The following is a 137,528-nucleotide window of genomic DNA, read 5'->3' as shown; positions in this document are numbered from 1 at the left end:
CTCAATTGTGTGTCTTAGTAAACTCCTAGTAAAACCAGGAATGGCTCAAACTACTAAGCAATGGGAGTCTTATTCTCATCCTTGGAAGTTTAGCATGACATGGTATTGGAATGGCATTGCTTCAATATTTTTTGAAACCCATTGTGTTGCCATTGCTAGTGTCCTTTAGGAAATGTACGTATGTATGCATGTATGCGCATGTATGCATGTATGCATGTATGTATGCATGCATGTATGTATGCCTGTACAGAAGTACACAACCATCCCTTGCTAAAAATGTAACTTTGAACAAACTAAATGGCAATCTCGTGGTTTCAATGTGCGTCGATCATGCATAATTCATGTAGTGTGATCAGGGTTTACAATTTAAATGCGTCTAATGTATAAAATCACTGTGCCGTCCTGCATGTATATGAATAAAATACTAAATATGGGCAGTGTTTTTGTACCATGGACCACAGAAAATCAACCTGAATTAAAAAGACGCATTGAAAACGACGTCCTATCGATAACACATCTCTATAGCAAACCGTCACTTTTACACCATTATAATATCTGCTACTTCAATGTGTTTCTGTTACTGAAGAATTGGCTTTAGGAGAGGAGAACGGTTCTGCTGATGCTGACTGATTGAAACCAGCAGCAGCTGGGGTGTAGACCTTATTAAAACACATAGATGCTGAGTGAGCGATACTTCAGTGCAGTAAACCAGTAAACACACCAAACCAAGGCCTGTCTGCATACTTTACTGGGTGGAAATCCTAATCTGCTAACAACAATGGTATGGTATGTAAAACTGAGTCCAGTTGCAAACCAGGCCACTTAGTTAGTTTGGCATAATTTAAATAATTAAACAAATGGATTCTGTCACTTTGGATGACACTTGATAGGGACGTTCCAAGTTCTTAATGACATCAGAAAGTGTATAATAGTGATGCTTGATTTTCTGATAGGCTAAAACATCTAACCACATTTAGAATTATTATATTCTTATTGGTAGGTAGTAAAAAGAATGAGAATAGTCATCTCACACACTCGCAAGATCCTTATCAAGTGCCACGGACAGGATGACAAATACGGCTGCTAAACAAAGTTTGCAAATATTTGGAGCGAGACAGAGCGCCCAGAAATGTTTTAATTCCACAGTGCAGGCGCCAAGCGAACACTCTGCAGATGGATTCAAACTATAGCAGGACAGAACGAAGTGTGTTTGAGATAGTCTTCTGCAAATCGTCTGCAATCGTGATACTCCAAAACCAAGGGAATACAGCAAGGCAAATCGCAGTCTGTGCGCACAGATCCCTAACACATGCTGTCCTGTGTTTAAATGTTTACAATCTCAGGTACACACAGAGCCATAACAATAGCATATGTCTGTCTAGCTTATACTGGCCATTCAGAATATAACCTTTTAAAGGCTGGGGTTCAGTTCAGTAGAAGATATGTTCTACTCTAACAATAGAAAAAGATTAAATATTTATAACCCGGGGGCATTTTAAAAATGAAGGGCTTTACCAAGTTCCATTTATATCCGCTGACATGTAAATATATACATGCATGTACATATATACAAACGTTGTTAAAACCTTTCTTTTTCTAGTCAAAACATGCAATTCAGCCTTCATCTGCCTGCTCAATGTAGTCATTACCGTATGGTATGTATACTTGAGATTAGTTTTGTTTATTTAAGTCGATGACAACTGATCCCCTCCAGGTACTGCTTTGGACAAAAGGGGTTCTGTAAATATCCTTTTTTTTTATTACTTTGCTATTCACTGAATTAATTTGCTACATCAATTTGAGAAGTTTTGACACCTAGCGTTTACTCCAGCCTTTAATTAACTCCTATTTTTTTAACAGAGAAAAAAATCACGTTAAGGTTACCTAATGAGAGGCAAACAACTTGAGGGTGTTTGGGAGACTGTATTATATTGCCTAGTTATTTGTTCCTCGCTTTATCATATTAACACGTGTTTTTCACCATCCAAAAAATAGGAACTAATTAAAGACTGCCGTAAACGCTTTCAAAATATAGCCTTCATTAATTTCTATGTGAAATCACATTTATAATGGCTAACAGTCAGAAATTGCATTAAAAGAAGCAATTAATATAAAAATAAACCTAGAATGGATTCTGCCCTATATGAAGTCCAATATATTATTATAATTATTGCAACTCTAGTTGACTTTCTTGTAATTTTAGCCAAGCTTGATATATTTACGATTGGATTATAAACTAAATTAAAAGCCTGGGACACGCTTGACCCAAAACTTACCTGGATTAGAAAAATGATGTTGTGAGCACAAAGTGTGTTTGGGGGTAAGATCTGACACCCCACGCCACCACAGTGTCCATTAGACTATTTAACTGGGTGAAGAGATTAAAGGAGTCACAATCTGGTCATGGCAGGTGACAGAATTGATTTACAGTCTTGCTGCTTCTGAATGCAGCTCCCAATATACAAACTGTTTCAACCACAGTATCTTGATCAGCTAAAGTATTGTTTTAATGAAGATGTGACCAATCGCAATCAAGAAGCCCCATTCACAGCAGTTCAAACACAAAAGGGGGCTTTTCAAACAGCAGCACAAAATAAAAGGAGGAGAGGCTGACAACATAATGCTCTAATGTTGTGTTTGATCTAGTTTTGCATGATGAGATAGATTGTATTGTGTATTACGGTTTTGTGAAAGAAAACTGGTTAGGGTAAACTTAATCAGAATATTATGTTTTAAAGAACCAGTATCCAACCTTTGTGCATTCTTTTTCAATTATAAATAATTTTTACCTTGCCTGACAACCTGGCTTTGGGAAAAAAAAGAAAAAAAAAACATTGGGCTGAGTGACAAAACTGAGTTCTACTGAAGATGTCTTTAATATTAATAAGAGTTTTTTTTTTCCTTTTTTTTTTTTTGGTCAGCTTGTCCAGTTCTAACAGGCACACCCGTTTTTATTTATGGAGGACAGAAGCTATGCCTTTGTCCCACCGTGCCACGATTAAAACCAGATCCTTTTAACTTTATTACATGCAAAAGAGATTAGTGCAATGCATTCCTCGGGGCACACGGACGTGCTGTTTTTAGGAGATCCTGTAATAACTTGCCTCATTGCAACACATTGTGACTAACGCTGGCAGATTTCGATTTTATGAGCGAGCAAGTGATACTGTAATTGAGGCCACAGATTGCTCTGGAGATGAAAATGTTTTTCACATTATCATAGATGAGTTACTAAGAAAAAAAAAAATCGGTAGCCTGACAAGAACTATACAATGCTGTCCATTCATTTTTGCTCAAGTAAGGTATGACTGTGCATATTTGCGCATGAAACAATTTATTTTGTGCTGCCTGTTGTGTGTAATGCATTGGTGCGCAAAGTGGGGGGGTGGGGGAGTCAGTAAGGGGTGGCACGACTGTGACTAAAGGGGTATTTTTATTTTTTTTAAAGGAGAGAACATTTTAAATAAACGTATAAACGCCAGCCAGGTTCTTGCCTTTCAAATGAGCCGTTAACGATCACTTCGAGGACTCGTAGAACCGATGAAATGATGTTTGGAGTGACGGGTGTGTCGGTGAAGCTGAAGCTTATGTATGGGGCAACACGTTTAAAAAAAAAAAAAACACTAATGTTTTAACAGGTGGGTTTTTTTTTCTGGTTTTAGTATAAATCGCGTATTTTTTCCTAGATTTAACCCCCCCAAAAATCCAAATTTTGCTAAATACATAAATGTTAAAACAAACACATTCTTAAAAGTCGATGTAAGCGCAGCGTTGGAGTATACAATGCCAAATCAAAAGTGACAATAGGCGTGGGCTTACCGACTATGTAATTAAAAAAAAAAAATTAAAACTATTAATTTAAACGGAGTAACGCACACAGCGAGCGGCGCGAATGATGCGAGCAAATATAGAAATACAATTGTATTTCTATTCGCGCTAGCCGCTGTTCGCAGATTTATTTTTATTTTGTAGACTTATTTGCAGAATGATCATGCTTTTCAGTAAGTTACATGTATTTCTTCACGGATTTATTTGTTAGAAACCCAGATTTAGCATGTCAGCTATGTTGTTTAAATGTTTGAATCTGTGATTACCTTGTGTTGAGCTAAACCTGCAACCATTGTGGTAAATCTAGGGGGAAAAAAACACCTTTACTTGAGTGAGTGAGTGGTCGCTGCAGTGAGCCTACAGTGGGAAATTGTGGATATCAGAAATCCTCAACATGACTGGCACAATTTGACCTATTCCACTGGGTTTGTTAAACTCGTCATGCTACAGTGACCCCTATTGGCCAGGTTAGGACGGAACCCTCATGCTGATTCGATCTTAACTCAGTGCTAAAAGGTTGGATCTATTTTTTCTGGACACAATAATCCAAATAATACCTAATAATTCTAATAAGAAAAAAAGGGAGCCCTTCCCCTAATTATTGATTGTTACTCCGAGCAGATCATAAACAACAGTTTTATTTTGACGCTATTTGTACACACCGTGATATCGGCACTGGGGAACATCAGAAAGATGAAACAAATGTGGCTGTAGCCTAGGAACCGGGATGTGTTGTGCCGTCATCTGTTCTGTTTTTCAACCCTCAATAAGTTTTGGGGCTCCTGCTTTGAGTGTCAGGGGGGGTCATAGTCATAAATTGTTAGCGGTCCAGTAAAAGCAATGTTTCCCCATTTACCAGCGTGCTAATGAGTACAATGCATGGTCCATGGACACAAACAGAGCATCAAGAGGATTAGCCAAACCCCAAACCCACTACATTTACGTGGAAAACAGCCCTTGGCCACTTAAGATTTGCCTGACATGATTTAGCTGTGAGGAATCTGTCAGACACACCACACAGCCTGCAATGTAGGCCTTCAATGGCCAAGCCAAAATCAAAGCCTGGTTTTAATTGGGATTCTCAGAGAGCATGGATTGTGAGATGGTTTCCAACCAGGCTCCCAGAGGACAGTAGTGTGAACATGGTTTGTGTAAAAACAAAACAATACTTTGCTGGATCCTTGTACATTTTAATAACGGTGCTTGAATTTCAGAGCTTGTCAGTTACAACGTACTACACGTTCATACGCAAGTTATAAAGTACAAGTCATTGAAAAAAAAATTGAAAATACCGGCCTATCCAGGAGTTTTTGTGGCCACCATCTTGAAATAAACTGCCATGCGCTCAAAGTACAATACAAAATGGTGGCCAAGAAAAATATTTAGAACATTCATGGTGAAGCTTCCTAACCTTTCCATACACCTTGATTCAAAGACCCATCAACCAAATAAACTCAACCAAGCTTCACTGAAAAGCTGTTACCAAGGCAACAGTCAGCTATATTGCTCGTTATTTACTTTCTCTTATCTTGTTCTGAGGGGTGATGGTCCGCGTTTACCCCCACCCACAATCACAGCAACTACGGTGACCGTCACATAGTACACAACAACAATAAAAGCTACAAAGAAACCTGTTTGAAATACAGACTTAAACCAGGGGATAAAGCCAGCTCACAAATCTGTTATGCTGTTCCATTGCTAATCATTTTACTCTCACAATCGATGCAATTAATCATTACTCATTCTCTAAGCATGGCGTATAAACATACATATATTTTTTTAATGTTACATGTGACAAAACGGGCATTTAAAAAAATAAAACACCACTAACAATAATAACTAGAACTGCCAGGCAGTTTTACGGCTTCCAAGCTCAGGACCAGTTGGGAATTTTGGCAAGCTGTAGCATTGCAGCGCAAGTGTGAGCAACAGATCAGTTTTAAGGAGCAGTTTCAATTCAGAATACTACATTAGTTCATTATCTCGTGATGCTTTATAACACCAGAGTAACCATGACCCTATCTACACACTGGAAGGAGCTATAGGTCAAAGGTGACGATCAAGGTGGAAAATGAAAACTAAGAAAATCCAACCAATATACAAATTCTAAAAGCACATTTAAAAAGTTGTATATAGTAAGTTGTAGCAAAATATCCCCCCTAAAAAGGTTAAATGACTAGTGGGGTTTCATTTTTATTTATTTATTTATTTTTAGTCCATGCAATCCAATTGTTACCTACACGCCAGATAATCATGAATCAGCATTTTATATGTGAAGTCTTCTAAATAAATGTACATTCTGCATGACAAAACGCACAATTTTAAATGAAGTTTACAAATTCTACACAACATATTCCCGTTATGTTTTATGTCCATTTGGCTGCTGCTCCAAGCATTAACGGATTGATTTAATTAACAAATTCTGGTTGAAAATCACTTGCTTCTAAAGCTCTTGTTACTATACCACGAGTTCGATACAACAACACTGGTGTTTGAAAATCCTGCCCTACATGTTCGTATTGGCTTGCATGCAGGGATTTCTTGGAGGGAAAAATGAGCGCTCTAAATCTGTACAGCATAAGAATCAAGTTTTAGAATGAAAATCTGTGGTTTGCTATATCATGTTTCTTTCAAAATTTCACATTTGAGACCAATATAGAGAATGGAAAGGCACAACTGGTAAGATTTATACAATTACTTTCTTAGCTTCAACCGCTAAGGACTCCAAATCAAAAACAAAAGAAATGTCAGTTGTCTGTCGCTTCAAAATACAAAACAGAAAAAAAAATCAGTTCAGAGAAAGGAAAACACGTCAGGCCTTTGTTGAGATGGAAAGTTTGGTCCTTTTTTTTCTTCTTCTGGCTGCAAACATATTGTTCTTTTATGCGTGGCTTTTTGCATACTCTGAAAACAGCATGTTGGGTCAGATACCAGTAATTATGTGGGTTTGGTGGATTTCCCAATGCCCAAAGGAAACAGCAAAGGTTTGACTTTTCGTATGGCAAGGAAAAAAGGCTGTAGACCACTTGCCACAAGTCTCTGTTCAGAAACTGCAAAGCTTTATCTATCAAGTCTGTGTGTGATATAAAGCATGGTTGCAACGTACACCCACCTTTCAGCTTGTGGTGTTTAATATAAATGCTACTTCTCTGCACCTTAAAATTACTTTTGATTTTAACCACATCAAAGGGATGTTAACAGCTTTACATGGAATCATGGTAGAATTCCAAAACCCAGAAAGTTGTCGGGAATTGCTGTTCAACTTTAAAAAAAAAAAACCCCAAAACATCTATCTTCATTTCAATCTTTAACTGCAAAATACCCAAGCTGCCTCAATTTATATCAAAATGAGATATCTCTTGTTTCTCACCAAATCATTTCTCTGCATGTTTTATTTTTTAAATTCGTATTATTTCTTCAGCCAGATTCCCTGATCCCAGTTATCACTAACCTTAAAGAGCAAATTGCTATCAGTGTGAAATATCAGAGTTAACTTGGCTAATGTATTCTTCTTCTTCATTTAGTTTCACTTAGTTTCAGCTCTCAGAATCATGTCTAACTCCCAAGTACAGCTACGGTCAAAGGTTTTACATCAAACCTGCTGAATAATGTTACGTTAACCTATTGAATTGCATACCACTTTGTAGTTTTCCAAAAACTAACACAAATTGAAAAAATGTGACATTTCAAAATCTAACATGAAATACTGTGCTACTATTATGGCTTCCAGTGGACTTTTGCGACATCATTTTGGAGTTTCTTTGATTACATGACGTGAAATGAAATATCCAAATCATGTTCATAAAGTTTTGTTTTTTTTTAAACGAATGGCTCAGTCCTAAAATTCTTTGTCCGTAGCTGTGTATCTGTTACACCACAGTGCAAGGGGGTGCTCAAAGTTGTGTGTTCCACTCCTGGTCTTTGTTCCAATCCTGCTCTAAATTCATGGTTAAACCTCCACCCAGACCCTGAAGAAGTTAATTATCTCATTAAACCTGGAGTGGAATGGCTCTCCAGGACCAGGATTGAACACCCCTGCCACAGTGCAAAACTCTGCCTGTAGAAAATGTAATAGATACCAGATATGTTGGATGTGCTTTTCTTACTGATGCATTTCTCATTAGCAGATGGGCTAGGTGGGCTGGTTACACTCTGGTGTGCCAGCTGTACAGACATAATTCAGAGAGCTCTTTGGGCCTCTGATGTGTTTTTGACAGGGTTGAAAAGTCCTCAAGTTGTGATGAGTGATCCTCCTGCCTAGCTGCTCTTTAAAGACCTGCTAAACAATACTTTACTGTCTTACCTCTCATGAGCTTTATTACAAGACAAAGATGAAATATAGTACAGCACAGTTCACTCCCAAAACATGTTTTTATCAGAGTTGAACACTGTATCAGCATATACCTACATATAAGTTACAATATATCTAATAGCCTTTCATAGTGGATCACCATCACAAAGCACTTTACAGAGGTAGGCTGTGAACTGTGCATTATATGCAGAGTCACTTACAATAGGTCATTGATTTAATATCTCATCTGCAGGACAGAGCACAAGTGACTTGCTCAGGGTCACACACAGTGTGTCAGGGGCAGAGGTGGGATTTGAGCCACAGATCTTCTGGTTACAAGCCCTGGACTTTAATCACTGGACCACACAGCCTCCTTACAAAACTCAGCTTAAACCCACAGCTGGTACATTTGGAGTAAATTAGTTTTGAGAATAAGTCCCACAACACCAGGTCTGTGACAGTGAGCGTCTGGTTTGTGTCTCCTTCTCTTGTCTATCATAACAGAGGTGCCCAGAAAACCGCACGTGGCCCCCTGTTCGTACATTTACAATGTCCGTGGCTCTCCCTCGAATGGCGGCTTCAAAATTTAGACGCTACGCTGCTTTAAACAGACTTCACAGGATCTCCGGAGCTCCATCCACAAAGCCCCGAGGGGCAGTAGTACAGTGTGCTCATTGTAGGCTGTTGGTGGTACTCTGGAGCACAGCCGATTCTCGATGAGTGAGTAATCTGCCTGCTCGCCGCTAACATACAGTCACTTCTCTCAAATGATTAGCTTGTTTATTTCTTTTTAAATAGCTGTTTAAAATAGCTCTATCATGCTGGTTTAACTCCAGCTCCATACTGAAGCAATCGTCTGATCGGGGCATCTATACATTTGACCTGTGCGGATGCACTGTAGTGCAATGGGATATTATTGAGCCAGAACAACTTGAAAAGGTGCTTAAGAAAAATCCAAATTATATTTGTATACTTGCGCACTCTTTAAAATCCTTCTTTAATAGTTCAAACACAATTTTATACCATTACCTGATGTTCCGACACAGTGAGATGTTTTGCAAGTTCTTTTTTTACAGTTACTCAAATACTGTGGGTTTTTGTTTATGTTTTTTCATCAGTTTGTGTGAAGGTGTTTTCACGAGATCAGGAGCTAGCTGCTCTTCAGTTCTAGTTGTCTACCATAGATAGATATAACCCAGGCTAGACCAACCAAAGTGTCTTTATAGAAATCAGATACAAGTTCACCCCATGCAGCCACCAAGATACATTTGAGCTGAAAACCTTTTTTTTTTTTTTAATTATTAGTATTCATTTATTTTTTAGCCTGTGGCTGCCATATCTTGCATGACATTTATAGCCATGCAATAAATGGTTTAACAAATGCCTTAATGAGCGAACAGCAAGGCACAACCCTGCAGCACAACAGGCTTTAGGCAAAACTCCAGGGCTGCGGCTTTGTGTATTACCAAACGTGGTTTCATCAGGAACATGTTGCAGTTAATGATTAAGGCATGTTGCTTTGAGTTTAACTATACCTTCCCCCATCCCTATAGAAAACAACTCCCTTATACTTAAGCTGTGGGGCAATACGTGGTATAGAGAAATGTGTGGGTATTCCCTGTGTGTGGTGTTTTATTTGGTTTATGTCTAGCAGTATAAGCAAAGTCCCTTTCTAACACATGAATGCTCATATTAATGTTGTTTGGATAACAAGGGGGCTGTCTATACTCTAGAATGGGTTTCCATTTCTTTGTATGCCTCTGTGTTGTGGTCTGACCAAATGATTCAGAAAGCAAGTTTATATTGCACTTTCGTTTGCATCTGAAGCCTCGTTGTGTTTATTCAAGTGCATGGATGCAGAAGGTAACTCAGAAAGCAGAATGCAAGGCAGATTGGAAGAAACCAACAGTAGTGTTGAACAAATCTTTGAAGAAAGTTTACTATGTTAAAGATTGTACATTCACATAGTCAAATTCTACCTCTGTGCTGTACGATACAGCTGAAATTATTTTTAAAAGGCACAAAGGCAACATTACACGAATTAAACTGTGTAAGCAGAACATATAACTGCGCCTTCCTGCAAAGCAAGTGTATTCTTTTTAGTTTAATTTCGATTTTTCATTCCTTTCCGAAAGTTCGCCTTTGTTCGAGTCCAAAATTAGAATCAGTCAACCAAGTCCGCTTCAACGCTGTCCAAATAAGAAAACTTTGTCACTGGGAGATCTAAAATAAGCCTCATCAAAAAATAAGTTATAAATAAGCCTCATCAAAAAATAAATTATGCAGCAATAAGAGACTCTTTCATCTAGCCTGTGCAAGCAAACATCCACAGGTAAACATCTACCTACTGTTCTTTAACACAAGTCTGGAAAGGTCAAAGTCTTTTCTGAAAGTGGGGGAAAGGTCACTGTAAAAAGATGTAAAGAGCGGGGGCAAAATAGGGGTTTTGAACGCAGCCCTGGGCTCCTGGAGTCGCACTCAGAGTTAAAGCCACCCCCTGCCCCACGGGGCTGCTCAGTCTCCCAACGTTTCTCAGAAAGGGGTCAGACGTGTCTTTTGACCTTCGACCCGTCGGTTCACATTTCCCCATAATTATCTAAAGCAGCTCCCTGAGCTGAACACAATCAAACAATTTGTCTTTTCAATTATCTGTCAGTCAGCGCCCGTATTCCTTCTTTTTTTTGAGGGGGGTGGGGGGTTGGGGGTGGCTTAGCTTGTCTGGCCACATTAGCCCTGGAAAAATGGCATCTTTGTTGGGTCCCCATTCATAGGAGAGTCCCTTGACTCTCTCCCCCTGTTCAGCATCATTCTCTTTTGTAGGCTCCGTTTGTGTCAGCCTCCTGAAAAGGACTAGCTCTGACAGGTCATTGTGAATCGAATCTCCAGGATAAAATACAAATTAATTCGTCTTTTCTATTTATTTCCTCCCACCCCCCTGTGGAGGCTCATTTGTAGGATGTAGGCTGGGGGGGAGGGGGGAGGAGCGTTGTTGGTTTTGCATCTCGTTAGCTGTCTAATTAGAACCCCCCTCCCCCTCATCTCTCCTTCTCTCCCCCTCTCAACACTGCCTCAATTTCAGCAGCATTTTAACCCTTTCAGTGCCACAGGAGATTTACCTAAAGGTTTTTTTTTTTTTGGGGGGAGGGGGGGGGTTATGACTTTTTTTTAATGAAGTTTTAGCCATCGATTTCATGCCCGTTCCTCATATTATAAGGAGCTAAGGGCCCTGTTTTCCACTGTACTGTAATTGGAAGGCAAGACTTACTTCATTTGGTAAGGTCAGAAACTGATGTTATAATCACATTTTCTCTACTTACACCTGCTTTATATTTTTAATCTTAAAATTTATTTCATGTTATATGTCCATAATACTGGGATATTTACTATTTCCACACTTAACAAGGGGAGGTGGGTTTATTCAATAGATCTCTACTGTGATGCATCTGAATACCGTCATCATTCAAGTCATTAAATTATCACCTTTCTTAAGTTGTGTTTACCGACATAAAGAGACTGTACATAAAATCTCAACTCTACAAACAAGACCGTCTTGTGCTGATAGCTGCGCAGACGGGAGAACTCTGGTCTTGTGCTGATAACTGTGCAGACGGGAGGACTCTAGTCTTGTGCTGCGCACTGAAGTCAGGAATCAGCCAAGATTGACTGTAAATCCAGTGACTGTCGTGGGTCTGTGGGTTTTAATGTCAATTTGCAGGTCTGACCTGTGCTATGCAGGTCACGTGGGTGGTCTGGACGAATGGGTGTCTGCATTTCATATCCTCAGGCATTTTAGTCATTAATTTAACATTGAGACCTTTTAGATGTGGTGTTAATAACACTAGACCCCATAATCTAGTCAACAACACGTTCATTTTGTATCAGTAATGATTTTCATTTTTTTTTAATTTAAAGACTAGTGTAATCCCTTTCAACATGTAAGCCCCATTTTTCCTTCAGTTTTGAGTTCAGTATTGTGCTTTTCTGAAAAATAAACAGGAAAATAATTGGCTAAGTAAATATGATATAGGCTGTAGGCCAGAGTTGCTTGATTAAGCCATGTTGTTTAGGTTGAGATAGTCTTACACAGAATACACAGAGTAAATGCACAAAAACACAGAACAGACCAAACAGAGCAGCTATTTCCATTTAAACATGTGCTATACACATAATCAGAATTACATTAAACAAATAATCTATAAAATTGTTGATTTTGTTTTTTGAATGGCGCCAGCACAACTTAACACTTTACTTTGCTGTTAACTTGCTGAGCGCATTGAATACAAAACCGGGACGATTGAACAATTTTACTGCTTCTGACCGGGACAAAGAAACGAATGCTGAAAACTGGGACAATCCAACTTTTTTGGGGGGAATCTGGTAACCCTAAACTTGCTGCTGCTGCAAAAAAGCACAGATTCAGTCAAGCAGCTAAAGTTAGCTCAGTATGAATCTGGTCCATTATGTGCAGGATTTAGTTCACTACAATGGATTTTTAGTTATAAAAGCATATAGCATAGGTGTGCTATGCCATTTAATCTCCCAGCACCTTCATTTGCCAATTTGTTAAAGGTTGGCATCCAAAATTGCAATTATTTCATTATTCAGAATCCAGGAGTGCACGTCACATGTTATCAAAACTAATAAACCTTTTCCATAACCTGAATTCACATGGAATCAGCACATATTTTAAATCATTACTGGTGCTGGCTGCACTATTAATCAACCAGCCTTTTCTTTTCTTTTCTTATGCTCTGCTGTTTCTTAGCAGTCTAGTTATAATATTAAGTGAACTAAAGGGCTGTACGGATAAAGCTTTTCTTAAACTTTAAGATAGATTATCCAAGTTATTAAAATTAGAAAAAAAACAAAAAAAAAACATAACAGCTAACGACTATTTGCAAGAGCATAAATGAAATGTCCAAGCACTTTTTTTCTGCCGTTTTCTTGCCTTTCTGGAAAAACAGTGCTGCTAATGCTCCCAAGATAAAAACTGGGCTTGCATTTCCCGTCCTGAGCTGTAACAGAGATTGAAGATGCAATTTATAGCCTTTGAGAATTATAAGCAGGTCTGCTGTTCTGTGCAGAGAAGAATTAATAATGGTAAACTCACGCTGATTAATTATATTTGAATGTATTGAACATAATAATGTAATACTATCTATCTATCTATCTATCTATCTATCTATCTATCTATCTATCTATATATATATATATCTTAATATATATCTATATATATATATATTATAATATATATAATATATAATATATATATATATTATCATACTATATATATATATTTATAAAACTATAAAAAGAAAGAAAGACACTTAAATCCGTGTGAAGATAACTACAGCTCTCAGGAATCTTTATGTGATTGTGGGTGTGGGTGTGGTAAAAAAAAAATCAATAAAATCCCTTCTTTATGATCCAGACCTCCCCTGTGGTTTGTGCTGATTTGATTCCAGTGTTTCACAGAACCCCTTCCACTGACTCTGCTGCACTCCAAAAGCTGATAATTGCTCTGACTTGTTTGCATTAAACACAATTGGTTTACACCAGACTGGCTTATAAAGCCTTGAGCAATTCTAATGTGCTTCTAATTACAATCAAATTAAATGGCAACAGAATAAAGTTATCCTGTAATTAAGAGTCATTTATTTTAAGATTAGGCAAATGTATCCTGAGCTGCTGCCATGCCAACCAGCATGCAGCTTTTCCTGGTGTGCCAGTCTGAGCTGGCATGGCTTTGTTCTGTTGCCCTAACCTCGACGCTGCTTCATTCTTGCACACTAGCAGAGTGACACACAACCACGCCTCTTGTGACTAAGTGGATAACCACGTCTGTGTCTGAAGGGGATTCTCGCTTGTTTGCTTTCATCGACCCGGACGCATCAGATTAGGATTTCATTACTTAACACATTCCAGAGGTCAGACCACTTTCCTCTGTAATCTGGACTAGGAACAGCAGTCCTGCAACCGTGTTTTACTGAAATCTCTTTGCAGTCTTTTCAGCAACTTTGTAAATGGTCTCATTACGGGGATACAAAGCAGCTTTGCTTATCAACTTTACATTAAGTGTCTTACTGTGTATTTACATCATAGTTACATGTGTGCTCACACATAATTAGAATGTTATTATGCATTGTTGCAATGTACATCGTTTTGCATGATATATGTAAGTACACAATTGTATTAGAAAAGGGTTAGGGTTTGGGTTAAGGATATAAAATCAAAAGGTACACATTAAGTACATTATAACTATGCATAATAACCTTGCAATTATGTGTAAGTATACATGCATTTACTAAGTAACGACTATGTAAATGTGCAATAATTAGAGACAATGTAAAGTGTATAAAGAGAGTATAACTTCAAATGTCATCTCATATATGGAAACTGGAATAGGTTTTTCTTTGTCGAGTTAAATCAGGACATTTTTCGACATTCCTTTAACACGTTGAATCAGAGAGAACACCTTGAACAAGACTACAATCTCACAATTCACTGCAGAGAGGACACATTTCTAAGGACACTAAGGGGTGAAAAAAAGAAAGTGAGGGACAAAGGCAGACATCATGAGAGCTTCTCCTTACAGCTTTGGAGGCAAACGCACCTCACCTCAATCCTGACCTCAGCACTCCCTGTCTGGCATTCAGTCCTGGGCCTGTTTGAAGCAGACACTCTCAATCTGTTGTGTCCGACTTGCGTCTGACAAGGACAATCTCGTAGTCTGAAGTTTGCTTTCTGATCATGACGAACATAAGAAAGTTTGGGAGCGAGAAAAGGCCATTCGGCCATCAAGGCTAGTCCCATGTTAGCATACTATTCTCCCCTACTGAGGAGCGGAAACTAATTTAAAAGCACAGAATCTAGTCAGTTGAAATGTTCCCAGTGTTTTAGATACTTCACCTGGTAGGCTATTCCATACAGTTATCATACAAGTCTCTTTGTAAAAAAAGAGCTACCTACTTTTGTTCTAAACATACTGTTACTCAGCTTATACTTGTGCCCTCTTGTTCCTCTCTCTGTGCTAAATTTGCAGTGTCTTGGGGTAACTTTATCTGTACCATTTATAATTTTAAAGTCCCCTTTTTCCCTTTTTTTTTCAAACATTATGGAAAAACGAATTCCTCTTTCATTAATAAAAGCCAGAATGTTGGGTCGGCAAGCAATTCGCTCTGCAAGATGTTTTGAATTAGGCCTGTTTAATTTGAGGTGGTTTGAGGAAATAAACAGAATAATTATTCCACCCAATTGGTTTCGTTCAAAACCATTTGTTTGAATTAGCGTTTATTCTGGGTTTTTTTTTTTTTTTTTTGAGGACCGGAAAGATTATTAGAATAAAAGAAAATGGCAAATAAACAAAGTTGGTTCTGATCATTGCGGCACAAAAGCTGATTAAAAGAGCCGCACAGAATTCAATGTGATTGCGATATCCTGGTATCCTCAATTTTTACGCAGTGGTCTGTCCAGTCTGGTAAACAATGCTCTGCATTCTGTTTCTAGCTCAGTGCCAAAAGGAATTTGATCTGAAGTTTATTACCATTTGTCTAAACTGACAGCTTGTTGAATTAAGAGTTTGACCCTGTAAGGTTGCAGGCAATAACCAGAGCCTTAAACGCATTTGTCCAGGTGGGGGAAGGGGATCAAACCACAAACTCTGGAAGCAAACACTGTACAGGTCAACTTCAGGCTAAGCCCATCATAACCTCATTAATGTTTAACAAACAATTTGGCAGTGTCTGATTATTGGGGCGCAAATGTCCCCCTGACTTTGATTTATTACTGTAAACCTTAGTTCAAATGAATTAAAAAAAAAAAAAAAAAAAAACTTTTACATGTAAAGAAATCTATTTAGGTTTATTTGAAATGTCACATCAGTGAAAATTTACCGGTATTGAAATATAGTTTCATGCTTGCTTGTTTGGTTTATAAAGGTGTAATTTTCCCCAAACGTTGCCCTCCAGCCAATGGACAATAACCCCATTTTGACCCCACCCACTGAATGACCTATGAACCCACATCTTCGTTCTCCCAAAAAATGCCGGCAACTTGGAGAAAAAGTGCATGCCTAGGGATAGATTGTGCTGCATTTACTGAAAAATTGTCAAGTTTTGCACAAATAAACGTATATCAGCAACAAATAAGCATACTTCATTACACACACACACACACACACACACATTATTGAGTGTTTTAGTAAATGTATTTTTTAATTGAAGGTTTATAGTAGACAATGGAGAACAGGAAACGCACTGTGTCAATGATAGTGACAATTCCCCTGGCATTTTCAAAACACGGTGAATGTGCTGCAGTTCAAATCTTTGAGTTACGTCTGGGAGGTCACTAGACATCCTCTGCTTTTAATCAGGACACCTGCTTTTTAGTCCTGTGCGAATCATGCTTAAGTGTACTCAATTTATAGTTTTCGTAACTGCTGAATAAGTCTGCCCTGTTTTTGGTTTTCAGATTTATGCATGGTTCTACTCAGTTAAAAATTGCAAACTGTGATTTGCATTTATTAGTTCCAGATCTTTATTAACAGAGTAAGTTATAAAGCTTTGGAAATACCCTCCTTACTGGGTGCAAGTCATGAAAAGTATTTGGACAGACTGAAGACTAGTCACACATCAGCAGTGTGCTGTGTAGTTTCGTGCTGATTAACCAAGTGGTTGGCTAATAGGATTAGGATCTCTTGACAAGAATGTTCCAGGGTCTGTGAATGTTCCAGGGTCTGGGAATGTGCCTGGGTCTGTGAATGTTCCAGGGTCTGTAAATGTTCTAGGGTCTGGGAATGTTCCAGGGTCTGTGAATGTTCCATGGTCAGGGAATGTGCCTGGGTCTGGGAATGTGCCTGGGTCTGTGAATGTTCCAGGGTCTGTGAATGTTCCAGGGTCTATGAATGTTCCAGGGTCTATGAATGTTCCAGGATCTGGAAATATGCCTGGGTCTGTGAATGTTCCATGGTCTGGGAATGTTTCATGGTCTATGAATGTTCCAGGGTCTGTGAATGTTCCACGGTCTGTGATTGTTCCATGGTCTGGGAATGTGCCTGGGTCTGGGAATGTTCCAGGGTCTGTGAATGTTCCAATGAATGTTCCATCTGGGGCCTGGGTCTGTGAATGTTCCAGGGTCAGGGAATGTTTCAGGGTCTGTGAATGTTCCAGGGTCTGTGAATGTTCCAGGGTCTGTGAATGTTCCAGGGTCTGTGAATGTGCCTGGGTCTGTGAATGTTCCAGGGTCTGGGAATGTTTCAGGGTCTATAAATGTTCCAGGGTCTAGCCAAGCCTTCCCTGGAAAGTTTGTAGCAACACCATAAACAACACAGTCAAGCCAACCGCTCTGAAGACTGTGTTCATTGTATTGTATTCCCTCTCATGATGGTACAGTGCGTTTCATATTGTATTGTATTCCCTCTCATGATGGTACAGTGCGTTTCATATTGTATTGTATTCCCTCTCATGATGGTACAGTGCGTTTCATATTGTATTGTATTCCCTCTCATGATGGTACAGTGCGTTTCATATTGTATTGTATTCCCTCTCATGATGGTACAGTGCGTTTCATATTGTATTGTATTCCCTCTCATGATGGTACAGTGCGTTTCATATTCAACAGAGCTTGTGCTGACTGAGTCACAAACAACAACCCAGGAAGCTGTTCCTGTAAAATGCAATGCACTGTGTATAGTGGGCATATGCATGTGTCTAAAAGATCTGAAATATCACAGTTCTCTTAATCTATTCTTCTTGTTTAGAACCACTTTGTATATCATTTTTGTTTGTATCAGTCATCACATCGTGGTGACTCAGAAGTTCCTTTTGCTTCAACAGAGCTCTCAAACATGTATAATTTCTACAGCTCTAGTGTAATTAACCTGCCCCCCTGCAACAGTCTGTCCCCAGTAAAAAATAAAAATTCCTAATTAGTTCTATGTGGGATTTCATGCTGTTGTAGTTCTTCCAACCACTAGGAGCAGAGTGCAGATTCCTTCTCCAAACTATAAAACACTGTCTGAGAAATACTAAAGCATGCTTTGAGAAATGTGTTTACTAGAATTCTTTAGCAATGTCTTCATTTGGCAAACATTTCTTTTGATTGATAAGGTCTTCTAGACGAAATATTTTCTAAAGAATTGTACTGATGTCTTTTTGAGAAGTTCCTGATAGCCTTATGGTGCAGCTATAATCTCATGTTTTACAAAATGCCGGAAGGCAAGCAATTCCCTCTCATCACAGAGATCAAAGCCTGCACAGATATAGAGCCAGAGGCTTGCACAATCCCAGCATGTTTGAAAGCAAGGAACCTCATCATTAACACATCCTATTCACTCACAGTCGTGTAAACAGGATGGATTCATTCACAGTTATGTGGGAGTTGTTGGGCTTAATCCCAAGGATGCAATTAATAAAGAACAATAGAAATTAAACTGCAATGGAAGTGTAAAACCGTGTAAGGAGGGGGCATATACCTATTGTTTATACCCGAGTCAGTTTGGACAAGAAGTTATAGACCTGTTGTATCAGGTGCACCACATCCTTATCACCACAAGGGACAGTCTCGTACCTGCTCACGGGATAATAATCCCATTTTAAAAATAAATATCTGTAATGCACATACAAAGAGCATTACAGTGATTGTAGCTAAATAAACTGTTCCAAACATTTTCTCTGCTTTGCTCAGACGTTCACTGTTTCTGAAATGGGCAGTTTTGTATTAAAAAGTACATGTTTGCTATAAATATATTCAAAACTGCATATTTGTGACCTATGTAGTGATAGAAAATGCACAACAGGTACATTTTTTAATTTTTTTAAATGATTTTGTTAGCTACTAAATATTCTTAATCCTTCATGAAACTGCCTCACCAACACACTTTCAGCAATTATGTAGGGCGCTGTTTCTGACGCGGCCTCGCTTAATAGATGACCAATTAAGTTACTAATGTTTTTTGTTACAATCTTTTTTTGTTGTTGTTGTTTTTGGTTAAAGAGAAGTAGTTTTTGAAAGTTCCTGCAAATCTGTTTCCTTATAAAACAGTGTGAGCTTGGAGTATATAATCTAAAAATTCAGAGACAGCTTGAAAAACTTGCTCCGCTGTAAAGGGGAGGCTGGGGGGGGGGGGACCCTACTGCTTTCATTTAGTTCTTTGCATGAAGAAGCGGACAGCTTTACTTGTCATCTTGCGAGAGAACAACATCAACATCAATCACATAGAAAAAAAAAAAAGATCTATAAATAATAATGGTTGGCGATTAATTATTTCCAGCCATCGTCAAGTTTTCTCCCACAGAAGGCCTTCAGATCTGGGTATAATCTGGTCATTGCACTCCAGATGTGTTAGACTGCAGCATTGCATTTTTTAGGTATTACTGTGTATACCATCATCGTGTGCTTTATGGTTAGGAAGCAAACCTCTGAACAGATTTATAAAATCTAATATACAGAATGTGGCTTGACATTACTTGTAGAGTGCAGTGTTGGAGGCTGGTCAATATAGTCACCAGATGATTGTGCAAAGCCCTCTTACTATATCTTACAATGGGTATCTGACAGGGCTGTACTTGAACCCGGTTTTGTGTTCGTATTTGAACGTACGTCTATAACAATAATAATAATAATAATAATAATAATAATAATAATAATAATATAATAATATTTTTATATAGCACCTTTCATAGTGGACCACGAATCACTTTACAGAGGTAGGCTGTGAGTTTCCAATATGACATTGATTTAACATCTCATCTGCAGGACAGAGCACAAGGAGGTTAAGTCAGTCAATGGCAGAGGTGGGATTTGAACTCAGGACCTTCTGGTTACAAGCCCTGGACTTTAAAATAAATAAATAAATAAATAAATAAATAAATTTAAAAATTTAAAAAGCTATATGAACATAATTCAGATCTATTTAACATCATGTAATCAAAGAAACTTCAAAACCATATCGCAAAAGTCTACCAGCAGCCATAATAGTAGTACAGTAGTATTTCATGTTAGATTTTCAAAATGTCACACTTTTGTCAGTTTTTCGATGCATATATGGAAAACTGCAAAGCGGTATATAATTCAATATGTTGACGTAACATGCAACAGGTTTCATTCAACATTCATGAAAAATGTTTGGCAACAGCTGGACTCATCAGTACCTTTGAACTCAAATGCTTTTTTTTATTTTTGGTAATCATCATTGTTTTACTTCCTGTGCTCCCATTCAGAGTGGAAGTGATCTTCAGCACAGGAAGTGAGAGCAGAAAGCAGTCATGTCAAAATATAATGTGTGGCGTTTACAATCTGTATAGGCCTCATTAAAGTAATGAAAGCTGGTCAAGGTGAGGGACAAAAGCACAGGCTAGTCAGGCATGGCACAATCAGACAGCATGAGAATTTACAGCTTGTATGCAAACGCACCTCAATCCTGGCCTCGTCTCCTCCCGTCTGTCATTCAGGTTCGGTTGTGGTTCGGTCACACAGATGGATAAGCTCTTTGTCTCTCAGTTCAATAACCCCTTGACCAGATAATCTAAAAACCTCATCTTTATTGCTTTTTAGGGATGAAGAGATCCCATGTAAATCAGCAACCCTGTGCTGCTCTCAGTTTTCCAAATAGACTCACGTCTTGCTAATTGAGCCCCCTGACCGGAGTTTTCTCTAAGGAGTACTTCCATACAGTGACCAAGAAAAACAGGAATGTCACACACGGGCACAGCAGCTATAACTTTTAGGAAACGCTTGGAAGAAACACAGGTTTCAGTTACTAAGAAAAACAAAACAGAACAAAAACGCAGAGACGGGTTCATAGGTCAAGTTGATGCTATTTTCTCGTGTTGTTTTTGGAAATCGGTTGACTAATGGAGACTGTCTGAAGGCCCTAGGTGTTTGTTTGTTCAACCCTAACCATTAGACCTTTATTATCTGCCATTATTGAGAGCCGAGGGGCTTAATCACTTCAGGCTGTTAAGGAGGGGAAAGTGGCTGAATAATTGTTTGATTCTCACATGAGACACCCCTACCCTGCTTCAAGTTTCAAATACAGATATACTTACGCAGGGCCACTGTAGGTGATAATTTTGTTCGCTATACAGAAGCATCTACTATCCTAGTCACTGAGGAGATATGCAGCTTTTATTATAAATATTAGCATATATAGCAGGTCAGTAACTGCTGCCTCATACGTCACAGTATTAATGCAAAATTATGCCACTGCCATACAGAAGCTATTGATATAGTTAAGACAAATTTAATTCAGGCCATAGTTGTAAGAAGGAGGGGGGGGGGTTGTGCAAAATTGAGGTATCATTGGTTTGAATACATAGAAAGTGATGTTAACCATACTAACTGCTTAGCCATCCTTCTGTCCTTGATTATCTGGAAGTTGTGCCCCAAGGGAGTCATAAATAAACTGGGTAAAGAAACCAAACAAACCAATAGAGTTCACATGGCAAGTTGGTGACTTGCTCTCACTAAATTATACTTCTTGCTTCTTTTCCCACTGAAGTGAAGAAGCAATTAAGAGTCGCAGCGTTCCGCTCGAGTGGCCTCCTGTGATTTCTCCCCAAGCCTCTGGAGGCTCCTGCAAAAGCCATTACACAGCTCCACTCGTTCCGATCTACTCAGAGACAAGGCAGGGCACGATCTGTCCCCTTTTCAAATACAAACGAACCCTTGCTTTTACTAACAACTAAATATAAGGTTTTTTAACCCAAAGGGCTCTGTTCCAAAAGCAGTGAATTAAGAATGTTTTGTGTTTGATATTCATAAAATGGTTCAGATTGTCACTGGTAGTGGTAGCAACTGCCTAGAATTCATGCATAAAATAATGTGTTTAATACATCAAAACAGACATGAAAAACATGCATTTATGTTTTAACTTTGTGAACCCGGTGTGCCATGTGCATCAGACAGTGCTTTCTGTTACACTGAAAAAGACACAATAAAAACAGAGCTGTAAACAGACACACATTTTTACTGAGGTGACTGCGACCTTAGCACTAGACTACCACATGTATACAAAGCAGTAGTAAAATGAAACTTAGCTAATTTTCATTCTAATTCTGCACTTTTTCCATGTATCATTCTTTTATATGCATACAGCTGGAGCACAATGTGATATTTCACCTGCACTCCTATCTAACCCTGATGTAACTCTCAACACTGTTATCTGCTCTTGAGCTGCCCCTTTATCAAATCGTACTGGGTTTTGTATTTGCTCTTATTAGGACTGAAGTCACTGTATTTTGTATCTTGCTCTTAATTGTACTGTAATTCTTGATATGGATTTTTTGTATGCAACGGTGAGTTGCCCTGGTTAAGGGCATCTGCTAAGAAATAAATAATAATAGCAATAGGATGGGGAGGTACTCATCTATAGGGTTAAATTAGCCAGCACTGGGGGATATTTGAACACGCTGAACTGTTTTATAGTCACACTTGCATTGAAAGCCTGAACCCCTAGCACAGATTGAGGCTTGCGTTCTGTTTAAAATACCCCTCAACATCATTAATAGCCCTACAAATAAAGTGTATCATAAGCATAGATTAGTTCTGTATTATTGCTGTTTGTTCACCTTCCTCTTTAATCATGGTTTTAAAAGCAACATAGATCATGTATGATGCCCAGTATAGCGTACATTTTAATGACAGTTCATTCACATTTCACAGCCCACATACTTTCTCTCCTGTAAGATATTTAAATGTATTTAGAACTTGTCTATAGCATTTATTAGCCCATCCCAAAATAGACTGCATTATTTTATTTTTTCAGAGCAAAATTATTATCATTGCCAATGACCATTAATGACCTTTTATATCTGTAGACGTCCAGCTTTTCCTAGCTCTGGAGATCTGACAAGATCCAAACCTTCCATGCTTCTGAAAGATGACCCACACGCCCATCTAAAACCATGCTGTGGCACTGGTCATAAACCTCATCGAGGGTCCGTTATCTGTACAACAGAATGCAAAACATTCGGATCTTTGGAAATCTCCCCAATAGTAAACAATAAATCAAACATTGACGGCCGCTATGATCCTACATCACAATGTGGGTCCTCTTTCTTTATGGGGCTCCTACTGTTAGCATTCCTTTCAATCTGTTGTGTCACGTCACTGCTGTATTCCTTTTGCTGTGCCCGCGATTCACAGCATTCAGTTAAGAGCTCTCCCAAAGGGTTTTTTGATGTGGTTCTTTTATGAAGAAAAAGTGCTGTCGAAAGTGAAATTTCTTTGCCTACTTAGGAAGACATTCTTTTGGCAGTTCTTCGCCAGCAGTACAGAAGGCAATTTATGTTAAAACTAAAGGAAGTGATCTATATTATTATCCGTACTGTACCATGTAATTGTTCCTGTGTCCTGGATCAATTAGTGTTTTCAGCAATTACTAGAAACGATTGAGATCACCTTACTGAGGATGGGACACTGTTTTTCAATGGTTTGTTTTGGCTGATAAAAAAAGATTTTGAACCCTGGTGGAATTTTGTAAGTTATAAGGCAGCTAGGCGGGCTAATTCACAAAATGTGTATGATTTTTAATATTGTGTTCATGTTTAAAATCTAGCCAGGTCCCAAGTGAATTCAAGGGCTGTTCATTTGTTTATTTCTAACTCCTTGGGGTCCTCGATAGGTGATATCTGTAGACGGCCGTCTGGTGTGCAGGGTGAGTCATGCAGTCAGGGGAGCGCAGGTTTGCATCCTGGCTGTGCAAAGTTGCCAGTCTTGGCTGGGTATTCTGGAGGGAGTGTTGCTTTGGCATTGGCGCTCCCACGGGTTATAGAGTAAAAATCGTCAGAGACTTTTTCTTCTTAGCACTCTACAGAGGAGCATACTTGCCAGGCGCTTGTTAAGCTCGAAGTGGACACCTGCCCTTGTCATCCAGCGACGGGTAGCCTGCGGACATGTGGCATGGAGCACCTGGCTGTAAAGAGGGCATTGGCTTGGTCGTGGGATCAGAGTGTGCCCTCTACATTTCGGATCTTCTGAGCTGCGATGGGGATTGCTGTGGTCAGAGAACATAATTGGACCTTTTAAACAAGGGAGAAAAATGTGGGTAAAACAATTGGGCATGCAACATTTTAATAAAAAGAAAAAGAAATCTGATCCTTATTGCTCCACTGGCTTGGTGTTATTAAGTTTAAGAGAAGCCGAGGTTACACAATAACTGCAGAGCTGCTAGCAATACCCAGTCAGGAGCTCGCCAGTGTAATGAGTCCTAGTGAGAGTCCTAGTGAGTTTAGTGCTTAAATGCATTCCAGCTACACAATAATGTTCTAAAGTGCCTGGAGGATGGAGAGGTGAATTCCGGCACTGTCTCTTTAAGAGCTTGTATTATACTGAACAGGAAACCCATAGTGTCTACAGCAGCATGAAGCAAAAACCTCAGTTTAGTGCCTTCATATGTTATCGAGAACAGCCTTAAACACGTTGCAGCTGAAACGGGTTAGGCCTTGTGCCTTGTGATGCTCCAGTAAATAAACAGACCAATCAGATTAAAGACGTTACAGACCTCATCGCAGGTGGTGTTTGTGTAGGGTAGTCTATTTTCAGTTAAATTTTTTTTTTTTTTTTTCACTGGGAATGTTTTTGAGGATATTTCATATTTAATGTCCATCTAAATTTTCTTGGCTTTGATTTTTTTTTTTTTTTTTTTTTTTTTAGTTTTGTGTGTGTAGCGCAAAATGTGGGTGAAAATCAGTTGTTACACAAAAATAAATAAACTGAATTATAAGTTTCGATAAAACGTCTTCCATTTTCACCAGTAATAAAGCGAGTTAAGAATGATGTGCAGAATATCAGGGGGTAGATTGGAACTGTGGAGAAGCCCTAAATTACACTTCCGATCCCCGTCCGCTTGGTTTTCAAAAGGGGCAAGCCAAGGTTAACAAACAGCTTTTAAAACTCATTAACACATGTTGTAATGTTCATGTCCGACACTGACCTGTGCTAGCTTCAGAGGTCTGAGATCTCTCTGAGCGTCTAATTAAAGGGCTTCGCTATCAAAATCGGAGTTTTTTTGTTTTTTTTTAATGGCTGCGTTAAAATAATTAAATTGCGGGGCAAACTCTGCAACTTGTAAATATGAAAGGCTTCCTGTCACCCTTAGGGAGTTTAGGGTAGCGATCACCGATTCATTTAAAGAGCAGTGTGGTGCTCATTTGAAGTGTATAATGAAGCAGTAGTAAAACACAACTTAGCTGTACAATTAAGCAAATTAATTTGTAATTTGATAATTACAACATTGCAGTTTTTTCCTGGATTTCTCATTCTTTCATATGCATGTGTCTGGTACAGGATGTGATAAAAACACAACGCATGGGGAGGTACTCATCTATAGGGTTAAATTAGACAGCACTGGGGGATATTTAAACACGCTGAACTGTTTTACTGTCACACTTGCATGGAAAGCCTGAACACCTAGCACAGATTCCCAAAGAGCTTCACAATTCAAAAGCAAATCACACTTAATCAAAAGTTTTTTTTTTTTTTCTGATACCCGTTCTGTCCAAAATTCTTGCGGTCTTGTGTGGCAAATGCAAAAATGCCAAGTGTTTAAACAGTTATGCAGCCATAAAACAGAAATGTGCTTTTATTTTTCAAAAATGCATTTTATAGAATATCTAAGCCAGCATTAAAACATTACAAAACCTTCACAAAACACCAGGACTTGAACATTTTTTGTGAACCAGCCATAAATCTGGAGCACAGAACACTATCTGTTTTCCAAATCCTTAGAATATGCTCACTGAATATTGCATTGGGCTTGTGATGAATCGAGGTATCAGCTGCTTTCTGCTGAACATCGCAGAGAAAAAAATCCAATCAAACAAGACAGCCTGTGCTGTCAAACTCATCTGGGATGCACGGCCTGGCCAAGACTGCTTGAACAGCCATCTGATATTCATAATTGCAATTTGCTGAACATGCAGAATGAAGACGGCGCCTGCTTTATAAGTATGATAGCCACTCTGACTTAAGATATGTTATACACTGACCAGCCTAAAAAAAATAACCTTCTACCCAAAATGCACGTGATTTGAGTGAAAACAGCTGAAGGTGAGATTTGGGTCACTGTAGCGCTTGTCTGTTGCCTTCCATGATAGGTTTGCTTGCTCCATCATGACCCGCTTGCAACCACGGTTTAGGTGGAGATTTTCAACAAACATCTTAATGGACATGTCGGTTAATGTAGCCCCAGCATTGAGGGGCAAGCCATTCTCATGGGCAACCCACTATCACTATGCTTTCTCAAGATTGTTGCTGAATAGTTGCACATAACTCGCACACTGCTTATATAGGTCTAGCGGATCACATTAAATGGCCAGATCCATTGTTGAGTGATCATGGAACTCAGTTGCCTAATGAAACTTATTGAAATTAATGTTACAGATGTTTATGGCATGCAATAAGCGCAGCCCTTGGATTGTCAAAGCACCTTAACATAGTACTTCATGCAGTTAAAACCACTCGGACAGCATAGCAAACACCCCAAATGTAAAGAGAGGATATGTGCAAATCTGCTTACTTTGCTACCTGTCTGGAAGCATACTTGGATACTGTAAATCAAGAAGACCAAACGTTTCAGCTAATATATTCATCAGTGTTACATGTGATCCTTTGTCTTTAACTAAAAACATCTGTAAAATTGACCAAACTGGAACCAAACAACTAAATGTTCGAATTCAAGGTCTCTTAAGTCCTCTCAGGTTGTTTGCACCCTTAACATGGAATTTTCTGCTTCAGAAAGAAGAAAACTGGAGCTCTGCAGACGCCTTAAAAGTTATGGTCCCTTAGTTGCTTATAGTCTTCCCTGAATGTGTTTGAAGTTATGGAAAGATAACAACTAATCATGTTTTGGAGTCATGTCTTCTAGAGGCTTTGATTAAATATGTTTCCAGATGACAGTTTAACGTGTGCCAGTGGATGTAGCAACATGTGTTAAAAATCACAGACCTTACCACATTAGTGTAACGTTGAGTTGTCTCACCCCGTTGCCTGGAACTAATCTATTTAACACCCCACCCATGGAAACCAAACACAACAAATCTTGCATGGCTGACACCTGTGTCAGGGAGCAGGGCTTTAAATCAAGTGAAATAAATACTAAAAGAGGAGAGATGCTCTCAAAGGGGGCCTTCAGCATCTCTCTGTCATTTTAACATCTGGTTACACAAAAAAGAGAAGCCCTTTTAAGATTGAAAAAAAATGATATCACTCATTGCCTTGGACCTTTCAAGAATTAGAAAACTCTTTAATGAATGACTTGAGATAATGACTTAATTGGGTGTCTTTTCTCTCAGGGGGTTGCCACTTTACAAATCACAGGCAGGTTGACCGCTAGACTGTTCACAGACAGTGCAGCACCCTGTACAATAAACAAACTGTGCATAACATAAACTGCACTCCGACTAATTGGATAATTGCAAAAATAAAGCTGCGTATGCACTGGATTATTGATGGTTTAGGTCTACAGTGAAATGAAAAAGTGAGGGAGGGTTTAACTGTTTATTTTTTATTACATTTTTTTGAGGTTTTATTTTTGAGGGCCCAATTATTTTACCCCTGATTTTCACCTCAATTTAGAATGGCCACTCACCCCCCCCCCCCCCCCCCCCCCACCCCCCACCGCAGAAATTCCGAACTCATCGCTCAGGAGAACTGAAGGTTCAGTGGTTGTCCTCTGATCCCACGACCGAGCCAGCTTCCTCTTCTACACCCAGGAATTCGAGAGCCGGTGTCCACTGGAGGACAAAGACCAGCCCTGCAGGTGTCCACCTGAGCTCATTGGGCACCTGGCCGGCATAGAGTCTGCTGTAGTGCGATGAGGAGAAACAGTCCCTTCCGGTTTTGCCTCCCTTGCCCGCGAGAACACCAGAGTCAATGTGACACTCCCTCTGGAATCTCCTGAGAAGAGCGGTGACCTCGCGCAGCCAGGGGCTCCCACAGACTTAACAGCCAGAGGTTTGGAAAAGAAGGTGAAAGTGCAGTAGATTGAATAACCTTCTGTAATGATTAGTCTAACCCTAATATCATTTGAGAACAATCAAGGTAAAAATGGTGACACAAGGAGTTCACAATCAACCTTCTGATTATTTCTATCAAGGTCCCATCACATAAATGTGTAGTTTATTCCAGTGAAGGTCCACTCTTGTAGGTGATTATGTTCTCATAGGTCAAATGAAGGTGGTTCAAATGTTATTGTGTTAGAGTCTGGCCAAGCCTAACAAACTATGATCGACCATTTTAAGACACATTATCAAATGTTCAACCGCTAAGAATGATTTGGCTTTAAAATCACATTTTCTCAACTCTCAACCTCTGCATTCTTTATACATTTTTCTTTTTTTTTTTTTTTTTTTTAGGATGTAGATTTATCAGTCTGGCGTTACTGATTGATTAGACCACAGGACACAGGAATTGATAAGGTAACTGGAAACAACAGAGCTATATCGTGTGTCGTGTAGTATTTGAAAATGATGCAGTCCATTTGGATTAAATGAATCAATTTTGCAATGCATTCAACTGATTTGGAGCTAGTTCTCAGGTCTATAAGCAGATATTTTACAGATCATGTGTAAAATTGGTAAATCTATAGATTATCCAGGAAATGTGTACATTTACCAGCTCAGTGGTCCATGTATAAAATAACTAAGGAGGTGGTAGTTAATGCTACAGCATTTGAGGTGAATTGGAAATAAAGTAATGCCAGCGACTTTAATGGCAAATTAACTTCACTTTTAAATTAACTTTTTTATTTTTTCTTAAACTCCAGCTTTAGGATTTTTTTTATTTGATTAATCTTTCTAAACTTCACTGCAACCCTCTTGCATTATTATTATTATTATTATTATTATTATTATTATTTATTATTATTATTATTAATAATAATTAATAATAATAATAATAATAATAATAATAATAATAATAATAATAATAATAATATTTAGCAGAGACCATGTATTAATGATTTATTTTATTTGTAACAATTTTATCCCCCTTGTCTTTCACTTTACATTAAAAAAAAATGCACTTTCCTGATTTTATTTTAAATCAAAATTGCCCATAGGGCAAACATTAGGTATGATAATAATGACATCTCTTCAGCCAAACTCATGCCTCTACTAAGTGTGATTTAGTATCATTCAGTTGAACTCATTTAGAAAAAAGCATAAATTAATTGCATGCAGGTTTTGTAATGTGAATTGTTGCCAGACAGTGATCATGTATGTTAGTAAAATAGATAGTTTACTACCATCCCCTTAGTTATTTTATACATTGACCACTGAGGTAGTAAATCTGCACATACATCAGTTAATCTATAGATTTACTGATTTTACACACGAACCGTAACACACACACACACACACACACACACACACACACACACACACACACACACACACACACACACACACATATAAGTCCTTAAAAACGTTCCTTAAAACAGTCTTTAAAGTTTAGTGAATGGGGCCCAATGTGTCTAGCACAAATAAGATGAAAGAAATTGATTTTAAAGCATTGTTTTCACTCCTTTATGAAATCCAGATTTTAAAATCCATTTTAAAAGTCTGTCGCAGACAATCAAAAAGTCTGATTGGTATTTGTACGTATCATTTTGCACGTTAAATCACCAACAGATGAAAAATCTATGACACACAGACATAAAATTGGTTTCCAGCTGCCCATAAGAGACCAATATCAAAAATGAATTGCATTTAAGTGCTTCTTGCTGTTCAAACAGAAGGCAAATAAAGTATTAAATCATTGGAAGAAAGCTAGTGGTTTCAGCCTGGTAGCAATTTGAAACACAAGTCAGAGAAGACAATAATCCTAGCCAGAAAAAAAAGAATGGATTATTATTTTCATGGGATATATGCAATATTCAATAACCTGTACAGTCCTTGGACTTTTCTATTGGAATACTGGAAGGAAAAATGGAAAGACAGCAATTCAGTTACTGTTTCTGGATGTATAATAATAATAATAATAATAATAATAATAATAATAATAATAATAATAATAATAATCTCATGTTGTGGCAGGGATACTGTTTTTCTTTTTGTTTGAAAAAGGTTTTTGTTGAATACGGCATGGCTGTGGGTAGAATCTCCTCCCTGCTAAAACGTGAATGGAATGTGGCCAGGTGCTAATTGATTGATTGATGATCAATTACAGCTGGATACCAGCTATAAAAGAGGATCTGGGGGACAAGCAGAAGGACTGGGGGCAGTAGATTGTGTTTCCTGTGATAGCCTTTTTTTTTGGATGCTGTTTTTGAATATTTTAACAACGCTTGTATGTGTAGCACCTTTCATCTTAAACGATTCCAGGGCAATTTTATAACAAAACAATACAAAATAGAATCAAATGATGTCACGATGGAACTCAAGAATTAAACCAAGTAAAAGAAAGAGAAAAAAACATCCCACTCAGTCATCAAGCTATCTCTAATATTTTTAGGTGGCAAATTTTAAAGTGTGTCGGTGCCACACAGCCAAATGAAGGCACGGAAAGGGGCTTGTTTAAATGGCCAGCGATAGGGCTCAGGGAGTAAGGTAAGAAGAGGACGAGCGAGGCAGGGCACGATAAGGAAGCACTGTACCGGTATGCTCGGGATCCCACACTAAATGATGAAATTACAGGAAGAGAACGAAGAAGGGTTTTGTTCAAGGGTTACAAAGCCTGTCTTGCTGTTCACCAAAGCTTGCTTATCCCAAAGCTGTTCAGCACTCAAACAAATAATTAGAAGTCAATGTGACAGGCCTGCCACAGGCTATACTATAAACATCGAATTCTGAAATGGTAACAAGTATATACAATGGCAGATTTCCAATGAATACAAAATAAAATAGACAGTCTTTCAATAACTTATAGGTATCTATTTATTTCAATGATCTATATATATATATATATATATATATATATATATATATATATATATATATATATATATATAATTTAAATATAGGATAACACAATGTAGCCTCTTTAGAAAGATACAGAGGCCAGTTTTCATGAATTTTGTATTTATACATTATAGCTCATTTTACCTATAAACCTATCTATTTTTCAGATTCTCCTTGCAACTCAGACTTTCCTCTCGTAGTCGAGAACAGCATTACACGTTTTGCAGAAGAGTTTTGTTTTTATCGTCTGTCTTCAAATACCTGTCCAGGAAAATCTTTTGCTGATATATTTGCAAAGTGAGACCTTTGTGGTGTGGTGGGTTTTTTGGGCAGATGTCTTTAATGCTGCCTCTGTCCTCAGTGCAATCCATCATTGTACTAGATCTCCTTGTGGTTGTCAGATATATTATGCAATATAACGTTCCCTATTTGCAGTAAAACATATTATGTGTGAAATTGTGCCAACCCTGAGATGGCACTGTTGAACTTACCAAATCAGACCCATTGTGAGTCAAAGCTGGTGAACAGTGTTCAAAACTTCAGAGCACAGAAACATATTTTACAATAGCAATCAACTATGAGAAAAAAAAGATCTTTGCAAAAACTATTTTAACAGAAAAAGATTCATTCATATAGAAAAGCATTTATATTAAGGGGGAGAAACAGGTGGAAGAGCAGAAGCCTCAATTCACTTGTTCTCATTTATCAGACGTTGCCTTGAGCATAATTCAAACAGGGCTTCAAACAAGTCCCGCATACAGTAGGACACTGGCGAATTATATTAGAGAGGAATTGCAGGTGTTTTAAACTTCCAAGAAAGGCTCCCCGCTACAGAGGTCAGATTAACAAGAGCCAGAAAGTCAGGCAGACAATACGTAAAAACGGCAAAGAGTTTCATTTTCCATCAGTCCGTAATTATTAGCTGGGCATGTAATAAAGGCTAAAGGTTTGTGATGAATGGGTTCCAGTGCGCTGAGCAAGTGACAAGTGAAATGCACCTGCTTCTTCCACAGGTTTCTTCTGTGAGCTCAGAACAGCAGCATCATTCATTTTGAAAGCACTCGCAAGCAGGCCAAATCATGCTGAAATGATTAACTGCTGCCACGTCATGCTCTTTAATGGGAACGCGTGTTTTCTGAAAAGGAGAACAATCCCTTTTAATAGTTTCATAAACAAATATAAATGGACCTGTCCAACGGGAGATCGATCAGGCAGCATGGGTACAATCGTTCCTGGTACAGTACTGTCTCAATGGCTGATCAGAGGCAGTGATTCAATTTGAGCTGAAAGCACTCGCCTTTTCCAAAATTTGTAAAGACAAACGTCCTTCTATCCCCAGATCCTGCGATTCTCAGACTGGGGTTAAAGAACGTCCTTACCAAGTTTTCTTCCCAATTGAATAAGTGGCTCTCTAGATCCACTTGCTACTGTATTAGGACCTGTGCTTTATATTGGATTGGGTCACCATTTGCCCTGATCACAGCCTTGACACAACATGACATCCGGAAGGGGTCACGAGGGATGTTAATCCATTCCGTGATTAACACATCACATAGCTGGTGCAGAGGTATGAGGAAAGCAGTGTTCAAGTTTATCTTAAACATGTTCAGTTAGATCCAAGGTGGCTATGGAAGATTCCTGAAGTCATGCTCTGCAAACCATTTGAGCACAGTTCTGGCATGGTGGATGGGAGCATTGAAAGTAACCTGCCTTGCTGGGGGAAACTTGATCAGCAACGATGCTTAGGTTAGGCAGCTTTTATAGGGCAGCAGGGATCACATGTCACATCACATGATCAACCTAATTTGCATATCTAATTGAGGATGATGCCAAATCCAATCAGGTAGACAGATCCTAATAAAATAGCCAGGCATAAGAAACGTCAGAAAGTCACGTCTTGTATCCTCGGATCCTGATGCTCTCAATGCTAAAAAATGTTATGCCCACCTTCCTTCCTAATTGGATATATGTAAAAGCCTAACGTGTGACTTACTGACTGGGGTCTCCACTATCTCCTAGCCACCAGGGATATGCATCCCCAATGACGGTAGCTAGTATTAGTCCAGAAGAAATCACAGGAGGAATCAAACTTAATGGACAATGCAATGAACAGTTGTGTAATACCCAAAAGTAGATTTTCAACAAGATCTTTTTACATCAGTCAAGTAATAATGAATTCTATGTGCTCATGTTCCTGAGAAATATTCACTGCACAGAGTTCGCATTTTCAAAAAATCAAAGCTACTGTTTCCAATTACAATGCTGATGCATTCTGATAATGGCCTGTGCGTGATGAATTAGAGCTAGGCATTAATACAATTAAACCTGGATTATGTCACAAACTGCAATTTGACAGAAAAGCTTATGCTGAGGTTGTAGGAGGGTTTTCAAGAACATATGTCTTGACTAATTGTCTTTTGACTAAGCCAAGAAGCTATAACTGATGGACATGAAGCCATTTCATCATTTCCTTATTTGAACTATTAATTATTGAGTCTTGAAAGAAGGACATAACAGTTGACAGATGTGCTGGAAGCACTCTAAAGACAACACTACACAGCGGTCGCTTCCAATGTCATTGGGTTCCCCTTGTCTTTGTGTGGGGTTTGCAGTCATTCGGCATGCTTCTGGGTTCTGTTTCTGCTATAATGAGTTCTCATTGTTCTCTATATCTGTCTTTACCTGGCTCTGAGCTTGGCTGGAGAATCCTAAATGCCGGGACTGGACAGCCTTCCTCATTAAAAACAATTTGACAATGCGACCTTTGAACTGCCCAACACGCTGACAACTGACAAGTTGTAAGGCAGTTTTGTCGCGTGATTTGAATGGCGTCTGATGGCAATTAGAATTGTGCAGATTTACAGAAAGACGATATTTATATTACAGCTATCCTGATGTATTCAGTTCAGCGTTTTCTAGCTGCTCTGCAACTGACACGGTGCTCCTAAGTTTTTTTTTTTTTTTTTTTTTATAGCCTAAAAAACGCAACTGTTTCGGAACAACCTTCTGACCTATGGGTACTAATTCACCGAGGCAAGCCTCTCAGTTTCACGCTGGGAGTTTGGATTCATTACTTCTGTCTTCCCCTGACTAAACGGTTACTAAATCACAGATACACACATGTTTGCCAGGGCAAGATGAGTCACAGAGGCGTTTCCTCAAGTTTTTTTTTTTTAAAGAGATTCTAATAAAATCTAAATGTTCCACAATTATACGGTGTCACCTTTTCTTAAAGGTTTAGTATCTGAAAAGGCTTTCAAAAAAAGTTATTGCATCTTTTTTTTAAAAAAAAGAATGTGGACATTTTAGTGGTGAATTTCTTTTATAGGGAGAGGGAGGGTGCAGCTTAGTTTAAATGCCTCAAGCAGAGACCACATCCTCATTTATGTTAATGATGTAGTTCAGTCAACATGCCTCAAGCCTGCCCTGGATAGGAGGGAAGCACCATTGTTTCTCTTTGGTATCTAATCATTGCCCTCTGTTGGAGACTGACAGGGGTTCTCATTAGTCTAAATATAATGGTGCCCATTTTTTGACGTGGCCACCTATCATGTAAGCACTACACAGAGACCAATGGAACTTGTACATGGTTAGCAGATTGTAACCATTTTCAATGTCTGTCAGCCCTGAATTAGGGGCCCCCCCAATTCCCAATGAAAAGGTATTAAGGGAACAAGGTAAATATTTAAAGAAATTCCTGTATTTTAAGTTATTACACCCCGACGGCCTTAATGTGTGCAGATAAATCATTCAATAACATTGGCATTTCCTGTCAGACTAGCCTTTCGCCCACTGCTTCCAGATTCTGCAGGATCCCTGGGGTCGGGAGGGTAATTGGTAAGTGCAGATAATGTGTTTATCGTCCAAATAAACAAGGCTTTACATGAAGGAAGGGCAGTCCATTCTCAGTAGCTTGGATTGCAAGACAAACAGGAGGAAATGGCTGATGGTTCCATTAATGAGGAACCACTTCTAATAGAACAGTGTCGTAAATTAGGCTGAACTAATGGACTGTAGCTTTGCCTTGCTTCAGATTCTTTCTTTTTCTTCTTCTTGTTTATTACTGCTACGCTTCCAAATAAAATTTAGAACCCAGTGGCTCTTAGTCCACTTCACATAATACATTGGCAGTCTTGAATTATGATTATGCCACATATCACCCATAACTTAAACACCCACATCACAACATATTAGAAAGGTGTTTTATTTCGTTTTACATAGATTTATCACAGCTATTGCGAAGATCTGCTAGCAAACGCAGTGAGTGAAATTGTAACTGTGTGTATTTACACAGCAGTTGAGCTATTGCGAGGGTGTCACAGTTAAAGCGTAACTGAATACGCATGCTTATTTTGTTACCCAATTGGATGCACGTACAACACTATAATATACAGTACTGTGCAAAAGTTTTAGGCAGGTTTGAAAAAATGCTGTAAAGTAAGAATGCTTTCAAAAATAGACATGTTAATAGTTTATATTTATCAATTAACAAAATGCAAAGTGAGTGAACAGAAGAAAAATCTACATCAAATCAATATTTGGCGTTACCACCCTTTGCCTTCAAAACAGCATCAATTCTTTGACATTTGCACTGACAAGCGGAACGTAACTTTCGGTAATTTTGACCATGCGTCCCCGTGCCGGACTCCTAATCCAAGACACCGTTCAAAGCGGAAGCAGACGGATTTTCAACATGGCGGAGGTAATGTTTTTTTTGATAAGCTATTGTGTTTTATTTGTTTATCAGCGTTAGATCAGAAGTAGGAATATGAGGAAGACTTTTTAAAATAGTCTATTCTGATAGCGATTGCCTTTCGGTGAAGTATACGTGTCTGTGCATCACATTTGCCCTTTAATACACTCAGAATTAATGTTGTATTCCTTGTGTATTTTCTGATTTGTGTTCGAACAAAAATGGAAAAAATTATCATAGGTGGGTTAACAGACCTCACCCAAAACGCAAGGTTTACCCAAAACACGTTAAATTAAAATGTTAAACTTTAGAGTTAAAACGGCCGTAGAGACTTGTCACACACACACACATATATATATATATATATTGAATGTTTGCTACAGTAATGCTGCTGATGTTAGGACTTGGACTGTATTAGTTTTTAGCGTTAAGTACATGGTAGTTGTAAACATTTCCTGCCTAAACAGTGATGTCAGCATAACAACAAAACCTCACGTAGAGAAGACGTTTAGGCAGAGTTTGTAGCCATGGTAATGGGGGGGGGGAACCTGGTACCTGGTACCAGAAAGACATTCATTCTCATCATATATAAGAAACTATTTCGAGCAGACAAATGCGTAAACCCTGTTTTTCCATTAAACGTCAGAGGCTCTGGGACTTTAATAACCTCAGCTCCCTTAAATAAATAAATAAATAAAGAAATGACAAATATTAAAAATAAAAAGCTGCTGTGCATCCCCCTGTCTCTAGGCAGTTGATTACATGCTGTTTCTCACAGCAGATGTAATTGCTTCTAATTGTTTTAATAACACATTTCAGCAAGGTGTTAATGTCAAACAGAAGGAGAAGGATGTGAGCCTGGCCCATCCTTGTAACAGACAAAGACTTTCAGCACATCCCATAGTACGCATGTCTCTGGGGTTAAGGACCATGCTAGTTTTGGTTTACAAGTTCAAATTTTGTTTCAACCATTTAAAAGATTTAGTTTTTTTCCCCCCCAAATTCACAAATGATAGTCATTTAAGTATTGTTAATTAGAAAGTCCCAAATGTCAAGTCAACATGAGGCACACTCATTTTTTTGTGCTTGCTTTCAATGCTCCAGGCAGTTTGGGTCTGGTTGGAATCTGCTAGTTACCCACTTTCTGCACCTGGCAGGAGTCCTGTGTTTGTTTAATGAGTAAAGTTGTCATGTGCAGGAAAGACCATTGATTATAGCTGAAGAGCATGAAAACCGATATTCCCTAAAGTGCGGCTGATTACAAAAACTGTTTACAAAACTTTGCTGGATCATTAATTATCTTAGGTACTACACTTTCTACCGTGAAATGTCTGGCTTCATTCCTATGTTTCTTGTGAGTCTTGAAAAGAAAAACTGTGACTGAGAACGCTGGTTAGATATAACCAGCATTCGTAGTGAAACATGATCCCTGGGTTGCTACACAGTGTCTTTTGAGCTGCTTCATCAAACGCCAGAACGTGCTGGCTGTCCAGTTTGTTTTCATTCCCTCAATGTGTCAAAATTATGAACCGATATTCGAAACACAAACCCATGTTTATCCCAGTGCTGCTCTACAGACTTTTACTGTCAAATGACCACTGAATTCACCATGACCCAGTGGATTACCCGTGAACACTGACAGCTTTGTTAAGGCACTGACGCTAGTGCTTCCTGATGCAAAAATTATTTTGGGGAGAACAGACCCTAAAAGGAGGATGCTTTGAAAAATACTTTGCGAAATAACTTAAGCACAGTTTGTTCATGCCTTTATGTATTTATACAATTGGGACAGAAACACATACAAGCAAGATCAGCTGTGTAAATATGTGATATCTACAAAAGGGGCCGAGTTAAGATCGTGGTGAGCTTGATAACTATGTCAAATGAAAATAACCAAGTTACTGTATTGCTGACAGGTTTCCAAAAAAGGGGCAAAGTCTTGTTTAACTTTGTCATTATCGCCTGGAATATAAACACTGCTTGTCCCATTTCCACTAAACTATTCATTGCCTTTTGTTATCCCATACTATTCTGAACATACTGTTGGTATTTCATGGTCATTAACATTATCATCATACTGATGGCTCTAATTCTGAGTTTACAGGCCTGCCAGGGGCTGGGGGGGGGAGGTGGGGGGTGTCAGTTACTGTCATGTTTTTTAGCTGATCACTGTTTTAACTTGGCCCTTGATGTTTTTTTTGGAAACGTTATAACACTGAAACTGTCATATTCCTCCTTTTAAAAGGGCATACTGACTACTCCTTCTTGTCGGTTTCAGACTCATAGTTTGCAAGACATGCGGCAGCAAGCGGCCATCGCTTCCAAAGTGTTTGTCCAGAGAGACTACTCCACAGGAACCACGTGCCAGTTCCAGATGAAATTTCTGCCAGAGCTGGAGAACAGGGTAAGAAAACAAACGATGAGGGGTAGGGGTTTGGAACAATAATCAATTGTCATGATGTTATCGATAATTCGTTTTTTGTCTTGATTATTTGTTGTACTGAAATGTTTGTTGCTAATTGCGTCATCCACAGTAATCGTGCTTCTGACATATTTTTGAGCAAGACTAGAACTGACTTTTCAGGGAATAAAAAGTAAAGTCCCAGATTTTTGACCATCTGCAAAAAAGACAACAAGTTCTAAAAATAAACTGCAGAGTGGTTTTGACTTGGGAAGCTGAATGTTTTTCCCGTGACTGACAGATCATTTCAGTTCACACCAGTTTAGCTGGCTTCACTGTCTTTTAACGGAAATGAAAGTTTGCTTTCTCCTCTTGTTATACATTCTTAACATACCGAATTGCAGAATATTACAGGGGGGGGAGCTTGAAATCAAAAGGGAGACGCATGTTGAGCACCTAGTCAAAACACTCCCCAAGGTTAATGTTCAGGTGTCGATTTCTTTTTCCAAGCTTTCAAGATCCCTACCTCCTTTTATTTATCTCAGGTTGGCATAACTTAAAGCAAAAGAAAATCGCTGGTTTTAATTTTCATGAGCTTCTTCAGTTCCCAGAGATTGCAGATTTTGTTTCTCTGTTGATTTTAAGGATTTGTTTTATGTATCTGGTGCATGCTTGGGCAATGTGAAAGCAGAGTCTTCCTTGTTAAAATATTTAAACAGCTTCGCCAAACATGAAAACATGCAGTCACTGAGGAAATACTCTGTTAAACCCAGCCGCCACACCCCCTTGACTGTCTCTACCACACATCAAAATGATCTGAATTCCTTCCTCTTTACTTAGACATTATATACTTGAAAAAAAATACCAGTGTCCATTTCTTTCACTGATCAGTAACATTCTGCACTATTAAAAAATACTTTTAATATAGATATGATACCAGTCGAAGAATCCTGGTATGAAATTTTAATCACCACCTTATTCATATGCTCTGGCTTGGTTCTGCTTATGTAGTCAATATCTAAGGAACCATTAGCCTGAATTACAAGTAACTGTGCATTTTGTACTTTTGTTGAAGGACTTTAAGTTATGTCTGTCTCCTCAGATATCATAGGTGCATTTTATTTAAGCTATATTGAGACTTAAGGACAGAGATCCCTAAATATTCACTATTCTGTATAACCATCAATGGCGAGGCTTGTCTCTGTGTGTGTGTGTGTGTGTGTGTGTGTGTGTGTGTGTAGGTTAATCAGATCAACCCCTTGGTTTCTTACCTGCAGATTTGTGATTGAGTGTTTCAAGTTGCGGATGAATTACTAGAAGATTGTCAGGTATGATACTGTCTTATCTCCTGCTGCACTTAACCTTGTCTTCTCATTCAGATCGACAAACAGCAGTTCGAGGAGACGGTGCGCACGCTGAATAATCTGTACGCTGAAGCGGAGAAGATAGGGGGCAGGTCCTACCTGGAAGGCTGCCTGGCCTGCCTGACTGCCTACACCATCTTCCTTTGCATGGAGACACACTACGAAAAGGTAAGATTGGGCTGCGGTTCTGCAGTTTCTTAGAGCTTACATTCACATCAGTTGGAGGAGGCAGTGCGGTCCAGTGGTTAAAGTCCAGGGTTTGTAACCAGAAGGTCACCGGTTCAAATCCCACCTCTGCCACTGACTGACTCACTGTGTGTGACCCTGAGCAAGTCACTTAACTTCCTTGTGCTCAGTCCTGCGGATGAGATGTTAAAACAGTGTTTTATTGTAAGTGACTCTGCTTATAATGCACAGTTCACAGCATTTTGAGACATGTCTCATAGTGTTTTCTGATGTACTTTCATGGTGATAGATATTTATTGGTGAACGTCTTCCTTTGTCGCTTTTAAGCCCTAAATACTGTTCTCGCAATAGATAAGTAAGGGTTAAATAATTTTTATTTTTTTTATAAAGAATATAACCCCACCTAAATTTACAATAAGCCTCTCTGTGTAGTTTTATTGAGAAACAAGAAACATCCAACAAACTGTCATTTAAATACCTTGTCCCCAAGGAAACATATGTAATGCATTTGCATTTCACATCTGTTTATCGATCATAATATTACTAAACTCTTGAAAGATACATGATTTAAGATACATAATTAAGAAGTTGACAAGCAACAAGTTTGATCATTTGAATAAAATAAGCTTTACCAGATAAAGTTTGGATAAATCCATCTCCTTGAGAAGACCCCTAACATGCAGAAACGGAATGCAGATCCTAAGAAACGTAATCGTAAATCCTCATCTCCTGATCTGACATGCATGAACGAAAACTTTTAGAAAGAGATGCTATTGAGTCTGTAATCAATTTAGATTGAAACAGTGCAGATGAGAGCAGTGGCCCCATTAAAAGATGCAGTTTCACGGATTATATTCAAGACAGAAAGCAGGGGGAATAGCTGAGCAATTGAAAGGGACTCTTTATTCTGGGACCGGTCACCCAATCTCGATGCAGAGAAAATCTGTCAGTGACTGGTGAATTAGTTGGTAGTGGAGATCTAGGTTCTCCCTTTCTCTCGTTGGCCCTGGAGGAGGTGTGGATATTTAAGCGCCAGTCTGATCCAAGACATCCCCCCTCGCCCTTGGCTGTTTCCCAGCCGTCTTCTTTGTTGAATATAATTGACAACATACCAGCGGAGAGAGATAGCCATGCTAATGCCCCCCTTGCTGGTAAATGGCAGATTTAATATTAAAACATGAACTCGTAACTTGAGACTCTCTGCTGCCTGAAGCCAGGACAGAGCAAAGCAACGATTCGTTCAGCTAATTTAGGAGTTTAAAGGGAATCACTTTTTTAAAATGTAGTCATTGTTTTACCTTATGAGAAAGTTAAGAGTGTTGAAAGGGAATTTCTTTTTTTTTTTTCTTCTGAAATGCAGATTAGATTCAAGTTGTTATTTGGTACCTGAGCATGCATGTGATGCTACCATGTGACATTCCTGTGCAATCTTTATATTTCAGACGAGGAGACCAAATACAGTCGCCAAATTGTTGTTCTGTTGCCTTTTAGTTTCTGGATGTGCCGTTAGATATTGGCTTTGCAACTGTATAATTCTCTTGGTCAAACTGGGTTACAGGTATCCTGCAGCGCAAAATAACTTTTTATGTCTGCGTCTGTACGAGTGATTGCAATCTTTGGAAAACTAGAAGAACAGAAACAAACTGCAAATTTGCTGTCAAAGTGATGTGTGTTTGGGGGTGGGGAGGAGGGGGGGTTGACGACTCCCTCTTAAAGAAAATAACCAGAAATGGATAGTCCGTTCTAAATGTAGCTTTTGGCTGATTCTCTGCTCAGTAAGCCCCCTGAAGGATACATTGATATAAATATAATGGTACATATTGTTTAAGAATATGCTTTGCAACATTAAACATTTGTGCTGGCAGATATGGCCGTCTATTCAATTGATCTAAACCATGCTTGAACTAAATACTGCAGTTGTTTGACTTCAGATCGTTAGACCGGGCCCCACATGGCATTTTCCCTATTTTTACAGACATAAGTAGTCTCAGAGTTACAGGCACTGGTACAGTACATGTTTGATTTCCATAACCTTGGTACAAAGTCCTATTTTAATTTTCTAGATATGCCTCTGCTTAGGTCAATTACATTGATCCCCTACCTTTTTTTATTATGCACATGGATTTGTATGGTTGGCAAGAATTTATTAGCACAAAAAAAAAAAAAAAAAAAAATATATATATATAATATATATATATATATATATATATATATATATATATATATATATATATATATATATATAAATCAAAACTAGTTTCTCTAATTTGTGCTTTCCGATGAGAAAGTTATGAGAGGAGATTCAAACCAGGTCTCTAATTTGAAAACCAGCTTGCAGTAGGGTGTCTCCATCAAAGTGATGTCCTTTTAAAGACCCAAACTCTGAGAGGTGTGGCGTCCTGTCGCGTATTTCACGACAGAGAGAGACCTTGTCAGTTCACATCTAATTCTTAGTCAAGAGAGTCTGCTAGTTTCAGTGAAGAAGATACCCTCCAGTCTTCAAATCTAACTGTATGGACCACTTGTGGCACAAAGTGGGAAGTGCTCTTACCTAATCAAACAGGAATAACACCCAAAACAAGTTAGAACAGCCAAGACTTTTATTTTTTGTAATTGCCAAGATGCACAATACTACCACAAAATTTTTTTTTTATAATTATTTTTACTGAATACTAGTTCAAAAGGTACTGCCAACATAGTGAAGGGCCACCATGATCGTTCTTCCATTTATTACCTTACCTGTTATTCCACCAGGGAGAACACCTGCATGGAAATATTCTTGGGTGCAGCCAAACGAGAACCTCTTTGCACAAAACTATGTGGTACATGTGTAGGCATTTTTAGTCTGTTGTCCATGTCGTCTGTAATTACACAATAAAACAATGCATACCCCCTTAAATAAAAAATAAAAAAAATGAATTAAGTAAAATATTTTACAATTTTGTTATTTTTATAAAGTGCAAAAGCAAAACCACAAAACACGGTGTGTTTAGGCTTTGACAGCAGCCTTAACCCTGCGTTTCCACTGCGTGATTACAGTTACTGTTTTCAAAGAAGAGTTCAGGAAAGTAGCAGACTGTTAAAGGTTTGGTCTCCTCTGCAGGTTTTGAAGAAGATTGCCAAGTACATCCAGGAGCAGAATGATAAGATCTACGCTCCCCGGGGCATGCTCATCACAGACCCCATTGAGCGAGGACTCCGTGTGGTATCCTTAACTGCTGCAAGAGAATAGAAAACTCCTGCTGCACATCTCTTTGAGGAAGTCCAAGGTGTACCAACTTGATTAGTCACATCTGAGTTTGTTACTTGTACATGGTGACTAACCCTAATCCTAACCTGTGCATTTCCATTGCTGATCTGCTATGTTGAATTAACATTGAAAAACAAAGAGTAGACTCTGAACTGCACAGTAAGTGGCTTGAGAGGTTGATTCGGTTAACCTGGATTGAACCACAGCTGGACTATTTTTGGAGCATTTTGCAGCACTGAGGAATTGTGTAACACCACCCAGTGGCGTAGCCAGGATTTTGTTTTGGGGTGGGTGGAGTTTTTTTGATGATGGTTAATAACACTGGCGTAGCAAGGATTTGGTCCTTGGATTTTGGTGGGGTGCTGATGATGGTGATGGATCAAGATTTTTGCACGTGGCTGATATATATATTTTTTTTGTTGTCCCATGTAGTTGGCCTGGGTTCACCTCTAAGAATAAGTGGTTGATCAAATCCTAGTGGTGCTGTAAAAAAGATAAAGTTGATCTTTAAGTAAGGTTATAGTAAAACTTGGATTGGCTTGGTGCAGATGAATGACAGGGTACCACCTGTACAAATGGGAGCTTTCTCAGTATGCATCTAATGCATTACCCCCCGCCCCCCTCCAGAATCCCTGAGCAGAGGCCACATTCACGTTGTACAGCTAAGAGAGTCTTGTGATGAAAAGCAGAAACAACTGGCATTCTGAAACCCCGCAGCTGGTATATGAACTTATCGCCTTCGACTTCCTTTGTGGTTGTGAGGGCATCTCGTAACAATAGAGTGAAAACAAGATTTTATGTGTTTCATGGATTAAAAAAAAAAGCACTTTTTTTTTTTTTTTTTTTTTTTTTAAATGCCCCAGCTTCCAACATGCAACAGCCAAATTAATTGCCCCCTGAATATTGCTAAAATTGTTTGCTGTTGCTGCCAAGAAATAATGTATACATACATTATCTGCCTGCAGATTCTGTTTAGTATCACAAGCCTATAGTGCTGTGCTATATCCAGCACATTTATACGGAGGCCAAGGGCTATATATGGAATTTGAAGCAGGTTTTTTTTTTTTTTCTTTTTTAGTCCAACTGCATGTAAATATTTAAAATTTAAGTCTAATGTAGCTTGCTCTTGAAAGACTTCAGATTCACTGACTGTCTTAAAGTAAAAAGCTGAAGAAGCGAAGGTCTATGTAAGGACATTCGGCTTTGCTAGAAACCAAGATACAAGGAAAAGAAGATGGGCAGAGTATATTGCACATCTCTATGTACAGCTAGGAGCAAAAGTTTAAAAATTAATAAAACTGTATGAACACAATGTAACCAAACAAACTACAAAATGATATTGCAGACATAATAGTAGAACAGTATTTCGTGTTAGATTTCATATGGTCAGTTTTTCGTGAAGTATGTGGAAAACTACTAAGCGGGATGTAATTCAATATGCCTGACTTAACATTATTCAGCAGGTTTCATTCGACTTTATGAAGCAACATTAGTTAATTCCTTCGGGTGATGCAAAAACTTTAGGCCATATCTGTGCATGTCTTCCACCTGCCCAAATATGTATTTCTGTATAGATAACGTCTAGCATCTTGGGAAACACTGCGTTTAGTTTTCTTCTCCCCTCGAGCACTGTCTTTGCCCTCACTCTTACTGTGCTGTAACCCTGAGCCGTTAATTTAATTGACTCCCATTTCTACACGGAGGCCAGATGGCACTGCCAAGCCCTGCTAGCAACAGAGTTTTCCCAACAGTCAAAAAGTTGTCCAGCTCTGGTACGTACGATTCTCTGCTCAATGTGCGTCTGTGAAACAGTGTTTATTTAATTGGTTACACTTTGGAAAGGCAGTTAAGTTGCGTTACAATGTATTTAAATGGGGGTGACCTCGATCCGGTTGGATTTTATCCAAGCTCGTTTGAATGAACATGTTTTACAAAGTGACTCGGACCAAATGTAGGCAAAGAGATATAGAGAAACATACTTGTGCCTTTTTTATTTTTTAAAGAATGTAAAATATGTATATTGCATATTGTTGCACTGCATTTACCAATTGCTATTTGAGTACATGAACCTAAATACGTGATTGTGGGGATGCAGCTCAGTGTACATATATAGTTATTTTCCCGGCCAGAACATTTTTTTCATTTTTTAATGGACCTGTATTTTAAAGTGGGTTCTTCCTCGTCAGTTCACTATACTTCTATCAGAACCCAGAAGTTGTTGGCTCTCCAGTTTGTTTACATTCCTTAAAGGTTTCGCCACCTCGCCTGAACTAATAATAAAATTGTTGATATGTTCCTTAACACGGCTGCCCCACAGATTGAAATGACCATTTATGAAGACAGGATTGGAGGAAACGGAAGATAAAAGCTGTCAAAGGTAAGCAGAGAAGTACAAGGCTAATAAAAAGGAATTAGAAATAATACGCGTAAGATTGAGGTGGGATGATTTAAGAATAGTCGCTTCTGGTTTTCCAATTTCAGTTTAAAAAAATAAATAATAAAATGCTTTACATTCTCTGTATCGCTGAAGGCGCTGTGAACGTGTATCATCGGCGATAATCTTTTAAACCCCACAATACTTTAGATGCTGAAATACGTCATAGTGGCACTGATTCCACAAGACTAGTCTCAGTGTTTGAATTATTACAAAGCACGTGTGAATTACTGTGCAGCAAATTCAAAGGCAAAGCTCAGTGAAGTTTATATATATATATATATATATATATCTGCCACTGTTTCCCCTTTGTAACCCTAACAGACCTTGATTACAAGCCATTGTCGTAGGCTTTGTTTTGTCAATCGCAGCTGCATCTACTTGGCCCAACACTTTGCCATGACTCATTGCACAGACATTATTGCTAAGTAGCATGTTTTCCCGATGGGCTGTGGTTTTGAGCAGCTACACCGGAGGCTAATCTATCAAACAGATCAAATGAAACTGTGAAGTTCCAAACTAGTTGTATTATGAGGGGAATGAACTCAGAAACGTTTTTCTGGATTATTTCATGAACTGCAAATATGTGTCTGAAAGTTGAGGGCTGACATCTCGCAGGTCTGATTTGGGCTAATTGTGATGTAAAATGAACATATTCCACTGTGACTGTGATGGTCAGTGGTTACCATGAATTCATCTGCATTGATTTAACATTATATAGAGATTTTTAAACGTTTAAAAAATGATTCTTGTAATTGACTTTTCAGTTTTGCATTGTAATTGATGGTGTGTTTATTAAGTCACCTCCCCTGGAAAGATCTTGTAAAATAGGTGATCCATCTTGATTAATTTTTTCCAATTAAAATGCCTCTCTCCCTCTCCTCCCTCTCTCTTCCGCCCGCCCTCCCCACGGTGCACATGAAAACCTAGCTTTAGTCCTCCCTCATTAACTGGGTCTCTGTAGTAGTACCAAAATAAACTTTGTATAAATTACATAATTAGACTGTGAAAAAACAGCTAGTAGAAACATTTGTCAAAGTTATTTGCAACATTTGTTAAAGTATTGAGACATATCCTACCGTTTTATAGCTGTGGGTGATATTTTGATATGTTGACCAGCGCATCAAAAATGATGAAATATTGAGAGCCTTAACACTATAAAGAATATCATTTACTGTCATACAGAAAGGTGGATAAACCAAAATCTGGAATGGTCAAATCATGAGCATGGCGAAGGCTGCATTGTTTTGAATATGTAATTAATTAGCAATGTCTTTTCTATGACATATAATTTTGGTCTTTTTTTCTTAGCAATCCACAGGTTTAAAAGCTGCAAGGGCTGCTTGTTCCTGATTCTTCACAGTGATTGCTCTCCTACCTCCTACCCGATTGGTTGACTTGTCCTCCTACCTGATTGGTTGACAGCTCACCTGGTGCCACCTAATAACAGAACACACTGCGTCTCAACAATCCCCCCCCCCCTTGTATTATATGTAGGTAGTTTCAGATATAGCGTGTTTTTTTTTCCTTTTCTACTTTTTTTTTTTGTTACAACTACAATTATTTATAAATAACATGCATGGTGAAAAAAATGTATCCGAACACAGTAACTTACATGTATTTCTTCTTTTTTGTTTTGTTTTCAATCAAGTGTTCAATTTGTACATTAATGTTTTCTACTTATTTTCTATTCTTTTCTATTCAGCTGTGCCATACAATTGTCAAACTAACCTCCACCTCCCCTTTTGTATCATTTTAGAACAGTGATATTGGTAGGACAACAGTGACAGTGAATTATGTGTTAAATGTGTGACTCTGATAGTGCAGAAGCGTAAGATTTCATTTCAGGTATAATAACTGTAATTATAGCCTTGTGTAGGTCAGTGAATTGTGTGGTGTTTTGCTATGCCTATCCGTGCAATTTGATTCCCACCGCATGCTTACAATATAGAGGCTGGAGAGCAGGTACTCTATTACAGTAAGTGGCTGATGTTTGGTATTGAAGTCTGGTACAAGAGCAGTAGCTTCTGCATTCTCGGTAGGACCAGCCTAATGAAGGACTGTTATAGGTGGAGCTCACAAGTATCCTTGTATAAGCTGAACTCATAAAAAAAAAAAAAAAAAATGTGCCCGTCTTTTAAAACGTTATTGGTAGATGAAATGGTAGCCGCATGAGTCCAGAGATGAGAGGCGATACCTTTTATTGGACTAACTAAACAATAATCAAGCCCAATAAAAGATATTACGTCTTCTTTGTCTAAAATAAGTACAAACAAAATGTTGTGATATCGAAATATATGAAATGACATGATCTGACAATATTGATCGTATTTCTGCTGATAACAAGTAACATTATGTTGCACCGTTCTGGTAAGATAATTGATTTGTATTGATCAGGTTATGGATGGTATGCACATATGCTAATATGCATAGAGAGATTTTATATGTACAGAGAGAGGAACCTAAAGCACAGTAGTGAAACTAGTTATATTCAGCCCTAGTTATGTCAGGCAGTGTCTTAACATATTTGTCATTCAAACCAATAGCTTTTAATATTTTGTTCTTTAAATGCGTATTAACTTATTCATTATGACCTGTAATAACGTGTATTATATAACAATAAATGGAAATACAGTAATGATTCTTGATAAAACAAGGAGCACAGTGCATTTGTTGAGTCGTGTTAACATTGTAGTGGAGAATTAATCATTACAAGTGCCGCACTGTGTGGATGTTTTGGAAGGGAAAAATCGCTTCAGTCGTTTTTCTACTGAAGAAAGCTTTAGCATTATTTGTCAGATGTACTGTACAGTGGGAGCGAGCAGAATCTGCACGGAAAGAGCTCTGGGTTTAGGAATGGCAAAGTGATTTGCATTTTTGAAAACGCTTTCAAAATCTAAAGTTGACAGTTTGCATTGTGAAAGTGAGTTGTGGAGTTTTTGGTTATGCCTGCTAGTATGAGGCCAGTGGCTAAAGCAGATGTTCCAGTGATTCCACTACTATTTGGGCATTCAGAGCAAAGCAGTTTGCACAAAGGAGATCCACCCAGCACCAACCCAGCACCTTTTGATGCCTTTAACCAAATAGATAAAGTGTGTGGCTACCCCCTCCATGGGGATCCTATAAAAAAAAATTATCGCTTTGCAAAACTCCAGAAGCCTTTCTGTGGTGGTGCTTGTTGCACGCACCCAGTTGCATGTCTAATGAAAACACTGGCGGTGATTTTCAAAGCTTTTTTAGTCCAAAGTGTAAAATGCCTGTTAGTTGCAAAACCAGAAATAAGGTATTGGTACAGTTAGATAGTAAGTGTTAAATCTAATAAACTACTGTTAATGCCTTACATTGTGGTCCCAGTAATACACAACAAAACATCGTTGTATAGTTGTTGCTGTCTTATGGTTTGTGTCGTCCTTAGAGTTCCCAAGATTCAACTTCAGTGGCCTTTTAAACATCATCAGTTCTTTCTGTGGGTAAAGAAATATACTGTTTAAAAAGCATGATTGGTGTTCAGAATGCCTTTATGCCGTCTTTCCAAGAACTGTATTTTGAATCAAAAGCAGTAAATGTTGAAAAATGCTAAATTGGTGTCAACACAATTATCTGGGCAAGGGAAAATGCCTCCAGTTTAACATGCTGATGCTAGCGGTCACTCCTGCTTTTCAGGGTGCAATGGTTAAGTCCCTTTTACTACACAAACAAATCACTTCAAAGACACTGTTAATGATGGTCTGTGGGGGAATGGTAATAGATTACACCTGAATTAAAGGAAAACTTTGTATTTCTCCCTATAGACCAAGTTTAAAAAAAAATGTGAACGAACAGGAGAGAGTTAAACAAAAATAAAACTTCAGCGGTCATTTTATATCAAAGGGATGCCATCCCATATTTCTCTAACACCGCGCTTGATCAAGAACATGCAGTTCCTTCTAAAAATATCACAAGCACTTTATAGTGGAAAAAACTGACCTCAGGGCTTGCATGTGTTGGTATCATAAAAACCAGCAGGTTTCAGAGAATGCAAGACAGAACAGATTGTTCGTTCAGCATGATCAGGATCCCCATTATATTACTGGGGATGAACATGGATTTCACTTGCATATGAATATTAATTAATTCTGATAAGTGTGATTGTTTAATCTTTCATATTCAATATGGAATATATATATACATATATCTATTATATATATATATATATATATATTAATATATATTATATCATATCGGGATATAAAAGACATCTTGGTTAGATTTAAAGATTGTTTCCCAGTGATAAATATATGCAATATAAAATTCTATGTAATGCTTAAGGATAATTAGCTAATACTTTACATGCTTACTAACAAGTAATTTTAAGTACTTTTTGCACATTTATCTGTTTGTTATTTAGCTCTTGAGCAACGCTACTTTTCCACGTGTTTTTAAGCACCTGGTAAAGAAGGTGCAGGTAGTTAAAAGATCTCTATGCAAGCATTTATTGCATATAACTATTAGTACAAACTCCCTCTATTTAAACAGATATCAGGGTTTTCAGGAAGGGTAATTCTTCCAATTAAAAATACCAAGATCCCAGCACCAAAAAAAAAAAAAAAAAAACCCTAAAATGACTTAAAAACCCCAAGATCAGTAGATACAGGGACAATAACAGTATCACAAACCTGCAGTTTATTTATTTATTTATTTATTTATTGTTATAATTCTGGCTTAATAGATCATATGCAATCTATGTATTATTATCGGCCACCATGAATAATAATAATATTTGTCACTGACTTTTTAAATGCTTTTTGGAGCAACACTAAATAAGATGTTCTGCCCTACTGTTGTATTAAGTATTTTATCCCAGTGTAAACCAAAAACTTTAGGCTAAACCTGAATGGACCTTTCTTCACACACAGCACAGCTATTACTGCTTTTGGTTACTCCCAATCTAATGTACAGTATATACCCTTTTAAAAAGATATATATATTTGACCTGTAACCCTTTGTATATTTATAGAACATGTTGGCTTTGCTATATGATTTGTAAGTGTTCCTAAGCAATTAAATTATACACAAGAAAGCAGTTTCCATGCAGTCTTTTCTTGCAGAAACAGAAATCACAGAGCTGTAAGGAAACTATCCTGCTGAGTGATGTCATTGCTTATGAGACCTGCCAGGGCAGATGAGTTATGGCGGTCATTACTGGCTTGTTTTTCAACATCCATTTTCTTGCTGTGCGCTGATCGATGCTCTGCACACACTCCATAAAACACAATAAGAGTTGTTTCAACCAAAATAACCCAAAAATAGTGTGAAAGATCAACTTTTAAGACACAATGCAGATGTGAAGGTAGATGCTGCACAGCCAGTTGGGAAAGCGTCATTTTGAGGAACAAGACATTTTCTTCTTGTTAAGTGAGACTTTTTTTTTAAAGTACTGTGCAATCAGGCTTTCATTAACAGAAACTGCTTGCAGTTATTTGACGCAAAGTGTTCTTCTATAACGAGCACCTTACCATAACCAAAACAAAATGTCTAATCACATGCAATACAGAATTCATTAAACACACACATGTTGGAGTAATCAATAACAGATTAAAGCACAATCTAATCTGTTTCAGATTTTTTCATACCAGAGTTTCAAGTCTGTTGATTGTTTCTATCTAAACGCCAGTTTTATAACTCTCCTCCTGCTTTGCATGGATATTTCGGGCAGAGAGTGATTTATATCCTTGGCATTAAAGCATGCCCATTTTTTATCATCATTTTTTTTTCTTTTTACAAAAACTTTGCCATGCAAGAGCCTCTGAGGAAACTAATAATAGCAAGGGTTCCACAATTCTAAAAAAAAAACTTTCAACGACGGAGAGAACTTCAAATCGGTTCGCAGGTGAAATTATTCCACCAGATCATGCTACACAATAGGTGGTCTCTGCTGGGAGAGAAAGAGACCCAGACTTGCAGGAGCGTGACAGCTGAATGAATGCACTGTAGAGAAGCACAGTGGTCCTATTGGTTTCGAGTGGAGCTGTAATAGTTCAACAGGCTATGGCAGCGCCTAATTGCTCTTTCCAGCCATGCCCAGTCATGTTCCTCCATTAGGTGGTCCGGTAGATGCACGATAGTTTCATTGTTTCATTTCAATGAGTTAGCCTTTTTTGGACAAAACAGTAGCACCTATGGCACCTCATCTGAAGCCATCCAAAATCGTGTAATGCGAATACTCTGTTTCATCACAATTCACCAGCTAGACACAGGCAGTCCCCATGTATCCGCAGAATCCAATGCTCTCAATAAAGCATGCTAAAACAACGTTAGTGCCAAGTTTCATCACAAGCGAATAATAGGTTTTCCAGATGGGGGGAAAAAAAGTGTGATTTTCGTAGGTATGTACGACCTTGGATATTTCCAGACAGCGCATAACATTGCAGCGGCTTCTAGGTACCAAGTATTTGAGCTGTTGGTCAGACTATGTGACATGAACAAAGGGACCAGGATGCAACAATTTGTCTATTGTGTATTTAAAACATCTATCTTAGCCCAATAAAAGCTAGACCAGTAATAATGTTAATAAAGTTAATAAGAGGTAAGAAAATTGATTTGAAAGCATTGGTTAGCACATTTGGAATATAGCTGGCGGCTGTCCAACGCAATACATCTCGTGTAAACTGCAAGGGGGGAACTATCACGGGCAGCTTTTACTTCAGCGACTTGTGTTTTAACACATTTTTATTACATCTTGCCCCCTAAACCTATTTATAATCCAGAAACGTGTCGGTTTAAGTGACCTGTCAGTGTTTTTGTATAAAAACGCGCAGAGTGTGTTCTCTGCATGTACGGTTTACTTTGCGCTGATGTGTTTAGACAGAGGAGAGCCAGCTGTGCTCAGTTGTAAAAACGCATCTCTGGGGGGGGGGGGGGGGGGGGGGGGGGACTGGTGACCAGCAAGAGCTGGAACATGTATTTTCTGGTTTAACGGTTGCTCTATAAATCAATGCACGCCCATACAGAGGGTCCTCACAATCGCACAGTACCGGAAAGGTTAAAACTATGTATAAAATCAATAATTAGAGCCGAATGCAATCTGAGACGTCTATGAGAGGCTAAGAGTGGATTATAAAAGTTTGGTGAAGACTGGTGCAAAATCAACACTGTTGTTGTGTTCCCCATTTGGAGTGCGACAGACAGACAGACAGGATCAGCACAAAACACCCCCCCCCCCCCCCCCCCCCCCCCCCCCATTTTTTTATTGAAGATCCTAAAAACAACAGGCTTAAATAACTAGATCTCATTGACCTAAATAAAATAACTGGGTAATTTTACTAGAAATGACTTTTCTTGAAGAGTAAGTAGCTTCAGATGTAATGTGTAATGCTGTGACAGGGCAGAAGCCCTGCACATGTAAATGGGGTATATCTGTTTAAATCTGGGTTTGTGCCCCCTAATTAAGATAAGTGTGGAGCGTGGCCAGGTGTTGATTGATTGAGTATCAATCAGCCCTGGTCACATGCCTTGCAAAAGGAGCTGGAAAGCCAGTCCTTTGTTCTTTTGTTCTTTCTTAATCTCAGCAAACAGAGATGAATGTGTGGAGAAGCTCACAGCTGCGTGCGTGAGCCAGGGGCCGCAATGGGTTATCACTGTGTGTACGCCAGGATAACCATCTGAAAAGATTAGGTTTGGTGGATTCTAATCCCACTCAGTTCATTTGGGTTCGAGAGGAGCGTATCCTGGAGCGGGACTCTCTTTTTAGCGAAGGTAGCGCTCAGCCGGCTGTTGAGTCAACATTTATTTCCTAGATCTCGTTTTACTAGTTGTGTTTGCTCAGTGTTTTATTTTGAATGTTTCGCTTCATTGCAAATGTTTGTAAGTAAAACCTGCCTGCCTGAGTGGCGTGTCGACCGCAGCCTCCAGTCTCTCTCCAATATTAGCAACATAAATTACAATTATTATTACTAGGTTATTTGGCAGACACTTTTATCCAAGGGAACTTACAGGTGTTACAGGGCAAAACAAGATAACAGCGCAAAAACGATATTTAAACACAGTATAGTTTAGAGTAAGTGCAAATACTACTAGAATGCAATACGAGATAAGAAGTAACAAGTTAGGATTATAACTAATTGTATCTACAGTGACATAATAGCAGCGCAAGGATAGTTTATATATTAGCATGGTTTGAAAGAAATGAGAAAAACAATGCTGGCGTAACAGCACACAGGACCACTCAGAATAAACAGTGACATGATCGCCAGGCAGTTACCTGTCAGCTTCGCTGGAGTTTCTGATGCCCCCTCAGTGAATGGGTGATTCCTCCAGTCCAAGCACCTCAACAAACCCACCTTCTCCTTTCTGATCTCAAACCACACACAGAAGTGAATTCCAGCTCAGCGTCTTGCAGGACTGTTCCAAAATATTTATTTTTCTCCTGAGGAAAAAGAAGAAGAAGAGGTTTCATTGAAAGCAGATGGATCTGTGGGCCTTGGAAATGTTTCAAATTCAAGTTTGATACACAGGACCTCAATTTGGCTATGCGAGCATGAACCCTTTCTGGGAAATATGCACAACATGGGCCAGAAATATCGATGCGTGTGGAATCTCTAATTCCCTTTATTTTCCAGCTCTGGTTATTTTAAGTTTCTGTTCATAAACTTCAGCATAACCCATTCCTAATGCATTGTGATGTGGAGACTCTTAGCTTTCTAATGACATCACAGTTTTGGGTGCAAGTCACATTATTTGTTTTGTTGATTTTAAAAAGTGCATGGTCTCATGGACTGTTACTATAAAGAACAGGTTAACTTGAAATATTATTTGAGTTTTTTGCTCACCATTCCCTGTTATTTGTATGTGGTCTGGGTTGGATCCAAAATTGAGTTATCATTTTCCCCTGTCTGTCATTACCTACCAGTGAGCTATTCTGGAAAATTCTAATTCAAATCATGTGACAAAATGGCCTTTGAACTTGGTTGTTCATACAGTCAGGAGAGTGCAGGTTGCGTCCTGGCTGTGCAAAGTTGTCGGTCTTCGCTGGGGGTGAGGCACACTGGCCTTGGCGCTCCTGGTTGGTTAGGGACTGTTTCTTCTCATCACGCTACAGCAGATCCTGCTGGCCAGGTGCCTGGTAAACCCAGGCAGACACCTGCAGGGCCGGCCTTTATCCTCCAGAGGCAGGCAGCTCACTGACATCTGCTCTCGAGTTCCTGGGTGTGGAAGAGGAAGCTGGCTCAGTCGTGGGATCGGAGGACTCCTGCTGAACCTTCAGTCCTCCTGAGCTGTGTTTGGAATAGCGGTGGTGACGGAACATAATTGGCCATTCTAAACAAGCTTCAAAGGCAGACAGACAGAGAATTTAGAGCATCAGAACAATTCAATGTTTCAACAAGGGAAAGGTGGAACCAATAAATATGACACTTATAGCAGCTACGTGCTCTTTAAGGAGTTTATAATGTGGTCATGGCAGGTAAAAGTCTGATCAACAACAAAAATCATAAGCGATTGAATGAAAGCTGGCATGTTATCTGAACTACAGACAAGCTGCTTAACAGGAAAATATCCTCCCCCCTGCATTAACCCCGATTGCACATTCTCACCTTCGTCTTCGAAATCTAAAGCAACACACAATAAAAAGACGTAGCTCCGCACAGATCGCTGTTATTAATCATCCTCCTCTTTTATTCGGCACAGAACAGCGCTCGAGGCCAGCCTGCGAATATTCCTAATTATTCATGTGTCATTTCTCCACATTCAATGCATTTTGTACGCTTTTGTTCAAAAGCCTCTCCTCAAAAGAAAGCATATGTCTGGAGGAAAGGACTGCCAAAGAAAATCTCCCGGCTGGCCGCAGCTCGCATTAAACACTAATCTGAATCATTATTCATAGCGTGTACAATGAGACTTAAGCCTGCTCGTTTAATCAACGGTCATGGGTCGTATCCACTAAGAATTTAGCAGAACACGCCCCCTCCCCCAATAAAAGACTTTCCTGTACTGTGATACATGCATTATACATTTATATCTCTAGCCGTCTTTCAGGAACCTACTTACAGAATGATAAATCTACCGATTTCATGTGTGCAGCAAGCACGGTATATACAGAATGCAGTCAGAACTCCCATCCCAAGGGTCAAGACTGCAGTGGAGTTCTGAAGAGTCTGCCAAGGTACTGCCATGCCTTGGAAGAGGAATAAAACCATTGTTACAGTATAAAGCTGGAAAACAACTTGGTTCAAAGAAGAAGCGGTTATTGTTCTTTGTAGAGTAAAACCTTTCTACTAAGGCTGGTCAAGGGACTAACAAGTGAGGTTTTGCTGTAGTTGTTAGTTTCCTATCCATTCCTCTTTGAAAACTGCCCGCTCCTTAGCACATATGGCAAACTGGTCTTCACACACCGTACTTACACACATGCATGCTCCTTTGATGTTGGTTTGTAGCAGAGTTCAAGCTCTAGTTCTGGTCTGGGATAGGGCTGTCCCAGTTGTCTAGGTTCCATTAGGTTTGTCACTAGACTCAAGGATCTTCGTGGATCCAGAGAACTGACCATCCTTTTTGATGATATTTTAGGGACACCTTATTTTCTGCCCTTTACCGTGATCAGAAAGTATTTGATCACAATGCAGTGACCACGCCAGTGGTGTGATGTTATAATGGAATTAAGGCACTGTGACTGTAGAGTTTTGAAAGCACAGGTAAGTTATAGTATTCTGTATTGCATGTACTTGTAATTCTGTAGCAGAGCTTGTGTTCATATAAGTAATTCATCTCTAACATAATCCAAAACACTCAATTCTGATGTAAGACTATTTTAAATGTCAAACACGCAAGATAAAGAATTCCTGGCCGTCTAGTTGACTTGACGTCTCATATTTTTACCTCTGCCTACCATGCAACTAAATCAATAAACTAAAACTAGCAAATCCTCCTAATGATTTGTTGAAACCGCTTTATTTCTGGGGTGGTCAAATTTCCTGGTCTTTGTTCCAACCCTGCCCGAAACCATTAACCCTCTATCCAGACCATAAGGCAATTCTAACTTTACCTGTTAAACCTGGAGTGGAATCACCTTTCGGGGCTGTGATTGGACATCCCTGCATTTGACTGAACACTGTAAGCCCTAATCACACACAGTTTCAAAAGGATGTTTTTCTAAGAACCGGGTTTTTTTTAAAGACTGTTTTGATGACTGTTTTTGAGGGGTTATTAGTGGTCGTTCAGTTTCCAAGCCTTATTTACCTAATGAGAACGTTTATAAACAGCCCTAAACCGTTTAAAAAGTCTACATACGGGCACTGTTGCATAACCACGTGTCCACCTCAAATAAAACCAGAGTGCTGGGTTTCAACTCAAGTGTTTATTTTTCATGGTTGAAATGAAATACCGACGTCTGCACAATGTGTTTCCCTCTGGTTTTTAAACGTTGCCGTCAGGTTTCAGTGTATTTTGGTGAGATCGATTTCGATGTTAATGCTTCCCATGGCAGGATGAAAGCATTCAATAGACTCTTTCTCTGGGAGCGAAGTTAACAGAAAAATCAAACACCCTATAAATCCTCGGCAAGGAAAGGGTATGTACATTGCGGCTTTCTCCTTTTGTTGACACGACTGCCGGCTTATACAATTTCACTCAGTCCCCGCGTCTCTAAGGAACGCACAGTGCTGGAGGATAGGCTGATTGCTGCATTGCCGGCTGGAGCAATTTCCTTTCCAAATGATATTCATTGTCAGTGGCTCTGTGCTACAGGGCAATGCAAACAGAAGAGCAGCTGCGTGGTTTGAGCTAACATTGGTGTGATCAGTGGAACAATTACACACTGCTGGTAACATTGCAACACCACGGCACTGTATTGGAGACAGCGCGCAATGGACAGCATCTTCTAAAACTGCTGTGGACCAATTAAAGGTCCTGCTGGTTCTTCGGTGTAAAGCACTGGTATTAATGGCATCTCAATGGTATTTTCAAACGATTCCCTTTTCTACACATAAAGAATAGAGGATTGTATCAAACGACCAACGACATTTTAAAGCAAACCTCTCTCACCAAAACTCTTTATACTGTAGACTAACTATAAATCTGCGTGTTCACTGCACGGTACGGTACCCGATTCTTATTTTTAAATGTTCAGACCTGTATCGAAACCTTTTGTATTACAGAATTATACCATGGCGTGTTGCTTACACTGCGAACTTAAGACAAAAAAAAAATCGATTTAGAAATGCTAAAATAAATGTTACAAACGTAACAATATTGTTTAGACTGGAAGCCTTTCTCTTGTCAATTGAAAGAGACTTCTAGTTGAACCGTTAGTCAGTTAATGCGCTTGTGCGCAGCTGTATAAAGATGGTATACCACTGCAAAGTGGGCCAAGAATTGATCACGATACACAGTTTCCAACAATAGAGGTGACTTGGCTGTTTGTACATGTTTGAAATGCTTTCGTCTGATTGCATTGTACCGCTCACGCAAACAAATCAGTGCTCCGAGTAAAATTCCGCAGATAGAAATCAATAAAGATGTAAACACCGTTGAGGTGCACCTACTGCATATCTGCAAACAAAATAGAAAAGAGATTTACAGCAAACGTCACAAAAATGTAAAGCTGCGTTCACTTCAGTGGTTGGATATGACGGCTGCCAAGCTATATTGCTGTTTCCAGAGGGAAGCGATTAAACTTTCCCTCAGGCATCTTTATATTTTCAAAGGCAACGCACTTTGTTTAAAGTGAACCAACAGCGCCACCTGGTGTCACGATTACGCCACTGGCGTGTTAACATGTTAGGTGTAGTTGAAGGTTTTAAAGTCCAGCTTCCAAGGGTTTGTTTATAATAATGCTACTATATTCCAGCATCATACTGCATAACGATTTATTTGTTAGATTTTGATTACTGAATGCACGGTATATTTCGGGTACGTGTTATTTTTTTGTGTAACTTTTGTGTGCAGTGCTGTGGCATATGTTTCTATAAATCGAATCTTTTTTAAATATAAACGAACCGAACCCAGCTGGTTAATAACAAGCAAGTTGATCCAATAATTGCCACGGCTGGCTGAAGTGTTTCCTCCAGCCTGTAGGTGGAGCCACTGCAGATCAAGACACTTTCCAGCGACAACTCTGGTCACTGTATCGACTTGGTGGTAGATTGGAAGCAGCTGCTTTGTGTTGGCATGACAGCCGGGAAGCGAAAAGAAAACCAACACACGCTTTAATCGTTTGCAAAACACACAGAGACGGGAGGTAATCCCGATCTACTGCATAGTACCACGATTACAGATTATTCTCGCACAGATGTGTCGTTATGATATACTTTGCTGGGTTTACAGACTGTATGGGAGGGACAGTGATTCGTTGTTGATATGTTAATTGCTTTATCAGCAACGGTCAAGAGAACTTTAAATCTAACTGTCGATATGAATTAAGATTAATCTATTTAAATACCTAAACATTTACTGTAACTTCGAGGGTTTTTTTTTTTTTTAGGAAGGTGATCTGAAGACTTTGTCATAGATATCTGTTTCAATAGATATGACATGGAGTTGTCTTTACTGTACCTCGAATTCACCCACACAAGGCCAGTGTGTTTTGATTACACCAAAACTGCAATATATATATATTATATATTATAATATATATATATCTATATATATATATATATATATATATTATATTATTGTTTGTTTAAAACGGCTTATTATACAGCGGCTAAATGACTAGGTTTGTTTGTGGTTTTCTTTCGGGTTTAACTTCATTTAGGCATCCTGGCGTTTGCGTGTTTAGACGGCACTTACCTTCCGAAGCAGGAAAATGAGTTCGTCCACAAAATCGTGGAGGACTTGGAAAACTTTCTACAGGAAAACGACGAGAAAAGGTCAATGAAGACTTCATTATTACGACTAATGATAAGTCGCCTCGCATGCACCCACACTACTTACTGCAATAACTATATTACAGTGTATTTACCTTTAAAACACTGACAGCTGCACAACTGCATTTGTGTGTTTTTTACACTGTAGGTCTAATCTGCATGTGAGTGACTTCATCGTGTAAGCTTTAGGAAGTGACCACGTCTAAAATACAGCCAGTACTGTGCCACGGACAGTTTTAGTGTTTTGGTGCTAATAATGATCTCTGCTTTTGTAAATTGTTTGCTGATGTAGGTTTATTGTCACAACCTATCCTACATTGTTTACACAGCATAGCTAGATTCTACTTTGATAAGAATTTTTGTCTATATGTAATTTGCCATTTTGCTTTCCAGTGTGTTGCTTTTCCCTCCGCTCCCCAGTCGTCTTCGTTACCTGATTCACAGAGCTGCAGAGAACTACGAGTCTTTAAGCACCTTTTCTGTCGGGGAGGGATGGAGTCGTCGGTCGGCGGTCTGCCACTCTGAACTGAGGTAGGCTATGCTGCCCTCAATACTCGTTCTTAGAAGTTGTAATCTACATAGTGCCACCTGCTAGAATCGCATACAATCCAGGGTTGCAATCAGTGATACCTCTTTTTTTTTTTTTTTTACTGTTTCCCCTGTATATACAAATAATATTTTAATTCATGAAGAATGTATGTTTGAAAATCTAGTCAAAGCTAACAAAAGTAAAGTTGTCTGCTGGCAGCCCATGCACCTTTTGGCTGGCTGCCCTCATGGCCTGTGGTCACACTAACAGGAATAACGTTAGTGTCGTTTTAAAAGCATCTTTTCAAAGGCTTTCCAACAAAACAATAATTAATTTGTCTATTATGTTCACTAGTATTCTAAATGATTAAAAATTCTGTTGCTCTGCTGAGATTATAATTTTGCTCAACATCAAGTCGATAGACTAGCGCACCAAGGACCATCAGTGGACCCCTTTGTTGTTTCATTCTGCTCATTGTTTCAAGGTATAAGATAGGACTCCTGTTGCATAGCAGCTGGAACCGTTCCAGGTTCCGTAGCGTTTAATTGGTCCCTGATCACATTTTGCGCTAGCAAGAAAACCTAGAAAGGCTAATACTGAAGTCTTAAATAAGTTGTTTATTGATTTTACAGGTTGCCCACCGAAGATGACACTGAAGAACAAACCAAATTAAACCACAAGCACAGGGAGGCCAGGGAGATGCAACGCTTCAGCAACAGCAAGCCTTCGGAGAAAAGAAACTCAAGGGGCCGGACCAACAAGCGGCCCGATAAAGCCATCTACGTTCCCAAGGCGCTGCAGCAGAAGATGGAGAAGGAAGGCGACAGAATCGCGGACGACAGAAACAAAATGGACAAGCCCCAGCTCGACACCTCCGAGAACAGCCCGAGCACCTCCGAGGATTCTTTCACGTCGGGACTGTCCACTGAAACGGACGGGGAGTCTTCGACGTGGAACAAGGACTCTCCGAACAGCAGCGACTTCAATCAAGACACGGTGTCGGACAGCACGGACGAGTCAGTCAGCGAGCAGGAGACCGCAGTGTCCGCACCCGCTGGCAGCAATAGCAGCTGGATGAAAAAGTACAGGCAGACGGCTAATTACTTCATTGACATGTCTTTAGATGATAAACAGGAAGACCATGACAGGAGCGCAGATACAGCCTTGAAGCATGCGGAGGACAGTGAGGAAGATTACGAAGGCTATTTTCTGAAAGAGGTTCTTTCATTTGATTTGATGTATTTTTTTTAATGTCATTATTACCCTAGACTTTCTCCTTCAGATCAATGCGTTTTAGTATTTTAGGTTTGTTTGCTGGCCTGCTGTTTTGAGTGTAGTTACCTTCCCTGTTCCACTATAACAGTCTGCAGGTTTGGGCGTCTTTGTTAGACCGGAGTACAGGGCTGTGGTATGTGGAAAGCATTAACGTACAGCGCTGCGCAAAATAAAATAAATAAAAAATATTATGGCTATTATAAATAGCATGACTTTGAGTTTCGGATGTTTCTTTAACACCAATTGCAATGCTTTTTACGTGAAAAGTTCACCTTTATAGGTGTTCATTTAAACATGTAAAGACCTGGTTGCAATGGACCGAAGGCCACACGAGTCTCCACTGTACTACACTGTTTGCCTTCAAATGACACCTGCAAGTTGTGAATTCATGTGGATCTGTGACTGCCCTGTTAACTGACCTCGCTCATTGTTCTCCTGTTTTAGATCACAGCTAATCTGAAAGAAGCAGACAAAGTCTCCATTGAGCATGCCCAGTGTGACTACTCTTGCTATGGAAACCCAAGGATTGAGCCAACTGAATTTGGCCACGTCATTGAAATATATGACTTTCCAGCGGTGTTGAAAACCGAAGATATCCTGGAGGCGTTTGCAGATTTCAGGTCCGAGTGAGCTAGTCACCCTGCAGCCACTGTCCGTGCGTGTCACTTGTAAAGTAACATTTATCGTGAATTGTTTGAAAATGCTGAAAGCTCTTTAGGTATTCCAGATCCTGTGTGTATTAATAGGATACACTGCAGGGCGGAAGCATCTAATATTAGTGTCCAAAACCTTTTGTTCCCCATTCTTTCCTTTCCAAGTATTTAGCTGCTTAATTTGATGCCGCTGAGGCTCAGTGATCTTAGTCCTTATACAATGATTCCGCCTAACAAAAACTGATGTCCTGGTTTGAGCCTTTCCAGTTAAACCAGCAGCCTTTCATTTCTTTCCGGTTGTGCTTTTCCTTGTCTTTGTCGTTGCATTGGAATCTGACACATTGTTTTTTACACAGTGAAGGAGGATTAAAAATTATGTGGGTGGACAACACTCATGCCATGGGAGTATTTTCAAGTGAATCAGCAGGTATTTTTTTTTAAGCTTTGATCTTTGCTTATATAAAATCTATCTAGGCAATGTGAAAATCCTAAACATCACACCGTAATGCTTGGTCACTGATTTTATAAAGGATTTCTGTTATTGCTTTACTGCACCAACAAGAGAGAAATATGTTGGGCTTATTGCCAGACACCTAGCTTTTTTTTTTAAATTTGTGAAGGATTGGTTTTCAATGTAATGGTGGCACCTGAGAGAGAACTTACATCAACTTTCTTGCAGTGGGCATAGATATTCTAACTTTTCATTTAATATTTCAGAGACAAAATCCAGGCTTTATTGATCATTGTCTGATGTACTGGCCATTAGTTTCTGACTGTCTTCTGAGTCCGAAGTGACCTGTTTGATGTAAAAAGCCCCACTCTTTCACATTATACCCAACACCCACAATGACACAGCTTTGACCTAGTTTTACGTTTGGGCTGAGTTCAAGTCACTGGGTTGGCCAGTTTCCAGGGTTAATGAATGGAAAATGGACAATAGCGTTTGTTATTTAGCATCTAAACCTTGATCAGTATGATGATAAAAATATAATACAAGTTCACAGCATTTGGTTAAAATGTTGCTGACCTTTCATTACTTGTGCTTTGTTGTGGTTGTTTAGCATTGCAGGCTCTCACCATACAACACCCCCTGCTGAAGACGCGCTGTTTATCCAAAGCAACCAAGCAATCCAAAGGCAAAGCATTAAGACGTGCAGGTTGGTGTCTGACTCTCATTCTGAGCGTGTAATTAAAAGGTGGGCTTCTATAGATTTGCATTGTTAGGCAGGGCTGTTCCTAAAAGGTGTTTGTTGTTGCAGAGTTCATGCAGCCAGTGAAGCTGAGGCCGTGCACGGATACAGTGGTGGCAAAAAGAATGGTAACCAGAGCGCTGGGCTTGCAGAAAAGAGGCAACCGAAGACAGATGCTCTGAGGCTTCAAGAGTAAGCAGAGAGCCCCCACGTGTGTGTGTGTGTGTGTGTGTGTGTATTTGTTACCAAACCATTGGATTTATCGACTAGGTTTTAATAAAAATTCCAGGGCTCTTTCTGCACCCTAGATTTTGACCGTTGCCACGTATACAGAGAAGAGAGTGTGAATTTCCCCAAACGCAATGCATTAGTCTCTTGCTAATCGGTTAGGCCCGGACCTTGTTGAGATTGGAATGGTACAGATTGTGAACAGTACTCCAAACTAATCGGATAGTCTTTTTGTGTTTTTAGTATAACTAGTATACGTCATGAAAAATCGTTTGTGTATTCCTTGAAATAAAGCATGGGTGTTGTATGCATAAGTATGATATTAAAGTTTTTATACTGCTGGTAGCGGCATGCATTTCAGCATTGTAGCATGGTTTGGATTATAGAGCAGTTGGGACTACCTGGGTCTACTGTAACGCCCCTTGTATCAAAGAAATTGAATTTGGTAGTGTCGACTTGAACCTATTTAATTTTTTTTTTAAATTAAGCCTTGTCTTCCGATTCCATGAGACTTATGTTACAGTGTAGTCAAGTGAAAAAACGAATTAAGGGCAATAAGCAAATACTGCTTCATAAGTCATACCTTTAATATTATAGGGGGGGAGCACAATATTGATTTCATTCAAGTATATGCATACATAACCATTTCTCTGGCAAGATCTGTGTCTCCTCATAAAACAGAGGATCACATTGAGCACCATTTAAACATTTACAAAATAAGCAAAACAGCTATAAATCCCTGACTTTTACAACAATAAGTTACTTATAAATGCTTGTTATAATAACAGATTAGATATTTAAATCAATACTAGGAAAAAAAATAAGAACAGATATACAAGAAAGATTTAAAAAAAAAAAAATACAAATTGAAAAAAATACAAATTGAAAAAAGGGAGAGGTCTGGGTAAGACTTAAGTGACGTTTGACCTTCAGTGTAATCTTGACGGCCAGAAGAGAGACACCAGGAGGAAAGGCACAGTAGAGAATGGTTTTGGGGACTGCTGTTTCAGCTGTATCGAGGCAGGGTTGTAGCCAGGTATCTGTGCTGCCATCTAGTGGCACAAGGTTGCTATTGCCCTCTGTTGATATAATCGATGGGACTTTTTATCTACTGTTGAAGGTTTCAGCGCTGACACTACAGGTTCTGTGAGGCACTATTGGTGATATTCAAATATAAATCAGTGGTTGACCTTTCAATGGGTAGTAAACTTGCCACTGCCAGTATATCACATACTGTACTACTTCCCTATGCATAGAGAGATACATGTGGCAGTCTGGCTGTGTTGGCACAGTGTATACAACACATACGTTGCACACTGTAGACCTGACTTGATATCACGGCTCAGAAATACAGATGAAAGAAGTAGGCAAGTGCTAATCACCCTAGTGTGAAACTTAAAAGAAGCCATTGCTTTTAAGCCCCAGTTACTTCAACTAGTTTAACTGTCAGTGCAAGAAAATTAGTTTTGTCGTGCAATACACAGCTTCTTATTGGAGTGCTACTTTACATTAGATAGGACCATTGAATAAAGTATAGCGCCACCTACCTGTTGGTTCTGCATGACATGACTTATCAAGGTGCTGGACATAACATTTTCCACTTTCCTAAATGACATTTGTAAGGAAAAACTGAGCGCAACTTGGGATATCAAGCAAGAACTGGCTTGGTGTCAAAGGTAAGATTAATGCTTTATTAATCGAAAGAAAAAACCCCAGTGGTTTTAAAAAAATAAATAAATAAAACATCATCCAGATTTCACAAACAAAACCAGGGCTTGCATTAAAAAAGTGACTGTCAATCCCCACAGCTTTCCATTAAATTCAGAAACAACCTGCTGGAAAGCTTTCAACTTCTATGTGAACAGGACTGAAAAACTGAATTATAATGTAAAGCATAATGTCCCACGTTATGTTTAATACTTTATGTGGGATCCCCTGTTGCCTGTTTTCTCGTTATTGTTTCACCCTATATTCGGGCAGTCTGCGGGACACTACCCTCAGGCAAATTCTCCTGTACTTCTAGGTCATTCCATTCATCCAGACACCTAACCTGGCAATGCAAGCCCTGCTAATGTAATACTGTATGGTAAAGAGTAGATGAAATGAGCACCTTGGACTAGCCAAAGAAACTGTCCAGCACTGATTTAAAAAAAAACTAATAATACATTAAAACATTTATTTTTTTTAAAAAAGGGATTTAAAAAATAAAAGGGCTTTGTTTTTCTTTAGTGGTTGGGTTGATTTGCTTGAGCCTCCTGTGTGCGTCGTGTTCAGGCAGCATCCTGGTCCCTCTTTATTTACCTGTGTGAAAGCTGGTTAGTTTCGAGTCCGGGAAACGTACTTTCTTGTTCAGCGCTAAAGGAGCCCCCTATAAAAGATATCAGAAAACATCTGTCAAACAGCTGGAAACGGGTTAATTGGGCAATCGTTGATCCAAAACAGATGGTTAGAACCACACTTTCATTTAACTTGGAAAGCAGCTTTGAGAAACATGCATATTAATATTATGTCATTTAAGGTAGTATTATACAATTAGGGTTGTATGTTTTAATTTCCTGTTGGGGTCTTGCTATTATTTAAGACGGCTGCTGAAATTCTGTTTAGTTTTCTAACAGCGAAAGTAACCTAAAACAACATTCTGGGACCTTTTAAGTCCTAATGTAAAATGTGAAAGTTGCTTGTACATTAAGCCTCTGATGCAATCCGGTACTGTTAACGTGCAGTTCCTCTGGTGGCAGCCTTGTTTTTAATACAGATCTTTCTTTTTCAGACATAGAAACCTGCAGTAAAGGACCAGGGAAGCAAATGCAAGAGGAAACACCACCGGCATGCGTGAAATAGACAATTTCAAGTTCATGTATTGTTTTTTGTTTTGGACATACCAACATCAGTTGTTTGGAGTGGGGTCAATAAATAAAGTTCCTTTAAAACTGCATGAAGAAATCTGTCGGGTGAAACAAAATGGAGCAAAAGGCTGCAGAATCCATGCCAAACGATTCAAGTTTTTAAAATGCAGCCATTGCTATTGTAACTAGTTTGTTTTTTATTCATACCCTTGTTTTATAGAGTTTTCTACCAACGTCAACAAAGGGATGATGCATCTAACACGTTTGCATCTCTGTTGAAAGTACGGATACCTGTGGTGAAGAATGTAGGGCCACATTTATTAGCCGTTTTGCAAAAGCACAAACCTGTGCACCATTTGTTTCTCAAAAGAAAAATAATAATTTAAAGAGAAATCTGGTCTGTACTGTCTTTATACCAGCATCTTTGAACAAATTAACAAAGACAGTAAACTCAAAACTTATAATACATTTACCAAAACGTCTTGCAAATGAAATCTGGAAATTGAAAAGGAAGTAGATCAGTTTTTGTGTATGTGTGTGGGTGCAGTGGACAGTGGACTTGGGACAAACTGTTAACCTAAGTACTGTGAATATAACCTGTAACAATGTACCACGAACTACTGTACCATCAAATGCACTGTGTAAATAGACAGTAACATGATTGGATTCAACACAAAGTTTCAATAGGTTATTGGGGAGGGTGTATTGATTACAACACATATTGCTAAACGATATCCTGTAAGTGAATAAATTAGTGGGTAAGAACAGCATGCAAGAATTCAGTTTGCAAAATAGTGCTGTCTACATGCATGCACCTAACATGCTAGTTCAAGCCTAACCTGTTTCTTACTGTGCTATTCTTACAGTACGTCACAGACTGTCTCAGTATTATTCTAGCCATCTAGGTAACAAATATAAATGTGTTTTTGCTACAAAGTAATGATTACAGTCATGCCATCAGTAGTCCTAGCTTTTAATGAATGGAGAAACGATTTCTGTATTGCCAACTAAATAAAATACATGGCTTAGGCTTTACTTTTATAAAGTGGATTTAAAAAAAAAAAAAACCACAATACTTGCATTGCAGATGTAATCATTTTAATTAGCGCAATTTACAAACTAGCTACAGACAGCTATTTAATTATTTTGGCTATTCTTTAACTGTGCTGGGCTGTTTCAAAATAGCACATAGTTTGTAGACGTCACTGCAAACCAGTATTTCTGATCCTGTTCGTACATCAAGAGCAGGCAGACTTTGATCAAATAAAGATTTGGGCTACATGCATTAAAAAAACATCTCCATGTGAAAAGTATTTGGCACATTTACCACTTTCTTGGCTCCACTGAAGATTACCAGGGATAAAACAGGATCCTCAATAAGAAATGGGACATGTTTTTAATACTTGTGTGTTTTAAATACGATGTGAAACCAGACGCTGTACGCTCATCGAACCCCTGATAATATCTAGATGGGTTGTATGCGCTATAATCTATATTGTTTTTATTGTCTCCATTTATATTATGGTCATTTTAAGTAGCAGTGTAGAACACTCTTAATAGATACTGAACTCAAAAGCGTTGTTGTTGTTTTTCTATTGGTTGTGTTTCATCTGTTTGGGTGTGATTTTTTTTTTTTTTTGCGTACAAATACATTCCGAATCCTACTCTTTCTGCTTACCTGTTTGTCTCATTCATTTTTAAAATGTTTTTCAAAGAAAGATTACCTGTATGACAGTTGTACATCCAGACTCTGTACCCGTCATACCGACAGCGGCATTTCATTACGTTGTTTGAGTAATCAGACTCTGCTACTTCATAGTTTGGGTTTATAACGGTCTGAAAAGTTGAAAATCAAAAAGAACAAAATTATTATCTGGATTAAAATAATAATAATAATAATAATATAATAATAATAATAATAATAATATGCAAATATCCCTTAAATGCACAGAACACTTTAAATATTTTATTAGGTTACTGACATTAGGGCAAAATTCTAAAAGAAAATAATTTAAACAGAACTACAGTGTGACTCTGAGACATCTTAAACAGTCATTGGTGTGCTTGTTACCCTTAAAAGCAGTTTTCCTAATCTACACCCATCTATGCATAGATAACAAGGACTGAAAAATACAATGACAGATTTGCTCAGCAGGTGGCGCAATTGACCAACACTTGAAACCAAAGTCTTACCATATTTTAGTCTTTGACAGTGAAAGATTGCATGCTGTGTCTTTTTTATTAAGTAACACAATAACTTTTTTTGGGGGTGTCCAATAGAGTGTGTGAAGACTTTAATCCATTCATAAACACACCATTCTTTGACTCAAAATAATCCCAACTTTTAACTACATGCCACAGGGGATTGGAAGATAATCTGGCAGATTTTGAAATATTTACAGAAATACTAAATGAACCTTAAAAAGTACCTTCATGGAACTGAGTTCTCCATTTATCAGTCATATATACACGTATTTACATTAGATCAATTAAACATTTTCTTTTGCTGCACAGGAGAAAATAATTGTTTCCCATTTCCCTAGTTTCACAGTAATTTATATATATATATATATATATATATATATATATATATATATATATATATATATATATATATATATATATATACACACACACACACACACACTATGTTTAAATACATAATAACTGCAGACAAAGTAATCTGATCCATGATCTCCCTCAACTATACAGGGTTTATTGTCTTGCTTGACATTCTCAGAAACTTAAAGGAACCTTTAACACTGATCACAGCTGATCACGCTGTTTGAAGAAAACTGTATGCTGACTAACTATAGAAAGTCGCCTCAAAAGTTCTAGTCAGTCTGACAGTCCACAGTGCAATTTACTGTTCAACAAACATACCTGTTTATGATCCAGCAGGAAAGGAGTAAATATCTGACCCAATTCCCTGGTTCCCTACAGTATCCAATCTAAAACTATAACAAGTGAAACATTTCTCAAGGTGACAGTAGTCTGCTTGGTTTCGTTTCTTGTTGCTATAATAGGTATGATTGAGTTTGTAATGGACTGTATGTTACAATCTATCAGGAACTAGCTGCTACCTTCGTACGGTAGAAGAGGATTATCTTAATCATTTAAACAGTGATGGATGTAAGTAGTGCTGTGTTAAAATGACATGATTTTTCACTATTTTTTTAATTGTATGTAGCAATGTTAAGTACATAAACCCCAGCTGAATTAATACAGCTATGGCCAAAACTTTTGCATCACCAAGAATTTTAGGATTGAGAAATAAAAAATAAAAACCTTTATGCACGTAATTTAGATATTTTATTTAACAATTTTAACAAACTATAAAATGTTATAATTTGCGTTCGTTTTTTGTTTATATGGAAAACTACAAAGTGGTGTGTAATTCAACATGTTAACGTAACATTATTCAACAAGTTTCATTCGACTTTATGAAGCAAGAAATTCATAGGGTGATGCAAAAGTTTTGGCCATAGCTGTAGTTAAAGAACGCCACCCCCCCCCCCCCCCCCCCCCCCCCCCAATCTTGCTTGTTGGATGAGCGTATTGCATACTTGGAAGATGTAATCTCCTGGTTTGAGATCCGTGATGTCAATCCACTGGCAGTCAATATCGTGACGGTACACATCCCAGCAGCCCACCGTGATTCCCTGTTCGCCAAAATTGGCGCATTCGTACCTTTTAGAGATACCTACAAAAAAAAAACACAGACGCCTCTTTGTTTAGCATGCAGATGGCATGACGTATATAAGAATAAATACCGCCTTCAGTTTCTTCGAAGAAAAATAATAAGTTAGCTTCGCAGGCATTAGACAAAAATGTCTGTCGAGCAATCGGTCAAAATGGTATTTTGGACACATTTTCTGGTCCCTTGGCTGGCCTTAATGGAGGTTTCTCTGTACATTACAGGCACTCTGCTGCAGACTGCGTCGAATGCACTCGCCTTCATCGCACTCCGTGTCCTCCAGACAGAAACTGGCTTTGTGTCCCTCGGCCACCTTGGATCCATTGAGGCTCAGGAGGTCGTAGTGTGTGAAAACTTCCATGCTGTGGTAGTGTCTGGAAATGAGACAAACGACTGTTAGACAGAGCGGCCACTTCACTGAGAGCCCAAGATCGGGAAGATCGGGGTTAGATGCAAACAATAATAATTAAAAGAAGCTTGATAGTTTCCAGTTGGAGCATCTGGAAATCAAAGAACACTGTGGCACAGGTGTTTAACAAAGGATAGCCAGCATTAATGGGAAGGATTCAAATTAAATTACACCATGATACACTAGTCACTCACACGCCAGACTTTCATAATCTTGAAGGTATTTTTCAAACCCGCAGATAATTCCTTTGTAACCAACTTAATCCACCTTAAAGTCATGATCAATTCCAAAATTGCTATTCAGCAGTGCCGTTAGGGTTGAAGCATCTCATTGGCTGCAAGCAATGCCAGTCATTAGACAGAGCAGCTGGTTGGTTACTGACAGGAAAGAAGTTGCTTAAAGGGGTGGGGACTCTCCAGATGAAATGGCCAAGAAAGTTCAAGGCTGAAAGCCCGGCTTGCAAAGGTAGAACCAGATCTCATGTTTTAAAATGTTTGCTAAAACAGATGTGGATGGTGGCTCACAGGTCGAGATCCTTTGAAACGTCGAGATCCTCAGATCATTTATCTTGCGATCTCAACAGAACACATTCCTGTTTCATTTCGCCCCCACTGTCTTTAATGAGACACATTTCAGATCTCTACAGTGAATGGATGTGGGCGGCGTGCAAAAATATATGGAATTATTTTAGTCGGCTACAATCCCTTAAGAAGGTTTAGTGGGATCTGAAACCGGAGCTTTCCTTTTGGGGTCTTCGGAGTCACGGCTCAGGGTCACTCAGCTACCAAACTGGAACTACTGAACAACTGCTCCAGCCGGCTGCTGACCTCTGACCTGGGGGGTGAATACCCTGGGGAGCAGGTGCATCTCCTTGCCAACGGGCCGTCTCGGGCACCAGCCAGCGCCATTTCATAACCTAGGAGTGGAATGTTTACGTCTCACATTGGATTGTTTAGCTCAAATGTGGCTTTCATTAAAAAAATTGTTTTCAAAATAAAGAAACTAATTTTAAAAAATCAATACTGGTTTGGCTGGTCTGGTCTTAAAGAGTTCCTCAGCAAACAAAGTCTCTCTCTCTCTCTCTCTCTCTCTCTCTCTCTCTCTCTCTCTCTCTCTCTCTCTCTCTCTCTCTCTCTCTCTCTCTCTCCTGAGTCATAATGGCACGATAAGAGAAGTATGCACAGCATTACGGTAGTCTGAAATATAACTATTATTAACTCTTCTTGCAATCACAGTTATTTTTTCTCAGTTTTAAAACACTGGGCTTTCACTGTTGGCTTTTAATAATATGGCAGTGTGTCCAATTATGTTTCCGCCCTAGCATTCCCTCACAACAGCTCAGGAGAAATAAAGGCCAGTGGGCGTCCTCTGATCCTCCCAAGCCGATCTCTTCTTTATATTTATGAGCTCCACAGCTGGAGCACGATGAGAAGAAAGACTCCCTGAGTGATTTTGCTGGAACGCCAAAGCCACTGTACTCTCCCTGTGGCATCCGCAGGGAAACAAAAACAGCGCATCCAAGTTTCAGATCTGCTCCTCCCTGACTCACCCTGTACACCATGCAGTCGTGCCTTTACCAGCCGACCCACTTGGGGACCACGACCCATTCTTAATTGCGATTTGAGTCAGCATTAGCAGAAGCAACACTCCAATCCTTTTCATGTACTGTGCGGAACAGACGGTGTCACAGGGAACTTGTTTCTGAACGTCATAAGCTTGGAAAAGCTTTCCAGCTCTGTAGATAAGAATGTATCACAAACACTCACTTCACACCAGCCCATTCCCCTCAAAACACATAAACACAATCATCAAAGGAGGACCGCACAAGAAATCTGGACTGCCTGCTTCACTACTGCATGGCCTATTGCACTGCAAACAAATCTCAAACAGATATTCCCAAAGCAGTTTGAAATCTTGTTCAATTTAGGAACGGTGGAGAGATAGATGGATGGCTGGCTGGCTGGCTGGCTGGTGGGCATGTGGAACATTCTGATTTTGCCTTTCCCTTTGACTGCAGTTACAACACATTAACTACAGTTCAGTGACTGTTCCAAACTTGTTTAGGTTAACTTCAGTCAGGATTCTGACTCTAACCATAACAACCCACCACAAAAACAAACACGTCGGCGCTCACCAACATCTACAAAATGAAATACAATTAACAACTCCAATCACAGGACGCACCCAGGATTACAAAATTAGGTTCAAACGACTGTGAAATCGTCTTGTTGCTCATTGCAATAGTTCAAGAGGTTGCTATAGTTAGAGCAGAGATTTCAAAAGCCAACTCCCCATCTGATAGTTATGAGCTGTAATTTAAAATCTAGGAGGATATGATCCATAAGCGTATACCGAAATTACTGACAGATGGTATATATTTAAAATTGTCCATATGATTAAAGGGATGCAAAGGGGAGCTCAGCTCTAGTTCTTGTCATTGTACCATCGCAAACTGATGCTCAATCTTTTTACTGTACTGCAGAGAAAACCGTACCATCAAAATATGCTTTAAGTTGACAATAGATTACGTATAGATTCAGTAAATGAAGTCAGAAACGTACAAGTGCTATGCTGCAGTAACTGCTGGATAGGAGATTTCATCTGTGGCATTAGACATTGTATCACAACTGACTGGACGGTACACTTGTCTATGATGTCTCATTTGCATACAAGCTTGCCCATTCCAAACACAGCTGAATCTTGCCGCTGTATAACTGCTTGCAGCTCTTGAAGCAACATGAAACAGGTGCTGAAGAATCTTTGCTGTACAGGCATGTTTCACTTCGTGTCTTCGTAACTTTAAAGGAGTTTAAACAGTTTGCTTTGCCTCCGCCTTGACCAGGTCTCAACAGGAGATGGTGGAGAACTGGTCTTGTGATTTGCATTGCACATTTCACACACTGTTGTAGAAACATTACTCTACATCAAAGGTGGCCAACCCAGGTCCTGGAGAGCCACAGTCCTGCAGGTTTTCTGGGTATCTTTAAATCACCAATATCTAAAGAACTGGGTAAAATGTTAGCTGTTGCAGGTAATATTGTGTAATTAACTACTTCAAGGTCTGGGTGGCGGTTTTGTTCCCCCTGCCTCAACGTAAAACTGCCGGTCTCACCTGTGGCAGTCATGCCAGATCCAGGAGTGGCGCCCAGCCTTGGGTCGGAAGTCGGACAGGCCGGTGTTGTGGATCTGGGAGGAGAAGCGCAGGAGGCGTCGGTAGGAGTTTGCGGGCGTGCTGGCGGCAGTGCTGGATAGACAGTTCTCCTCGTGGGCACACTGCAGCATGAACATGGGCCGGTCCTCTATGTAGGTGGTAGCCTCCACTACATGAGAGTTCAGCACCAAGTCTGGGGCGGCTGCAAACACAGGACCTCAACAATGAGACCAGGGCTTCCCAAACCCGGTGCCTTCTGGTTTTCATTCCAATTAACTAAACCCTTAGTTGAACCAATAATTTGCTTAATTAGACCTTTTAAATTGTTTTCGGCTCTTAAACCATTGGTGATGTCAAGTTAACTGTCACTTGAAATCGCAACTTTTTAGGAGCCGAGAACAATTAAAAAGGTCTAATTAAGCAAATTGATAGTTTGAGTAAGGGTTTAGTTAGGTCACTGAGAGGTCAGTTGGAATAAAAACCTACAGACCGGGTTTGGGAAGCCCAGAATAAGACCATAAGAATGGCTGCTTAGCAAGACAGCACACCATCTACTGCAGGGCTGTTCAATCAATCACGGGCCCGGAGGGCGACTCCACTCCAGGTTTAACAGGTAACATTATATAGACAGTTGCTCCAGGGTCTGGAGGGAGGTTTGATTGGTTTAGAACAGGGTTGGAACAAAGACCAGCAGTGGAAGAGCCAGCTTTGGCCAGCCCTGATCTACTGGTTGTTTCAATGAACTTGAACTGAGAAGTTGCTGGATATGCCACAGGAAAAAGAAAAAGAAATAAACTATGTGAATTTTGGCAGGTAGCTAAAGGAGGTGTGGTTGACACTGAGGATTTGGGGAAGGGGAGCTGTCACATCATGTCAAAGGTGGGTAAAATTGACAATTAAAAGGATATTTCATACCAATTACATGTTCCTAAAGTAACATTTCTTATCAGTTTATCTGTGCTCTTTATGGGTTTCTTAGTACAACGGCAATATGTTTCTCCACTTTAGAAAATCACTTTGAGGAGTCTTTTCAGAAGCCATTTTTGTTGGGATAGACAGCAGGCATGACAAAAATATGGGCAGAAACAACATTATAACAAAGTGTTGGGAAACTCCGTGTTTTGACCTCTCTAAAGGAGTTCAAGCAACAACAAAAATGATATCTATGCAGCTGGAACACATTTTTCTTTTGGCCGATGCTGCTAAATTGTGCCCAGCTTGTCAGACGGAAGCACCAAACAACTGGCCACCAGGCTCTGGTACTGTGATACATGTTTATAGAGATCAGGATGTTCAAAAGCCTGCTATTGTACAACAGCGATACAGCACTCAAGGAGTCACTGCACCCGGAATGATTTACAGCTAACGAGGAAACCACTGTTTGGAAAAAAAAAACACATCCAAAAAACTACACACCAGAGAAAACAACCCCAGCAAAAGAGCAGACGCAAGACGTGGGCATCCAAACTGTTTCCTGCTTTCAATACCATTATTTATTTTATTAGTATTGCACATGCTTCACTTACTCTGCTTTACGTGCAGGCGCGTCTCATTTTTTTGTCCAAGCCCTGGCATGGTGAAAAGTCTCTTTCGTTGTATAGTAACGTAGAATTGAAACATCTGATCTCCCACTTCTCTCCCACATCAGAGAGAGAAGTCTAGTTTAATTACACGGCACCTAACAAATTCTCCACTAAGGGGACTGTCACAAACATAATCAATTTTCAATTCGACTAAATAATCAAGACAAATCATCAAGAATATCATAATTGTTTAATTTATCCACCCTAACTCACAGCACGGTTACAGAGTCAAGAATCACAGAAGGAGACTTACTTTCAGAACAGGAGACCCCGGCAGCGAAGCGCGCCCCTCCTTTCGGACAGTTGAGGTTGGTGCCGTGGTGTTGGCAGTGAGACAGTGACATCTCCGTCCCTGAACACTTCACCCCGCTCATCACCACGTCGTCTGCCGTTACCTCCCCGGGCCAGTACCATGTCTCCTGGGAAACGCACAGAGAAAAGTCTCAGGGCAGGCTTATCATCTCTGTGGGTCCTAAGGCGAAGGTAAGGACTGGAAGGGAGATCCCCAACGAACACACTTCTTAAAACCTCAAAGTCTTGAGAAAACATTTCATTCCATTATAAAAATGACCACTAGGGGAATTTCTTCTCCTGAAACTCTTAGCTATGCAAGTTATAAGGTTCAACCCAGTCAATAAGGGTCTACCCAATCAGTAAGGGTCTAGTCAGCTGTAGTGCTGTGCTGCCTCTTTAAACCAGTCAGGGGTGTGCTGATTCTAATTGCCCTTAAGAAATGTGAGGTTGTTAGGCATTAATTAAATGGAATAAAATGTGTTAACTACTCAGCACAAAACAATGCGGTTCCCCTCGTTTGCACAATCAATAACAATCTCACAGTGTTTTTAATCTAGAACCCGTCGTGATCAAACCAACTGAAACTCATTTACATCTGGAAGCGATTACTTGTCGTTTATGCTTTTGATATGAAATAGTTTTTACTTCTCTTTCTTTAGAAATGCATCGTCTCTGCAGTGCATTGTGGGATTGTAGTCCTGGGCATTAAACTCCACAAAGAAATACGAATGCCAGTTTCCATAGCTCTTCAGTTAGCTTTACAAAATGAATCATTTGATTTTTTTTAGTTTGTGACACATTTTGATTGTCAGTTTACGGCAGTAAAAACATCAGCGCCCAGGATGAGAGGAAAATACTCTTCCAATGGGATTTAAAAACTCTGCGGTAGTTAATTGACATTGACTGGTACTCGATTGTAAAGGTAAGGGAAGGACAGGTTTTTCTTGCTTTGATGTCAACACATTAATAAATTAATTTATTTCATGCCCGCTAGGTAATCAGGAAATACAGGCATCGGCACATCTGCAATACCGGCACACGATTACACTCTAAGCTGGATTCTGTTTTTTTTTTTTCACATTTGTTCAAAGTTACCAAACCAACTTGTACCTTGTGGGAAAGATGTAATAGATTTTTCATGTTTTATGTAGCAGTGCCTTATTTTTTTTTTAATGGGGAAAACACTGTGGTCAGTTTTTCCAGGCAAGATTCTGGTCTGCCAAAAACACGATAAGTCTTCACCAGGCAAGATTCTCTTGCCAAAGCTATTAAAAGTGGGAGGGGGGGGCGGGGCCCGAGTTCCAGCAGGGTCCTGCGTTTGCAAACAACAGGGGGGGGGGGGGGGGGGGGGGGGGGGGGGGGATTCAAAATGTACAGACTGTTTGAAAGAAAGAGGAGACTATGGGGGGAGCTAGAACATGTTCAGCTATGTAGTGAAAAGGCTTTTATGTAAGCGTACTTACTTATATAAGAAAGGTTATATAAGCTTATTTACTGTCTTGGCCAGCAGCCCTCTTTCCAAGTCCATAAGATGTACAGTCTTGCATGTCACGACTGAAACCGACTCCCTATTACACATGCCAGGAATGCCATTCAAATCAGAGTTTGTGTGAAGCCCACTGACGCTGATCCGAGCCAATCGCCCTGTGTGGCTGCTACTGTGTTCATTAGCAGAGAGGCTGTATCGAGTCCTGCAGACTCACCTGGAAGGCATGGTTGGCGAATCCCAGGCCCAGCTGGCGACACACTACCATGGCCTCCACGGTGCCCCAGCCCTCGCTACACACCGTGCCCCACTTCAGAGTGCCGTTGCGCTCCGCCAGCACCTCCACGCGGCCCTCGAAGGGGGAGCGCCCGCCATTCAGACGCACCTGCGGGGAAAAACACAGCCATGAAGACCAGCCACGTGTGACACTGCACAGCTAACCAAACTGCAAACCCTACCGCTGTACTGGCTCCGCCCCGACCGAACCACAAAGGAGTGCAGCAATCACCACTAGAAAAAAGGGCTCCTATTGCACAGCACTTTCACCCATTCCAGGTTTTAACACCAGCTTGATTAGTCACAGTGTGTATAGGTAACAAGCTCAGGTGTGTCTATTAGACCCATAGTAAATGGATCAAACTGCTATGCAATCCCCTTCCTGCAGAATTGCAACATTGTACTTAAAAAGGTTTCTGCAATTCTTTTTTTTTTTTACTTTTTGTTAATCAGACATTACAGCCGAGGGAAATAGTGGGTTAGATGTTAGGAATCAGCCGTGGGTTTGAGATGTTCCCATTGCACATGCCAGGGAGATGAACTCACCTCAGTATTAGTGGGTCTGGACTGTATACAGTATACTGTTAACAGTAGTTGGGTTCAGGGACTCCATGTGGTCAAGCAAGAGACGTCTTTTATAACAAACTCTTAGTGAACACATGGCTACCTAAATTGATTAATAAATGAAGTGCATGGAATGATGAGTCAACTAAACTTTGTTATACAACATCTGCGAGATCTTGGGAAGAAGGCTGTGTCCTCAACATAACCCTACATTATTTAAACCTCTGGTTATAGATAACGGTAAAAAACAAAAGGCCAATCGGATTTGCTCAGTCGGTAAGAAGCACACATTCCATTAAGCTAGAATCACAAGCACCAGTGCTGCCTAATGAACAGTCTGGAAGCTTGCTACTCTGTTCTTAACCCCTTAAGGTCCACAAGGAATTGAGCGGTTCTTCAAACAGTTTCTTCTTAAAATACATTTGAGCGTGACTCCAACTGACAGTTTGAATGTCAGCAAATATTAAACTCTGTTTCGCGCAGCTCTTTGCAAAAATAATAAAGTTAGCATAATTTGTGGGATGTCCCTTGTACCTTAAAGGGTTAATTCAATCATTGCAGTTGGATGCACAGGGGAAAGGATCCCTGATTAATGCAATAAACTAGCATAGGAGTCTGATTATTCGCTGTGTTGTCTGTGCTGTACATGACTAAGCTAGTTAGTACTAAGAGCTGTATTGTATGCATTGCAGATGCTATTCAAAGCTTTGTGTTAATTAGGGGCACACAACACCACAGTGGAACGTGTACACATCAAGTGGCACCTCTACCTAGCAGGGGTTATTTGTGAAGTAACAGCAGTGCTATGCAGTGTGAGACTGACCCTCTCCTGGAAGCCCATGGCCGGCACATTGCACCTCACTCCAGCATCCTCCTCATGGCTGCACCCCAGAGAGTCCTTGTTGAAGAAACACTGCGTGATGGACTTCTCGAAGCCGGAGCACTCCACCTCATTCATGTGGACCGGGCCCATTCCTGACAAGCACAAAGCACAACACAATGGGTACGAGGGGGTCCAGATTCCTGAAGCTCAGAACACATGGATTCAAAATACTTTCCCATGATTTTGTTTTTTTTATTGATGAATGCTTCTCATTTGAATAGTGACTCTTGCTGTTTAAACATGAACTGCTACACAGCCACTGCTCCTTCTCGTTCCAATTCGTGGCCACCGTTTATTTTTCTAACCATATGTATTGCTATTTCTACCCTTAATTTCTAGCATTTTGCATGTTTTTAATTTAGTACATTAACCTACATGAAAAACATTTCTCTGTAGCCATTATTAAGATTGCTGATTGCTTATGTTGTTAATGCAAAGAGCGCTACCTGGCTCTGCTGCAAAGCGCGACATTTTTAAGGTTTGTGAAAACCTTAGGGGACACTGCTAAAACCCTAATGGGTCAACTAGCCATGGTGATGATGCTGAATCACTGGGATTCTTTGCTTTTGAGATCAACCAGCTGCGGGGAACCTTTACAGGTCGAATGGCCTCCTCTCGTTCATGAATTATTTAATGTTCTTCCATTCTTTACAAAATGCATCTTAGATTACAAGACTGGCCTTGGAGGAATCAAGCTGGGTCTACACTCAAGCAATCTGGCCAGAAGCTGCTGGTTGGAATACAACCATGGATAGAATCTTACTGGAGATGGTGACTTGACATTTTTCTCTACAACGAGCAACACGTTGTGCTTCCAAATGTGAACCTGGCTTTTGAGACTTGAGAGGAAAACAGTAAATCATTGCTTGCAGATGCATTAGGTCCATAAAATGGAATACATTTTCAAGCAGTTTTTTTTTTTGGCAACAAAAACGTTGATTGTGACTTTTAAATAAAAACCAATGGAGATAGTAGAACACCTCTGATTGGTTGGCACACTGGAGTTGTCTTGGAAACATCAGAACCAAAAGGAGTGAAACACTGCAGAACACAGATGGTTAACCCCATGGCAAGATCTTGTATGCAAGGTCCACTCCAGCCCAAGAATCAGGAAAAGACTGTTTATTAAGATTATCATGAATCTGTAGGAGGATTTCTTTATGTTAAAGGCCAATGCATTTAGAAAAAGCACTGCTCAGAACATTTAGTTACACAAAATTGCTTTAAATTAGCATTGCACATTGGAAATGCTGCATGAGTTTTTTCCATATCAAATTTCACCACGGTTTCTGTTCTAATAATTACATGCAATTCACTGCATTTCCCCCTCTGTAATTCATGACTGTGCTTCCATATTTCTTCTCTATACCAAAATATAGTCTTCGAGACAAACCAGATAAATGTTTACCATAAAGCACAGCAAGGTGTGAGTAAGCATAGTGAATGCATGGTAAAGAGTAGGCAAGCAGTGTGAAGGCAAGCCATGGTACAAGTATGGGAAAGCTGCAAAAATAACACGCACAGTTACTGTGGTAAACTTTTAAAGGGGCACCCTGAAATCATTTAAGTGGTACATGGTCCCCTTTCCATCACAGTGATCATCCCTTGACTTTTCTAATCCATTACCAACATGTACTGGGGGGGGGGGGCAAAGCTTCCTAAATAACAAGGATTCCAGTCCATGTTCAGTTCTTAAGCAGTTGTTAAGAAGGCTGCACAGTCTTTCAGCACAGCTAACCTGCCTTCTGTTCTACACATTTTCCACATACCACACATCAGTAGGCCTCCCTGCCTGACCTTGTAAGGCCAAACCGGGCAGTTATCATCTCATTGCTGTACTGAGCAGCTCTGAGCTGTGGAGCTCAATCAGCCTGCAGAGGGAACAATTAACCCCACCGCCACTGGGGGGGCTCACAGCACGCCCCAAGAGATTAGAGGCATTCTTAGACGGGTTGAATCAAAGAAAGCAGCTACAGCTCTGACCAAAAGGTTTGCATCACTTAGAATTTTAGGGCTGACAATTGATTGACACATCATTAAAAAAACCAAAAAACTATAAGAACATAATTCAAATCTTTTATTCCACATTATGTTATCAAAGAAGCTACAAAATGATATCACAAAACTATAACAGTAGTACAGTATTTCATGTTAGATTTCAAAATGTTGGATTGTTGTCCGTTTTCCGTTAAGTATATGGGAAAACTACCAAGCGGTGTGGAATTCAATATGTTAACGTCACATTATTCAGCAAAGCCAGTTAATTCTATAGGGTGATGCAAAACCTTTGGCCCTATTTCTATGTAGTGCAAGAGATTGTGCTCCTAGAAGAAACCCATTGCCTTTGAACTGGGTGACTGGAGATGGGGCCAAGGCTAAAGTAAGCAAGGACTTCTTTCTTGGGTTGCTGTGCAGGCATTTATTAGCCATTCTTCTGTATTCTTTATTCAACATTGTTTTGCTCAGTTTGTGTTGCTTTGACTGTGAGTTCAGGAGCTGCTCTTCAGTTCTAGCTGCACTGCCATAGTTATTTTATCATGAATCGGTACAGCCCTAGCTAGGACTACAGCTCCCAGCATGCCTCTGCACCCAAGGCAATGGTGAGGGATGCTGGGAGCTGTAGTTCTTTAACTGCAATGCACTGGGCTGGGCTGCATTACATTGTTTTTGCTCAGTCTGTGTTGCTTTGACAGTGGGTTGAGGAGCTGCTCTTCAGTTCTAGTGCCTGCCATAGACATGTGTAATGTAGGCTAAATCAAAGGGTTTGTCTATGAGTAAGCAGCTGCACCATCTAGCACCAGCAAAACTAAAAGGAAACTCTATAACTCTATACTAACACTGATCTAGCCAAGGTTACATAGATCTACGGCAGCCCAACTGAGGAGCTGCTTCAGAGCTCGGGTGAAAACGCATTAACACAAACTTGAGTGTGTGACAATTGCTCATGACTTAGGGTCACCTGGAAGTTTTATTTACTGAGAACACATGCCGGAAATGCCCTGCCAAAAAAACTGGCAAGTTCAAACGGACAGTCTGACTAAAACAGCTCCTAATTGATTCCTGCTGTGAGGGGGGGGTGAAAGCAATGCAAGGCCCGTGCCTCACACAGCCACAGAACGTGCAGTTCCATAAGCAGACCATACAGCTCACCTCTATTTTTTATGCGTTTCTGTTTTTGCTGAGCATCACTTTGCGAAGCAGACGCTAACATCTGGTTTTCTGAAACGATGGGAGGTGTGGCTCAAAAAAGCGTTGAGTTGTGTTGTTCCTTTTAACTGAGCCAAAAGCTTGACTTTTTTTTTTCTATTTGCTGCAAGATTGATTGCTTTAGGACATCTGCTAAATCTATGCAGCTATGTATGTTTTGCTTGTTTTGATTTTGCGGTTGTCAGGGCAAATGAAGAGGAGAAAGCCCCTTTAGGTTAAGGTTCGATGGCAGGGTCTCAGTTGTGTTTATCCTTTTATAAAATGTATTATTTCACTGAGCAGAAGGAGCTATAACAAACTCGCCACTCATTTTAACCCCGCAGGAGGTGCTTTTTTCATTTTTCTATTTATCTGGAAAAGTGCTTATCTGATTGTGTGAAAAGGAACATAAAGCCACAAATGGTAGACTTTTTAGAAATTGTTTAAGATGCCAAATTAAACTTCCTACAGTAGTGTGCAAATGTATTACTGGGCGGAAACTGCAATTCTCACACCCAGACGTATTCATGCAGGTAGGTTTGTAAAAGATATCAACGACCACAATTTCTGGTGAGACAGAAAGCCCTCCCCCAGCCCCTCCCACCTTGTCCGAGCACGCCTCCTGTCAGGTACTCTTTGGCGCTCCCAAAGCCCAGCTCTCGGCACACCACGCTGGCAGTGAGGAGATTCCAGTTGTCGTCACAGATGGTGCCCCACTCTCCTTTCTTCAGCACCTCCACCCGCCCTTCTCCGATGTTGGCTCCTCCCTTCAGCCTCACCAGGGGTTGCTGTGCAGAATAAAGACACACAGTTAACAGGTTGCGGAGAAATCGCATGAACCAGGCATAAGGTTACCCCATTTCCCCTGTGAAAAAAGGGCACCTATTTTTTTTCCTTCTATTCACTTCTGTAGCAACTCTGAAGCCATTTAAACAACAGTATATAATCACACAATCATAATATCTGTAAAATTTGCATGACGTCAAAAGTTTTTCAGATACATTGGTTCACGCTCAGATAATTCATAGGTTTACAGTTAGACCATGTTGGAACAGTACAGTAACAGGTCAAACTTAGAAGATGCTTAGTCAAGCAGACAAACAAGACCATCGCAAATCTGACCTTTACAGTTTATGACTGAGTGTTTCTGAATTAATTATCGAAATAAGTAGGGTCAATGACAAAAAGTCTGGAAAAGATGCATGATTAGTCCAGACAGGCATTGTGTTCACTGTGTAGAGTGTGACAGACAGACACTCTAGTGGCTGTAATAATTCCCATTCTATATTATATCTCTTACTCCTGTATTTCTTACATTTACCTGATGCTGAGTGCTGCAGAGGCGTTCATGGTATCATTTAGCAATGATATTGCTAAAGCGGAGCTTCCCAGAGAATAACAATAAAGAAAAGAATGCAGCCAGCAAGTGAATTCCACGGTCACGGAACACGGAGCCAACAGAATGGAATCTGACAGCCGTCTTGCAGAGAAGGACTTGCAGTTTTGCCAAATCACCTCGGACGATAGCACAAGGGCATGTACAATGCGCTAGAAACAATGTGTTTCATGTTTTGACTTGCCAATCTTATCTCATTGATATGAACTATTAATACACAGCGGGGTTCCTTAGTAAATGGATAACGCTGCTGGCAGTGCCCTTGGTTCTGCTAGGCTAAACTTACAATGTTTCTTTCTGTAAGGGTGTTAAGATACAACCTCTGACCAATGCTACACAAGAGGAATGAACTTGGAACGAATCAAGCATATATATGCAATGATTATGTGGATAATTAAAGGAAGACACTGTATATTTCACTGTGAGTTAGAGGTATCATTGAGTATGTTCAGTTGAGAAAAGTTATCAGTAACCAATAATGGGTGAGATTATGTTTCATTGGCTAAAAATGGCTGGCCAGTATTTCAATGGCTATTCTGAGCCAGTCTGCTTTCCTCCAAAGACAATAAAGCCATGGCAGGGAAACATGCCGAGCATGTGCAGGCCTGACTCAACCAGCCACGGAGGTCCTGGGGAAGGGAAGGGGAGATTAGCGTCTGGACACTCACTAGAACACTTCCTCCAGCCTCTTTGTCTGGTACCATTTAACTGGCTTTTAGAATCACCCCTTGTTAACAATAAGCCTTTGGTATTGCCCTTTGCACACCACGTCATTCTTAGCCAGCTTGGAGTCTCCTGTCTCCAAATCTACTACAGGAAACACCTGCGATAGTTAGCACACATTGATCAAGGCATTGCATCTATTGTAATATAGAACAGCTCCATCTCTCTGTTGCAAGTTCCACAGTCATGAAGGGCAAGCCCTTAACAAAGTTTGCCACAGTATTTTTTGCAGTTTTGCCATGTTTTCCCCATGGTTATACTTTGCATTTACAATAGTTAATCTTGGTTTGCCGTGTTTATTAATATGCTTTACTATACTTCACAATGCTTACCTATGCTTTACCGTGCTTTCAGCATGCTTTATTACCTGCTTTTACTCTCAGAAACTGTTATAAGAGAGTCAGCAGATCTGAAAATGAAGGTGCTTTGTTGGCAGGTGCCTGTGTTTTTAAAACAAATTAATGCAACTCAAACCACACTATTTTCCTTGGTCACTTCAACATGTGAAATCAGAGCTAGAGACAAGTGTCAAATTCCATGAGCCTTGCAACAACATCGCTTCCCCACTTCAAAGTGGCCAAAAAGAAGGAGAATGGGAATCTAGTGTATATAACAGAAGCTGTTGCATATATTTTAAATAAAACACAAGGAACATTACTAGCAATGATTTTGATATTGAAGTTCTGTCTTTGTAGTTTTGTTACCCTACATAAAACTTCACACAAGGCTGGTTTGTGTGAAAGCCAACACACAGCAATACGGACTTAGGTTTTATTTAGGGGTGTAAATAGAGTTACAAACATTCCCAGTATGAATGGATAGTTTGAATGGCGAGTTTTCTTTCTTGGTTTGTCACTAATTCTTATTTCTCTATAACAGTGAATTCCTCCTTGTGGAATAGCACCTAAGTAGACCCTAAAGGGTATAATGAGGTAATCAAACTAGGCTGTTACAATAACATGTTGGGAATGTAAACACTGAGAATGAATTGGCCAGTAAACATGGCCGGGGGACAGCAAGGTGAAGTACAGCAGCTGCTGAAGGAATCCATATGGAAACAGTGTTTTGTGCTTTAGGAGACTGTTATGATAGTGTGGTTTCCTAGCTGCGCTCTGCAGTTGATTTATGGGTCAGTGGCAGCGTCAAAGTGACCGTGAAGGACTGAAACTGTGCAGTGCACAGGGTTTAATGCTATGGAAGTCCATTCTCAAATCACAATTGGAGCCAAGATTCTGAAAATTGAACATCTAGTAGTGAACATCTAGAATCTACTGGAAGAAATGAGTATAGATTCTTCAATCTTATTCCTATTAAAAACAAACATTTGTAGCACCAGCTGAGCCCTGTGGAAAATGTGGTACATTCCTTTTTTTCACAGCTAGCTAGAAAGAAACCAGAATACGTGCAGCATGTCAGAGGTCTGCAGTTATGTCATCTCATGAGAGGGGCGTTCTGAAAGGTGTGGTTTAGTCTGGAACACCAGTGAAATTCTTCAGGAGATGCCAACAGAAACTCAACACTACCAGCAAAAAAATAAAGAATTTCTTGTGAAAGCATTCCATTTCGGGGATGTTTTGTAACAGTAAGAGTTTCCATCTCCGTTTGCCTAGTAAAATAAATTAGCAAGCACGGTAAACAGCTACCATGTGGACGTTCAGGTATTGAAGTGTTGCACATCGTTTACATTTTTAGCAGCCATGGAAGTGAGGCCCCGACTCCCAAAAGCTGCTGCTGTCTACGTAACGTTTACTTTATTATTCACATGTTCTAAACTTTCCACTGGAGCTTCAGAAAGCCCTACACTGACAATGACAGCACCAAGAAGGGAAGTATATATATATATATATATATATATATATATATATATATACACACACACACACACACACACACACACACACACACACACACACACACACACACACACACACAGCACTGCACAGCTTTCGTTACACAATTACCCTCAGTTTACAAATCATTGCGGTTGAAAATTTCCTGGCACAATTTAAATTCTAATCTCTCTCTCTCTCTCTCTCTCTCTCTCTCTCTCTCTCTCTCTCTCTCTCTCTCTCCTGGAATCTTTTTAATGCATGTATTATTCTATAACAAAAAAAAAAAAACTCTTCTTGTATACCGAGAACGGATATATAGTCTAGGGCTTGAATAAAAATGTGTATTAGATTTATTTTACTAGGAAATGAATATATTAAATAATACATATGTACATTTACATTCATTTCCTTATTATTATCAGTAGTAGTAGTCATAGTAGTCATCATCAAGTAGTAGTATATATATATATATATATATATATATATATATATATATATATATATATATATATAATATATATATCACTGTAGTGAAAACCATCAGCTGCCTTATTTGAACTATTGGTACCATAGCCACAGAGACCACAGCAGACTTGAAACTAATTGTAGAATTCACCCCAAGCACTGGGTATGAATTCTTGATCTCTTTGCCTGATTTCATAGACAGAGGCCAATCATTCACAAAAGCTGTATGTTTTATCTGTATCCATAATTTTCAAACACTCAGTCGTAGTCTTAGGTAAAACTACAGGAATCGGCTGGTTTCCCAGAGCCTTAAATCGTGGATTACATTGCCTAAGGTAAGGCTAATCGGGGTCTGTGAAACCAGCCTAGCAGAATATATGACGGAGGCTGATTTAAAAACACAAGGAACTGAACGCTTGTTCAAACAGTTTCTTCTTAAAACCCATTTGAGAGCGAGGAGGGAACTGGCCATTTGGATGAGCAGATCCAACCTGTCAGTACATTTTAAACCCTGCTTCGTGCCCCTCATTGCAAAAATAACAACGTTAACATTCATTTTATTTCTGGGACACATATGTCCCTTGTCCCTTAAAGCACAGAACATATATAAATGGCTGTTATTTTAAAGTTGTTTTGACGGATAAAATAGCATTTTGTATTGATCAACAACAATAAAAAATATATTAAAACTGACTTTAAGACAATAAAATGAAATCAGATTTTGCTGCTTCTACAGCTCTGGCCACAAGTGTTGTATCACCTAGAATTTTAGGATTGAGACACAAACTGCCGTGCAAAAGTCTTAGACTTTTCAGGAGTTACAATATATATCGATGTTAGGGGCATCACAAATGTACTCAAATCCTCCACTAGTGTTTTTCACTATCATAACAACTCCCACTGATATTAATACAGCTTAGTTTGGGTGAGAAGCATCCAAAAAAAAAACCCATAAAGTAAAACTATTTTTTTATTTAAAATGTATATGTGCGGGCTGAGTCTATGGTAATGTCTAAGACTTTTGCACAGCTGTGTAATTAAAAAAAAAAAAAAGAAAAAAATGAACATAATTTAGATCTTTCATTTAACTGGAAGCCATAACAGTAGTGCAGTCACTATTTCATGGTAGATTTTGAAATGTCAAATTTTTCCGTTTTTTTGTCAGTCTTTCATTAAGTATCTGGTAAAACTACAAAGCGGTATGCGAGTCGTTATTTTAACATTATTCAGCAGGGTTCTTTTGACTTTATGAAGCACGATGTGTTAATTCTACAGGGTGATGCAAAAACTTTTGTCCAGAGCTGTATCTACTGCGGTCCTACCTCCTGGCGGAAGGCCTTCTTGAAGCCGGTCATGGAGCTGGGTGCAAAGGCTCTGCCCGGGATACAGCTCACCACCACGGGCATGCCCCCAACACAGCTGCTGTTCTTCTGCACCACCGACTGGCCCATCTTGCAGTTCGAGAGGTGGGCTTCGTTCCCAGTGCAGTTCACAGAGTAATCCCAGTAACTGTGCTTCCTCCTCCTCGCAAACATCCTGAACAGCAAGCGGGGACATATAGTTCAATGTAATGCTTGGCACTTCAATACAATGCTGTCTTTCTTTAAATAACGATTGATTACTCACTTCTACAGTAGTGTGCAAATGTATTGCTGACCAGACATTGAAATTCTCACAACCCACAGGCTTTCATGCAGGTAGGTATATAAATACTTATTTTTACTTATTTACTTATTTTTTTAGGTATATAAATACTTATTTTATCCAGCACCAGTTTTCATTCCGTTATTGCTGCTGATGAAGGGTTCCAAATAAATAAATTCAAAATGAACCGCAATAACAACATGTGGCCAGGTGGTGGCACTGTTGGTAACTTTTACAAATGCTTTAAAAAGCACTTAATGCAGTGTGGCGGATTCAATTAACTAGCAATTCTATGAAGCAGCTGTGAGGTCCACATTTTTACTGGAGGAGTAAAAACAAGTTTTTCCTCGGTTTAAAAAAAGTGGGACTTATCAAGTCCGTTATTTTTCATTTGTGTTACTTAAGGGGTGTCTGTTGAACCCAGATCCCCAGCTGCTATTCAAGCACAGGCTAGAGTAACAGATCCTGCTGGTCTTAACATTTCAGCTTGAGTGTAGAGTGTATTTCAGCCACTATGTCAGCCCTCTAAAATAAACCATGTGCTTTCTCCCTGGCCGATCCCTTGAATTCAGCTGTCAATTTGACTGTTAGACAGAGCTGTACCAAATTAACCACAGTTTTAGCATTTCAGTATTTACCCCTATATCTCTTCTACCAATTGCTAGTCCACATTATTCTTTTAGAGTTTTACACAGTTCACAGAAGCTACTCCCTATACTAAAACAGGATGATACAACCACAGATAGGCGCTTGATGCAATCCACGGGGAATCCCTAGAGTTAGAAAATGTGCTATTGAAATCCTGCAATCCTGAAATCCTTAGATAAAAAAAAAGGCCTAATTTATTTAAAAACATACGTGTTGAGATTCTTTAATACAGCTATGACATGCAAAAACGGTTAATCAGATCTCAAGCATGACAGGACACGCGCATGCTAACACAAATTAACAGCAATGCTGTCTGGTTTCAGATAGCTGTACATTATGGTCTTGAAGGATCCAAGGGAGGCTAATGACTGCTTAAAGTGATCTGCTGGTGCATGCCAAGTTACAAGCCCTGCAGACAACTTCATAAAGTGATTTCTTGTTCTATTATTAACATTGTAGGATGGGGGCTCTCAAGTTGTTCATACACTTAAAGATATTTAGGCTTTAGAGTTTTCTTACACTTCTCCTGGTTATTGTAAATGTGTCCTTTTTATTTTATTTTTCTCATCCTGACTTTTTTTCACCCTTGGAGCAGAAGGAGACTGTAAGCTCAGTGTAACAGCCTCCCTCGGGGCAAACTTCAAGTACACATGTGAGTAGACAAGAAACAAACAAAGTGATTTTAAAAATGACCCCCGCAATCTGACCCAAAGAGACTGGAGTCCGCCGTTAACCCACAGAGCACAGAAAACACAAGCACTGATAGGGCCTTTGCTAGACTGAAGGGAGCACCCCTTCTCTTAGGGTGAGGGAGGGAGCATTTCTTTCTCTGTGCCTCAAGCCTGCCCTGGACTGGAGGGAGGATCCTTTCTCTTAGGGGTGAGGGAGAGAGAGAGCAGTTCAGTCTCCATGCCTCAAGCCTGCCCTGGACTGGAGGGAGCACCCTTTCTCTTCTCTCAACCCTGCCATGTACTAGTACTAAATTGTATTGCTTAACCATTCATGGAAGTGAGATGTACAGATTTATCTTTGATAGCTCTATTACTGGAGCAGCTACTGTCAGAAATGAACAGACTGGAGCAATGTGCTATAGCAGATTCAGTGCCCATCTGTAAGCAGAATAGAATGTACTGGAATTTTGACAGCTAGCTAATTTCATTCCAAGGCACCATAAAATAGCCTCATTGAATTTTTCACCTAGCTGCTTTACTGAACAAAACCTAAGTACTGCACTATATTTGATTTGCAGCTTTTCTACGTAACCTTATTAAAAATGACAGAATCCACGCACACAGCTAGAAGCGTGATTCATTAAACCCTAGCAGCTGCTTAGGCATGGATTTTTGAGAACGGTGTGTTTGAAGAGATTACGGTTCTGTTTTTTCCTGCAGTGCTTTGCACATCTGGAAACATTTATCCTTCACAAGTCTTCAGCCAAGAGCTGTAAAAAAACTGACATGATTGGGCTTTGGAACAGTTTTCTTAATATTTCAATATACTGTATTTATATATAGCCTCCTAAGAGAATACAACTTACACAGGCAACCCTGTTTATAATGTTTGACTCACGATGCCCCCTCTTTCCTTCCCTAGAATAGTTTACCCTTCTTTGCACAGGACTTTACTAGTACCTTGTTGACAGTCCAGTACAGATGCAATAATGAATCAATCCATTATTGACCGCTAGGGCTTTTATTTTGCAAGCCTCACATATGCATACTCGCATGCAAGTGAGTGGCATTGTGAAGCCTTTTGTGAGTCAATGATTACGTTGTACAAAGAACGGCTGCAAATTCATACTGAATTCCATCTGAATTCCACATGTCTTCTGCACTTCCTCTGAGTTCTAAAGTAATTCATTTTGAATTAAGCCTTGTTAATGCATGTGGATTTAATTGCCCATGTTCACTCCACGTTCCTTTGTAACAAATTATGTTGACCATATGTATGAGGCATGCATTCCTGGAATTGTGAGAAGTGTTAATGCAAGCATGAACAAGCCATGCTACTGTTTAAACTTAAAAATATATACTACAACAAAAGCTTCAAATTGATCTTACATACACACACACTACCTCCTAGTATATTCCAAAACATGACATCCCATAAACTAACACACAGCCCACTTAGCTAAACTGAAGTCACATGGAATTCATAGGAATTATTTATGACATGTGGTTGGGATTTGAGCAGCCCCCGTGCTCTTCTGATAAACTTAGCAGCCGTGCAGCAAGCAAAGCCATGGAAAGTTTTATCTTCAGGGTGGAAAGTCTGAAACACAGCCGTTCCTGATCACTGTTAGAATAAACAGAGCCTGTCTGAGCTAATGGCAGAACCTGGTGTTCCTTAAAACCTATTTCTCTTCACCAGCCAAGACCAGATTCCACATAAATCAGCAGGCGACGCAAATCTTGATCTTATTAAAACAGCCTTGAATATAAACGGTTTGTTTTGTGATTAATTGAATTAAGGACACCGAGATGAGTCTAGTTATAGCAATGGCTCATCCCTAAACGCAGTGGCAGCGTTGACCAACTGTATCCCAGGTTAAACAGAAAAATGAATCTGTTTGCTAATAGCGAGCAGTGTCCCTGACTGTGGTCTTCTGGTTGTCCTGGGCTGAGAAATTCAGTGAAGAGGGCACTGACACCCAGACAGGTAAAGTAAGGCATTCTGACAAGACAGAGAAAGACTTGCAAAAATTAGATTCATGCATTACCTATGAAATGTCTTACTAGAACTTCAGCTTACAAATAAAATGTGAATTAATATACTTATTCTTGTTTAAGAACATCTATATTTTAGTGGCGTTCCAGCAGCTTCAGATTTAAGACTACAGCACAGCTGCCCTTGCACCTGTTGGACAGGCCACTATCTTTTGAATTTCTGAATGCAGCTAGACCTTTGCCTTTCTAGTAGACTGCTTGCACGTGTGCTGTTTCCATAGATTTATAGTGCTTCAGGAATCACGTCACAGCACAAGATAAAAAACATTTGCGTCTGAACAGCAGGGTGATGCCGAATCCGATCCAGACAGATCCTAATAAAGTAACCAGACCTAGTATTCGTACTTGCATAAGGAAAGGCAGAAAGCCACGCCTTGTATCCCCAGATCCCGATACTTTCAATGCTAAAGAACGCTCTGTCCAGATTTCTTTACAATCCGATAGGCGAATCTCTCTAGATACACTCATTAATTACAAATGTATTTCGTACAGCCTGGATAATATCACCAGTGCGGTAGCTTGCAAGCCCCTCTTACTTGTAGACTCTAGTGTTGAACTTCCTCTCCCCAGGAAACCCAAACATCCCGCAGACGACCCGGCTGCTCAGCTGGCTCCAGTTCTCATCGCAGATCTGCCTCCATCTGCCCCCGTCCTTCACCTCCACATAGCCCTCCGTCACTGGGACCCGCTTGCGATAGCTGACCAGTATCGCTCGGATCCTGACATCCTCCACCTGGATATTCAGACTCTGCAAGAGAGAAGGAGACAGTCAGGACTGGGTCTTTGTAACAGAACGGAGCTCAAGCGCGAACTGGTGACCCCGCGACTTTCAGCTGTAACAGCAGCATGATATCTGACCATAAGGTGTTAGCTATGAACTTGCCTGCTTATATAATCTGGATATATTGTATGGATAATGAAAGTGTCTGTCTGATCAGAAGCTCTTGTGACCTCTCTGCCTGGGAACACATGTGATCAGGTTCTTTGAACTTTGTGCTCAGAGCTGGTGCGTGCAAAGCCCTGGATCAGAGTGGAGCGTGCTGCATTAATCTTGTTATATCAGATATCTCCACAGAGAAGATCTGCCTGGCTGCATACCTTTCAATACTGTCCCACGATAAGAAACCAGAAAACCCAAAAATGTGAGAGGTGAGGGGCCACTTTCTTCCCCAAGAGATCCCCAGCAGTTCCTATAGTTTAAGATCATGTCCTGGAGGCGTAATTAAGAACACCAGTGATACATGTCATGTCAGTGTGATATATATACATTTTTTAAATGTTTATAAACACCAGTTAAAACATTTACTCATGCTGAAATGTTTGTCTATTACTTGACTTAGTTCCCTTAAAGTTTAACCTGAATTTTTGGTTATGGAGTTATTGGCGAGGGCTTTTTTTTTCTTTTTTTTAAAGTTAATAACCATTGACAACTCGCTCACACGAAATGTAGTTCATTTTTTGTTAATAGCATTATCTTATGCATAGAAAGGTTACATGATGTTCTACACATTGCTGTAGTCACCATTCTAAAAGTGCCTCTACACAAATGCAGCCCCATTTCAATCACATGACCTTGGTAAGCAGGGTTCTGTTGTGTGCTGAGTAACATGAGCTGGTATATTGGCTTATAAATGAGATTACTATATACTGCACAGAACAACATGTGCTTGGTATATTTGTACAGAAGGATGCATTGAATATGTCAGTGTAATCTTAGTTAATTGTTTAAACTGCGTTCGCTGCCTGCGTTAAGTTTGCTTCTGTAACGTGCTCTGCGGAGGGATGATTAGGCTGGTTTAAGCCTGTCACTCAGCCCATTGGTTTTCCATAATTCCAGCAGTGTTTTCCAAGAATGAACCCCGCATTCCTGCCATACATGACAGCACAGGGATTAGACTGGACAATTGCACAATGGGCAATTCACGTTCAGTGTCCTTCTCAACAAGATTCAGAAAGCTTTATAATATTAGTGGCTGGTTTTCTACAACAACACCCGGGCTGTGGAATTCTCAAAGACTAGCAGAACGAAACAGCTCAGATTTTAAATGAAATTAGATTCCTACTGTCCACATCAAGCAGCGGTGGAGTGGAGGGGGGGGGGGGGGGGGGGTTTTTAATTGAATCCAGCAGCCAGTGAAAGGTCACAACTGAGAAACTGTTTCCCAGAAAGGGTTGCAGCGTATCGTCCCACAGATCTCAGACTGCGAGGGCAGACCTGTTCTATAACAAATAAATACAAAAAAAGGAAAGACGAAAGTGAGTTCTACGAAGCTGTTAAACCCTGAAACCTCTTTCATTATGTGTCCAGATTGAAAAGAGGCACTATTTAAATTCCATTTCAAAAACACTTAAGGGTAGCACTATCCTACAATTTACTACGTCTGTCCATAGTTTAGCCTTCTGGGAACTTAGAAAGCAGACCTTGTTGGATTGATATAGAGTTGGTCAGCTAGAGGCATATCTATATATATATATATATATATATATATATATATATATATATATATATATATATATATACCTCACTTCAGAGCAATAAAAATGCACCCATTCAGCAAAAAAGATCCTAACCCAGCCACTAATCTATGGCCTCCACACGTGTGACATCATCCCTCGGGTTAACCAAACTACAATCCAGTTTGGCACAAAATATTAAATGGTTAGAAAAACAGGACGGACTCCAAGCCAGCGAACGAGAACAAAAAAAAAATGTAAAAAGTGAAGCAAACTTTACAGAAACAGAACACTGACCCTAATCCCCCCCCCCCCCCGCCCCCTCGGTGGAACTTCATACAATACAAGCACGAACGGGACAGCTGGAAGTGAGATTGCCGACGAATCAGTGCAGGGCACCCCACCTGTTCTGCTTCATCTCACCTCGCTGGTACACTGAGCACACAGGTACTGCATGCACTTCCACTAGGGTTTAAGGAAAACTAAAGACGCTTCAAGACGACAAACGTTTGAGCAATCAGAGACAACACCATGTGTCTAGTTGTGCTACATATGTGTGGTTCAGCTGCCAACGCAATTGAAATAAGTGTACAGTACACTTGAGCCTGTATAGATGGAACTAATAACCAATGAAGTTGAGCTGACATCATCACAACTATCAAGTTCAATTACAGGCTAAACAGACTGCACAGTTCCTATTGCGGACAGCCTAGTAAATTTCAATTGCCAGCTGTACATTAAAGCCATTAAACCCCTGCTGTTTTCAGTCCTCCCACACAATGCAATGCATGTTGGAGGCACGTTGGTGGTGCTGTTCTTGTTTATTAGCTTTGATCTCAACAGCACAATAATTGCTTTAAATCGTGGCAGCCTGGGGGATGTAATTGAGTTGGTAAATTGAATGCAGAAAAGAGACAAACATCGCAAAACGTAGCCCACTGCGTGCCATCGCCTAACTGAGATTTACAGGCTGTATTGCAGGCTGATTTGTCTGCTTTACCAATGATACTAAAGCATCTATCACTCCAGGTAATCCACACCATACCATGCCATACCATGCGTCAAACATACTTATGGACAGACACCGGCCCCCATATATCAAATCAAAGCGCTCTGTGATGGTCGTCCTTTATGAAAGGCGCTATATAAAATAAAGATTGATAGTTCATCACAAATGGAGCCTCTGATTCTCTATATTTATGTTAAAACGGGGATAATAATGTAGAGTAGTCTAACTTTGAATAACTTTTCCGTATTCAACGGTACAGATTGAATATTTTGTGATCTTGTTTTCTAATTCAGGGTATTTTTGCGTTCATGCAATTCCAACGACAGAATGAGCGGGGTGAATTGTACCGTTCCAGATTACACTGCAGGATGAATCCCACCACTCCAGATTACACTGCAGGATGAATCCCACCATTCCAGATTACACTGCAGGATGAATCCCACCGTTCCAGATTACACTGCAGGATGAATCCCACCGTTCCAGATTACACTGCAGGATGAATCCCACCGTTCCAGATTACACTGCAGGATGAATCCCACCATTCCAGATTACACTGCAGGATGAATCCCACCGTTCCAGATTACACTGCAGGATGAATCCCACCGTTCCAGATTACACTGCAGGATGAATCCCACCGTTCCAGATTACACTGCAGGATGAATCCCACCGTTCCAGATTACACTGCAGGATGAATCCCACCGTTCCAGATTACACTGCAGGATGAATCCCACCGTTCCAGATTACACTGCAGGATGAATCCCACCGTTCCAGATTACACTGCAGGATGAATCCCACCGTTCCAGATTACACTGCAGGATGAATCACACCGTTCCAGATTACACTGCAGGATGAATCACACCGTTCCAGATTACACTGCAGGATGAATCACACCGTTCCAGATTACACTGCAGGATGAATCCCACCACTCCAGATTACACCACATTGCTCAGCAGAGGCACTGTTTGATCTAAGGAAAGTAGTTCTACCAATTCAGTTGTTTAATTTAGGTTCAAACTTCATCTTCTGTACATCCATATATAAAAATGACAGTTGGTGGAGTTACTTAACTCAAGAGTATATCCGTAAACAACCCCATTCGTTCTATTTTCGTTGGTTATTCGGCTCCTTGGTGGTATAATCTCTATGCAAATCCAGTTTTGTTAGCAGTTATTGTTGCTGTCTCAATCAGAACTGAGACACCTTCTCATCACTTTTCTTTAACAAAGCTGCTTCTTCTGATCCTTATATTTTTTTTCCCAGGCTCGGAAAGGTGCGGATTTCATTGTGTGACTCATTCAATTCACAACGGTGCCCAGAAGCTCACAGACACAACACAGCAAAGCAAACCTCATCTTGTTTCAGTACTTCAAATGACTGAAGACAAAGAGGGAGGCAGAAATACAGGAGCCACTGCAATAAGTCTACTATAGTAACTGGTGCACAAAGATGTGGAAACAGTAGGACTGTATTTGTATATCGTTAACTGGTAACAGCAGGCTTGTGACTGTATGACTTCTAAAGTGAAGAATGGACAAACAGGTTTCAACCTAAATCTCGCTCTCCTGCAGCTAAAACCTGTGGGGGGGGGGGGGTACACAAACAGGAATATAAACAAGGTCTGTTTTCTAACAATGATGGGTGGGTGCAATATTTCTCTTAAAAGTGCAAGGCATTAACACAGCAGACAGAAAACCCCAGCCATTACTTATAGTTACCCTGGACCTACAGGAAGAAAAACTACCTTCTCCCCCCCACTGAGGTTTGCAGCTAAAATAAACTCGCTCGCACTGCTAAATCAGGGAGAAGGTATGTTTCCATTTGCACTGTTTTTCTCCCAGTGTGTGTATAACTCAGGCATGACTCATTGTGCACTAACAGTACTATTAAGTTTTCCTAGCTACCAAGCTTTTCCCTTTAAACGTTAAACGTTTTTTCCCTTCTGTAGATCACGCTTGGCTGCATGTGTGGAATACCCAGACGGTACAGAGGTGTGATGGCAGGTGGGGATTTCTTTGCCATGTGTGGTGCGTCGATCCCCCATGCCCCTGGTCTGAGACGAAGGGGAATGAAAGCACACAGCTGGGGGATCTATTCCTATACAGCCCCTCACAGCAGGACCAAAACATAAAGGACAACTGAACATTTTCAACACTTGAATACGGTAATGACAAAGGGAAGAGTATTTCTGTTTTATAAATCTGATATATCAGCCAACACCAGACAGTATTTCATATCTGCTGTATAAAAAGTCGATGTATAACAAACCCATTTGAAGCGTGGTAAAGCATTTAATTGCATTGTATTAAATACAATATGGGATTAAATAGAATTCCTACGGCAGCCCAGGTACCACACTACCCTTCCCGGGAAGCATATTCATTTGCTTTTCACTGCATTTAATACTCTTAGAATGACTGATGAAATACTAAAACGCACGCGCCTCCCGTGGAAGCTATCATTACAAACAGTCCTTCTGTTTCAACACCAGCTTGATAAGACATCCCGCACTGTAAGGTTTGTTTGTTTTTAAATAGCTGTGTGCGGTTGCAGGTTACAGAAACACGGAGCTGCACGCCTGCCACTATAAGCAGGAGCACTCCTGATTGCACTGAGCAGTAAGAGGGCTCACATTATAGGGGTGGATTTCCAGCACGTGCCTTGCCAGAAGCAGCTGGTTCAGGGCTGGGCTGTGTGTCTGCACAGCTGGGCATTCCTAATACTGTGACTGACTGGCCTTTGGACAGCTTCCAAGAACTGAACAGCACCTTTATTACATTAGGGCCAATGATGTACCTTATAGGAGTTCACCACAGTATTTCTGCATGGCTAGTTTTCACATGCTTTTCCCTTGGTTATGCATGAACTACAGCTCTGGCCAAAAGTTTTGCATCGTCCTATAGAATGAACTCATTTTGCTTCATAAAGTCGAAATGAAACCTGCTGAATCATGTTAACAGATTGATTTACACAGCGCTTTGCAGATTTTCATATACTTTATGAAAAAAATGCAGAAATATGACATTTGGAAATCTAACATGAAATACTGTACTACTTCCAGGAGACTTTTGCGATATCATTCTGTAGTTTATTTGATTACAGAATGTTAAATAAAATTATGTTCATATGTTTTTTTGTTTCTTAAATTATGTGGCAATCCTACAATTCTAGGTAAAGCAAAACGTTTGGCCATAGCTGTATAGTTTACCCATGTCCTTTATTATGCATACCTTTCTACCTTTGCTGTAACATTACAGTATGGTCTCCTGAATTATTTTGCCTAGGTATAAGTAATTAAAGGGATTACCATGAGGTCTTAACACTCAATAGCTACAATGGTGTACAAGGTTGTAGGTATTGAAACTTTCTATTACAATGCCTTGCAATAATGACACTGTATGCAGCTACTCCAATTACCAGAGTCCTTACAGAGCCCAGAGCTGCTCTGCGGTCATGTCAGGACACATTCACAAGGGGAGGTGGGGGAGGGGGGCTTCGATAGCTACACTCAGCTGTTCTTCATTTCAATCTCAACATCCTCTCACCAGCTCGCTGACAATTAACAGAAGTGTGCTTTAGTCACTGTGTGCCCAACTCTACTAACTGTAATCACGCACACACAATGCATGTCCTCTGTTTGGAGATGATGTCCGGCTCCACAAAGCCTAAATCTTAAAGCTGTAGAACTTGAATTCTGTATAGGTGTAACCCTGTCAGAGTTCTACTCTTTCTCTCAACAGCTTCCTCTTTGGTCCTCATGCAACAGCAATAAACGTAGTGCTGTACTGCTCTCCCCTGTGCTTTGCTTTCCTGGACATGCTCTGAAAGTTTCCTGTCTAATCTTTGCCTAAGGCAACCGTATTAAACAGATAATACAAGAGCTTTTGGGAAAGCAAGCTGGGTCATTTGCATTTGAACTAAGTAAATAGACCTGTGTCAAACTACCACAAAACTATTCAGCCCTCCAGCCCAATACACTCGCTTTCACAAGCACTGAAGCCGCTGATAACCCCAGAACTCCTCTTTGCAAATTAAACTGGATGAGAGACCAGCACTGAAAGGACATGCTTACTTTAATTATTCTACAGGAACGCAGGGATGGAAATCAGACTCCCGTTGCATAGCAGTTTGATCCGTTCCTGGTTTATCTACGAGTTTAACAAGACCCAACTGAGCTTGTTACCTATACCCTGTGGCTAATCAAGCTTGCATTAAAACCTGGAATGGATTATACTGTACAGCAGATGGTGCTTAGGCCGACCATGGCCTGTTCCCTATGACAGTTTTCCCATAGTAATAGCATAGAGAAGTGTGATAGAGAACAGAGAAAGCACTATAAAACATAGGTAAGCCTTGTGAAGCCAAGTTAGTTTTTTTATTTATTTCTTTGCTGTTATTAAACTAACTTCTTAGCTTAAGTATTATAGGTTACAGTCTAGTCACTGGTATATTTTGTTTGTATGGCTTTTTTAGAACTTTCTAGTCATCTCTACGACGCTTTCACACTGCTTTGTTTTGACCATTTGCACAGTCTGTGTCCTTCCAAACATCTCACTGCAAACATTATTAAAAGGGTGCCTGGTATCCTGAGCAAGCAGCCAAATGAGGAGACATAAATAAACCACTAAGCCTGTTATTAGCTTGGTGTTTACTCTCCCAACCATTTTGCTGTTTCTGTAAACTTGCGTGACACAACAAAACCATAAATGCGGATGTTCGTATACTCCAAGAAGCCTGCAGTGGATTTGTGCAGTACTATGTGAGGTTCAGTGGTTAAAGAAAAGGGCTGGTAACTAGGCAATCCCCGGTTCAAATCCTGGCTCACTCACTGACTCGCTGTGTGACCCTGAGCAAGTCACTGAACCTCCTTGTGCTTCGTCTTTCAGGTGAGATGTCGTTGTAAGTGACTCTGCAGCTGATGTATAGTTCACACACCCTAGTCTCTGTAAGTCACCTTGGATAAAAGCGTCTGCTAATTAAATTAATAATAATAATACATTTTTAAAAGATCAATCTGAAGATGAGCATAGTTTCTGAGGCAGAACCATTTCAGTGAGAAAAGTTTATTGCACAATATGAGGGCTATTAGTGGGGCTTTTGTTTTATTGCTCACTCCTAAGGCTAGAAAACAGAACTATAGAGGGTTTCATGTATTGTATAGCAGTTGCTAAGTCGTGGAAATGAAAGATTAGTTCGATTTATTACAGTATTTTAAATTAACCAAAGTTGTTGTTTTCTTTTATTCATTCAAATAACTCAGGACCTATGCCATGGTGCACGTGGAAGCTTACAAAACTGTTCTGGATTCTTCACTTTCAAGACTTCTAAAACACAGTTTGCCTTGGCACTGGATCCCAAACTTTCCAGCATTGAACAGAGAAGATTATTCTGACCTGGTCCCTATAAACATTCTCTTCGATCCTTAGCCATAACTGGGTCAACAAAGAGGATAAAACTAGACTGCTTTCATTGAGAGAGTCGGATGCATACAGACCCTCATTTACAACCAGCCACCACCTGCTTAGGCTTCTTGGAAATGCACGCTACCAGTAAATGAAATATTAGTGAAAGAGGCGCCCTTGTTGATTATGGCCTTGGAGAGGTTCTGGTTATCTGAGAATGTAATGTATGTGCTTCAGCACTGGCCCACCTCTGCTATATAAACAAGACCTGATTGTATATTTCATCACGGCTTTCCAGCCCTGCTTCTGCATTGAAGGAGACTAAATCAAGAAAAATATTTGCCGAAGTCTGGAATGTACTGTCGCAATGCGAACTAGCTTCTCTGGGACATAAATATTCATATAAACACACACAGTGCACACACTGCGGAGCGTACAAACAGTTCAAGAAGTGTTTATATTGTATGGAATTTCGGACTCATGGAACAGCTTGTAAATGGATAACGTTTCTTTATAATTAGTGTCAGTAAGTCTAATGGTGATTTAGGCACAGTGCAAATGACTCGTAAACATGATACTGTAGTTTGAAATCATATGAACATCTTTTCACCCCAATTCTGCATCTTTTATTACACCCTGAACTAATCAGGTCATTTTATACTTCTGTAATTCTTAATGTATTATATAAAATAATCTTTAACAAATCCCTTGACAGTAAACGCCACACCCCGTGAAATGACCTATTAAAGAAAGAAGAGAAACACTCCTCTACAGAGTGGAATGTGTGTTTCTGACCTCATTACGCACTGGGGTCTATCTGCACGTCATCTTTCTGACAGACATTTATCAATTGTTTTACACACAGAACCAGTAAGAACACGGTCAATCTTTCCACCGAATACATTTCAAGAGCTGATGGTTTGAATATTTAAATATTTGCCGCAGGACTAATTGAAATGAATGGAATGATCCGATATCGACTAGGTACTGAAAATCAAACAAATCTCCCAATTAATTCTGTTGCATTTAGAAAACAAGTTTATGCATCCTCAGCATAGACCCAGCTGGGCTGGGATTCAGGCAGCAAGAGGTCAAGGGTTAAGCCAAGGTCACACAGGGAGGTAGGCTGGGATTTTAGCCAAGGGGGGGGGGATATCCTGTTGATCCGGTAACTTAACGCTATGCAGAAAGTTGCAGGGATTCTCAGTTAAAAGACTGCTACAGAAAAGTGATTGTTTTTAATCTGCTTAGCTGAGTAGAGACACTAAAACGAAATGATCACCATAGAGCGATCTGGCTATGACACTGCAATGGGAAGGCAATGGTTTTGCACAGAAAGTAAAGTTGACACAGCAGTGGATCGTGTTCATGCTTTGTCTTACCCATGGTACCACCATCCTACAAACTGATACACTTTTATCAAACCAGAACCAGACAGCGTGCTCCAGCATCAGGACTGTACTGTGCTGTACTGTATTGTGTTGTCGTTGCTGGAAACACTGTAGTGCTTAGGGTTTTCTAAAAAGGAGCTGACTGTCAGTTTGCTTGTGTTCATCCATGTTCTACCATCTCCACCCTGAGATGAAACCGGTTTATACTGGCTACCATTCCATCACTGCAGCTGCCTTTACGCTATTACTGCCCCCTAGTATAGAACCATTGCCACTGAAGATGGTAACAGAACCCAACCTGAAAAATGTCTGAAAAAGTCCACTAGAACAGTGTTTTAATTGTTCCTACTCCTTGTGTTTATACTGGCAACATTTGTCAACTCATAAGCCATATCCCCCCAAGCCTGAGTAGGAGGATAGTCCTGCACTATATTGAGCCTATTAGTACAACCAAAGAGTTTAGAAATCACAAAACTGCTTTGCGGATGCATCTGATGTTGTCATCCCACAGACATTCAGGGGAATTTCCACAAACGCAAGCTTGGTAGTCACAGCTCATAGCAATCTAACTAGACCACAGAAGGCCATCGTCATTAGTTCCTTGGTAAGAAAATGCAGAGAGTGATTCACGCCTTTAAAATTCACAGATCTGGAAGGACAGGTCTGCTAAAGCTGTGTGTTTTATCCATTAGAGAAGCCTGCCCACGTTGTTGCATGACAAGTGGAAACACTGCAGATGAATACATCTCCCTTTGACTTCATAAGGAACCCCTGTCTAGACATCTCTGTTTTATATTTCTCACTAAACCTTTTCCTCCAAGAATCTTAAACAAGCGTCTGTGTGGGTAGACTAACGTTTGCCAAGGCTACCCCAGCTCTCTGAAACACCCTAATGCACAGCAGGAATGCACTGCACAAGGGACTCCCCAATCAGAGATAGAAGGTCTTGTGTTAACCTTTCAACAGGAATTCATCAAGTGAAAAATTATAGCAAACACGTGGGCTTAATTCACACGGATAGCCCATGAATGCCTCAGAGATGAGGTATCTGCTCATTAACTTGTCCTACGCTCAATTTCTATTTTTACTGTTTTTTTGGAGGGGTTTTACACATGGGTTCTCATCTGGCAAGCCTAACCCTTGTACATTGTACACACACACACATTTTCAAAGCTTTTCTATATTTCTTTTTCTGAAAACAGTGCCTGTGGGCAAACTGGTGCCCGCAATGCCAACTGACATAATCTGTAACACTGTAACCCTGATGCAGTTGCTGAGGAACTAAAGCCATTGCAACTTACTTCTCTGTGTTCTCAATCGTTGCTTTTTTATGTCACCTGTATTATAATTGAACAATTGTACAGAAGTTAGTTTTAGTATCTAGTTAAATCCTAAATGAGCAAAATTATCAGGCCCTCAACCTTACGTCCTGCCAAAAACCATGACCACTACTCTCCACCCTGCTGCCAGTGCTGTGCAAACATCTCCATTGCTTTACCCAACCCTTGTGCATCAGCACCTAAATAAATCAATGCCGTCTTAGCGTAGTGGCACTCACTTGAGCCTCTTTCATGCCATTCCATTCCTTGCAGCCCAGAGTCTAGATCCAACCAATACCCAAAATAACGCATAATCTGATAAGTCATAAACATGGGGTTGTCCTTCTTCGCATTCACAATCAAGATTTCAAAATGGGATAAACTTATATATTTGAGGGTGATGTAAACAGGGTATTGCATGTTCCATTAGGTAAATGAGGACCTGGTTGGAACAAGGTCATGGGCTAGTGAGTGTCACTGGCTGCAGTAGCTCAGGGTTTACCTCAATGTTGTTGGTCACAGTGTTGATGAATTTGAAGCCTGGGATCCTTTTGTCACTGCAGACCACGCCCACGTCCTCAGTATGCTTGCAGTCCGACACCCCGAACCCATTGGAGGAGCACTGGGCCAGTGTCTGCTCCTTACCAGTACAGTGGACATTATCTAGCCAGATACGCCCTGCAGAACGGAAGGAGAGGGACAGCATTGGAGTCAACGATTCGTGCCTAAAGCTGGCAAACATTACTACAGCTTAATACCGTGATCATGCGAAACCCCAGCTGAAAGGTTTAACGGTAAGTAAGAGGAAAATGTGATTCTTGTGTCAAGTTTATGTGACTGAGCCACTCGTTTTAGGAGTTACAGGACTCGTCCTAGGATGGTATTTCAGAACATGTGGGATCAGTTCACAGAACTCACAGGAGCGTTGGCTGCCAAAAATTTGACAAGCAAATCCTCTTTAGGGAACATGGCTTTGGAGTCTGTAGCTCATTGTCTTGAACGACTCTCTTAAATTATGGAGCCAGACAGTCTCCTTCAACATCTTGGGCATTAACTAGAGGGTCAACTGGTGTGCTGCATTGTGCAGCGCAAGATTTCCCACAAGAGCAGACAGTCTGGGAATGGATCCAGGCTGGCCAGTCGATTAGTGAACATTCTCTACATTCACAAAGCAGATTACAGGATCACGGCTCTTTAAACCTCTGCAGTGCCAGCCCAGCGTTACTGGAATAAACCATGCAGGTCATTGAAAATGATAAATTAAGGAGTCTGTGTTGAGCGAATGAGGCATACAAAAAGTCAATTTGCTGGAGTACTCCTAGTATCACAAACTGTACCCAAAATATAGCCCTCCTTAGCTGAAGTAGACAGAAGTGATGCCTAAATAGAAGAGGTGCAATCAAAAATGAATTTCTTAATTGAATATCGGCAGGTAATAATCGTCAATATAATCCATGCATTGAGTTTACTTTTCACAAGCAAGACGCATTGACTCAACGCAGAAACCTGCATGTACAACTGAATATGACTATTATTATTATCCTTTGTAATATAATACATGCATCATTGAACTTCAAAAGCAAGCAGCAAATTACCTTCGACTCAAACACAGGTGAAAACAGGCGTGTGCTCATGACATATATAAGGGAGACTGCAAAACAGGCACCAGGGTGATTCATTGATCAGTGATCAATGTTTAATTGAAGTTTGCAAACTAAGAGCCATGGTCCTCAGTAATTGATTAGTCTATAACAAGCAGATCACTATGATCTCGATTCTGAAAAGAAAATTCAGCGATTGCTATATCCTGTTGAGGGACAGTATTACTCAAAACTTTTAAAAAGTTAAATAACCCTTTTCAGCCCCTCGGGCACTACAGCTCTCAGATGTGTCCCTAATACATGGCTAAGCTCTGCTTAGTTAGTTGCTGTATTGCTCACATTAAAGCAAACGATGAGCAAATGGTTTGCAGCTGCTCACGGCGTATTGTGTGTTTTATTAAAGCTGTACCTCAATGTCTCTTTGCAGTGCTCCTGATCACTGCATCCCGGGTGCTGTGTTTAAGAGCTCTTTGCTGATTTACAGTGTCGGGCTGTTGAGCTGTTAGGATACGGTTGCAAAGCTGTTGTCAATTAATAAAGCACAGTGTGTGATTTCAAGGGATGTCCCTTTAGCGGCATGCAGCACTAAATTAAACTATACAAACAAGCAAAGAAGCAAAACGACACAAAAAACGATGGCACAGTGATAACGTTGCTTGTGCAATTAGGCAGGAATGAGAATAAGACTCTGAGTGCATAGCAGTGTCATCCACTCCAAGTTTTACTAGCCTGGTTTCAGCCACAGCATATGTGTCAGGTGTGTCTTATTAAAATCCTAGTAAAACCTAGGAATGGTTCAAACTCCTGTGCAGTGGGAGTCTAATATCCATCCCTGCATTGGGAGACAAGGCATTGCTGTCACTCCATCAAGCTGTATATGAGTTTAAAGTTTTGAGCAATCAGACCCCAGTGAAATAAAGAATTCCTTATGGTGGCATAACTCCTATAAATAAACCTATGGACTGATGAGACTTCATGCTTGCTCAAATTCCTGGCATCCGTTTTTCCAAACCAGTTCTGAAGCCCAGGACTGGGTACAGGACTAGCATGACCCTGTATGTAACAAAAGGAAGGTGCCAGCTTTACCATCTCCTCTCCCGTACTTTGACGAAGGTGCCCATGATATGGCCTCCATGTAGCCCAGCTCCCTGCACACCACCTTGGCAGCGTGGATTGAGAAGTCGTCGTCACAGACCGTGCCCCACTCCCCGCTGTAATACACCTCCACGCGGCCTTCGTTGTGCTTGCGTTTCTCACCCGCCAGCCTGAGCTGGATTTTGGGCGTGTCGGGAGCTAGCTGAGGAGCCTGGTACTGCTCCTGTTCCGGCTCTGGGTAGCCCTCAGGGTACGGCCAGTTCTCATACTGAGCGAGACACGGAAAGCCCAACTCTCCGCAGAGCAAGAGCAGAGCCGCTGCATGACAGAGAGCAAAGGCGCGCATTCTTCAGATTTGATAATTTCTCTAGTGGGGCCTCCTGCAGTGCACTGTGGGGATGGCTTCCAGTTTCCTGAAGAAAACAAACAAACAGACAAACAAACGCTTCGTTAAATCTCGTCACTGTCCTCTGAGTAACATCAGGAAGAGGAAGAAACCAAATTCTTTAGAGATACATGAACTCAGTACAGACAGTGCTGGCACGTACAGCACTAGAAGGCAGCAGGTACTGTATAGCGTAATAAGCATACGGTTTAAAATCTGGCTTGTTTATCTAAAACCTTAATCTTGTATCCTTCAACTTTTGCAAGTCGGGCTGAAACTTGATGCTGTGACAGGGTGTTAAAAAAATGATACATGGGGGCCAAAGGCTCTCCCGGCACCACAAAGTACCCCCCCCCCCTCCACAGATCAAGCAACATAACAGAAAGCTTCCTTCCTTCCTTCCTAAAATTACTCAAGATCAGTTCCAGACCAGTCTGCATATTTTTCCTGTGAGCCAATGGCAGAATCACCGAACCCACACAAGAACTGTTTGCCTGCAATGATCTGGTTCTTTCTGGAGGAAGCTCTCGGTCGTGTATTACTGCTCTCCTACAACAGTTTCCTTTCCAAGTGAAACGCAACACATGAGCAGTGTTAAGTGGCACCAAGGAGCTCTCAGCTCTGCATTTTACTCAGGACACTGAACCACAAACTAGTTAGTAAACAACAGTCTACCAATTTTTGGTTCATGCAAACACATTTTAAAAAGGATATTAAAGCACCAATTTTTCATTACATTCTCCTTCTCTACAAAGATAGTGTTAGTTAAACCGAGAAACAGCTGTAGGAAAAGGGTAAGATTCTTCCACGCTAGATTGGTGCTCAGCGGGTTCCTTAGGCACAGGCTGGGGTCAGGGTGTTGCTCTCCCCAGAACTCCCCTCTTTGTGATGTGGTCTTTAGACTGGATTCACAGACCCTGATTATCAATAGTCAGGATTACCTTGCCTGGGGTAGCTTTAGCTAGAGCTAATCTGTGACCAGTAAGTGTTTTAGGAAAGGGTTCATTGGTTTCAGTGCATCATTCCTCAATGTGTGGCAGGGACTTACTCTTAGAACTAAAGGGGATGGCAGATAATCTGTGTGGAAGTGACATTAACTGAGTATTAAAGTGTTACAAAGTAGCTCTAATTGTAAGCCACTGCCAGTACTGTACATCCCAGAATCAAAGCATCCGTTTGCACACTGACATGCATCTTCTTAAAGCGCAAAGACAGAAATACCCCCAGAAATACACAGCTAACAAGAGAGCTTGGTTGAGTTTTAATGTCATTTTTAGATGGTAACATTTATCATGCTGGTAGTCTACTGAAGACATCAAATGAAATGTCTTTTCTCTATCGACCTCAATTAGTACTCCATTAAACATTGAATCCATTTTTCTAAACAGGTTTTATTCTAGATGAATTTCTAAACTGTGCTGGATCTTTGTGTTTGCTCCGTCTAGTCACTGGAATAGACTGTGTGGCTGACCCCTTTCACCCAGCAGGAAGGATGTGGTCTGTATGTGGTCCGACTCAGTCTCCTAGTGTGACTGCACACTCTAACCCTGCTACAGCAAACATAGGAATACACAGCCTCAGATATGCAGACCCTTGCGGTGCTGGACAATGCAGCTCTAGTGCCGATCAGGTCACAGGAAAAGGGGCTTGTTTGTCAAGCAGATGTTACATTTCTGTGTGGCTGTGCAGCTGTATGACCTCTTTCAACTTTTAAAAACTTTCAGCGCAGGTCAAAAATTCCAGGTTAAATTCCTTTTCTCATGTCTAGTTTGATTTAGTCTTCACTTCCTCCTAACCCTGGTAAATGGCCACCGGTCTCCTCTGTAAACAAGGGGCACAGAGTATCCACTCTGTAAAGGCTGGCTACAGCACTGTCAGTAGGGTGTGAGGCCCCTATGGGCTGCCCAGGTTGCATTGATCTTTATAAGTCTGATAGCTCACATGTCATGACTGATACTGCCTGCTAACAGGGAAGATGCACCTCACAAGATTTGTATAAAAATATGCATCCTTTGCTACATTGCATAGGCCTTTCGAATTGCCGTTTGGGAGATTTGTTTAAAGACAAAGGCCAACAACGTGAGAATGAGGTGCTGTTTGCAATGCATTTTGTTAAAAGGTTCAGTCCAACGTTGGATCTTAGATGTTCCACAAGGGCAAAGGTTGTAAAAGTGTATACAGCTATACTATCCACTAAACACAAAGGATTTTGGCATGGTACTTGATAGATGGGAAACGCTGCAAGTTCTATCAGCTGGTATCTAAGCAACCAAACAGAGGAATTCTAGAACAGGGGTGTCTCCCAGTGGCAGGAAGGCTCAGTCTCATTAGAATGTACAGTTCTTCATTGTCCTGTTTCACTGGGGAGTTCTCACTGTATATGTGACTTACTGCACGGCCAGGCCCCATATCATCTCTGAGGCTGGCACTGTATGAGAAGAATCAGGCTTTGTTTGAACTTGAGTGATTATCCATGCAATCAGTAACAATACTAATAGCTTGTTTTTATCGGCCAGGCTTGAGTCAGATTTGCTGTTAGTATCAAAGCCAACTGGTTTTGGTGGATTGCAACTCCAAGCATGCATTAAACTTTACAAAGCCAGCTGTAGTTTTCCCTCCTGTAGACTGTAACATGAGCCAGCTGGACTTACAGCACACAGCTCACACATTGACTTTGTTCCCAAGCTTTGTGATACATAATTGTTTCACACGGAGTTAACTGGTTGTTAAAAGTGGGTGTTCTGGTAAAATACCATTAATGCACAGCATGACAGCCCAACAAAAACCCTGCCATGTGTAGCACACTCTTTATACGCAATTACCTAGTCATTTAAATTAGATGCTTATTAACTTTTAATTGAGATGCAATAGAAAATGTAACCATATAATAACGACATTCTCCGTTATTATTTCATAACTTAACTACCAATGTTTTACATAGCTGTCTTAAATGTTTGTTGGCGCTGTCAATATGTCTTCAACATATTCAGCATACATATGAAATATTGCATATATACTTTACAGTGCCTCACAGGGATTTATTTAACACGCCAAGCACTATCTAACCAGTGGATGGGGAATATCCCTGAGCGCGTAAACGGTAATAATGCATGAGTACGAACGCCCGCAAGCCCAGTCTACTTCACTATAAATGACGGTTTATAAACTTTGCCCGCCATATCCTGACTTTGTTCTTCATTACGGTGTACAGTGTATTGCAAAAACACAATCTGGCCGTTCAGTTTTGCGCATGCCAAACGGAGATGCTGGATTGTTCTTCACAATTGTTTACGAGTGAAAGCGTGTTTCAATGCCGAGGAAATAGCTTCACAGACGGGGAAGGGTTAATACAAACGCCACAACCACCTACTCCTTTTCCTGCCTTGCTGACATAACATAATTCATAATCCGTTGCCTGTAGAGTTTCCGTCCCAAAAGGTTTTAAATTAAACGCAGCTAGCAGCTGTCGTTGAAAGAAATGCAAGTGAGTTGGGGGCCCGCGGTTTGTTGAAGCCAGCCAAATGCTTTTTCCCGGAGTTTAGTGTCATTTCATGATGTACAGTATGAAGAATGGATTTTCTGTGCTACACGGTCTTTGCTTCGGGCTGCACTCACGATTACAGCTTTCTTTGTTCATAAACGGGACTGAACACCATTCCTGGCGGAGAGCGTAATTTTACACTGCTCTCCACAAGCACGTCGAATCTAGCAGGCTTGGGACACGCGTAACTGCACCGTAGCGGATGCTAAGGACATGCTGTCCAGTTTTTTTAAAACGTTTTCTCCCCCCTTCTAATTATTGGGGAAAAGATGGACTGTGTTTCCCTGTGAAAATGATGTGTAGGATTAGTAAGGCTGGTGCTTTTTATAAGATCTCCATAGTTGTGATCTTATCTTGATTTAACGTAGATGTTGTCAGAAAAACCGTGCACGATGCAGTTAACAGTAGACTATCGCAACTGTCTTGCTATGTGCTAAAACTTAAACACATACACGTCGCATTCATTTAATAAGAAGTAAACGAGTGTCTTGCAGTCAGAAAGCGATGTTCGTGTGCAAAAGATGTTTTATTCCCAGTTAGATCCATCGCACAGTTAGTGTTCATCTCAAGGGTTACACAATCAGAGCTCCAATGATAACAGAGAAAGAAAAATTTGAACCTTTTTCCGCCGCAAATTTACACAGATTATATCTAGGCATTAGTCTATTGTATTAAAAATATAGAAATAGGCAGCATGACTATATGCATGTACTGTTCAAACTAAAGAGAGCACATACATCATAAACACATACAAATTATTATATTATTCAAGAAAATAAAACATTTTAAAACGCGCACACATACCTTCAAATATATACAGCCAGATCACTTGTCTTGCCCAAGTCTCCTGTATCGCCTTGAATTCCGCATAACACTTGGGTTACACTGTTGCAATGCACGTCTGCAGTGTCCTTAGCCCTTTCTTTTCCTTTCCAGCCTTGAAGTTCTTTTGTAACTTTCACCACCTCCCCAAATTTCACTGGAGTTGCAGGCGAATCCACGCCCATTAGAACACCCCTTCGCTCGGCAGGAAGAATGACCTCACCATGGCCACTGGCTCTTTGGCGGATGGATCGTGAGACCTTGCCTGGATTCCGAGGAAATCTGTGACTGGCACCCGACATGCACTGCAGACCTGTCAAGAGCAGAAGACAGCTAGATAAGCTAGCAAGCCGTTCCACAAACAGGACGGCGCTCAACAAACTATTCGCATAATCACGTTCACATAACATGAAATACAGCCATTGATTTCTTCAAGACATGCGGCACGTACTCTTTCCAGCGAGCTCAGATGTGACAAAAGACATATTTTATTTTGTATATCGATAAACAACATATGCATATTACGTATATATATATATATATATATATATATATATATATATATATATATATATATATATATATATATATATCAAGGAAGAACTAACATTTTCTGTGGAGTATCTTGTCACGCAAAATCTTTTACCCACAAGACAACAAGAAGAAAAGCAGATGGTAATTTTCCAATTCTGGTTTTCTGAAACAGCATAGCATTATTCCGCGCTCTGCGCTCTGTGCTGTAATTTGCCTCTGCAACGTATTCATTCCCTAAACGTTGTTTTTTTTTTTTTCTTTCTTCCAAGCAGATATCATGCAATTCCTATTTCAGTGCTTCCTTTCCAAATTACCCCAAACTAGCCAAGTGAAAACACACATATATAATATATAACCATTGCGTAATATATAACAATTGCACTGCGTATTGATTGAGTTCTTAAGCTGTTTCAGTTACTTCACTGTAAACTTTAAAACACTAATAAACTAATGCAATCTGTTATTGAATTGTGCATTTTTTTTTTAAATTCTGCCTTCGACACAAATGTTATGTCTATTTTTTTTATAGGACAATAACAAAAAATAAATTATTTTGATGTTTTTTTGACATTGTAAAATAAACCACTATAATACGTTATTTTTTTTTTTTTTTTTTTTTCTCAAAGATCCAACTTCCTAACGTTTAACACGCCTTTGTCAGGGGAAAGTGTGTTTGAAAACAAACACTGGAGGTATTTACAGGCTTGTGATGTCATGGTAACCATACATTTATTTCTCTTTAAATCTGATGTCTTTGTGACATTACCGTAAATATAATCCACTTGTTACCAATGCGGAATGACTGAGTGACATTTTCTCTTCAATTTACCCTCAAAAATATGTTTCTGGCTGAGGGTTGCCAAGGACAACACTGCATATAATACTGTGCCAGTCACCCCTCAGGAAAATAGAGAATACATGCCGCACCAAGTCATTCAGCATTGATAGTAGCTTAATCCTGTTTCGGGGGCCATTGAATTTATGGGACAGATTGCTCATTAAAACCCTTGGCATATTTTTAAAAAGGAGACAATGATCTATTCAAAGATACCCGGGTATTTAATAAGTAAGGGGTCTGAGTGAGGAGATATGAGCAATACAATCCCCAATCCCCACCCTTAGTCCTGCATGAAATCATGTGTTGTGTCTAAACTTTTATACACAGTGTACTTCGCTGCCAGCACTCGCTTTTAATGCGACAATACACTGCTTTGCAATACTCAGTTTTGCCACTAGAGGGCAAAGAACAGCATCCCAACCGTGATCACATATCGCATGTCTGCCCTCTTGTGGACGTATCGGTTTACTGCAAGGAACCCGTCTGTGTTTTGGGTTTACGTGCTGTAATTCTTCGGAATCAGAGCAATTCCTAGTATGAACTACCACTATATCCAAACGCAAGATAAGTATTTTAAATGGGTGGATTAGCATAGGTAAAATACAGTATGCGCCCATTTGAATGAGCAATGCGTACTATATAGAATGAAAGACAATCATTGCAATTAATAGCTTTACCTTCGCTTTATTACAGTCCTGATTTGCTCCTGCTGAGAGCAATGCAAAGTTATATTCAATATTATTGTATTTAGTCCTAAATGTATCAAGATCTCTCAAATAAAACCAGCCGAGAGCCCTCAATCAAAGTCTAGCATACTGCTCACTTGCTGACGTCATGAATGAAATGCTATCCAACTGGATACGGGGTATTTGATCCCTGGAAACAGACTTGCAAAATGAAGATCTGTCGTACGATGCAGAATTCGCGTTCGGGGTGCCAATAATACCACACAGAGAACAGCCTGCTTTCGCAGAGAAGGAAGTGTGTTGTAGGTGTTAGCTTGCTGTCCAGTGTCTGGGTGTTACCAGCATGCCTCGTTTGATGCCTTAAGTGATAATAAACACTCAACTGAACGCCTCAGGTCCGAGAAAAACGCAGCGGCAGCCGAAGCTCCCTAAACGCAGCTATTAAAACAGTTGGAGGTTCGGGAGATGCGACACCCTTGATCTCGCACCGCGCATGTGTCGCGCCTCACTGATCCACACCCTCGGGTCGGCTTGTGCAAGTCTCCTTACCTTAGTGAAAGGAAATCTCCATTCCTCATTAAGTGAGGTGGGATATATATTTCACTTCAATGGGGGGCAAGACGCAGCTTGAGCTCAGAATGAAAACATTCATGGCAGGAAAAGAAAAGAGGCGGCATATGGCATCAATCTTGTTAATCCCCGCGTCATATAAGCAGGACAAACAACGCAGAGTGCTATTGAATTACCGTGTTCTCAAGCTTCGGGTATAATTAATATCATCACATAACTATACACCTGTTCTTTGAAGAGGATCTCTGTTGAAACTTAAAAAAAAATGATGACAAATATGAGACAACAACTTGGATAACGACGGGGGAATATTTTGGCGTCTGATACAATATAATTAACCATGGTGCATTAAAACCAAACATTGCATTGACATTTCTTTAGCACTCGCTATAGGGACAGTTGAGCAACTGCGTTTGCCACGGATAAAATTCATACAGGCAGTAAGAGATGGGAGTGCTGTTTATTATTGGTCCGCTAGATGGCGCTAAGATTCTCTTTATTAACTTGGTTTGTAAATTCCTGTGAAATTTGGACTGCTATAAGACGGACCTATATTATTACGCTTCATATTTTGAAAGACAAGACTTAAATGTCTTTCAGTGTGCATTGATAAGCAAATGCAATACTTTTCCAGCAACAACATAGTCAATTGTTCGCATGGCACACTGTAGCTATACCTACAGCTGAGGTTTTCAGCTAAGACAAATTCTTATCATCACGCCAAAGTTAAGCTTCTGTCAAAATGTTTGATGCCGGGGCCCCCGTTTGATTGACGGGAGGAAAGGTCCGTGAAACCGAGATACCTTTGCGCAGCTCGCATGAATAACCGTCACAGGAGGTCAAAGGACTCGACTCCTTTCTCTGACCCTATCCGACTTTCTGCGTGCTTTTCCAGGGCTTATTGCGTACCTGAACATGCAAACAAACACTAATATATAAACACTGCCTTTGAAAGCTGACGAGCAGATCAAAGCAGCCGGAGTGAAGAGGAAAGTGACAGTGCGGTGAGATTTACTAGGCTATCATCCGCCGTTTGTTTACACAAGTAATCCCCACCTGTGGGTTCTCACTGCCTAGGAGTCAGTGCTGCAGTGCGATCTTCTGATCTAATACAATAACCCTATAGCACAATGCAACACCCTGCATCGAAGTGCAACATTAACAAACTTGTCTTTCAATGGTTTGGGTTGCGTTTAGTTGGGTCGAACGGGTTGTTAAAACGCGCACCACCCTTGTCGATTCACTCCAGGGTTTCATGTACGCTTTCAAGTCATTAATGGATTTCCACTCACGGCAAAACTACAACAGAGGCAGGCCTGACTCTACTAAACTCGCCCCAGCTTCCTTAGCAACTGTTGCCTGGGCAGCCAGGAATTCTGGACATTCTGTTTCTTACTGGGTGTTCCGATGTTTTGTCAGAAAGTAACAGACAAGTTTATTACTCTCTGTACTGCTTTTTAAAAAAAAAATACACACACAAAAACACCTCTTAATATTTCAAAATTAGAAATAAAGAACCGTCAAGTTTTAAACTCCTATGTGCATTTTATTACAGTCGAACTCTGCATTCCTTTTTTGAGAGAAAAAAATACAATTTGAACGACGACACACCTTTCTGAGCAAACGATAAATTAATTTAAATAGTCCTTTATAAATACGGCAGTGTTTCACCACCTATTTAAAATAAATAAAATGTGCATTATTACAGCAGTGACACTGGTGCTTCAGAAAACGAAGCTGCATCTAGTTTATTAATAAGAGAAATAAACAAACAAACAGAAGTAAGCAGATGAGCCATTCCAAGCACAACAATCAGTCACCAATATCACTAACAGCACATTCATGATATGCAATGGTGATGGTCCAGTAGTCCGATATTGATCACTTATCCAAGGCAATGTGTAACCTTTTCACAATTTACTATTTAAAAAAAAAAAAAAAAAAACAACAACACACACACAAATATGCACATACTGGAGTTTACAGAAACATAGGTTTATAAAGAAGCTTCAAAACCACTTTTAACTGGAGAGGGATGTTAATAGGCAGGTTGAAAAAACACCAGCAAAATTAATGTTTAAAAAAAAAAAAAAAAAGTTTGCATCATCTACACTTTGGCGATTTAGACAATTAAAATAATAATCACTTAAATACATTTTAGAAAACCATGTAGATCTTTGATTTATCGTCATGTAATCAAAGAAACTACAAAACGAAATTGCAAAAGTCTACCGGAAGTCATAACAGTAGCACAGTAATATTTCATGTTAAATTTCAAAACTATACAGAAAAACTACAACATGGTATGTAATTCCAGATGTTACCGTAACATTATTCAGCAGGTTTCACTCAACTTTATGAACCACAATTAATTCTACAGGGTGACGCAAAACTGACAGATAGATGGATAGATAGAGACAGACAGACACAGAGCTGTATTTAGATCATTAAAATAAACACTAGGAAGTCTAAATGCAAGTTGGTATGTAATTACAATTTTAAAACCACTCCACTCACAGGCTCCATGCACACCAGCACCCACAGTCAGTTCCAGTATGGTGTGACAGAGCCAGAGGTATTTAGTGCAGGTAAAAGCATGTCATAATGACCTGGTTCCAAAAGTGGAAATCCACTTCACCTAATTTCGAGAAGCCCAGAAATCTTCAAAAAAAGCGCTGGGAAGTCTTATTACCATACTCTTCATACAGAACGGTTTTGCGGCTTGCACTAAAACATCTTACAAAAAGAAAAAGGTTATCAAGTGCAAGGGTTGACGGGGTTTACTACATTGAGATGGGCACATGTCAAGGTTTGGAAGCACAGAATATAAAATCATTCTGGCAAATTTAAAAACAGCTTTTTATTTTTTTTTTATTTTTCACTTTTACAAATCATATTGCATGATTACAGAAAAAAAAAAAAAATAATAATTTGTGGAGAAGGAATTGTTCAAGAAAAGTTCCACTGAATCCAGAGCTGTGTAACTTCAATGTGCATCGCACTGCCACACAGATCACTGCGGGGGTAAAAAGCAATCACGCCCCCAGGTGTACAGACTGCGTGCGTTTCATCCACGTGGGAATCGTGCAGCCGACCAGCGCAGCCCCTCTTGCTCTTGAACGGTTGTGGTTTCTGGAAGCTGCTGGTTACAGAGTGCCTGGCATCTTCATCGCCGCCCCCCCCTCCTCCATCCACAGTGCCGACGAGGACGTGCTGCGCGGCATGCGGTGGTGAATACGGCGCAGGCGCAGCAGGTACAGCAGGATGGACAGCAGGACGACCAGGAAACATACCAGGAATAAATAGTGGTTGTAAACGAAGGAGAAGCCCCTCCAGTGATCATGGTTTGCTTTAAAGTTCTCTTGTTGAATGTCCCTAAAAAATAAAAAAAAAAAAAAAAAAAAAAAAAAAAAAATTATATATATATAGACATATATATAGACACACACACAACACGCACACTCAAATTCTGTGGAGTAGAGAAACGTTCTGGATGATGTCCCTAGCTAAAATGCTTTTTTTGAGCATTTTACAGCACTGGATGGCATCAACCACCTATACTTAGTTATCCCTGGATTATACAAATAAGCATTCTTGGCTTTTGGCTAATGCCTTTGTCTATGCTGTTATTTGTCTAACGGTTGCCCTATCTCCCTCCGTCTCTTTTCTATGTGCTGGCACCCTAAAAGTACTTTTTTGGGGAACGAGGGTTAAAAGTGATGCACATACTCAAAGGCAGCAGCTGAAGTCAATGCAGGGACCGCTAGCGGCTCCAGGGAAAGTTATGTTCAGAATGTTATTTCTTTACCGGAGAGGCAAGAACCTTGTTCTGTACAGGATGGCCCCGAGGGTCCACTGTACTTCTTTATCATACACCAGCAGAGCAGTCTTCAGATTCCTGTAGTTTTCTGGGAAGGAGAATCCTGTGTGGAAAACCTCATGCATCCATGCAGCTTTAAAACACTGGTACCTGGAGCAGAAAAACATAGAAAACACCTTATGAGCCGCACAGAGCTTATCTCTGTTAGCCTTAGTTATTGATCCTTTAAGATGTACAAGCGTGTCTAAAATATTTATACAATTTCAGCGCTGGAAATAAGACTACTATTTCGTGTTAGTTTCACCAATTCCAGGTTTTAATAGAAGCTTTATTAGCCCCAATGTGTAGGTTACAAGCTCGGGTGTGTCGTCCTAAACTCAGGAATGGATCAAACCGCTGTGCAATGGGAGTCTTTATTTCCACCCCTGAATTTTGATGTGCAAACCATTTGTGGTCCTTTGTTTCACCTAAACACAAAACTTCACTAATGCAAGAGTCACCTTTAAGATCTTTAACTCATTAGTGCTGCTGATGAAGCCTGTAGTATCTCTAGTGTAGAACTTACTTCAGTCTGTGAAGATCAGCATGCGATGCATACAGGCCGCGATCGAACCTCTCTTTCAGCGTTGTCCACTTGGTGGCGCAGTAACTCTGCAACAACAGTAGATCTTGATTCCAAAAATGCACGAAAGTTACACAAATACCCCCATTACAGGCAATAATAAATCCATAGATGGCAACAAGCAGTTTGAACGGCTCCAGGCTGAATTATTAATTAGACACGCATTTTCATAGCACGCTCAAGTGCAGATGCTCACGCAAAGTTTCATAAACATTGAGAAGAGAAGTTTTGAAGATCTAGCCTTCCAATAAGAGGCCATAACTCCTGCTATAGCAGGTCACCTAGATTCCAAACCCCTCAATAGCATGTGCTAAGGAATGAGCATTTCAGCAGGTTTAAAAGGCACTTTTAATGGGGTGCGGTCTGGATGAGAAGAATGTGCCATGCAACTGACCACACAGCTAAAGATACACACCACTGATTTCAGTGATCTGGTTTTGCTGCTGGAGTGAGTGGAGCAGACCTGGATTCAATTTCAATTGTAATTGTGCAATTCATAATTGTAATTACAACAAAACTCGGCACACTTGCATAATTGTAATTATATAAATGATCGGCTACAGTTCAATTACACATTTGTCATTCGATTGTTATTCTTGTATTTTCAATAACATTTTTTTGACCCCATTTGCTGTATTTGTACCTGAGATCATTGCTCGGTTATTTAGAATAAACAGAGTCGACACTTTAAATGTGTGTGATGGTTTAGGTAACCTTTTAGTGTAATTGTAATTATAATTGCAATTACTGCAGCACAATTGTGACTAATTGTAATTTAACAAAATAGAATTAGAATTGCAATTTCAGCATGCAACTCTGCTGTAATTGGTGCAATTGATCTTTGCCATTAAGCCCTAGTCCCTCTAAAGCCCAGACTGCCCATTGTGACAAACAGGTTTGACTGGTTCAGACTTTGTAAAGTGATGCACAGGATTCCATTTTCAATATTCCATTGCGTGTGTTCTCCATTATTCTCCATCGTTACTTCTGCTTGGATCATTATTTCCAGGCTTACTAACTAGTGCTGCAAATCCTTTTTACACCACCCAGAACATTCATTTCTGTATGTCTCCTATAAAACCTATAGCTTTCCTCACAGCTGCCCCGGTGCATTCCTACTTCCTATAAACCTTCCTATAAATCTTCTTGTGATGGGGCAATGGGCATCGCGTGAGACACAATAAAGACACAGAGCTCTTAACAACATCGGAACTGTATGCTGCGTTGTTCCTTTAAAAGCATTAGCAACGAACAGCACAGAACTGCAGCATGCCAACTTTGAAGACTGTAATGCCATCTTTCTGAAAAACACATAGATTAGCTAGACCTGTTACTATTACTGAGATCTCTACTGCTGAAGCAAAATAGGCAAAGCCACAGCAGTGTATGTCTGGAACACTGCTGCCTTTCACATGAAAAACGCACAGTGCCTGTGACACGGATGTTTTAGGTCAGCTGCTACAGATGGCCTTGTCACAACAGCTCTCAACATTCCCTTCTGACTAAATTAGAATAATCAAGGGAATCTCTGTCTGGTGCGCCATTACAAAAAAATAGAAGTCTGCTTAAAAGACTGAAGTCTGGTGTCTTTCAGGCATCCAGTGGTGTCTGTGCTGCACAGACTATTAGACCAGTAAGCGTACTATCCATGCAGTTAATATCGGATTGATATCCTATATATATATTTTAATAACATTTTTATTCAAACTTGAAACCATAGCCAGTTAATCTGTTTCCCTATGATATTTAAAACTGTTACAAAGTGGACTTTAGATTCTACAGAAGAATACCATGGACGCCATGATCCATGCAGAGTGTAGTGTTCTCTCTCCAGGACTGAAGGGTAGGGTTTTGGAGGGAGGGCAGTATTGTGTGTAGGGGGCATTTGTTCTACTCAAAAACAGGACTACTTCTCTACGAACATGGATTCACTGTATTCACATCCATATGTTCTACCAATAAATATAGCACCTTTTAAAGATAGCCCAATCACTTCCTATAGGTCTAATTCAGTTGAAACATTTGGTTAAAATTCTGTGATTCTAGTAGAACTCCACTTCCAAGGGCAGCCTCCTAGAGTATGCATAGCAGTCATCACAAAATGTGCGTCTTTCTCTTAGTGCCTGACCTAGTGTAAGCGCAGAGTTTATATAGTGTGTTTTACAGGTTCATGCTTGAGTGGTTCCCAATGTGCTCCTTGCAATGTTTTAATTGCTTTTTCAATCCATTCGAGCCTATTTATATCTGCTGTGCAGCAGAACATACGCATTACTGTGCTAAAAAACGAGTGCGCGTTTGAAAAGGAACATCTTCCAGAAACACAATACATTCCCGCATTAGCTGTGCTCCTATTTTAAAATACTGAAATTATTTATGCTGTGTTAGTAAAGCTCAAAAACAGGAGCTTGTCAAGTTAAAGAAACGACACACCCAACTGGTGTAGAGCATGCTCTTTGCTTAGCTGCCATCAGAACTCCACAATATCCTCCTGGTTCTCACTGCCTGGCACCTGCACCTCCACCACCACGTCATCTGAGGAGGAGAGGGATGCGGGGGTGGGGGTGGGGGGGGCTTGTAGTTAATTAAAGCCACGCTGCATTGTTTATACGGGTCTAAGTATCCGTTTCATATCCTGAACGTTTAAAAATATTGGCTACGTTTGTTACCAATCAGAAAAGCTATCGTAAGAAGCCCTCGATTCATTTTTAGAAATGACTGCAGCATGTACTTGGTGTAGAAGTTTATAGCATTTCATTGTCTGTGGGAAGAGAATGTAAAATAACGAGGAAGAATGCATGTGAAATAAAATTGACAATCTGTACCACTATGAAAACACTCAGGCCATATATAACCTGCATTGACAAAAAAGTTAATATTTAAAACGTTCAACACTCCATTTGAACTCTGTTACCACCCCCGACTATTTCCCTATTCCATGGATAAAGGAATCACGGAATTTAAATATTTACCATCTTCAATATGATCAAATCTTCCAAGCACAAAATGAATGCCAATCCATGCATAGACACCTATAATGTGGAAATAAAAGAAAATAATTAATTTATTTTATAAAATCTTAGCATCTTATGCTGTACATTTGGCTTGATCCCCACCCAAACGGTCACACTTTTTTCACTTAGACATTTACCTAACATTTCCCAAACCTATATTGGCATTAATCTTGCATTATTTAATGTTTCCTTAGGTAAGAGTACAAAATCAATGCTAACAGGGGTATGTAAAACCAGCCCATAGACACTTACTGATTGTACCAAAACTCAATCTGGTATCTAAGCAATGGGAATGTAAAACAAACATTTCAAAACTGGATTTAACAGGTTATACAGAATGTACTAAACGGCTACACATTCAGAACTAATAAAGTAAACTTGATCCACCCCTTACTGACAATGAGATACTTCATCACTGACCAACTTTCCAGTAGAAAACTTCCAATTGAGAGACGCTGGCTACAGTTTCTCTTACCCTCTTGCTTGCCGGAGATAACCTCCACGTGCGAGTCTGAGAAGAGGAAGTCGAAATGCACTGGGATATCAGTGCGGAGATCTTCCAGCAATGCTTCCTGCTGACTGCGAACACAGACCAGACACACACATCTTACTGCCGCGTTCAGAAACGCTTTTATCAACCTGCACCCCACAGCCTCAGCTGGACTCGATTTGAGGGGGGATAACCAAGGGTGGTGGAAGCAACCCGTGGCATTTCCTCAGTGCTGTAAAATGCTCTAATAAAATCCAGCTGCGTCTTATCCAAAAGCAATAATCAAATCGACCCAGTCACATTCAAGAAACAAACACCCGAGTGTTAATGCTAGGGTGTGCTTTCTCAATATTAATAATAAAAATAATAATAATAATAATAATAATAATAATAATAATATGGACACTATCTCTCAAGTGTTGCTTCTAATGCATATATAGCTCTGGCCAAAAAGTTTTGCATCAACCTCTGTACAGAATTAACAAATTTTGCTTCATACAGTCTGAATGATGTTATGTTAACATATTGAAATACAGGCGCTTTGTAGTTTTCACATATACTTAACGAAAAACAGACGCAAATTGAGAAATGTGACATTTTAAAATCCAACACGAAACACTGTACTACTATTATGGCTGCCGGTAGAGTTTTGCAATACCACTGATTACATCATGTTAAACGGAAGAGCTAAGGTATGTTCATACATTTTATTGCACCTCAATCCTAACATTCTAGGTGATGCCACAGCTGTATATACCTGGAAGTATGTCAGCGCTCACTGTCTCAATATATAAGAGTTGTTCCTGCATATAGCCGTTAAAACCTTATGGTCTTAAACATTCAAAGAATACTGCAAGTTGCACAAACTTGTGATTTGTCACAAACTGAAGCAGCAACAGTGTCCTCTACATAGCATTATTGTGTAATTGTGGCTTTCAAACAATGTGGTAATTATTGGTACACCATGTTAAAAACCTGTAGTGCTGGGGTCTCAATCCTCAGCCTCTTACCTCTCCGGCAGGACTCTCATGCCAGCGGTGCAGAGGGTGTAGAGGGGCGACTCCTTGTGCTTCACCTTGGGGATGTGTTGAGAGATGAAGCTCAGGAGGGTGTAAATATAATCGCTGGCTTTTTCTGGAGTCACTGCCAAGTCTGAAATCCCTAGGAAAGAAAAAAAAAAAGTTAAAAAGGAGGGGGAAACCAGAAGTGTGATTGCTTCCTAATATTTCTCACCCGTTATTCGACTGGAAAAAGCGGTTGCCGGCTGAGCTTCTAGTGTTATTTCTAATAAAGCAGATCTGCGCAGGCTGCAGGACTCCTCGTGTGCGGAGTTGGGTGGACCTGCTGCTCTGCACTCCAGAGTTCTTATCTGGTTTGATTTTCATGACCACAGGCTTCCTGTTCTTGTCCCTCATCTGTTTGATGTCCAGCAGGTCATGTGGGTTCCCGTTGTGCCTTGGCCAGCAATACACAAACACTCGGGAGCCACTGCTGCCACAGTCCACTACGATGCCGTAGTTCAGGTTGGGGTTGCTGGTGTCTGTTGCTTCGATGTCAGTCACTTGAGCCAGGTACCTGCAAACAGAGGAACCTGAGTCACTGCAGTACAAGAAGGCGCTCCTTCTATAATGTACAGCTATGGACACAAGTTTTGCATCACCTAGAATTTTAGTATTGAGACATCACAAGGTTTTAAATGAACGGAATTTAGATCTCTTATTTAATAAACTTATCGCAAGAGTCTACCGGATGTCATAATAGTAGCAGAGTATTTCATGTTAGATTTAGAAATGTAATTTTTCAAAATGTCTGGTATTTTTTGTTTTGGTTAAGTATATGGGGAAACTACAAAGCAGTACGTAATTCAATATGTTCAAAACGTAACACTATTCAGCAGGTTTTATTCCACCTTATGAAGAAAAAATAGTTAATTCTATAGGATGATGCAAAACTTTTGGCCATAGCGCTACAGTACACATAAAAAATAGAATCCAGGTCGAATCAAACACACAGGGTTCTGTTCTACTGAGATCGATGGCATATTGTTACAGATCGTGTATTGGTGTGCTCCTTGAAATCTTTAATGTGTGATTGGCGTCCCACAGAATCCATGCGTTCCTACTGCGTGTAGTTTTGAATTTGGCAGAATGAACTCGACCCCGTGGTTGTAAACTGTCGCTACAACACAGGGGAAAATCAAATCTGGTGTTTTCACAAAAAAAAAAAAAAAAAAAACAGCTATTTTCTTAATCCAGCAAAGCAAGATTTCTGCATTTAAATCAGACTTACAGTGTTATAGGCATTACTAACCAGACATCATATTTGCAGCCATTACTGACCCTACTTCTAGAAGAAACAGCACCAGTCTGTCTAAAGACAGACATTACTATAAGCTTTCCAAAAATCCATTTGACACGCAAGCAGTGTGCAACATTTACACATTTCACATTCATTTAAAATGGCATGCTAACAACAGCAAAGGCTGCAGACAGGCAGGCAGGCAGTATGCTAGCTTGGGCACAAAGCTCAATGTAACTCAGTAATCCTGAACACCAACCCTCCCTAGCAGAAATTAACAGTGCTTCATTGTGTGGTGGTTTTGTGATACTGGCTTCTCTTAAGAGAGATGAACTGAGACTATCAACTGCATTCAAAAAGGTGTCGTAACCCTGTACACACACACACCAGACTGGTTACTTGGTTACTTTGCAAGCCCACACTGAAAATGTTACCCTGAACAGGATCGTGACCCTCAAAGCCTACCTGTGAAACATGTTGTCTTTGTGTAGCCAGCCCTGCTTGCTCCTCCCCAGGACGAGGAAGAAGTACAGCAGAACCAGGAGCGCGATGCAGAGCCCGATCAGGATTATCTGGCGAAGGGCAGTGATGAGAATACGAGGGAACCAGACCGGCGCGATCCTGAAGTGCCAGGAGGCCGGGAACAAACAGGAAAAACTGCATCTGAAAGCAAATTGAAGCAAACCCCATTATCAGCTACTCAACTCAACAATGGCAAGCATCAGAACAGGATCGGTTATAAAACCATTAGTTGACTAACAGCTTGTGTAGTAACTGTATTTCTGTCTTTTAAATGCAAGTAAAAGGACAGGATTGTTCCTATTTCAACTGGCTGTCCCTCTTCAGATCATTTTTATAGACTGACATGATATCCTATTGGATAATTCCATGCACACCTTGATACTTACATAAACAAAAAAATTAAAACAAACAGTGTATTTAGACCAACTTAATAATGGTTTAAGAGAATGAATTAGGTGTATCTGTACTTCACAGTTTTGTATCTATCAGGTTTCAGGGCTGTTCCCCAAATGTCTTCATTTCCTTACAGTGTATTTACTCGGGTCAATCTGCAGGGATGGAAACAGAACTCCTATTGCCTAGCAGTTTCACTCATTCCAGGTTTTGCTGCCAGTGTGTAGGTAACAAGAGCTGAACAAGAGTGTGTTTTATTACAGTAAAACCCGGGACTGGATCAAACTGCAATGCAATGGGAGTCTTATTTCCCTCCCTCACCTGTAAAAGCTGGGTAATAAATTGATTTGGATACACCTACCTCACCATGATAGCGTCTCCTTTGATCAAGGCACTGGGAATAGAATGAGGGTTGAGCAACCTGTTTTGTCAAAACATCTTAACCGGTTTGCAGTACAAAGAACAGGGGACCTCCAAATGGACACCATCCTGAAACCTGGTGAAAGACATGGCCGTTAATGCATCATTTCCACTGCCTTTCCCCCCTATGTATAACAGAGCTGAACGGTCTGGACAAGATGTAGCTGGGAGGCGTTTCCATTGACACTCTGCTATACCCAAGGCTACCACTGTGCCACCGCGGTGACTGAAGTTGTGAATTTGAATAAAGTCCGTGACATCTTGGAAATGGGTGTAGAAACTCATTTAATTAGCCGCTTCCTTTATTTCTATTCTTAAAAATCCCTTTAGATGAATTAATTGCTCTCGTCTACTTTCAAGAGGCCACGGAGTTCTTGAAAGCTTGCGATTAATTATTGTTAGTTAGTCCAATAAAATGATCGCCTCTCCTTTACTTCGAAAACCACAACCGGTAAGACTTGTTAGCATTATGGTTGTCGCTGCGACTAAACGTAATAATAATAATAATAATAATAATAATAATAATAATAATAATAACGTCTTTGACACTATACTATATCTAACACACTACCCAGAACGGTTGATATTACGAATATAGCTATTCCTCATTGTAAGAAACGTGTAACGGTACAGCTTATGTTTTTACAACTTGCACAGCTGGGTTAACACACTGTTAAATGCGGGTGTCTTACCTGAACACCTGTGCAGAACCGGTCCCTGTGAAGCTGCTGATGTGTCACTTTGCAACCCCGCACACTCAGGTGTTTGCAATGACAAACTTCCTCCAGTGCAACCTACCTTGAACCTACTCTCACTGATAAAGCTAGTCGGATAACCGCTGTCGCCTATCAGTTTGAAACTGACGCCATTGCGGCTCACCGCGGAGCCTCCGTCCCGAGTAAACTATAGAGCGCCCGGAGCCCACATGGCGAACCGGAGGGCAGTTTCGCAACATCGTCCTGGAACAGCGCTCCTTCGTACCCAACAGGCAAAACTCACCGGCAATCACTGCCCGGGCCAAAAAGAAAGAAACAAATCAATACAGCAAGGACACGAAGCTCGTTTTATGATGCAAAAAAAAAAAAAAAAAAAAAAACTTTAAAATGACCGCTCAACAGATGTTATTTTGTTTAGAAAAATGTCACGTCGTTAACCATTAGTTTAGTTACTATGCAACATTAACGCACACCTTGCCCCGAACAGCCTAGATATGGTTTACAGCAGGCATCTGTGCCGACATATGAATATTCTTCGAACAGCCACACAATACATTGGACTGATACAAACTATACATCATTTCGAGTTACATTGTGTAGCGTTTACTTCACCAGACCTGGCAACGCATGCGCAGCATGAGCTCTGTGCTTGAAAGTTCGCGCATGCGCCAAAGAAAACTATCGCTTGAAAAAGAAAATCCCTACAGGGCAGTATACACACGATGTTGAATTTGGTGTAGTTTGCGATTTAATCAAGTTTAGGTTTCAGATCTATCCACATTTAACAAATCCTGGATATCATTAAGCAGACATTGTTGACAGTTCAGATTGTTTACATTCCCCAAAGGTAGTTTAAGGTGCTTACTTTTAAACGGAAGTTAGCGTGTAAACTAACACACGGTGCAGGCAACCAATTAACAAGCAGCTATGCTAAAGACAGAAATCCAGAAATACGCTTTACTGTATTTCATGACTGCTCGTATCTGTAATGAGATATTTTGTAAAGTGATATTTTGTAACAACTGCAAGCCGTCCTGGATAAGGACGTCTGATAAGAAGTAAATAATAATAATAATAATAATAATAATAATAATAATAATAATAATAATAATTGTTTTTTTTAAATAATGATAACATGGTGTTTATAGTAACTTATTTCCAAACCATATGAACTGCGCCTGCTCCAGTTTATATTAGGTTTAATAAAAGGTTTCATTTTCTGATATTTAAAATGAGCTTCACGTGTGTAAAGTTAAGGTGATGGTACTTGCTGCTGTGTCAAATCTGCACAGTATTTTCTGTAAGCAAATGCAAATTGTTGGGACAATTAGGAGCGCTTAAAGTAATGTTTGCAGAGGTTCCTACCTTGAATACACGTCGAGGACATCTCTGGAACTAAAAAGCTGAATCATACCTTGTGTATAAACAACACCACTTTACAGGGAAAACAAAACACACTTAAAACACGAATTGAAACGAAAAAAAAAAACGTATTATACTTTTGAAAACGATAGAAGCGGGTACACTCACTCAAAAATCCCATTCTAAAAGTGTCGTTCAATTCTAATTGTGTTACATTTTTTTGGCCTTTCAGAATTCAAAAATATAAAAATAAAAATAATAATAAAAAAGTAAACGATTGAACAGGCTGTAACGTGCTTCTAAACCTCAAAACATTCACTTATACAAGAACTGTAAAGCGAACATCCTGCTGTAAATCCTTAACAATCTTGGAAATAAAGTAGCTGGCACTATTAACAGGTTGTGTGACTCTTCAAAATGCGCATGTGCCCCTCTCTGTGCGTTCCTTCTTGTCAGTAAGCCTGTCTGATGTCCAGTTAATGGTCACTATATACAGCCAATAAGTCTCTCCCCTCCCCCTGTTGTCCTGTTCAAACCCTGTATGATTAGTTTTGGCACAGGTGCAGAAAGATGGTGCATTTGAATACCGAGAATTTGAATACTGAGCTTAAGTTTGAAATCACCCTAACCCAAACCCTAATGCAGTACGGTTTTACACTGGCCCGTCTTTCTGCAACAGTGAAAGAGCGTGACCCGTCCTTCTGCACCTCTGCCTGAGTGTCCAGGTAATGCTCAGAAGAGCCAAAGGCCAGATTCGTCAGAGCAGCTGACAGCTTCCCTGTGGGTAGGACTCTGTGACATACTTTACCTTATACAGCTGAAGAGAGGGGTGGCAATGGGCGAAGTGCTCAAATGCTCCATTTCTTAATGACTAGGGCGATTAGACAACTGTTGAACAAGAAACGCTGGGGATTAGCATTGTGCAAACATCCCGTGGGTGCATAGCTACCAAAAACAAAACACATTACAAAATATTCAACCTCCTGGTTGTTGTGTGTTAGTGAGACTGCATTATTTGTTGAGAGATGAGTTGGTTGCTAGCAGTAATTCAAGTTAAGACAAGGGTGAAGGCAGACTATCATTCTTCTGAATCCTGGAGTAGTTTACAGAGTTGTCACTGTTAAGGTTTGTTGTTGTAAGAGACTTTGAAGTTGGGTATTTTGATAATGTATATACCACTATTTCTGGTTACCATGCTTATAAAATAGTTAATCATTTACTGTTTATTGAGATGTAATTGGGGTTAGTTCTAAAATAGTGGGTAGTGTTGCTGCTGTATGTCAATGAAAATATTAAATGAGTAAATATGAACTGCAAGGAGCTGTAAAGCACATGGTGTGTAGGGATAATTGCATTATTCTGGCATTAACAAGGTCTCAGGAAGGTTGGATTATGGATAGTTTTTTTTAAAGGTTTTTAATGGAGTAACTTCATTTTTGACAGCGTAGGCTATATTGAGGGAAAACCCTAAAATCAGATGATAACTCATACCTAAGGTTTCACAAACCCAGACTGGCAGTAATATTTCACTATCCAGTATTTCCTTAGGTACTGTAATCCAAGATTAGTGCTGATCAGGGAGCTAAGAAACCAGTTCGTAACTTTGTAGATTTTTTTTATTCTGGGTTTGTGGACTTTTCGGAAGCAGTACCATATATCATCACAAGGGTGCGCTAAACTCCAGCGAACCAATACAAATGCACAGGGAAGCCATCAGCATTCATACAGTCAGTGCTCTTCAGGTAACCAGTCACAGTAACACGTTACGTTACTTTATGCACACTTTATAAACGTAACATTTTACTTTTGAAAGACTAGAATCTTAAAGTAAATTGATTACCAAAATGATTTCTAGGTGACACACTGATGGACAGAGTTACAGACAGACAGAGAAACCAATATACCTTCTGAATCTGATGCTCAATAACTGATGCTGAATCATCCGAGTATCAAAGTTCATGGCAATCGGATAAGCGATTCTCCAGATATATGGAACAATGTGTAGTGTGCCCTATCTTTTTGCAGTTTTCCCAAGCTTTTCCCATAGTTTACCCTGCTTTGCCAGAGTTATTAATATGCTGTTACCATACCTCGCTATTCTTTACCATGCTTACCTATGCTTTTCCATGCTTTCACTATGCTTTATTACACTCTGCTATGCTTCCCTACAGTAAACTATGTACGTACAATCCCTCTACTGTATCCCCTTCATGGGGGACAAGGAGAACAGAAATAAAAGCAGGCAGGAAGAGGGTCTACAGAGACGGGGCATTTCCTCTTGGTATTCCCATACTGCTGTGTTATCACAATCTGCTTTTCATACGTACCTACTCTGGGGAGATGCCGACACCAGTGACCTGCGGCTTACGTTTCTGTTGTGTTTACAAACATGAAAGCTGGGCTCTCCCCCCCACCCCATCTCCTTAGCAGATTTCACATCCTGAACTTTGAGTTGCATTTTTTTCTTCTTTTCAGCCTGTTATGCATCGAAAGATCCCCTCTGCTTCTGCTTTCGATTACCTTGTAAAAGCAAACTGGGTGAAGATCAATGACAACAAGGCTGCCCTTCAAAGGCACATGCACCTGGAACCTTGCATCTCAAGTCTCTGGGTTGCTCTGAAGTTGTCATAGAAGCTCTGCTCCCTGGCACACATTGTACATGTGTCATGTGGATCTACTTATGTGTAATTATGTCTTAATCCTAAAATTCTAGGTGATGCAAAACGTTTGGCTAGAGCTGTATTTGCTTGTTATAAGGGGTTATGCATTGGTATGGTCTATTTGGATTACAATCCAATACTATGTGAAATTGCTGTGTCTCTGTCATTCCTGAAAACATACACCAGCTATTGAGCACCACAGCCCATGACAAAGCAAGCGTATTCCAGCAGCTTTCTCAGATAGCTCTTTGATTTATGATGGGGATTTGTCATAGCCTTCAGCCCCCTCCTCAGTTACAAAACAAACAGGCAACACACCTCTATTATTTTTTCCAGCAGCCAAGTGTGGGACAGATTCCTCCCTAATCGCTCTGTGTGGGAAGGAAGGGTTGCAGGACAGTAAAACAAAACTAAGAGAATGAACTCTGAACCACAAGAGATCACTTTCTATCGGTAAACACACATTGGACAAAGGGATCTGTTTTAATTAGAACATAAGAACATAAGAAAGTTTACAAATGAGAGGAGGCCATTCAGCCCATCTTGCTCGTTTGGTTGTTAGTAGCTTATTGATCCCAGAATCTCATCAAGCAGCTTCTTGAAGGATCCCAGGGTGTCAGCTTCAACAACATTACTGGGGAGTTGATTCCAGACCCTCACAATTCTCTGTGTAAAAAAGTGCCTCCTATTTTCTGTTCTGAATGCCCCTTTGTCTAATCTCCATTTGTGACCCCTGGTCCTTGTTTCTTTTTTCAGGCTGAAAAAGTCCCTTGGGTCGACACTGTCAATACCTTTTAGAATTTTGCTAATTCCAGTAGCTGTGTGCTACATTTCATTCTGTGAGATCAAACAAGAAAAGAAAAAAAAATCCTTTGTTTGAAATTAAACTTTTTTTGACATTCTTGTTGTGTCAAAGCGTTTTAATGAGTTAGCAAATAAAAAGTTGAAATGTAATTTCTTTATTGTGTGCCACTATATATAATAATTTCTTTATATAGTGCCTTTCATAGTGGACCACCACCAGAAAGCTCTTTACAGAGGTAGGCTCCAAACTGTGCATTATATGCAGAGTCACTTACAATAGAACATTGATTTAACAATCTCATCTGCATGATGGAGCACAAGGAGGTTAAGTGACTTGCTCAAGATCAGACAGGGATCCAAGCTGGGATTTGAACCAATAACCTCAGGGTTACAAGCGTGGTACTTTAACTACCTGACCACACTGCCTCCTGAAATACACGAGTGTAGATACCAAAGCATAAAAAGCCTGTAAATACCTCCAGTGATTGTTTTCAAACACACACACCCTTTAAACACCAAATCCAAGACTTCTCTTCTAGGTTAGGAATTAAAAAAGAGTAACTAAACAGAGTTCCATCTATAAAACAATCGTTCTATGCTGAGCATCAAAAAAAAAACATATCGCTATTACAGCATTTATTTAAAAAAAAAAAAAAAAGTATATAAATGATGGACATTGAAGAAATGTTTTTGGTTTCTTTTCGTTCTTGCCCACGACACGCTTGAGTGACTGTGACTGAAGCACTTAATCACCTAATTAGTGAGACAGTTGGTTGGACACTGGATATGGAGTGATTTCAGCTGTTGAATTGCAAGCTTGAATAAAAGCAATAAAGAAGATCGCAGAAAAAAATAAACAATATGCCACATCTGTCAAGAAAGCAGCGCCTTCGTGCGATCGGCGTGTTGGAGGCTGACTAGGACTGTGGCTTGCCGTCCTGGGTGCTCACAGACAATGATTTCAAACCTGGCGAGACGGTATAACCAGACACACTCTGCCAATGACAGGCCACCAACTGGGAGACCAAGAGTCACAACACCTGCCCGAGATCGACAGATCATTCTGCTGCATCTTCATGATGTCAATTGTTAATCAGCACAATAAAAACTCACCTCACCTGCTCCAAAACACAGTTTGTCACTTTTCGATCACATCTAGTGAATTTTATCCAAATATAAGTGATACGTTTCTTTTGATGCTCAGTATATATCATAAAATGACTAAGCAATTGACACAAACCAGACCTCAGAATGGCCTGATTTGAATTGGGCATTGTTTAAAGAAGTACTATTCAAAACCAATCATAAATTCTACATAACACTATAAAACTACATACATAATCCTTCAGAATCATTTTATAAAAAGCCACGTGTGTAAGTATTCGTGACTTATAACATTTATTACAAACCAAAAGTACTTTGAGTTCAAAACTCAGCATTTCAAATGCATGTACTAGAGCCAAACCTATTACAACTTTTAATATAAATGGTATCATTTTGTAGCATAACTGTAAAAAAAATGTAATGAATACTTCCAAGCACGATTGGTTGTTTTAAGCATGTAGTTAGACAGTGAAATGTAGCCTTTACAAAGATATTGTGCTTATATTTCATTGTCTCCTATTCAAACACAGCCAAACGGTGAAGAAGTGAATTGGTCCCTTGATGAAATCTCATGGACCTTATTAATTAGGAGCAGCGTGATGCAGACAGGCTTAATAACCATGTCACTTCAACACAACTGAATGTTTATCTAAATCAGTTACGCAGGCCCAGGCCTTGCACAGTAGTTAAAGCCCCTTGTTTTCCTTGTAGAGCTGCTGCCTCCCATCTCAGTCAATGGGTGGGCTTGTTCCCATTGTTCCCTGGGGTCTTGTCAATCTGGATTACTGACTCTGGAGTGGGGACTGGACCTGCAGTGCTGACATAAAAACGCCTGCATTACCACTGGTAATGTAACCTTTTATATGTTTTTTTTTTTTATCTATGCATTTAGTATAGTAAAACTATAAATACTGTAGTAATTACTGGGATTGACATATAAACGTTGTCCTGTTTTGATTTCCATTACATGAGAGTAGATGTTGAACTTCACGTTGATTTGAACTCGGCTTTCGCCAAGATAAGCGCCAACTAAGACGTATCTTTACAGGAAACTAATGTGATCCATCTGCATCTCCATCCATTTGCATTTCTTTCCATCTGTTGTTGTAGATTTCCTTCTGTCTGGTGTGGATTGCTGAAGTGTAATGCTGGCTCCAGGGATCAGCTTATTTTGCCTCCCCAGCGCATCAGCACACACAACGGCTGCGATGCTGGCCCTGAGGATCAACCACAGTGCGGTCTCCACAGCACATGAGCATGACAACCATTTGGATTGAGCTAAGTAGGGTACACCTCTGGGGTCTTCAAGTGGCCACCGTCAATCCCGTGTGTTTCATTCCACTGGGTAAACTCGGACTCTCCATCCTCGCTGTTCCGCTTCAGCAGCTAGTTGAGCATACCGAAGTTTCTTCCTCTCATAAGTCACATCCACAGCATCCTCCCATTGGCACTGTTAACTGTACCATATGTACAAGGTGTGCTGATCCAGACCACAGGACAATGTCTGGTCGAAGGTTAGTGGTGGTAATCTTAGGTGGAAAAATAAACAGCATTTTCCAGTCTCTAGCAGCTTCCAGTTGTCCTGGACGAGGCTCAGTTTTAACACAATCTCTTGGTGATTGTTCTCCGGCACAGAGGAATATTGTCTTTTGTGTGTAATATTTTAATGGAACTGGTGGCAACTTATTGGTTATGTTACTCTTGCCTTCCAATGCTAAGTCCAAATATCCAGCACCATGGCACCAAGTAAACCAACCTTGGCTAAGACCCACCTTACATCCTGTCAAAATGTGCCTTAATGTTGCTGGTGATGAACACAAAGTACATGAGGGATCCTCACCCACCCAGAGGTTTAGGTTCCGTGGTGATGGGAGAACATCATATGTTGATGAGGAAACTGATCCTGCTGTGTTCCATCGTCGGTAGGTCTTGCCGGCCTGGACCACAGTATCAGGGATATGGTATTGCAGCAGATAAATAACCCAAATGTATCAGCTAAACATAGACAGCTGCATTTATTTCAGTGAGTCAGTTCCAAGAATTATCGCAGTGTAAATGTTTCTGATCCAGACTGCATGTATGGTGCTGTTTTTGTAGGGTGGTGTTGTTGTTTTTAATGATGTGAAATTAGTGCTGTCTGTCGCTGGTCGTCGTGCCAGGAGGACACCCTTGTAAACGAGGTCTCGATGGGGTTATTCCTGGTTAAGGAATGAATAAATACATAAATGAAGATTACTATTTTTAATGGATTTTATTGCACTAATAATCTCTACATCGATGTGTATTTGTTTAAAAGAACACCAGTGAACGAAAAAAAACACAGTCATCCATTAAAAACCCACATCGAACCGGAGCAGAACAGCGTCTCCGTGCTACGCTGGTCATCAATCATCCTGGTTTCGGTCTTGAGACAGTGGAGGTCAGAGGGAGGCTCCAGTGAAAACAGCATTGTGTTACGCCAGCACTCAGACAAGCCGGGTCTCCACAAACACTGCAGCGCAGCCTGGCTCGGACATTACCCCCGTCGGATCATGCTTCTGCCACACAGCATGTAGCCACTCACAACGTAACCAAGCCCCATTCCCTGGAAATGTCATCATGCTGCTGCTAAGAAGAGCCAGCCAGGCTGAAGCGTGCAGTCTGTCTCACAGCAGGAGGGCACTGCCACTGTATTTGGATTTGAAATACCCAGGGTGAAATAAATTGATTCAGCATGGGCTAGGCTAGCACTGCTGAGTTATGTGTTAAATATGTTTAATTGAAAGGATACACTCCTATATATATATATATATATATATATATATATATATATATATATATATATATTTGTTTCATTGCTTCCTTCGTTTTCATGATGTTTGCATTGGTTTTTATCGCTTTTATCAAACATCATTTAAACCTTTGGTGTACATCCAGAAAAAAATTAAATAAACGGTTCGTTTTATGGAGCTACAATGAAGAGAAGCTGGTAAAGACCTCAACAAATTCTTCGTGGAAATAAGACGAGCAGCACCCAGTCCATCCAGCACACACCCCACTGTGTCGATTCTATCTGCTGTGCTGCCGTTACAGCCAGCAGGTGGTGCTGTAGCGACCCATATCAAAACACGGCCGTGGTCAACGTTATTCGGAGATTACCGTTTGTTTTTCTGCCGATTTGAATATTTATTATTTTTTTTATGATTTACCAGTAAAGACTTTTCCCAAAAAAGTGTTAATATATAAAACTATAATCTATGTAAAGGATTTGGCCAAGGCAGAGAAAAGAACTGAACGAAACTTTATGTATGAATGTTGAAAGGAATGCTGCGGTTTGGAGACTAGACTAGACTGTTGTACAAACAGTTTCATTATTGTCAGTAAACCCAGGTTTCAGTTACAGTTTCAGTGCCAATAACAGGTAGGTGTGAGGCTTCCCACACTTCTACGTGGAAATTGTTTGGCCTTGGGTCGGCCAGGATGTCCTCGGCTCACCTGTCCACCAGCGACCTTTTTGTTTTGTTTTTACCCATGCCCGACTCTTTTAAAGAGTTGCTGGGCAGGGTCACACTTCCCAGTGCAGTCTGCTCGTTTATAAAACGGGTTGGCAGCTTTTGTTTTGATTCCGAGCCAGGTCGAACTTCTCATCTGTGCGTAGATCCATTCTGCAGCACGGCTCTGCTGGGTCGTTGAATGAATTACGGGAAAGTCCAGTACCAATGCATGGGATTAGCATACATGTGGTTCCCTTTCATCAAAGCACGACCTAGGCAGAATGGGACCCACAAACATACAAAATATACAGTTTCAAGAGCACCAGCAGCCATTGCATCAGGGCTTTACAAGAACCTGAAAATAATAATAATAATAATAATAATAATAATAATAATAATAATAATAATTTAAGTTCTGCTTCAAAATCTGTATAGTATGATGTCTTATTGAGGACACGAAAAAAATGTCTAGATACTAAGATAATATACCTCGTGATCTCGACGTAAGCCATTTGTATTTAATTTGTTTCCCCCTTGTCCTCAATGAGCCATTGTAACATAGCTCTGCTTGTACTGCAGCCAACAACAGCAGGAGCCAGCGCATTGGGAACAGAGTTACCCAGGGGCGAGCCTGGTTGAAAAGAGGTACATGGGCTAAGATTTAGGGAGAACATTTGAAAAATGTAATGCATTGACAGTACCTCTAATTGCCACCTGGCCCATGCAAAAACATCAAATTGTACTTCAGTCCACAGTATCTTCAATGGACTAAAAACCAGGAGTCAGTCCTCCACATGATTCTGAGAGGCAGAGATAATGGAATCTTCTGGCCTGGAAACTTGCTCTGAAGTTAGGTAGTGAGATATTCCCTCAGGCTCCCAGCTTGTGATTACTAATCACATGATTGTAGGAAGCTATGCATGATGGCCTGCAGGGCAATTGTATGAAATGAAGCAACTTGAGGGCTGTGATGTCCTCAGAACTTAACAGCCAGAATGCATTCAGAATGGATTTCTGTGCCCACTGTGCAGCGTACATCGTGCATCAGAAAGAGAGAGGCTTGAAACAATTAATGAGATTTTTTAAATGCTTAATTACTATTTTTTTGAGCAAGACTGCTAAATAGTTTTTAGACCATTAAAAGTCAGCAAAAGGAATACATCTCATTTGATAAATGCATGTTGTGTAGGATGTTGCTTATTATTATTATAAGAGATTATAAGAGATATAGCCATAATAGTAGTACAGTATTTCATGTTAGATTTTGAAATTTTTGTCTTTATATGGAAAACTAAAAAGTGGTACCATAATTTAATTAGTAAATTCTATAGGCTGATGCAAAACTTTTGGCCATAGCTGTAGTTTTATGTAATTAACAGAGTGTTTCATCTCTTTCAAAAAGTAGAGCTGATTAAGGACTGGAGCAAACGCTCTGAAAATATGTCCCGTCATCTCATGCAGTTTGGCAGCATGAACGGGGACTGGAATAGACGCCCTACCCAAAATTGAGATATTCAAACAAAGATATGGTGGATGTTGTACTATTAAACATTGCAAAGTGTTGTTTGCTGTAACTTTTTCTGTTTTTGTGAATATAATACCTTAGTGTTGTTTTTTAAATGTAAAATATATATATATATATAATTATATGCATTGAATTAGCCTTACTGTAGCGACTTTTCAAAAAAATGTTGCAACAATTGTTACCATATTGTTCCTATTATTATGTAATAATTGTTCATCACTGAAGGTATGGGTTATGGGTCTAGAGTTATACATGTATGAATGTTAAAGTTACATATTTGACAGTATGTTTGTATTATAAGATTGCATGTATGTTATTTACAATTTTTTTATAAATAATATTTATTAAAAGCAAAGTAAATGCATCAGTTATTGTTGGACAGCTTTTTGGGTCTTCCAGTCCTGGGTTTGTCAACTACAGGTGATGTTTCTCTGTACTTGCTGGTTATGCTTTGGATACCACCCCTTGAAAATCGAGTGATGTCAGCTATTTCACTCAATGCTTTTCCTTCTTTATGTAAGTCAAGGTTGTCATAATAGTAGAAAACACTAGTTGAGGCTTTGAGTAAATTGTTGATGCTCAAAAATGCAACGTGTCTAAGACTTTTGCACAGCAGTGTGTGTGTGTGTGTGTGTGTGTGTGTGTGTGTGTGTGTGTGTGTGTGTGTGTGTGTGTGTGTGTGTGTGTGTGTGTGTGTGTGTGTGTGTGTGTATTGGCAAGATTACTAGTAAATAATTACATTGTGTCCTTATGTAAGTAAAGACCTCTTAAGCCTCCTAATGCATAGCAGTTTTAACCCCATTCCAGGCTTTACCACAAGTTTGAGTAGCCACAATGTGTAACAAGCTCAGGTCTGTCTTATTAAACTCATAGCAGAACCAGGATTGGATCGAACTGCTATGCAAGCTCAAATTCAGTTTCTTTGAGTCTTTAACCTGACTTATACATTTTGGAAAACATTATTCCCTTCCCGTATTTGGGGCAGTGTAACAAGACATGTATCTCTGTCTCGACCTCTCCCAGGTCACAGTGACGGCACAGCATGTTTTCTCTGGCAGTCCACTATTTTTTTTTTCCATCCAGTTTCTATGGCCAGGCTGTGGTCACTGAGTCTGTATTTGGTTAGCGTTTGTTTTTGTTTTGAGTCTTTTCCCTTGACCAAGTATTCTGCCAGTTCAAAGTTTCTATATAGAGCCTGATATGATTCAGGTTTATTTTGTGATTTTTATTCATTATTCCAATTGTCAATGTATGTTTTTTTTTTTTAATTTATGTCAGTTTTTCTTATTCATGTTGGGGTTTTTTGGTTGATATTGCTCTGAAGCGTGTTGGCTTGTGACTGGTTCAGATCTGTAAGCCTCAATACTAGTTGGTAGTAGTTATTGTGATTAAAATGTGTGAGTGGGCCCCATACTTCACTGCCATAACGCAGGATTGGTCGAATGATACTATTACACATTTGAGCCTGATTTTTATTGAGGGTTTTATATCATGAAACCGGTTCTTTATGGCATAGTAGGACCTGCATGCTTTTTCTTTTAATACTTTGATAGCCAAGTTGAAGCTCCCAGAAGCACTAATGGTCAGACCCAGGTAGGTGTAACTGGTGCTCCAGTGTGGTGTTTCCCAGGGTGAAGAGATGCCTGTTTCCCTGAGATTTAGCTTTCTTGTGGAATACCATGGCTCTGGTCTTGTCCAGGTTTACTGTCAGGGCCCGTCTCTGACAGTGTTGCTCTAGCAGCGATAGGCTCTGCTACAGCCCCTGTTCTGTGGGCGGGAGGAAGATCAGGTCATCTGCGT

The 137,528-nt window shown here is 40.0% G+C and overlaps 3 protein-coding genes and 1 pseudogene across 3 annotated transcripts; 2 read left to right on the top strand and 2 right to left on the bottom strand.

Moving 5' to 3' along the window:
* The first annotated feature begins 35,680 nt into the window (after positions 1-35,680).
* On the top strand, positions 35,681-46,743 carry LOC121303174 (golgin subfamily A member 7-like). The gene is made up of 6 exons (XM_041233691.1): positions 35,681-35,719; positions 37,989-38,114; positions 39,491-39,643; positions 42,765-42,866; positions 45,229-45,288; positions 46,657-46,743. Exons 1-5 carry the CDS (start codon positions 35,711-35,713, stop codon positions 45,274-45,276), a joined length of 438 nt encoding a protein of 145 aa, XP_041089625.1. The 5' UTR covers positions 35,681-35,710; the 3' UTR covers positions 45,277-45,288; positions 46,657-46,743.
* An 11,715-nt stretch (positions 46,744-58,458) lies between these two features.
* LOC121303096 (R3H and coiled-coil domain-containing protein 1-like) lies at positions 58,459-65,988 on the top strand. Its single transcript, XM_041233544.1, has 9 exons — positions 58,459-58,552; positions 59,069-59,183; positions 59,574-59,711; positions 60,342-60,927; positions 61,429-61,604; positions 61,994-62,064; positions 62,699-62,794; positions 62,897-63,019; positions 65,826-65,988. The coding sequence occupies exons 4-8, from the start codon at positions 60,409-60,411 to the stop codon at positions 63,007-63,009; spliced, it is 975 nt and encodes a 324-aa protein (XP_041089478.1). The 5' UTR covers positions 58,459-58,552; positions 59,069-59,183; positions 59,574-59,711; positions 60,342-60,408; the 3' UTR covers positions 63,010-63,019; positions 65,826-65,988.
* LOC121303095 (lysyl oxidase homolog 2B-like) lies at positions 63,619-110,094 on the bottom strand. The gene is made up of 14 exons (XM_041233543.1): positions 109,863-110,094; positions 105,124-105,545; positions 102,939-103,114; positions 91,401-91,612; positions 87,169-87,382; positions 82,035-82,218; positions 78,185-78,336; positions 76,739-76,906; positions 74,995-75,160; positions 73,120-73,360; positions 69,857-69,972; positions 69,468-69,604; positions 67,626-67,737; positions 63,619-65,423 (listed from the first exon to the last, which is right to left on the bottom strand). Exons 2-14 carry the CDS (start codon positions 105,476-105,478, stop codon positions 65,353-65,355), a joined length of 2,304 nt encoding a protein of 767 aa, XP_041089477.1. The 5' UTR covers positions 105,479-105,545; positions 109,863-110,094; the 3' UTR covers positions 63,619-65,352.
* A 3,942-nt stretch (positions 110,095-114,036) lies between these two features.
* On the bottom strand, positions 114,037-125,430 carry LOC121303204 (annotated as a pseudogene).
* Between the last annotated feature and the right edge of the window lie 12,098 nt (positions 125,431-137,528).

The sequence above is a fragment of the Polyodon spathula genome, chromosome 31, assembly GCF_017654505.1.
Source record: "Polyodon spathula isolate WHYD16114869_AA chromosome 31, ASM1765450v1, whole genome shotgun sequence".
Classification (NCBI taxonomy): domain Eukaryota; kingdom Metazoa; phylum Chordata; class Actinopteri; order Acipenseriformes; family Polyodontidae; genus Polyodon; species Polyodon spathula.
The sequence above is the reverse complement of the archived record's forward strand: the minus strand, read 5'-3'. Positions and strand labels throughout refer to the sequence as shown.

Excerpts from the sequence above, each read along its gene's own strand:
- LOC121303174 (XM_041233691.1), top strand. Across the intron at positions 38,115-39,490 it reads TGCCAGAGCTGGAGAACAGG|ATCGACAAACAGCAGTTCGA; the intron begins GTAAGAAAACAA and ends CTTCTCATTCAG. Across the intron at positions 42,867-45,228 it reads TTGAGCGAGGACTCCGTGTG|ATTGAAATGACCATTTATGA; the intron begins GTATCCTTAACT and ends GCTGCCCCACAG.
- LOC121303096 (XM_041233544.1), top strand. The coding sequence starts at position 60,409 with ATGCAACGCTTCAGCAACAGCAAGCCTTCGGAGAAAAGAAACTCAAGG. Across the intron at positions 60,928-61,428 it reads AAGGCTATTTTCTGAAAGAG|ATCACAGCTAATCTGAAAGA; the intron begins GTTCTTTCATTT and ends CTCCTGTTTTAG. Across the intron at positions 62,795-62,896 it reads CAAAGCATTAAGACGTGCAG|AGTTCATGCAGCCAGTGAAG; the intron begins GTTGGTGTCTGA and ends TTGTTGTTGCAG.
- LOC121303095 (XM_041233543.1), bottom strand. The coding sequence starts at position 105,478 with ATGCGCGCCTTTGCTCTCTGTCATGCAGCGGCTCTGCTCTTGCTCTGC. Across the intron at positions 103,115-105,123 it reads AAAGTACGGGAGAGGAGATG|GGCGTATCTGGCTAGATAAT; the intron begins GTAAAGCTGGCA and ends TCCGTTCTGCAG. Across the intron at positions 65,424-67,625 it reads GATGTACAACTGTCATACAG|GGGGCTCCTTTAGCGCTGAA; the intron begins GTAATCTTTCTT and ends TATCTTTTATAG.